Genomic DNA, 144,179 nt, shown 5'->3' with positions numbered 1-144,179 from the left:
GACGTGGCGCAAGTGCATCGGCAATTTGGTGATGCATATCCTAATGACCTAATGAGTTCCGCAGGCCCGTATGGGTCGTATAAAAATTGATTTGCCTGCAGCATGTGGTCGAATAGGCGTGCTGGGCAGCCGAAACCAAACTGGTTCAAATTTGGCAGCATAATTATGCCATGCTGGACCCTATCTTGTCCCGCTTCCGACCAATAGGCGGACAGAAAGGCTTCTCGAAACTCCAGAGTGGAGTTGCAGTGACGCGCTGCCGACCTCAAGCGAATCGCCGGTTCGCCTTCCAAATAGCCACACATACAGGGCTATTACAAATGATTGAAGCGATTTCATAAATTCACTGTAGCTCCATTCATTGGCATATGGTCACGACACACTACAGATACGTAGAAAAACTCATAAAGTTTTGTTCGGCTGAAGCCGCACTTCAGGTTTCTGCCACCAAAGCGCTCGAGAGCGCAGTGGGACAAAATGGCGACAGGAGCCGAGAAAGCGTATGTCGTGCTTGAAATGCACTCACATCAGTCAGTCATAACAGTGCAACGACACTTCAGGACGAACAAAGGTCCACCAACTGCTAACTCCATTCGGCGATGGTATGCGCAATTTAAAGCTTCTGGATGCCTCTGTAAGGGGAAATCAACGGGTCGGCCTGCAGTGAGCGAAGAAACGGTTGAACGCGTTCGGGCAAGTTTCACGCGTAGCCCGCGGAAGTTGACGAATAAAGCAAGCAGGGAGCTAAACGTACCACAGCCGACGGTTTGGAAAATCTTACGGAAAAGGCTAAAGCAGAAGCCTTACCGTTTACAATTGCTACAAGCCCTGATACCCGATGACAAAGTCAAACGCTTTGAATTTTCGGCGCGGTTGCAACAGCTCATGGAAGAGGATGCGTTCAGTGCGAAACTTGTTTTCAGTGATGAAGCAACATTTTTTTTCTTAATGGTGAAGTGAACAGACACAATGTGCGAATCTGGGCGGTAGAGAATCCTCACGCATTCGTGCAGCAAATTCGCAATTCACCAAAAGTTAACGTGTTTTATGCAATCTCACGGTTTAAAGTTTACGGCCCCTTTTTCTTCTGCGAAAAAAACGTTACAGGACACGTGTATCTGGACATGCTGGAAAGTCGGCTCATGCCTCAACTGGAGACCGACAGCGCCGACTTCATCTTTCAACAGGATGGTCCTCCACCGCACTTCCATCATGATGTTCGACATTTCTTAAACAGGAGATTGGAAAACCGATGGATCGGTCGTGGTGGAGATCATGATCAGCAATTCATGTCATGGCCTCCACACTCTCCAGACTTAACCCCATGCGATTTCTTTCTGTGGGGTTATGTGAAAGATTCAGTGTTTAAACCTCCTCTACCAAGAACCGTGCCAGAACTGCGAGCTCGCATCAACAATGCTTTCGAACTCATTGATGGGGACGTGCTGCGCCGAGTGTGGGAGGAACTTGATTACGGCTTGATGTCTGCCGAATCACTAAAGGGGCACATATCGAACATTTGTGAATGCCTAAAAAAACTTTTTGATCTTTTGTATGTGTGTGCAAAGCATTGTGAAAATATCTCAAATAATAAAGTTATTGTAGAGCTGTGAAATCGCTTCAATCATTTGTAATAACCCTGTATATTCTATCTTACGTGAACTTACCCAGTCGGGGGGAAGACAGAACTCAAATTGCTCGAGCCATGCTCGTGGATGTATTCCTTTTTGCGAATTTCGATATATCTCAAACTTTCTCACCGTAAGGAAATGTTTGAAATCAAATCCCCGCATTTCCTCCCGGCGAGGCCCTTGAATATTTCTATTTTTTTCATGTCTGCCCCTCAAAATACATTCTTCCCTGTCGTCAAAATCGCCCTCGTGGCCGGAGTCCCTCTCTGCACTGTTCGTACGGCTATTTTTAGTGCTATTGGCGAGTTCGTAATCACACGCCACGCAGTTCTCCAGATGCGCCACACGTTCTTGTAATTCGCCTGTTATAGCTTTGTGCCACCTGTTCACTTCGAACTGTCCCTTCTGAAATCTGAGAAGCGAACGCACTTCTTCGGTCTCTGTGGCCGCTACCGGTGTAGTATTGTTCTCGCTTTCCGTCATCTTCATCGTGCCTACGATGTCCGCTAATGCCGCAATCTTATCAAGTATTTGTCTGTTGTCCTGCGCCCCAGTCTGCCTCAATTGTTCTACTTGCTGTTCCAGTGCGTGAATCGCTTGACTGTTGCCCACTACTGTGTTGCTAACGGACGTGGGACAATGCGTTTCCGCCTCTTGGACCCTCGAGAGTACCTGCTGGTGTTCTCTTTGCCATTCTTCTCTCAGCACTTGGAAATTCCTAAGTAGCTGTTCTTCGCTCTCTTTAGATTCCGCATCGCGACTCCACTTGCCCTGTTCTAAGGCTTGCAGACGGTCATCGATTTGTTCAAATGTATGGCCTAATTCACTCATAATATCACTTTTTATTTCACTTGCCAGATTGTTTATTCTTTGTGAGATATCATCGGACACTCTCTGCATCGACTTGTCGACTTTATTTGTCTGCTGGATTAGTTTTTCGTCTATTTGTTCGCCTAGCTCGCCGATCGATTTTTCAGATTTCTGCGTCATTTGTTCGCCTAGCTCACGGATCGATTTTTCAGATTTCTCTGTCATTTGTTCGCCTAGCCCGTGGATCGATTTTTCAGATTTCTGCGTCATTTGTTCGCCTAGCTCACGGATCGATTTTTCAGATGATTCTTCTTGTTTTCGGAACGATTTTTCAGATTTTTGCGTCATTTGATCGCCCAGCTCTCAGATTGATTTTTCAGATTTCTCTGCGTTTTCTTTATTTTGTTGCAATAAGGCTTTCATGAGTTCTGCCAAATCAATTTGGTTAGTTGCAGGCAAATTAATTTCTGGCTCTGATGTGAGCCCGTTCGTCCTGTTTTGCATTTCCTCTGAAGTATTCCCCAATGCATTTTCGGAACCGTCCAGCGCGTTAATATTCGAAATCAAATTTTCCCCTTGGTCCATGATGCTTAAGTTATTGGACCGCCTACTTTTAGCTTGGTTACGTGTCTGCATTAGTTCAATTTATACTCGGTACGCAACACACTAATCAGAATAAATGTATCCCCCAAAAATGACGACAGTCACACGAAAGGTACCCAACTTAGTACGCACTTTTTCACACGCACATCAAATTTATATCTTTGATCGAAGTCAGTGCAATTCACAAGCCAGAAGAAAAACACATAAATATAAAACACACAAATATAGAAAACAAAACAAGACAAACAACACAACGCCGCTCAACAACGCCGTGAATCTTTTGAACGTCTGCTCAGAAACAACGCAGAAGTTGTTTGAGCGCTGCAGGGAAAAAAAATTAAGATTATGCAACGCTCGCAATCTAACGTTTCAGAGATTCGAGAGTCTAGCGGAATCACAGAACAGGGTCGCCATGTGTAACGCTGTTACTTTAATTTGCTATGAAAGCGGCGCTGATCGACAATAAAAGCGGGTTAAAGCTGTGAGCTGTCTGGGGAAGTTAACTTTGCATTACTGAGCAACTGTTTCACCAGGTATCCAGTCTAGCTTACCAAATTCCCAACCAGACTAACATTAATTATAATCTTTTAATCGTCATGTGACAACCGGTGATGTATATATAAAAAAGAGAATTTAAATGAAAAAAAAAATAAATGAGTTTATATTTGGAAATTTATTTTAACATTGCTCATTGAAATTTCAGCATATTAAACATGAGTCATAACTAAGCTGGTGCCTTATTTAGGACTGTGAAAATGCGAGTTTGTAATCTTATGGAACACATCAAATGGGGAGCCAAGATTGGGAGACCACATACAACACTGCATTCATAAAATCACGCACAAAGAACGTTGAAACATATGCAAGAGGAAAGTAACCACAACCAACCGATTCAATTTTCACCCAAAGAAGTTACGTTCGTAGCACAATCCTGTCCGTCATGTAATTACCACACACTGGTATACTAAATTCATACTAACTCTCTGTGAAATCTTCCCGAAAAGAATGGCTGAGGGCTACTTTGATGCTTTCACCACATGCTTCACGTGGTCAACTTGGTTTACACAAAGAGTGTAACTCCACAATAATTTTGATAATTAAAATAAATTACATCCAAACGCAATTTACTAAAGAAAAACCTCGAACTGGTTACTGTCGTCTTACTATTAACCTGATGGGTCAAGCAGTTGTATAAGCACGTGGTACTGGTCTCATAAAGTACACCCCACGTGGGTTGAACATAAAGAAAAGTTGCTATATTAAAAAAATATTGTCAAGACGAGACGTTATAATCACACGAGCATTCGCATTTTAGAGTTACTGATCAACACGTGGTTCCACTTTACTCACAAAGTAGTGACAAAGCAACTACCGGAATATATTCTGAACTCTACACTCGAATCACACTGCGTTGCAATTTAAGATAACATTAGATATTTTAGAGCTAAACCTGAAATAAAGGTGATTAAATTTTCAGTTAGGCTGAACTTAAGAAATCCATTGTCCTATGGACTTAGCTGACACGCGCTTAGCTGGAGATCTTACCACCTCAGGCGCTCGCCGCGGATAGACTGACCTGGCCTCCTACCTGAGGGGTGCCTCACAAATACTAACGGAAGTGACCAGAGAGGCAGCTTCCTATACCAACATGACAAGGGACCGACAGGACCATACTAAGGATAGAAACCTCTTTGCTTATAGAAAGCGTAGCTACCTGCTCCGACGTTGGTCCTACTGTTTTCTAGCTGACAGGCTTGTCTGCTACCATCCATAATGCAACTAGAAATACATTTGCTCATTCATCCTCTCACACAGAAGGGAAGGGGGATGACAGTATCTTATCATATACAGTATATAAAAGAAAGCGGATGTAGGTTCCGTATGAGACTGTGTGATATGAATTACATATATACTGTGTTTTAAAGTGTAGTATTGTGACAGATCGTTCTTGTTTATGTGTAAAAGTAACACATTTCACTGCTCAGTCTCCTTCCAGATAGTCAGAAACGCCACAGTAAATTTAGAAGAGGAATTTATGGCGTAAATGACAACAGATTTAAGAAATTAACATGAAAGGAATTCAACAGAGACCTTTCTCTACATTATTTGATACTGTTTCAATATTACACACAAGATCCTTCACTATCAAGCTGGTGTCATCAGCAAACAGAAATATTTTTGTATCACCTGTAATACTAGAAGGCATATCATTTATATAAATAAGAAACAGCAGTGGCCCCAGCACCGACCCTTGGGGAATGCCCCACTTAACAGTGCCCCATTGGGACTGAACATCACTACCACTCTCAATATTGCGGAGAATTACCTTCTGCTTTCTGTTCTTAAAGTAAGAGGCGAACCAATTGTAAGCTACTCCCCTTACTCCATAATGGTTCAACTTCTGCAGTAATATTTTGTGGTCAACACAGTCAAATGCCTTCGTTAAATCAAAGAAAACACCTAGCGTTCGCAACCTTTTATTTAATCCGTCCAAAACATCACAGAGAAAAGAGAATATAGCAATTTCAGTTGTTAAACCATTTCTAAAATCAAACTGAACATTTGACAGCAAATTATGTGAATTTAAATGCTCCAGTAACCTTGTATATACAACCTTCTCGATAACTTTAGCAAACACCGATGGCATAGAAAAAGTTCTAAAATTGTCAACAATATCAATGTCTCCCTTTTTATAAAGTGGCTTCACTACCGAGTACTTCAATCAGTCAGGAAACCGACCACTCCTAAAGGAAAAGTTACAGATATGGCTAAGTACTGGGCTAACATACATAGAACAATACTTCAGTATTGTGCTAGATACCCCGTCATACCCATGAGAGTTCTTGGTCTTTACTGATTTAATTATTAACTCAATCTCCCTCTTGTCAGTATCATGGAGGAGCATTTCAGGTAACAGTCTCGGAACACTTTTTTCTAAGAGTGCTATATGATTCCCTGTTGGGACTAGGTTTCTATTTAGTTCACCTGCTATATTCAGAAAGTGATTATTAAATACTGTACATGTATGTGACTTATCAGTAACACGGACATTCCCACTACGCACTGATTCTATATCCTCGACCTGTCTCTGCAGACCTGTCTCTGCAGACTTCCTTTACGACTGACCATATGGTTTTAATTTACTTATACTGAGACTTAGCTATTCTATCTGCATACTACATACTTTTTGCCTTCCTAATAACATTTTTAAGCACCTTACAATACTGTTTGTAATGCGCTGCTGCATTTCGATTTTGACTGTTTCTAAAGATTTGATATAATTGCCACTTTGTTCTACAAGATATTCTTATCCCTCTAGTCAGCCACCCAGGTTGCCTGTTTGTGCTTGTACCCTGTTTTGAACGTTCTAACGGAAAGCAACTTTCAAAGAGCACGAGAAAAGTCTTGTGAAAAGCATTATATTTATCGTCTACTGTATCAGCGCTATAAACATCTTGCCACTCTTGTTCCTTGATAAGGTTTACAAAGGTCTCTACAGCAACTGGATCAGCTTTCCTAAACAGCTGATGACTATATTTAACACGCATTCTAGCCACCGTACCTACTGAGGTCTGCTGCATACTTCCTGCATCTACGGCTACTAGAGATTCCTCTCCACTAGACTCTGACAATTGGTCATATCTACTGTAAACACCAACAGTAAATCTATCTGAAAATCTTCTTCTCCTAGCAGATCTCTTGCCAACAGCCAGCTCCCATTCCCCAACCCCCTTCTCCCTCCTCATTCTATCTAGCTCCTCCTGTGCGTTTTTCAACTGCACCTTAAGGGCACAGATCTTACGCTCCTGCTCCTCTATCGACTTACTCTTGCTACATAAGCTGCAGTTCCAGGAGAGGATTTCACCAGAATGCCCACTGGCTTCCCCACTGCATTCCTCCCAGTGAAAATACTTCGAACAAGTCTCACACCGCAATCCACTACTCACGAACCTACGGCAAAGCCCACACTTCTCACTCATGGTAAAATTTTACTTTTTCTAAGTTCCGCTGCTACAATAAGAAGATGTTAAAAACCTGACTACAATAATCACAAACTCACTCTACAAGGGAAGTAACTACTATTATTAACAGTATTAATAAACAACAAATGTGAATATAACAAAAGACTAATACAGAAAGAGAATCAAACGTCTAATAACACAGTAACGAAGCTGAAAGCAGTTGCCAAAAGGTTCTTCTGAAATTATTTCACTAGAAAACACAAAAAACTCCGGTTGAAGACTACTAAAGTTCCTAAATAAACCACAATATACAAACAATTAATTAGTACTTAGCTTTCGATGCGCCGCTACAGCTGCAACTGGTCAGCGCGGAATGTAAGCACAGGTAAGAGGTTACGTAGATCGATACGAAACACTCACAAATATCAGGTCACAACACAAGAAAGGCAGAGGTGAACGAAGAAACCACAAATAAGTCACTTATATAGTAAATATTATCACAAAAACCGTTAAAATATGTATCTGAAACCTAAAAATATATAAAAACTTGGAGAGCAATCTCACACGCAGTCACTCGCTTATGACGTCACACCAAAGATCACAGGTTAATGTAAGCGCGAGATAGACCATTGCAAATGTGAAGTGCTGGCACGTTAACAGCCAACGTAACCGCCAGAATGTTAAACGCAAGCATGCAAACGTGCAGGATGTTGGATGTCAGTTTGCAAGATGCCGTTCCATACCTGCTGCACTGTAAATCCCGCCCGAACAGGCCAAGAAGGCCCAACGGTATTGACCGGCCGCCGTGTCATCCTTAGCGTCACTGGATGGAGGTATGGAGCGGCATGTTGTCAGCACACCGCTCTCCCGACCGTATGTCAGTTTATCAGGCCTGAGCCACTACTTCCCAATCAAGTAGCTCTTCAGATTGCCTCAAAAGGGTCTGCTGCACGTGGTCGGGGGAGTGCGATGACGTCTCGTATGTGCTTGATTGGAGACAGACCTGGTGTTCGAGCAGGCCGAAGCAAAGTGTTGACACTCTGTAGAGCGCTTTGGATTACAACAGCGATATTTGGACGAGTAATATCCTTTTCTTTAAGGTCAGTACCGCCATTAGACTGTTGTTTATTTGCAGTGTTACATTTGAAAAAAAAGAGTATTATCCTGTTGGGAAACACCCCATAGAATGCTGTTCATGAATGACAGCACAACAGGTCGACTCAGCAGATCGGCGCACAATTTTCTTGTCAGGGTGCGTGGGATAACCACGAGAGTGCTCCTGTTGCCATACGAAATCACACCCCAGACCATAACTCCAGGTGTAGATCCACTGCGTCTAGCACACAGACAGGTTGGTTGCATGCCGACAACAGGCCTACTTCTAACCAACACACAGCCATCACTGGCACCGAGGCAGAACCAGCTTTCATCATAAAACACAACGGGCCTCCACCCTGACCTCAAATGAAGTCGCGCTTGACATCAGTGACGTCGCAAATGGCGGCTTTTTGGGGTCAGTGGAATACGCGGTACCTGACGTCTGGCTGAGAGATATCCTTGAAGTAACCGGTGTCACTGTGGTGTCAGCTGCTGCTCAAATTTTTGCTGCAGTAGCGCTATGTGGAGGGCCAGAGACCAGTCTTCTTGTGATCGTACGTTCTCGTGAACATCGACATCAGCAGTAATGTACAGTGGTTACATTCCTGCCAAGTCTTTAGGAAATACCGAAGAGGGAACATCCAGCTTCTCGTAGCCTCACTGCAGCGTGTATTTGAAGCAAAACTGACTTGCATCCTCATAGTGGCGCAACTAACGCGACTCTACGCGACTGGTGTGAAATCTGAGTAGACATCATCTCTCAGATGTAGAAATACGCGCCGGCCAGGGTGGCCGAGCGGTTCTAGGCGCTACAGTTGGGAACCGAGCGACCACTACGGTCGCAGGTTCGAATCCTGCCTCGGGCATGGATGTGTGTGATGTCCTTAGGTTAGTTAGGTTTAAGTAGTTCTAAGTTCTAGGGGACTGATGGCCTCAGAAGTTAAGTCCAATAGTGCCCAGAGCCATTTGAACCATTTTTAGAAACACGCCTACTAACTTCCGATTACGTCCCACATCTCCTTCTTGGTGTTCTGATTTTTTTTCTGTCAGTGTATATTGAAGAATTCTCAGAGAAACCAGGTATAATCAAGGGATATCTGTATAATGTGGAAGTGTTACTGCGCGAAGTCTGCTGTTCTTCAACATATCCCATTCCTGCAGAAAGAATGTGGCTGTAAGACAACAAATAATGGAAATGCTCATCTGGATGTCAATAAAACAGTCACTCTCACCACACAGCTATCCATTATTAGCAATTTTTTGAAATTTTATTTGTGCATGTAAACTCATCTATGTATCATCGTAAATAAAAAGTAACATTGGATATACAAATCTTATAGTACGTGTGGTGTGAGTATGTTTGTGATGATTCATCAAGATGTGTATAGAAGCACTAGTTTTGTGTCGTCATTGCCACCGTAGAGTATTGCATCGTAGGAAGCAAGGAGAGGATGTTGTTTGGTGGCTGGTATCCTCTTTCTACAACATAACTCCACACATCTATTAACAGCGGTGTTTATCTACCAGAACAGAGAGCTACTTATCTTTAGGCAATTTGTTGTGGTACAAGCTCTTCCACAATAGTCCACATTAGCGTCACTGCCGCTATGAACACTACACTCTCGTAGCCGGTGACGTGAAACTGACAGACGCCATCTCGAATAGTGACTGAGACTGCGTCTGTAACAGAGTGCCTGCGACTGGGCTGGCTGTCTGTGACCCAATGAGTCTCCAGTTGTGATATTATTGGATTTCAGACATTTTGCATATGAGAAATGGACAGCCATCGAGCTGTAATTTGTAATGATACTAAGCATGACAACGCGAGAGTAAAGAAACGAAATCTGTTTATAACGTGCGCCTATACCATGACGCGCGGCCAGCATTTAAAAGGTACTTTTAAACACTATGACTCGCTGGGCGCAGATATTTAAAATCATTGCCGCAGCGCTTGATAGCAAGAAGCTGCGAAACAGAAGAAAGAACAATTTATCATTTGTTAGGAAAATTCTAGAGTCTTTATAGTTGGTTATACTTCTCGTCGCCGGTATGTTAACATGTACTTCAATACCTTTGATGTTTGGTCGCCGACTTGTTAAGACGTGTTGTGTAGCACCGCTACAAGTTATATTTCATTTAGTGTGAAAAACCACGTTATCACCAAGAAAAAAAACGCCTTTGTAAACCTTGTGACGATAAAAAAATACTTACGCGCACGCCAGGACATTTAATTTTTACAAAATATCACACATACAAAAGCAGCGATTGTTGGACTGCTCCATGTATGAGAAAAACATAAAAATGTAAGTCTTGTATTCATTGTAAATTTGTTAATGTTTATAGTTTAATGCCTTTGTTCTTTGAGAATATATTTATGCTTCACTGTACAGAAAATCTATGCTTATTCTTTTCTTTAAATTAACCACAAATAATGTTTATGTTTAAATGAACTTTGTTACAGGTTCGCTCTTTATCGCGGTGTCTCGATTGTATTTGGGAGACCATTAATGTGTTCAGTTTCCGATCTGGCAACTTTTTTTACAAAATTTCACTGTTTTGCATTTTTTTTATTATTCAAATAAGTCCCTTAGGTAATTTCATTGAAGAGTCTGATTGCGTGAAAGCAATCCGGGTTAAGAGGTCATTTGAGAAACTATTTTCACGCAGTCAATCTGTGCGTCTCCTGAACACAATCGAGAACCGACGCATCGTCGATCATTCACTAATTTTTTTCTCTTTCCAAGTCGTACAAAAAAAAAAAAAAAACGGCCAAGGAGAACTGCCGTGAGTACGCACTCTAGTGTTAAAAGGTTGCATTCTTTATCTTGTCGGCAAACATTGCCATAAATTATCATTATCAATGTTATATTTGGTTAAATACGAAAAGCAAAAACCTTTTAACGCTAGATGTGGCGCCCGAACAGGGACCTAACTAAAAAACTAATTTGTTCCTTTTATTTTCATGCTACCATCTGGAGAACATTGGAAGCCAAAACCAGTGATTAAAAAAAAAGGACGCATATGCAGAAAATCGCAGTAAGAATCCACAACAGCAATAAATAGCAGCGCGCAAGACATCTAATGTGAGTACGATTTTTCATTACGTTTGAAGTTTTGCATACCGAGCATTCAGTCGGCTCGTGACATTCACTCTCTACGCTTTTTTCCTTTTCCTCAAGCTCAAGCAATTTAATTTCCAAATTTCTGTTTCCTTTTGCTATTAGATCCGCCTCTATCTCATCATTTCGCTTACAATAGTTAGAAACAGTTAGCAAGAATTTCCATTGTTGTGCATTTTAGTAAATCACAATGGCCGCTATCTGTGCCAGTTTCAGTGCTCTATAAGTGTTTTTCATTTATTTTATCACTTCCGTTGCCATATTGGCATTTTCGTGCGTCGGAGTTTCAATTGTTTATAACGCGCAAGCAATATCTGTGAAATCAGGACGCGAAATTCTTGGCGCACCTGACAAGTGAAAATCATAATTTAAAAAAAAAATTACCTTTTCTAGCTCGTGCAGTGTAACTACTTTAAATTTACGATGGCTGATGAGCAACCAAGGCAACTTAGAGCGCGCGCGGGTGTATACAAACCTGAATCTCGTAGTGAGGGAACAACAGACGACGAAGCGACACGTGAGCTTTCGGCGCCACAGACCGCGTCGCAGTCACGTGAATGCTCGCTGTCAGATGTACTAAAATTGTTTGCTGATATGAAAACCAGTTTTGAAGCAAACATGGCACAGCTTACAAACCAAAGTGACAATCTTGGAACGCAAATCAGTCAGTTAGCAAATCAAAGTGACAGCAGGTTCAACAGTTTAGAATCAAGGATAGAGGACATCCAAGCACAAATAAAAAATTCGAATGACACCGTGGAGGAAAAAATTAAAGCCATTACCACTGCTTACGCAAGGGAGCTAAACGCAAGCGTACACGCAAAAATTGATAGTGTTCTTTCGATGGTGCAATCCGCCGAGACCAATATTGGTAGCAAGTTCATAGATATGCAGGCCCAAATAGATGTGTGTAAATCAACTGCGAGTGACTCTTTGAAACATTACAGTGATGTTTCAAAGAGAGTAAGCGAATTGACAGAAGGTGTCAACCACGTTGGCGAGCGAGTCGAAGACCTCGCTCAGCAAATATCCGATGTCAATATTGACAAAAAGATCGCAGATGTCAACACCGGTATAAGCAATACACTTAATAGGGAATTTGAAGAGTGGATGCAATCCAAAGAACAGTACATTGTCAGCAAGGTACACGCTGAACTAAAGGGTACGGTTAAATCTGCTACAGCAGCAATCTTAACAGCTCCCGGTACTTCTGCTGACACTTTAACCAGTGAATTAGGTGAAATCAGACGAGCATTTAGCCACGATCTTCCGGAATGGAAACGTCAGCTAAGCAATGATATAGATCAACTGAAACGACAAGTTACGGAATTGCAAGGTGACAAAAAATGGTTCAAATGGTTCTGAGCACTATGGAACTCAACTGCTGAGGTCATTAGTCCCCTAGAACTTAGAACTAGTTAAACCTAACTAACCTAAGGACATCACACACATCCATGCCCGAGGCAGGATTCGAAATTGCGACCGTAACGGTCTCGCGGTTCCAGACTGCAGCGCCAGTACCGCGCGGCCACTTCGGCCGGCCTGCAAGGTGACAATCAAAGTGAGTATTCGCTACCGCCAGAACACGATAATCGTCAATATCCCGAGTGTCAGGTACAATTCTCACCAACAGTAAATAACACGCGTGACGAAACTTCCACGTCACGTAGTCATGCCGATCAACTAACACTCGTTGAACTAATGCGAGACGAGAGTGTGCTAAAACACAGAGTTTTTCAGCCTTTTATACCTGAAAAACGAAATATGCATCCAATGGTATTTCTAAAATCATTCACAGGCGCATTCCCAGAATCATGGAACGACAGGCAGCGGATACAGTTCATCTTAGGCTATGTACACGGTGAAGGATCAATTTGGGGTACAGAAATAACAGACAAATGTCACACCTATGCAGATTTTGAAAAGCATTTTTTGAATAAATTCTGGAGTTCAGGTATACAACAAAGACTCCGAAAGGAGGTTTACAACGCCGAACCTTTCAACACCAAAGGAGGAGGTTTGAGACGTTATTTTGAAAAATATCTACGTAAAATTCAGTATTGGAACACGCCCATTTCAACCAAAGATGTAATCATGATCTTAAAGTCAAAACTTCCTGTGTCAATAAGAGAAAAAGTAGTTAATGTGAGTGAAGAAGACCTAGAAGCCTTTCTTTCTGTTCTTGACAATTTGGATATGGCCTATCAGGATGTGGGTGCGAGCGCGCGGAATAATTATAATAATGGACCGCCCGCTCCGCAACAGCACATAACAAATTGCGTCAATGGAATGTCGTACCAACATAACACGGGACAACAAAACGCTCAGCCTTACGGCAATCATAACAGTTTCAACCGCCGTAATGGAAAACAATATAACAAATATCCACACCAGAATAGATACAATCCGATTTATCAAAACACACAGCAACAATACGGTGCTTCACCGATAAATCACAACGGTAATTACCAGTACCAGAACAACAAGACGAATAATGGAAATCGTCACAAGGGAAAGAAATGGAACAATTATAACAGACCACAACAGTACAGTCAGCCGAGTCACTTCACTCCCTCTCACCAAATGAATTTTTCACAGCCGAAAAATGCGACATTTTCTCACCAACCCAACCAACAGTTCAGGAACAATAGTCAGGACAATTCATCGCATGCTTTTCCTGACACCGCCGGTCATAATAGCCGAGGAAATCCGACCATTTTCTACACACAGGCGAACCAAGCACCACCTGACAATTTGTCCCTGTTCGGGCGCCACATCTAGCATTAAAAGGTTTTTGCTTTTCGTATTTAACCAAATATAACATTGATGATGATAATTTATGGCAATGTTCAATTTGTCCCTGTTCGCGCGCCACATCTAGCGTTAAAAGGTTTTTGCTTTTCGTATTTAACCAAATATAGCATTGATGATGATAATTTATGGCAATGTTTGCCGACAAGATAAAGAATGCAACCTTTTAACACTAGAGTGCGTACTCACGGCAGTTCTCCTTGGCCGTTTTTTTTTTTTTTTTTTTTTTTTTTGTACGACTTGGAAAGAGAAAAAAATTAGTGAATGATCGACGATGGGTCGGTTCTCGATTGTGTTCAGGAGACGTACAGATTGACTGCGTGAAAATAGTTTCTCAAATGACCTCTTAACCCGGATTGCTTTCACGCAATCAGACTCTTCAATGAAATTACCTAAGGGACCTATTTGAATAATAAAAAAAATGCAAAACAGTGAAATTTTGTAAAAAAAGTTGTCAGATCGGAAACTGAACACATTAATGGTCTCCCAAATACAATCGAGACACCGCGATAAAGAGCGAACCTGTAACAAAGTTCATTTAAACATAAACATTATTTGTGGTTAATTTAAAGAAAAGAATAAGCATAGATTTTCTGTACAGTGAAGCATAAATATATTCTCAAAGAACAAAGGCATTAAACTATAAACATTAACAAATTTACAATGAATACAAGACTTACATTTTTTTGTTTTTCTCATACATGGAGCAGTCCAACAATCGCTGCTTTTGTATGTGTGATATTTTGTAAAAATTAAATGTCCTGGCGTGCGCGTAAGTATTTTTTTATCGTCACAAGGTTTACAAAAGCGTTTTTTTCTTGGTGATAACGTGGTTTTTCACACTAAATGAAATATAACTTGTAGCGGTGCTACACAACGCGTCTTAACAAGTCGGCGACCAAACATCAAAGGTATTGAAGTACATGTTAACATACCGGCGACCAGAAGTACAACCAACTATAAAGACTCTAGAATTTTCCTAACAAATGATAAATTGTTCTTTCTTCTGTTTCGCAGCTTCTTGCTATCAAGCGCTGCGGCAATGATTTTAAATGTCTGCACCCAGCGAGTCATAGTGTTTAAAAGTACCTTTTAAACGCTGGCCGCGCGTCTTGGTATAGGCGCACGTTATAAACAGATTTCGTTTCTTTACTCTCGCGTTGTCATGCTTAGTATCATTACAAACTACAGCTCGATGGCTGTCCTTTTCTCATATGCAAAATGTCTGATATCCGATAATATCACACGGTCTGCGGTGGCGATCTAAATACTGGTGGTTGAGAGGGCGTTGGCGGCACGTTGCTTGCGGGTCCTGTGTTTGGCCTTTCTCCTGATAGGTGCGCTTGATTCAGCGGCTACTATCGATCTTCTTGCAACCTCTTTGCCGACCATTGTGTGGGCGATAGCTTACGTCATCACAGTTAGTATGAAGAACATATGCAGTGCCAATTAGTAATAAGCCCATAACTGTACCACGTACATAACAGCACAAATAAGCTCCAAACGAAGAGAGAAATTTGTGCGAACTGGCATTAGTGTGTCTGTAAATAATCTCTTAAAGTGTAAGAACAATTTTTTTTCAATCAGTCTCTTTATATGTACTTTAGTGTGAGTACATTTACTTTAGTATACAGGGTGGTCTATTGATAGTGACTAGGCCAAATTTCTCATGAAATAAGCATCAAACGAAAAAACTACAAAGTACGAAACTTGTCTAGCTTGAAGGGGGAACCAGATGGTGCTATGGTTGGCCCGCTAGATGGCGCTGCCATAGGTTAAAAGGATATCAACTAGGTTTTTTTTAAGTAGGAACCCCCATTTTTATTACATATTCGTGCAGTATGTAAAGAAATATGAATGTTTTAGTTGGACCACTTTTTTCGCTTTGTGATAGATGGCGCTGTAATAGTCACAAATATATGGCTCATAATTTTAGACGAACAGTTAGTAACAGGTACGTTTTTTAAATTAAAATACAAAACGTAGGTATGTTTGAACATTTTATTTCGGTTGTTCCAATGTGATACTTGTACCTTTGTGAACTTATCATCTCTGAGAACGCATGCTGTTGCAGCGTGATTACCTGTAAATACCACATTAATGCAATAAATGCTCAAAACGATGTCCGTCAACCTCAATGCATTTGGCAATACGTCTAACGGCATTCATCTCAACAGCGAGTAGTTCGCCTTCCGTAATGTTCGCACATGCATTGACAATGCGCTGACGCATGTTGTCAGGCGTTGACGGTGGATCACGATAGCAAATATCTTTCAACTTTCCCCACGGAATAAAATCCGGGGACGTCAGATCCGGTGAAGGTGCGGGCCATGGTATGCTGCTTCGACGACCGCCGCGCGCGGATTAGCCGAGCGGCCTCAGGCGCTGCAGTCGTGGACTGTGCGGCTGGTCCTGGCGGAGGTTCGAGTCCTCCCTCGTGCATGGGTGTGTGTGTTTGTCCTTAGGATAATTTAGATTAAGTAGCTTGTAAGCTTAGGGACTGATGACCTTAGCAGTTAAGTCTCATAAGATTTCACACACATTTGAACATTTTTTTGCTTGGACGACCAATCCACCTTTCATGAAATATGCTATTCAATACCGCTTCAACCGCTCGCGAGCTGTGTGCCGGACATCCATCACGTTGGAAGAACATCGCCATTCCTTATGCAGTGAAACATCTTGTATTAACATCGGTACAACATTACGTAGGAAATCAGTATACACTGCACCATTTAGATTTCCATCGATAAAATGGGGACCAATTATCCTTTCTCCCATCATGCCGCACCATAAATTAACCCGCCAAGGTCGCTGATGTTTCACTTGTCGCAGCCATCGTGGATATTCCGTTGCCCAATAGTGCATATTATGCCGGTTTACGTTACCGCTGTTGGTGAATGACGCTTCCTCGCTAAATAGAACGCGTGCAAAAAATCTGTCATCGTCCCGTAATTTATCTTGTGCCCAGTGGCAGAACTGTACACGACTTACAAAGTCGTCGCCATGCAATTCCTGGTGCATAGAGATATGATACGGGTGCAATCGATGTTGATATAGCATTCCCAACACCGACGTTTTTGAGATTCCTGATCCTCGCGCAATTTGTCTGCTACTGATGTGTGGATTAGCCGCGACAGCAGCTAAAACACCTACTTGGGCATCGTCATTTGTTGCACGTCGTGGTTGATGTTTCATATGTGGCTGAACACTTCCTGTTTCATTAAATAACGTAACTATCAGGCGAACGGTCCGGACACTTGGATGATGTCGTCCAGGATTCCGAGTAGCATACATAGCTCACGCCCGTTGGGCATTTTGATCACAATAGCCATACATCAACACGATATCGACCTTTTCCGCAGTTGGTAAACGGTCCATTCTAACACGGGTAATAAAACACGAAGCAAATACCGTCCGCACTGGCGGAATGTTGCGTGATACCGCGTACTTATACGTTTTTGACTATTACAGCGCCATCTATCACTAAGCGAAAAAAGTGGTCCAACTAAAACATTCATATTTCCTTACGTACTACACGAATATGTAATAAAAATGGGGGTTCCTATTTTAAAAAAACGCAGTTGATATCTGTTTGACCTATGGCAGCGCCATCTACCCGGCCAACGATAGCGCCATCTGGTTTCCCCCTTCAAGCTAGACGAGTTTCGTTCTTTGCAGTTTTTCGTTTGATGCTTATTTCGTGAGATATTTGGCCGGGTCAGTATCAATGGACCACCCTGTATAAGTGTGAGGAAAATATTTACCCACTGTAAACTATACTGACAAGTACGACAGTTATACATATGGTAATCAGTACAGAAATGGTGATAAAATTCTTATTTACACCTTGCATGCAGGGAATAAGAATAGTTAACTACACATCATAGCTTGAATCTAAGATCCAGCAACTGTAAGTTGTTATGGAAGGTAAAATAACTAATACGCCAAGTTATATTCACTGTGAAATAATAATGGAAATACAAGGAATACATGTAAATAACTGTAGATAAATCTCCTAAATATGAAGAGCAAATCGTTCAAATGGCTCTAAGCACTATGGGACTTAACATCTGAGGTCATCAGTCCCATAGACTTAGAACTACTTAAACCTAACTAACCTAAGGACATCACACACGTTCATGCCCGAGGCAGGTTTCGAACTTGCGACCGTCGCAGCAGCGCGGTTCCGGACGGAAGCGTCTAGAACCGCACGACCACAACGGCCGGCTATGAAGAGCAAAAGGAAATTTCTTAACTAGTAGTCACTAAATATGTTTATGAGTGGCTTTTAAACTAATCGTAGGAAAATCCGTATACAGATGGGCTGTTATAGCTTTCCTCTAAAACTATAAGATTCACTGACCAAGATCAAGTAAGATACGGCACACTTGTGGCAACGGAAGGATTTTTCTTTTGCATGCTATTGTATGCGAATGTTTTACAGCCGTTATTTTCGTGCTAACAAAAAATTTAGCGCACATGAAGCTAAAGAATGTTGTCCTACACAGAGCAAGAGAATTATTTATGAAGTGTATATGCATAGGCCCTGAAAGTCAAAGTAAAAATAAATGATATACGAATTTGGAAATCTGTAGCTACGAGGCTGCCGTTCGAATATGTAGGCCATATAGTGTACAGATACCAATCCTGAATGTGCATGTTGATGTTGGAAGTTTTGTGTGTAAGATGTTTAAAAGGATTTTTAAAATTATTGCAAGTGAGATAAATGGAACTCTTATCCGTTAAGCGTGCTAATGAAACAAGCGTGGCCACGTGAAATTTAACAATAAACAAGCGGTGTTCCAGTACAGATCAAAACCTGTGGAATTTGAGTTGGGTGATTACGTTAGCAAGCGAAAAGATTAGCATGAACAGTCTGGTGACGGCTAATGGCTAATGAAGGTTTGCGCTAGGGCGCGACGAGCAGTGAGGAAAAATAGTTAAAAAAAGTTCACTTCACTTTGATGAGTAGTTAGCAGTGACGAACAGATTAACTCCAAGGCCAGATTAAGCAGCAGTTGAGCTCTCCGATTAAAGCTGACGCACTTCTCACGACGCTAAAGCAGAACACTATCTAACTGTGGTCACTATGTACTGTTGTGGCAATCGCGAGCAGCTAAGCTAATGCAGTACACTCTCGACCATGAAGGTTAGCAGCGCACATTCCAAATAGGAAGGCGTGTAGGTAGAGCGGTAGCGAACTGAATAAGAACTAAGAGTAAGAATCACCATGCAATGACGCTTGTAGGCAGTGCTTGGGATGGTGACTTCAACACGTACGGACACGAACTAAAAAAGAAAACGGCACCTCGTATAAATAAAAAGCTGAATAAATTTGTCGTGAAACTAAGAATAGCTGGCTTTTAATAAATGTGATGATAGCCGGACGGAGTGGCCGTGCAGTTCTAGGCGCTACAGTCTGGAACCGAGCGACCGCTACGGTCGCACGTTCGTATCCTGCCTCGGGCATGGATGTGTGTGATGTACTTAGGTTAGTTAGGTTTAAGTAGTTCTAAGTTCTAGAGGACTGATGACCTCAGAAGTTAAGTCGCATAGTGCTCAGAGCCATTTGAAATGTGATGATAATAACAAATACGAAATGAAATCCCCAATCCAGCGTACATTTTTCTTGTATTCAGCTCCGAAGGTCGGCAGATCCAACTCGAAGCAGCATCAGCTGACACGCTGCCGCCGGCCGCGTCGAGGCTGTCGAGAAGTGAAGGCTGAGCGCGGCTACCCGGCACGTAAACGCCCGCATGTCACCTTGCTGCACTGACATGACACCAGTGCCTGCACACTCGGTCGCCTTAACCCAACAGTGCTTTGATGTTACCGTCGAGAAAACACTCTTTATAAAATATTAACTACATACAAGATTAACTAAACACTGAGACTACCTCAGACTACACAAGCAAGGGTAACATTACTCATGAACTACTCCATTTACGAGACTCAACAAACTTCTTAGTCATAGAACGATTAAGTACAAAGTCAGTATGAACTCTTGAATAAACTTTACTGAAGTTTTGTTATCATGAATAAAATGAAAGACGTTTACTGTTTCAAAACTAATGAGCAGGAGGTTCACTACTTCAACAGTAACTGAAGAAATATTTTTATTATTTTGTCATTGTATATGAATATACCGGTACTTGTTATTAGAGATATTTTATGCCGAAAAATTAATGCAATTCTGGGAGTCTGAGAGTACTGAATGCGGGTTTCTCGTCTTTTTCCCTTGTTCCGGCACCCGAATAGGTGAACGCATGGAAAAAAAAAATTACTGTTGGATTTGTCGTGTGGTGTAATCGCATGTGTTGTGTTGCACAATTTCAGCAAGATTGCAATAAAACTAGTTACTTATTATTAAGGTAACATGAGGTTTTATTTAATCACTGCTTTTCCCAGCTAATGATCGTTATTTTGTTAAAGAAATTTCAACTTGGGAACGTGTAGCAACGTTGTCTGTCAAGAAGTGTAAATGTCACTAAGTTCATTCACAAAAGTAATCATATATGAGTATAACCAACAAACAAGCTAAACGTATGATAAGTAATCTGACCAAAACATGAGTAATGATTTTTAGTAATTTCACTTCTGTTGTTTAAAAGACTCTTTGCTAGATGCAGACCGTTTATAGAATCTAATGCTACTGTTATTCGAGGTGGCAACACTTTTCTTTAAGCAAAATGAACGGTTTTGTCACACTATACCACACGTACACAACACAAATGTATTGTCCTGTCAAAATATTTTATAAAAGTTGTTAAGAAATAACGAGGCTTCATACATCAGTAGATAAGAATTTATATGTAAGACGCTGTTTGCATTCGTAGAAGTTCAATGTGTTCATAGTCTAACTGTAATTTTCTACCTTAGAGTGGGTTGTCGGCCACCAATACACAATTATTATCGCAATTGTGACCAACAACATTTTTGTTTTATAGAAAATGAATTTAAAACTGCCGCTTCAATATTTCACTAAGATGGCGCCCAACATAAGACAATCAGTTATCGATTCTGACTTAGGCTGTGTTTTACTGTTAATAAATAATGTATGTAATAAATCTTGTCGCACCTTCACTATATGCATAATATTTGGAAATATTTCTCAATGCTACAAGACTTAATATTTGCCATTTACTAATAAACTGCGCTGTAGATCAATAGCCCTAATAGCTGCACTCTTTTGTAGCTGAGCAGAAACATTTATATAGGACGAAAATTATAATGAAATAAAACTCCAAACAAAGAAGATTAATTTCAATAACACATAAACTCTATTTTCAAATATCGGTTAGCAACAGAATACACTTTTTTACAGACCTCTGTGTTACGAGACATCAATCACATCCTGTGAATAGAACAGTTCGAACAAGAAGAAGGATTTTTCTACAGAAACCATAAATAACAAAAGATTGAGATTTTCATTATCTTCTTACACGAGTATTGTCTGAGATATAATTTTTTACAGACATTAAATTATGTCATTGACAATTATTATTTAGTATTTTACTAACGATGAAGTCATTTTTATTAGTATTATGAGAATGGGATCAAAGTTCAGTTACATTCCACATACAATGCTGTCGTGAATATTATTTTGAATAAAACCTATGCGTGGATATTACATGGACCATAACTAAGTTTAACTGATTTTCGGACTACCCGAGGGTGTCAATTAAACGTTTAAAACCTGTGCGTAAAATAACGACCTAAGAGTTTACAAAACAGGTGCAAAGCAGAAAATTAAATGTAATATGAGTTTATATGAACTAGCCATTGTTAAGTATGCTGGATCCTAAAACGAAGGTCTTGTATAACCATAACTTCCAGGACTCATGAGAGCAGTAAGGCATGCGAAGTAAAAAGATACGATATTTTTTTAAATAATATATTGTTTCCGCTGTCATAGTGAGAGTTTCCGTTCATAGTGAGGGTTTTCGTTCAAATGTAAGTTTAAAAAAATTGTAAAGAAATCATATAATTAAGTAATCATATATCATACAATTTAGTAATTTCTACCTGTTTAAGCATTTCATTTAAAGCTGAACCAGCGTCTTTTTTAATACGAAGTCGAAATCAGCATCACGACCACTAATTAAGGTAGAAACTAAATTAAAAGAAATTTAACGGTCCATTCGCTTATCGAACAGCAGTATGTGCAGCAACACCCACGGCCTGATATGCTCATCAATCAGACAACTGCTGGCCGTTTTATTTCTCGAGAAAACAGTAATGAACAGAGTAATTAAATATTAGATGTGTGGATTTAAATTCAATACGTCATTAGATCGCTTTTGTGACGTATCTTTTGGACTGCCAACATAATTTTTTTCTTACGTCATACGAGGGTGGGAACTTAAATAGTGGCAACTATTTACTTATAGCTAGTACAAAATAGATACGTGTTTCAAAGTTTTACTGACCTTCAGAGTAGTCACCAGCATTGTGTATAACCCGTTGCCTGCGATGTGGAAGTCGTAGGATACTCTTAGCGGCGCAGTGGATGGCCCGACGAATTTGTTGCAGTTCCGAAGGAAATGCCATGAAGTGTTTCCTTCAATTTAGAAATCGGGTTGAAGTTACGAGGGCTTAAGTCTGTAGACTGTTCATTTTTGGAACACAACCTACGACTAGCTTAGAGACGGAAGTGATGACACTTTCTGCAGAACCTGACCATCATTTTGCAGGACAGTGCTCAAGCACTACGGTGCAAGCTGTTACTGATTTGTGTGACTGATGGGGCTACTAAGTGCTATACCACCTACTGCACTCCCCTGACCTAAGCCCTCGTGAGTTCAACTCTATTTCTAAACTGAAGGAAACACTTCACGGCATTCGCTTCAGAACTGTTACAAATTCGCCGAGCGATAGACCGCGCCGCTCGAACTGTCAACACAACTAGCACTGCTAGGAATATTCTACGACTTCCACATCGCTGGATACGGGTTATACTCAATGCTGGTGACAACTTTGAAGGTTAGTAAAACTTTGAAACACGTACCTATTTTGTATGAGCTGTAAATAAATAGTTACCACTATTAAAGTTCCAACCCTTGTATCAAAATTTTTTTGGCTCAAGAACAGAAAGAAAAGCCAAATTTTCACTAACAATCTGTTCTAACATTATGACGTTAGAAGCAGGCCTATACACATCTCTAATAGTATTCATTTAGTGCATAAGACACCATCTTATCAATGCGTAGGGCACTATTTCGTTATGTGAGACGGTGGCTGTGTTGCCAAGTGTCAAACTACAAATTCGAAAATCTTGGGTTGTGTCTTCAGTCCCACTATTTTTTTTATAGCTTTTCCACGTCTGTCCGTGATTTGTTGATGAGAAAACTGTTACTTGTGAACTGTATCTATTGTTATTCATCCAAGTTACAGGCAGCACTTTTGTTGTTTACCCAATGATTTTTAACTGCTGTTTATTCGCATTCAAGGGCTAGATTATTGGTACTGTCTGTAACGTACATTATAATCATTAGTGTGTTATGAATTACTACTACTCTGCCTGTAGATGCTTTGCTTGCGAAAATCAGCTACTGTGCAACCGTTTTTCCGATTTTTTTTATCCTTTACAGTTTTTAAATGTCAGTAGAGAAATGTTTTGTGGATTTCACCAGAGAAAGTTCGTAGATATACAATGAGTCGTGGAAAATATATTATTCAGGGACGAAACGATGAACAGCAACGCAGGGAAAACTGAAATCGCTTCACTCTCACAAGGGAACCTCCCCATCGCACCCCCCTCAGATTTAGTTATAAGTTGGCACAGTGGATAGGCCTTGAAAAACTGAACGCAGATCAATCGAGAAAACAGGAAGAAATTGTGTGGAACTATGAAAAAAATTAGTAAAAAATACAAACTGAGTAGTCCATGCGCAAGATAAGCAACATCAAGGAATGATGAGCTCAGGAGCGCCTTGGTCCCGTGGTTAGCGTGTGTAGCTGCGGAACGAGAGGTTGTGGATTCAAGTCTTCTCTCGTCTGAAAATTTTACTTTCTTTACTTTCGCAAAGTTATGATCTGTCCGTTCGTTCATTGACGTCTCTGTTCAGTGCAATAAGTTTAGTGTCTGTGTTTTGCGAGCGCACCGCAAAACCGTGCGAGTAGTAGACGAAAGGACGTGCCTCTCCAATGGGAACCGAAAACATTTGATCGCAAGGTCATAGGTCACCCGATTCCTCCACAGGAAAACACGTCTGATATATTCTATACGACACTGGTGACGGAATGTGCGTCACATGACAGGAATATGTTGTCGACCCACCTAACTTGTACATGGGTAAAAAGATTCTTCTACCTTGCCCCATTTAGGTTTTCTTGTGGATGTGATAATCACTCGCAAAAAAGTGATGAAAACATAAGAGTTTGTCACATAAACTGAAAATAAAAAATTAAACTTTTCGCTCGAGTGAAGACCTCAACCTAGGACTTCTCGTTGCGTAGCTGCTCTCGCTAACCACAAGACCACGGCGCTTCTAGACTCCCATTGTCCTTGATGTTGCCTATATTATGCGTGGACTACTCAGTTTGTATATTTTGCTTATTTTTTCATAGTTCCACACAACTTCTTCCTGTTTTCTCGATTGATCTGTGTTCAGTTTTTCAAGGCCTATCCACTGTGTCAACTTATAACTAAATCTGAGGGGGATGCGATGGGGAGGTTCCCTTGTCACAAACAAAACAAATAAATTTTTTTTCAAACTGATGCCCAGTATTTCCAGAAAGTCAAGAAAACTGTAATAAATGACTAATATTCCACTATGTATCCCGTCCGTCAGACGTATACACTGCTTCACATCAGACTATTTAGTCTGCTGCGCTCTAGTGGTCCACGTCGGAGCAAACGCCTTACTGCATCAGTAACCTCCCCAACATCCACGTACTAGTAGTACTCATGGAGGGCATTCTTCACTGGGACAAACAGATGGAAGTCGGAAGGTCCAGATCCGGGCTGTAGGGAGGATGAGGAAGAAAACTGTAATGAAGTCTTGTGAGATGCTCTCGGGCGCGGAGACTGGTTGCTTTGTCATGAAGAAGTTCGTTGGCATTTTTGTGGCGAGGAATATGCAGATGTCATTTCTTCGATTTCGTAAGGGTAGCACAGTACACTTCCGAGTTGATTGTCTGACCATGCCAGCCGGTGTGGCCAAGCGGTTCTAGGCGTTTCAGTCTGGAACCGCGCGACCGCTACGGTCGCAAGTTCGAATCCTACCTCGGGTATGGGTGTGTGTGATGTCCTTAGTTTAGTTAGGTGTAAGTAGTTCTGAGACGGGTGTTACGATTAATCAAGGAAAACTCCCAGTTGGGAAACGGGGCCAAAATTAGTTGGTTACTGTCGAGCTGCAATTTACAATTCCTTTTTTGATTACTTCAACCATTAAAAGTCATTTCTTTATCACTTGACCAGGAGCAGATCCAAAAAAGGCAGTAGGCATGAGTGCCTTTTCAAAACAATTTACTTTACTGTTAACGGCCAAGCCATTTTACATAAAACCGACTTTGATAAAACATTTGGTAACAAAATTAAAACTTTCCAAGTAATGAAACAAAAAAAAAACAACACCAATTTGCATACAATTTCGCTACCGAACATCTAGGAAGCTAACTTCTTTTAAACTTTGGCACAACATGACATTAAATTACAAGGGCTCGGTAACAGGGAGGCAGAACTATCATTTTCAAAATGGGCCAAGTAGATCAGAACAATCAAAGTAAAAATACAGTCATTCACCTTTTACAATAACTAACAATTTTAAAGCCACGTAATTTTAAAAACCCACCAATGAAAGGCAAACTTAACCTTTTTAAACAGTGGCCAAGAACAATCAGAGTAAAATACAGCCAGTTAACATTTTAGAATAACTAACAACTTAAATACCACGTCCTGCCACCAAAATGTCCTGGGATAAAAATAATTAACCGACCGGGTGTAAGGGCGACCACAATTGTCTCCCGAAGGATGCTCAGGCTAGAAGCGGACTAACAGACCCACAACGCCTCACATTCAGCAATCACATCGACCTCACGCGAGGCCAGGGGAGGAGGAGGAATCAAATCAGGAACCATAATCCCTGCCCCAAAAATAGACTTCCTCCCAGGCAGTATTAATAAGGAGCGGAAAAGATCACTGTCTATAAATACACCGGCGACAGGGACAGGAAACACGAACGCAGGAGGCCACAAGGAAGAAAAGACGCTGGTTGCACAAACCAAAATTCTTCAATTAACATCTAAACCTTTAACCAACTTAACTTGCAGTTTATCAGAGAAACAGCGGGTGAACTCCGATGCAAAGCTTCCTCACAACCGACCGTGTACACGTCGCCAGCGTACCCAACTGGGCACAGTCACGCAGCCACGCGCTCTGTCACCGGAGCCCTCGTCTTCTCTGCACCCACGGCGGCAAAATGCCACTCCTCAGGTTAGGTGAGTTACTAGTCCATCATTCCCGCCTCCAGACGGAAAACCTAAAGACATACGTTGCCCCTCCCACCAAGTAGTGACTCGGAACCACAGCCGTGGCCCCCCGGTATTCACAGCAAGAGCTTACAGCCTTGTCCCGTCAATTCGTCCCACTCGTCTCGCACCGCCAGGATAGACCACCGGCTTTTCGTAACAACAGCCAACTCTCCAGCGCCACGCCACGCCGCGATCTCATCGTACGACATTCTCTAATTCCCGATTTTAAAAACCGACCGGCCAACTCGTCACCGCTAGGCAACCAACCGGCCATCCCCCCAAAGATATTATTCCCTTACACAAGGCTAAAAGGAAGCAACGACTCGAAGATCGATAAGACCAGACACGCCATAGGGGAATTTCAACAGAATTGTACGCAGCATAACGATAAATATGAAAGAATCAACGATGGAATGGAAGGACTCAGAACAATCTTTACAGCGCGGTATATGTTGAGACCCGACACACGGCTCAGATTCTAAGTCTAGGGGACTGATGACCTCAGATGTTAAGTCCCATAGTGCTCAGAGCCATTTGAACCATTTTTGTTTGACCATGCGAGGACATCAGACAGAATAGCCCCTTCAGAGTCCAAGATAACCGTGGCCATTACTTTACCGACTGAGGCTGCTGCTTTGAACTCCAGAAGAAGTGCGCCACTTCATGGATTTCCGTTTTGTTTCCGATTCGAAGTGACGAACCCATGTTTCACTGCCTGCGACGATTTCCTACAAAAAAAAATTGTCACGATCAGCCTCGTAACGTGCAAGCAGTTTCGCACAGATGATCCTTCGTTGCTCTTCACGGTCTTCTATTAGGCGTCGAGGAACTCAGCGGACACACACTGGTGGACGGGTGTGTCAGCACTACCAACAGAGTCGTCCAGTTGTGCAGCGAGGTGTCTGATTGTGGTCCGTCGATCTCGCTGAACGAGAGCGCCCGCACCTTCCAATGTTGTAGGAGCTATGAGCGGCCGGCCGGCGCGCGAAAGAGCGGACAGGTTTGAGCAACCTTGTTACAATGATTACAGAGTCCTCGCACAACGACACGCTGAGCTTTTGTTCACTGCAAGCGCCTATGAATATGTGCCATGCTCTAGTTTTCTGCCAAAAGAAACTACTAAGGCGCCAGCACCTATCGGAAGTTCATAAAACTAAAGGGGCTGAAGCGGAAATATACCACGATGTCCTACAACAAATTTCGCATCTATTTCAACCGAAATTGGCCGAGAAGAAATGTGTTGCATTACTTGTTGAACGGCCCCTATAACAAACCAATATCGCCTCAGAGTGACCGCTACGACTAATCTGAAACACGCACTTTGATATGAGGTGATATAATGACAGCGGATTTTAAGACACGATAAGAGAATGTCATACGGTTTTCTGCAGCTGTGAAGTTTCAAAACGCTTATCACTTGAGCACGAGTTATCTGAAAACTGATACGATATAACGTAATAAGGATTTTTTTGTCAGATTTCGTGCAGCAGTTGCAGTCATATACAGTGTGGATAACCATTTTCAAACGCCCATCACATTTCGTTTCAAATATTTTAGCGTTGTAACTAAATTTACAATTGCAGCGTGCAACCCTGAAAGATAGCTGGAAATACACTGATGGCCGAATTCATTTCTCATCGTGTCGAAGCGAGATGAAACTGTTGTTGCTGGGCTTTAGGACGGACTGAGCGCGCAGAAGGGTTTCAATAAAGCCTCTGAGGACCCCAGCGTACCAAATGCGTTTGACTTTCTTTGTGCTATAAAGCATTGACCGTTGTTTAATGGTAGGAGAACTAAAAAGGCACCTTCACAAAACGTCCAGAACAAAATGTTTCCAAAATGTGTAACGTAAATTATTGTCAAAAGATTTTCATAAACGCCTGCGTTCACACTGGCTTAGACCGCCGACGATTCACAGACGGATTAGCACACTGTCGCCTACCGTGACTCATTCGCTACTCCTGTATAAGCACTTTCCACTGTCACTTCTACCAAATACAACGTTCTTTACACCGCTCTAAACGAATTCGTGTATAATTGGCTTTTTCGACTTATTATCGTCTTATTTTAATATTCCATTATAATATTTCACTCTGATAAAAGTCTTAGGTCTACATGCGCCACCTTACCTTATGATGAAGAAACAAGATCCATTAATAAATACTTTCAGCATATTACACCACAGAAAAATACGCTAAGTAGGCATGAATATCCAAGATGTCAACAGATCGCCGGGAAAGCATGAAGAATTACATGATAGGACCTTATCATTAGACTGCGTACCTTTAGATGGAAAGGTATTCTTTTCCTAAGTCCCTAGTTGCAAATAAACTTCTACTTTCATGACTAATTAAACTCGAAACCGCTAGTTTTATAGCATCCAGAACAGCCTACTTCAATGTTAGCGCCTGTTTTTGCCAATTTAAGCTTTAAAATCCTAAAAGGTGCCCGTTCCTTTAACGTAACATAAAATTCTTGTGTTTTCTAAAGATCAGAATAGCTTAGAAGACATGGGAGGATTGAGAGCGATATTTGAAAGAAAAGAAAGAACGTCCGTAGCTCATAGAATCCTGGCCAACTGCTTGTTCCCACAAAGAAAGTTACTCATAGGCCTTGAACTGGCCTGAGATGAAAAAAAAAATAAAAAATAAAAAATAAAAAAACCATTCGCAGGGGGAGAGTTAAAACAGCCCAGCCATTGCGGTAAAAGAACGTCACCTCTCTCCTGGGTTATACACGGACTCTAATTGCAGCAAAAGGAGGCCGTTGTTAAATTTTTGTTATGCACTCGCCACACTAAATTAGTTAGTACTGTACCGATAGACATATAGATTGCAACATCGTCATCGATCAAAATCTATTCTAGTCTCAGTGCGGAAATTGCTGAATGCCGTAAACAGCTAGTTAAAACCCTAGTCACATAAAACTGTGGCTGCCAGGGTTTCCGCACTTACAACAGATGGAAAAATTATATTCCGCCAAGCGTGCGTGAAAGTAGTTAGTTGTTACGTTTTTATGCTACTTAGTTTATCCTGCCATTTCGAAATACCGAATTTCTACTCACATTTTTCAGCACCAGAGCATTTGTGAAGCAGATTACTTTGTAAATATTGTTTAAAATTATACTGACATACACTAGGTCTCAATCGTTCACTTTTATTATACTTCTTTAATTGCAGAGTTCAATTAAGTTTTCAGCTGCAAAGGAAAAACATATATATTCGGTGACAGGATGGTTGGAAAACAGCCGGCCGGAGTGGCCGAGCGGTTCTAGGCGCTACAGTCTGGAACCGCGCGACCGCTACGGTCGCAGGTTGAATCCTTCCTCGGGCATGGATGTGTGTGATGTCCATAGGTTAGTTAGGCTTAAGTAGTTCTAAGTTCTAGGGGACTGATGACCTCAGAAGTTAAGTCCTATAGTGCCATGGTGCTCAAAGCCATTTGAACCATTTGGTTGGAAAACAAAAAATGCTAAACTGCACTATACATTTTCTTATTTTATTTGTAATATTTTGACCCCCCCCTCCCCCCTCCCACCCCAATGAATCATGGCCCTTGCCGTTAGGGGGAGGCTTGCGTGCCTGAGCGATACATACAACCGTACCGCCTTAGACGCAACCACAATGGAGGGTTGTCTGTTGAGAGGCCAGACAAACGTGTGGTTCCTGAAGAGGGGCAGCAGCCTTTTCCACTAATTGCAGGAGCAATAGTCTAGATGATTGACTGATCTGGCCTTGTTACGCAAACCAAATCGGCCTTGCTGCGCTCGACTGCGAACGGCTAAAAGCAAGGGGAAACTACAGCCGCAATTTTTCTCGAGAGCATGCAGCTTTACTGTATGGCTAAATGATGACTGGGTGAAATATTCATGAGGTAAAATAGTTCCCATTCAGATCTCCGGACGGGGAGTCCTCAGGAGGACGGCGTTATCATGAGAAACAAAACTGGCGTTCTATAGGTCAAAGTCTGGACCGTCAGGTCCCTTAATCGGGGAGGTAGGTTAGAAAATTCATAAAGGGAAATAGATAGGTTAAAGTTAGACATAGTGGGAACTAGTAAAGTCTGGTGACAGGAGACGCAAGACTTCTGGTGAGGTGAATACAGGGCGGAAAATACAAAATCAGATAGCGGTAATGCTGGAGTGGGTTTAATAATGCATAAAGAATAGGAGCGCGGGTAAGCTACTACGAAGAGCATAGTGAACGCTTCACTGTAGCCAAGATAGACACGAAGACCACTCCTACCACAGCAGCACATGTTTATATGCCAACTAACTCCGCAGGTGATGAAGAGTGTGAAGAAATGTATGATAAGATAAAAGAAATCATTCAGATAGTGAAGGGAGGCAAAAATTTAATATTCATGAGGGACTGGAATTCCACAGGAATAAAAGAAAGAGAAAGAAAAGTACTAGGTGAATATGGACGAGGGGTAAGGAATAGAAGAGGCAACCGACTAGAAAAATTTTGCACAGAGCATAACTTAATCATAGCCAACACTTGGTTTAAGAATTTCGAAAGAAGGTTGTATACGTGAAAGGGGCCTGGAGACACTGGAGGGTTTCAGATATATTATATAATGGGAAGACAGAGATTTAGATAACAGGCCATAATTTATTGTTTATGAAGTGTAGATTAAAACTGAAGACACTGCAAAAAGGTAGGAATTTAAGAACATAGGACCTGGACAAGCTGAAAGAACCAGAGGCTGTAGAGAGTTTCAGAGGGAGCATTAGGGAACGATTGACAAGAACAGGAGAAAGAGATACAATGGATGAAGAATCGGTAGCTTTGACAGATGAAATAGTCAACGCAGCAGAAGATCAAGTAGGTAAAAAGACGATGGCTAGTAGAAGTCTTTGGGTAACAGAAGAGATACTGAATTTAATCGATGAAAGGAGAAAATATAAAAATGCAGTAAATGAAGCATGCGAAAAGGAATACAAACGTCTCAAAAATGAGATCGACAGGAAGGGAAAAATGGCTAAGCAGGAATGGCTAGAGAACAAGTGTAAGGATGTAGAAGCATATATCACGGAGTAAGATAGATACCGCCTATAGGAAAATTAAAGAGACTTTGGAGAAAAGAGAATCACCGGTGTGAATATCAAGAGTCAGATGGAAAACCAGCTCTAAGCAATGAAGGGAAAGCAGAAAGGTGGAATGAATATATAGAGGGTCTCTACAAGGGCGATGTACTTGAGGGCGATATTATGGAAACGGAAGAGGACTTAGATGAAGATGACATGGGAGATATGGTACAGCTTGAAGAATTAGACAGAGCACTGAAAGACCTAAGTCAAAACAAGATCCCGGGAATGGACAATATTCCATTAGATATACTGATAGTCTTGGGTGAGCCAGTCATGACAAAACACTTCAATTTGTTGATTAACATTATAAGGCAGGCGAAATACCCTGAGAGTTTAAGAAAAACATAATAATTCCTACCCCAAAGAAAGCATGTGTTGACAGATATGAAAATTATCGAACTATCAGTTTAATAAATCACGGTTGCTAAATACTAACACTAATTCCTTACAAACAAATGAAAAAATTGGTGGAAGCCGACCTCGGGGAAGATTAGTTTGGATTCCGTAGAAATGTTTAAACACGCGAGGCGATACTGACCCGACGACTTATCTTAGAAGATGGGTTAAGGAAAGGCAAATCTGTATTTCTAGCATTTGGAGACATAGAGAAAGATTTTGACAAAGTTGACTGGAATACTCTCTTTCAAATTCTGAAGGTGGCAAGGGTAAAATACAGGGAGCGAAAGGCTATTTACAATTTTTACAGAACCCAAATGGCAGTCATAAGAGTCGAGGGGCACGAAAGGGAAGCAGTGATTGAGAAGGAAATGAGACAGAGTTGTAGCCTATCCCCGATCTTATTCAATTCATTTACTGAGCAAACAGTGAAGGAAACAAAAGAAAATTTTAGAGTAGGAATTAAAATCCACGGAGAAGAAATAAAAACTTTGAGGTTTGCCGACGACATTGTAATTATTTCAGCGACAGCAAAGGACCTGGAAGAGTAGCTGAACAGAATGGGCAGTATCTTGAAAGGAGGATATAACATGACATCAACAAAAGCAAACCGAGGATAATGGAATGTAATCGAATTAATACAGGTGAGACACTTAAAGCAGAAGATGAGTTTCGTTGTTTGCGCAAGAAAACAACTGATGGTCGAAGTAGAGAGGATATGAAATGTAGATAGGTTATGGCAAGGAAAGCGTTTCTGAAGAAGAGAATTTTGTTAACATCGATTATAGATTTGTCAGGAAGACTTTTCTGGAAGTACTTTTAGGAGTGTAGCCATGTATGGAAACGAAACATGGAAAACAGAGAGTTTAGATAAGAAGAGAAATGAAACTTTCGGAATGTGGTGCTACAGAAGATTGCTGAAGATTAGAAGGGTAGATCACTTAACTAATGAGGAGGTACTGAATAGAATTGAGGAGAAGAGAAATTTGTGGCACAACTGGACTAGAAGAAGGTATCGGTTGGTAGGATACGTTCTGAGGCATCAAGGTGTCGATCACCAATTTAGTACTGGAGGGAAGCGTGGAGCGTAAAAATCGTAGAGGGATATCAAGAGATGAATACACTAGGCAGATTCAGAAGGATGTAGGTTGCAGTAGGTACTCGGAGATGAAGAAGCTTGCACAGGGTAGAGTAGCATGAAGAGCTGCATCAAACCAGTCTCTGGACTGAAGGCCACAACAACAACAATATTTTGCCAAAATAAGGTACAGGGGTTCCTGAACAATATCAAATACTTTTCATATGCACTTCTATACAGCATCTTGCTTTTTTATTGTATTACATTTCAAAAGATAAAATGTCCGATTTGACTCAGCGCGTAAGTGGAGCGTTACACAAGGCCGTGTGCTTTCCTCTCAGTGCGCCAGTGATTTTCATTTTCTTGAGCGTGAGTGCTGGCCATGGGTGATTCAGAATACATCACTTGTACGTGGATTCCGATATCGCCGTAACATGAGTTCCACTGTACACAATCCCGGTGAGATGGATGTTCTCTACAGTGACGCGAATAACCGAATGTAGATCTGGTCGTAACATGTCTTCTTTTTCCTCGTGCAAAAGTTGTCTTGAGTCTTCACACTCGAACATGTTGATGTTGCTCGTTCTGATAGTTCCTGTGGCCTTGATTAGAGTTGTGCTCGTCGCAGACGAGCATTAGTTTGTATTTAGACTTCTGCTACGTTTCGCCTGTGACGGGTTGGGTGGATTAATCTGGATATTACGATGTTGTTGAGTACTTTGCTAACACTTACTGTTTCTCTCCCAGTTTTTTCTTTGCTGCTGTGGTTCTCGGTATCCCGTTGGAACTGGTTTGGATTTCGTTATTCTCTCCAGCTTCCGTTTCGCCGTTCATTGTAATTATTGTTGTAATTGGCTGATCTACATCTGTTCTCCCACGGTGGCTAATTATTCCCTATGTAGTTCGAGTTGTTTCCCTGCGATCGATAATATCCCCCATTTCGTCTGTCGTCGTTCCTTTCTCACGAGCTTTGGCGACTGCAGTCATTGTTTCTGTTTCTGTCTCTTGCGTTTTGTACTTCGTTGACATAGTCTAATTCGTGTAGCGCGCTCTTGAATGATTCAGTCGAATCGATGCACCGTCAGATAATGAGTTGTTGTCAATGCAGAGGTAATTTGATGTAACAGTGATTCATAATTTCCTTGGGACTGTATGGCTGGTCCAAAAACCGATTCTCCGTTAACTAGCGACTCAAACAACTTCACCGGAATGTGGAATCATGAAGCTTCTAGGCCTTTATACAGCATAATCTCTTGCTTGATTCTTTCTTGCTTGTCTGCGCCCAATATATGTTCAAAAATGTTCAAATGTATGTGAAATCTTATGGGACTTAACTGCTAAGGTCATCAGTCCCTAAGCTTACACACTACTTAACCTCGACTAATCCCGCGCGGCCAATATTTGTTAAGGAAAGCTTTCTTAAACTATTTATATTAGCGACAAAACTCAACAACACTGAGCATATGTTCTGCGATCGATCCCTATAAAAATCGGCAGATAAATTTCAGTTCGTATTTCAGTAGCACTTTATTGTACTGAGTTATCCAACGTTTTGGATGTAATGTGTTGTTATCCCCTTTGCACACGTGGAAATTTTGAATAGATAAGAAATGATTGTGGTCCAATGGTTCGACATTTACTGCGAACGAATTTTCCCTCGTTTCTGCAGCACGCTCCATAAATCGGTATCCAAATGATCCTTGTGCACTGTTATGGCCTCCTCTAGTGTTGTCAGATTCACGGAGTAATAAAACAAAATTTTTGAAAACATTATCAGCGGTCTTATATTATATAATTAAATATATATAATTAAAAACAGTCTCGATGGCAAATTTATTTTATCGGAGTGACCGGTTTCAATCCTTAAGGATCATCTTCAGACTCCATAACGCCAGGTGGAGCCAGCTGCGCTGACCCACGACGCTGAACTCAGTGCTCAGTTCAGCGTCGTGGGTCAGCGCAGCTGGCTCCACCTGGCGTTATGGAGTCTGAAGATGATCCTTAAGGATTGAAACCGGTCACTCCGATAAAAGAAATTTGCCATCAAGACTGTTTTTTAATTATATATATTTAATCACGGAATAATGTTTCCTTCCACCGAAGACGTACGCAGTTGTGTTCTGGTTCGGATTCTGCCACACTTTGCGTCACCGACGGCGCCCGCTCTGTCACGCGCCCTATGGTGGCTGGTGTGTTCTCCTGCGGTATTTGCCTTTGTGCTGGTGACGTACGTAGCCTGATACTGTGTATCGAAATGTCGTAACACATTCTCTTCTCCCCTTCCATGATCATGCGCAAGTGCTGCTGTATCAGACCGTGATTCTAATAGCGCAACCCGGTAACGTGCTTGTTGGACGTCTTTTGCTAGATAGTTGTGCTGTGGTGTGATCCTAGTATGCTCTTCTTTAACCTCTGACATTTCTGTTTGTTTATTCGCAATCTGAAATTTCCTGGCAGATTAAAACTGTGTGCCGGACGGAGACTCGAAATCGGGACTTTTGCCTTTTGCGGCCAAGTGCTCTACCAACTGAGCTACCCAAGCACGACTCACGCCCCGTCCTCCCAGCTTTACTTCTGCCAGAAAATCTCATTCTGGAAACACCCCCTAGGCTGTGGCTAAGCCATGTCTCCGCAATATCCTTTCTTTCAGGAGTGCTAGTTCTGCAAGGTACGCAGGAGAGCTTCTGTAAAGTTTGGAAGGTAGGAGACGAGGTACTGGAAGAAGTAAAGCTGTGAGGACGGGGCGTAAGTCGTGCTTGGGTAGCTCAGTTGGTAGAGCACTTTCCCGCGAAAGGCAAAGGTCCCGAGTTCGAGTCTCGGTCCGGCACACAGTTTTAATCTGCCAGGAAGTTTCATATCAGCGCACACTCCGCTGCAGAGTGAAAATCTCATTCTGGAGATATTCTCAATCTGTTCGATGCGCTTTACGCTTTTGCTAATTTTTTCTTGCGTTTCCTGGGCGATTCTTCTTCCCCTTTCCTGGAGCTTGGCAAGAACCTTTTTGATTTTGCACATTTCGGTTTTGGCCTGTTTTACTTGTTCTTTACCTAGCAAATCGTCCTTTCGAGCAGCTTGAGTTCCTAATCTTGCTATCCTGGTATTGCGTTTTGCCTCGTTCATGACCACTCGAGTCTCTGTCGATGTTTTATTCACGCTTTTTACCTCTTCTTTAACGCCCACGACTTTATTCTTAACCTGTTCTATACTTTCAAGAAGCTGTTCACATACCATCTATATCTCCTTCGTCTCCTTAGTGATTAATTCCCTCATCTCCTTCGTGGCTATGCTCTCTCACTCCTGCCTCTTTCTGTCTTCTTCTTGTATCTTCTTCTCACTTACTGCCTCTTCTGAGCCGCTTCCTGTATGAATCGCATAAGAGCCTCAAACTGAGATCCTCCGCTAATTCCTCCAGGACTAGACGAACGCAATTCCATCGCTCTGTGACGTTTTGTTCATGAGTCTGCTCCGGCACTCTCACCAACGGTACATCTTGCTATACCTCCGCATTCTACATGGCGCTCTGTTGCGGTTTCACCTCCGTTCTCATTGTCTGACTGAATTACTTCGTCACAATCAGATAATTCTGCGTTCGAGACATCCGCAAGGTCAGCTGCTACATTCAACTGAGGATTCTCCGAAATTTTCTCTTGATCAGTGCCACCAGTCTGAGATTGATCCATTTGTGACGAGAATCGAATACCCTCACTACCTTGGAGCAAACGCGCCTTGCTTCTGGTAAGCATGCATTCAGGTGCGCACCCCTGAGAGGTTTCCATTGCGCCTCATTGCAATACCACGCAATGAAATTTGCTCTAGCGAGTCACTCATACTAAATCGATGACAACGCATATCAAATAAAAAGAATCCTAATCTATGATAACATGCATGAGTCTCAAATAATCTACCATCCGACACGTTAACACAACGCCGTTCTCTGTCAGGAATCATCAACAAGACACAGAAATTACAACAGCAAATGAATGAAAGTACAAACAAATACGAATTTAGAAATCATCAATGTGTTTAACGCCTGCAGTCCTTGTGGTTAAGCGAAACTAACTTACCTCAGTCCACCAAATTAATTTCAACAAGGGAAAACAGAAGCCTTGTAGCATAAATCGCTTCTGCCATGAATTCGGGATCCTAGGCAACAGTCGCCGAATTGCAAGATTACACTGGTCTTGCGGTTTGATTTGAAAGGCTACAGGCGACTGTAAGTGTACGCCCTGACAGCAATCACATTAACTTGTAAGCCTTCGACGTGTCCGCATCTGCTAAACCGATTCTTCACTCTGCCAGTGGTTGTTGTTGCTAGCCTGCATTGGATGTTATCACTTTTACCAGAATCGTAAATAAACCTTGAACGCTAAAATAATTGTAAGAAATTGTGGCCACGTAATTATTGTCGTCAATTATTAATGGGTGATTAATATATCAACATGGGATTAACCTTTTGTAAAATATGGCAAAATTTCAACGATCATAAAGTAGGGCAAACAAAACAAGTTAAGCAAGTTGATAAATAAATCACGAACTGTTGGCAATACAAGTAGAAAATACAAATAATTAACACTTCACTCGGTGGCGTTTTTTTGGCAAACACTAAGGATTACCTGTTTAATCTGCTACACCCCTTTTTATCGATGTGTAGCACTGTCTCAGGTGACAGTCGTGGTTCAAGCAGCTGCAGAGTAGCGATGTGCCATGCCTGAAATTCGTTACCACGGTCACGTAAAATGCGAAATCGCTGCTGGTGATCTGTTAGACGGATAGCAATTACTCCCTGATGGAGCCCTGAAATCTCGACAGATTCGAGCTTGTGACATTCCTGTTCGCCGGTCATACCAGGCACCAATTTAACTCACTCACACGGTCGTGCGCACAAGGATATCAAATGTCAAGGCGGCAAACTTGATACGAATAAGACTACCCTCGGTACAACGAGTATTCAGAGATGACTGAGGTCTAAACTGTCGGTATTGGTAAGACTTCACCACAGGGTCCCCAGTCCAGACCAGGGCCAGTGCAAAGTCACGCTCAGAATGAGTGTCTCAAGAGCAACCCACTCATAACAAGAGTCAGGACCAGAATCTCCTCTCCATAACTGCGTCTGAAGTCTTATTTCTCTGCTCCTCCTTTCTATCAAACCTCGGTAAACTCGAAAAAAGCATCCGCGCAGTCAGCCCCAGAAAGGTTTCATGCTAATCACAAGACTCCACGAGGACCATGTCTTCCCTCTCGCTCGTCTGCTCTATCCTCCGTCCAATCCTAACTAAAGCTAATAAGATTCTTTTTCCTGCTTGAGATGCAGCCAATCCCTGACTCGTAAATTCCTCGCAGGTAGGAGAAGACGTTACGCACCTGAATTGTTTTTGCCACGGCCACTTCAAGTAGCATGTTTTGAGTTTCTGTTTCGGCCTAAAGTGAACAACACACCTATCACAGAAATCATTATCTGGACATGACGAATGTTACACCATGTCCGACCAGCGGCCTTGGCTAAAACTAACAAGCAGACGGCACGACCGTGGGGTCGGGGATTTGTCCGAAATTTTGTGTTGTGAAAGAGGACCCCTAACACCTCACGTGGTTAAAGTATTAGGACGCACTACCCGGAAAATCCCGAGAAAAATCGACCCAAAGTTTCTTAGGTGCCTTATGAGTATACAATGTTAGTCAATTGCCGAGCAGCCGTCCGGAGTAGATGGTTACGGCTCGGACCCTTCCGCCAGATGTCTCGGGTTCGATTCCTCCTCTGGCGCTTTTTTTTCTTCTGTTTCATTTTCTTTTGTTATTCCACCAATTATTCAAAAAGTTTCTCAAACCTACATTATTTTTAAAACATTATTTTAGCTCAAGAACGTAAAATTTTTCATTCACTGAAAAATATACGTGCTCGTTGTTCTATTTGGTTTTATGGGGTTTCAAGGTTTAAAGGGGCTTTGTAAGGGTCCCCATGGAATTATAATAGTCATCTGCGCATAGGACTGTGCGCGAGCCGTGAGAAGTAAACGGCAGTTTGTTTTTCGATTTCGTCGTGAACAGACGTGCCTGTTTCAAATTTCAACGCCATATTCCGAGCCGAGGTTAAACATGTCGACTGAAGAAGTTGCTGGCTCGTATGGAATAGGAGAAGAAATTCCTGAAGAATCCATTCATAGTGATCTATCAAAATTGCGATTGAAGGACGCAGTGGTGTATTATGAAAAGCTGTTGATGGAAAATAATTTAATTGCATCAACACCTTCGGAAGAAATCTCCCGCGATGCTATGTTCTTGTTTATAATTATTATATGTATAAAAACTGAATGTTTACCAATCGACGTTGTTATTCTGATTACAAACCCAATTTTCTTCCTCATATACTTTACAATGAAAAATGGAAAACCCACCGCCATGAATCGTGTTGTTGGACAAAAAGAAAATAATTTTTATTCGATAATTTAACTAATTTGATAAAGATAATGTAGGTTTGGGAAACTTTCTGAATAATTGGTGGAATAACAAAAGAAAATGAAACAGAAGAAAGAAAAAGTGCCACAAGAGGAATCGAACCCGAGATCTCAGCCGTGAGAGTCCGAATCCTAACCATCTACGCCGGACGGCGACTCGACAATAGACTAACGTTATAGACTCATAAGGCACCAAGAAACTTTGGATGGATTTTTCCCGAGATTGTCCTGGTAGTGAGTCCTAATATTTTAATCATGTGAGGTGTTGGGGTCCTCTTTCACCACACAAAATTTCGGACAAATCCCCAACCCCACGGTCGTGCCGTCTCCTTGTAAGATAAGTGTTTTAGTGTCCCTACATGGGTCATTCAGAGCCACCAAAAATGTTGCGTTCCACCCTAATTCCTTCAAAAGAATGAGGCTTCCCAGAAAAACTTGGCAGGTAGAGGGAAGATCCCTCATGGCGGCTCCATCTATAGCTTCTGGTCCAAGGTGAACATGGAAACTCGTGAATTTTTGTGGCCACCATCCCTATTCACAAAGGGTGTTTACGACATGTAGAAATGCTTTGGTCTTGCGACCCACTTCTCTCCTGCATCCCTGGTCCTGCCAAGGGTATGAACGTCTAACAGGTAGATCCAGATAGGCAGTTTTTCGTTTCTTCGGCCGAAAACATTTTCTGTGCACTGGTGCTAGAAATTCTTGGGCAGTATTCTGTCTCTGGTAAGTGGTTCGAGATGTTCCCCTCCCTATTAGATGCACGTGGCTTCCAAAACCAAAACGTCCACTGCAAGGTTTGCTATTGAATAACCAAACTGCATGCTTGTTTTGAACTCCAGAAATTACATTTCGAAGGAGAGCGATCAAAAACATTCCGCATGCATCAACAATGTACATGATCCCACCAGTGCCTACTCCTGTTAATAACATCCTATCGTCTCACAAAAATTATGTCTAGGGTGAAATAACAACACTAAACAGTATCCATGAATATGAAAATAAATGAGTAAATGACTCGTTCTCCTCTCTCAAGCTATTGCAGTTTTCATCAATGGACATGTATTATCAGAGCTACGGTTGCCCTTTGTAATTGTTGTTATTTGTTCTTGTATGCTTGTTCCTCTATGCGGCATGTTTCTTTAATGGAATGTTTGAACGTAACTCTGAAATTGCTTAGGAAAGTGAAAGGCTATTAGGATCCTGTGCAACGACCTCAATACTGTAGATGAACGGGGAATGTATGAACGTTCTCAGTATGGAAACATACAGCTACTGCTACACAAGCCATCTTGTGCTTAGGCATAACTGCAACGTAGGCTTATTCCCCAAGCGGCATAACCTTCACAAGAAAAGATATGTGCTGTTGCTCTAAGGCAAAGAAATACAATCGGCTAAAACTCAATTTTGCTTGATGATATTTTTTCCTAGCTGAAGATACTCATTAGGAAGAACCACTCTGATGAACTAAAACATTTTACGACCCGATGTTCTGTTACTAAACAGACATCGCTGTTCTGAGTGTATACATTTGCCACGGAAATCTAATCTACCCTCTTACGTTCCTGGCTAATCACACTCTCGGAAATTGCGACATATTTGGAAACAAACAGCCAAATATTTGTGACAAGCAAGGAATATAAATGTCACTGCTGCTTATTTCAACGGCTGCAGTTTAAACTGTACTCGTAGTTTCCTGGATAACCGTTTCAATGACAACATTTTAAGATGTACTCGTAAATTTCCAGAACCATACACTCGGAAATAGCGACATATTATGAAAAAACGGCCAAATATTTGGGACAGGCAAGATTAAGAATGTCACTGCTGGTCGTTTCACCTACAGCAATTTCATTCTTTGTTTTTTAATCAGAGGTCACAAAACTGAAGTACTTAATTCCTGTGACAGTACATTCTTATACCGGCTGGTTACAATTAAATGGATTATTAATGGATTGGAAACTGAACTTGAGCAGAGAAGGTCAAACAAGTAAGAAAGGTATACTATCGATTTTTTTATTAAGCGTAGCTTACACAATTTTTTCAATATGAGCACCGGAGACATTGACGAGATACTATACAGCGCCAGACTTCAACCTGGTGACCAAAACTGGAACACATTTTTCCAGCTTAAATCGGTTCTGCATTATCGCGTTACCATATCTACCAAGTTTCGCTGCCATAAGGTAATAACCGCCCACACTAGACCTCCATGAGAGGCTGCAGGGCAATTATAACCATCAGTAACCTTGCATTACTGCGCAACTGTTTCACCAGGTATCCAGTCTAGCTTACCAAATTCCCAACCAGACTAACATTAATTATAATCTTTTAATAGTCATACGAGAACCGGTGATATATATATATATATATATATATATATATATATATATATATATAAGAGAATTTAAATAAAAAGAAATAAATCAGTTTATATTTGGAAATTTATTTTAACGTTGATCATTGAAATTTCAGCATATTAAACTTGATTCATAACTAAACTGGTGCCTTATTTAGGATTGTGAAAATGTGAGATTGTAACCTTACGGAACACGTCAAATATGGAGCCAAGATTGGGAGACTGCATACAACACTGCATTCATAAAATAACACACGAAGAACGTTGAAACATATGCAAGAGGAAATTAACCACAACCAACCGATTCAATTTTCACCCAAAGAAGTTACGTTCGTAGCACAATCCTGTCCGTCATGTAATTACCACACACTGGTATACTAAATTCATACTAACTCTCTGTGAAATCTTCCCGAAAAGAATAGCTGAGGGCTACTTTGATGATTACACGACATGCTTCACGTGGTCAACTTGGTTTACACAAAGAGTGTAACTCCACAATAATTTTGATAATTAAAATAAATTAGATCGAAAAGCAATTTACAAAAGAAAAACCTCGAACTGGTTACTATCGTCTTACTATTAACCTGATGGGTCAAACAATTGTATAAGCACGTGGTACTGGTCTCACAAAGTACACCCCATGTGGGTTGAACATAAAGAAAAGTTGCTGTATTGAAAAATATTGTCAAGACGAGACATTCGCATTTAAGATTGATGATCTTAGTTAGAGTTACTGATCAACATGTGGTTCCACTTTACTCACAAAGTAGTGACAAAGAAACTACTGGAAGATATTCTGAACTTCACACTCGAAATACACTGCGTTGCAATTTAAGATAACATTAGATATTTTTGAGCTAAACCTGAAATAAAGGTGATTAAATTTTAAGTCAGGCTGATCTTAAGAAAACCATTGTCCTACGGACTTAGCAGACACGCGCTTAGCCGGAGATCTTACCACTTCAGACGCTCGCCGCGGACAGACTGACCTCGGCTCCTAACAAGGGTGCTTCCGTATACAAAACGGAAGTGACCAGAGAGGCAGCTTCCTATACCAACATGACAAGGGATGGACGGGACCATACTAAGGATAGAAACCTCTTTGCTTTTAGAAAGCATAGCTACCTGTTCCGACGTTGGTCCTACTGTTCTCTAGCAGACAGGCTTGTCTGCTACCCTCAAGCATGCAACTAGAAATACATTTGCTCATTCATCCTCTCACACAGAAGGGAAGGGGGATGACAGTATCTTATCATATACAGTATATATAAGAAAGCGGATGTAGGTTCCGTATGAGACTGTGTGACATGAATTACATATATGAATTACATATAAACTGTGCTTTAAAGTGTAGTAGTGTGACAGATCGTTCTTGTTTGTGTGTAAAAGTAACACGTTCCACTGCTCAGTCTCCTCCCAGATAGTCAGAAACACCACAGTAAATTTAGAAGAGGAATTTATGCCGTAAGTGACAACATATTTAAGAAATTAACATGAAAGGAATCCAACAGAGACCTTTCAATTCTTCTGATAGATGAAAAAGATAGTCCCAGAATGTGTTACAAACGCTAAGATGGAAAAAATATTTGGTTTAGTACGATACGGACCTACCTCCTTGCACTCCATACTCCAAGATCTTCGACACTGCCCGTACACTGCTTCCTGAATTTACAGCCTGGATCTTTGATTTCGTTCATCTTAATCTCTTGAGACTTTAACCACTGAGGAATCATTATTGACATTTAATTATAAGAAATCGAGCAGAGGGTGACGTTTTTGTGATAAATCTTTCTAGCAAGGTGCGGTAGGCGCTAGCTTCTTCCACTGCAAGACTTTTTTTTTATTATCAGACGTCTGACTGGTTTGATGCGGCCCGCTACAAGTTCATTTTCTGTGTAAACCCCTTCATCTCAGAGTAGCACTTGCAACCTACGTCCTCAATTATTTGCTGGATGTATTCCAGTCTCTGTCTTCCTCTACAGTTTTTTCGCTCTACAGCTCCCTCTAGTACCATGGAAGTCATTCTCTCGTCTTAACATTCCTTACCTTACCAGTCCACCTAATTTTCAACATTCGCCTGTAGCACCACATCTCAAATGCTTCGATTCTCTTCTGTTCCGGTTTTCCCACAGTCCATGCTGTACTCCAGACGTACATTCTCAGAAATTTATTCCTCAAATTAAGGCCAGGGAAGCCTTTCTGCCATAGATAGTCTACTTCTGATGTCCTTGCTCGGTCCATCATTGGTTATTTTACTGCCATAGGTAGAAGAATGACTTAACTTAGTCTACTTCATGACCATCAGTACTGATGTTAAGTTTCTCGCTGTTCTCATATCTACTACTTCTCATTACCTTCGCCTTTCTTCGATTTACTCTCAATCCATACTGCGTACTCATTAGACTGTTCATTTCGTTCAGAAGATCATGCAATTCCTCTTCACTTTCACTGAGGATAGCAATGTCGTCAGCGATTCGTATCACTGAGATCCTTTTCCTTGAATTTTAATTCCATTCCTGAATCTTCCTTTTATTTCCATCATAACTTCCTCGATGTACAGATTGAAGAGTAGAGGCGAAAGGCTACATCCTTGTCTTACACCCTTTTTAATACGAGCACTCCGTTCTTGGTCGACCACTCTTATTTTTCTCTCTTGGCTGTTGTACATATTGTGTATGACCCGTCTCTCCCTATAGCTTACCCCTGCTTTTCTTAGAATTTCAAACATCTTGCACGATTTTGCATCGTCGAACCCTTTTTCCATGTCGACAAATCCTGTGAACGTGTCTTGATTTTTCATTAGTCTTGCTTCCATTATTAACCGCAATGTCAGAATTGCCTCTCTCGTTCCTTTATTTTTCCTAAAGCCAAACTGATCTTCATCTAGCGCATCCTCAGTTTGCTTTTCTATTCTTCTGTATATGATCCTTGTAAGCAACTTGGATGCATGAGCTGTTAAGCTGATTGTGCGGTAATTCTCGCACTTGTCAGCTCTTGCTGTATTCGGAATTATGTGGATGATGCTTTTCCGAAAGTCAGGTGGTGTGTCTGATGAGAACGAAGTCTTTCAAGACGGCACTGATATGTAATACATTGTCGGTTTTCTTGCCGCGTCAGTTCGGGATAAAATCTCAAGCTTTCGACGATAGCTGCCATGGTCAGGAGCAACTGACTGTCTTCACTGCTGCCGTAGTGGCCTTATATAGCCGGTGGATGGCTTCTGATTAGCCGGCTTGTGATTGGTCATCGATTACGTACTGCTGTCGCAGACGGTGTAGATGTCTGCGCTAGTGGTGCCACCACTTCCGTGGGATCGTAAACCCTGAACGGAATGTCTCTGCTGCATCACTGCATCGAGCGCTCGTTTCCATGCTCCATTCAGATAGTATCGACTATCACGGTTAAAGTTCTTCTCGCTCATTCCTATTTCAAAAGCCTCCTTAATTACGGAATCGCAGTATGTGGAGGCATGGGACAAAATTTTTGTTTCATCGAATAGTATTTTATGTTTTTTCGTGAGGCTGTGCTCAGCAATTGCCGATTTCTCCAGTTCTCTATTTTTAATATGCTGTTGGCATTCCGCACAGCGGTCCGAAACGGTACGAATGGTCGGACCTATATAATTGCTTCCACTCTCACAGGAGATATTATACATTCCAGGGAGCCTGAGGCAGAGACTGTCTTTAACAGGGCGCATCATCTCCTTCATTTTCTTAGGAAAAATCGGTCATATACCCCTCTACTCAGGACTCTTACTATTTTGCTGGATAATGATCCCCAGAGACCTATCAGTGCAGTTGGTTCTCCTACCTACAAGCTGGCCAAATACCTAACAAAGTTGATGACTCCTATAGTCGGCCGGTGTGAACATCACATCAAAAACTCCCAGATGTTCATTGAGAAAATCAAACAGTGTAGATTTGGTTCAAATGGTATTTTGGTGAGCCTGGATGTGGTATCGCTGCTCACAAAAGTCCCGTGGAGGACACTTTGAAAATGCTGGCGTATCTTTTTCCTCCTTAAACTATAAAGCTGTTCCGGTTTGTGATGACGAGCACCTACTTCCTGTATGGTAATAAATTTTATGAAATGACGGACGGCATGACGATGGGATCTCCGTTGTCTCCATCATTGGCTAACTTTTTATGGACAATTTTGAGAAACGTGCATTACATTCGGCTCCCCCCCCCCCCCCCCCCCACGTCCATCCTTATCGTTATGTTGACGATATATTAATGGCCTGGCCACACGGCGCAGAAGCTCTCGAACAATTCATGGAACACATGAACAGCATACATTCGAATATTCGGTTCACTGTCGAGTTGGAGAAGGAAGGAAGTTTGCCATTCTTAGGCGTTTTAGTACTACGACAGGCGGACTTGCGTCTCGGTCACTGTGTACGATCAGCCGATTTTTCGTCCTCCTAAGAAAATTATGGAGATGATGCGCCGTGTTAAGGACAGTCTCGGCTTCACGGTCCCTGGAATTTATAATATCCCATGTGAGCGTGGAAGCAATTATATAGGTCAAACCATTGCTACCGTTTCCAACCGCTGTGCAGAACACCAACAGCATATAAAAAATAGAGAACCGGAGAAATTGGCAGTTTCGGAGCACAGCCTCACGAACAAACATAAAATACTGTTCGATGAAACAAAAATTTTGTCCCATGCCTCCACATACTCGGATTCTGTTATTAACGAGGCTGTTGAAATAAGAACGAGCCAGAAGAAGTTTAGCCTTGATAGTGGATACTATCTGAGTGGTGTATGGAAACGAGCGCTCGACGCAGAGAAGCAGCAGAGACATTCCTTTCAGGGTTTACGATTCCATGGAAACGGTGGTGCCACCACCGCAGACATTGACACCGTCTGCGACAGAAGTACGTAATAGTCGACCAATCACAAGTCGACCAATCAGAAGCCGTTAACAGGCTATATAAGGCCAGTACAGCACCAGTGAAGACAGTCAGTTGCTTCTGACGATGACAATGGAGGCTATCGTCGAAATCTTGAGATTTTTCGACGCGCAAGACGCCGAAGTGGCGTCAAATCGAAAGACTTGCACCAGGCGAACGGTCTACCCGATGGGAGGTCCTCGTCACACGATATTTCATTTTCATCGCGAACTGACACGGCAATAAAACCGAGAATGTTTTACATAACATATGGTGTCTTCAAACTTACACATTCTACACACCAACGTGAATAGTCGTTTTGTTGCCACTTCCACCATTGATTTTAGAAATTCTGATGGAATTTTATCTACCCCTTCTGCCTTATTTGACCTTAAGTTCTCCAAAGCTCTTTTAAATCCTGATTCTAATACTGGATCCCCTATCTCTTCTAAATCGTCTCCTGTTTCTTCTCCTATCACATCAGACAAATCTCCCCCTCATAGAGGCCTATCCGCTCTCTCCTCTGCATTTAACAGTGGAATTCCCGTTGCACTCTTAACGTTACCACCCTTGCTTTTAATATCACCGAAGGTTGTTTTGACTTTCCTGTATACTGAGTCTGTCATTCTGACAATCATTTCTTTTTCGATATCTTCACATTTTTCCTGCAGCCATTTCGTCTTAGCTCCCCTTCACTTCCCATTTATTTCATTCCTCAGCGACTTGTATTTCTCTATTCCTGAGTTTCTCGGAACATTTTTCTACTTCCTCCTTTCATCAATCAACTGATATATTTCTTCTGTTACCCAAGATTTCTTCGCACTTACCTTCTTTCTACCTACACTAAGTCATCAAAAGTATCCGGACACCTGGCTGAAAATGACTTACAAGTTCGTGGCATCCTCCATCGGTAGTGCTGGAATTCAATATGGTGTTGGCTCACCCTTAGCGTTGATGGCAGCTTCCACTCTCTCAGGCATACGTTCAGTCAGGTGCTGGAAGGTTTCTTGGCGAATGGCAGCCCATTCTTCACGGAGTGCTGCACCGAGGAGAGGTTTCGATGTTGGTCGGTGAGGCGTGGCACGAAGTTGTCGTTCCAAAACATCCAGAAGGTGTTCTATAGGATACATGTCAGGACTCTGTGCAGGCCAGTCCATTACAGGGATGTTATTGTCGTGTAACCATGCTGCCAAAGGCCGTGCATTTTGAATAGACGCTCGATCGTGTTGAAAGATGCAATCACTATCCCCGAATTGCTTTTGAACAGTGGGAAGCCAGAAGGTGCTTAAAACTTCAAAGTAGGCTTGTGCTGTGGTAGCGCCAAGCAAAACCACAAGGGGTGCAAGTCCCCTCTATGAAACACACCATCACACCATAACACCACCGCCTCCGAATTTTACTGTTGGCACTACACACGCTGGCAGATGACGTTCACCGGGCATTCGCCATATCCATACCCTGCCACCGGATCGCCACATTGTGTACCGTGATTCGTCACTCCACACAATATTTTTCCACTGTTCAATCGTCCAGTGTTTACGCTCCTTACACCAAGCGAGGCGCCGTTTCGCATTTATCGGCGTGATGTGCGGCTTATGCGCAGCCGCTCGACCATGATATCGAAGTTTTCTCACCTCCCGCCTAACTGTCACAGTACTTCCAGTGGATCCTGATGGAGTTGGTAATTCCTGTGTGATGGTCTGGATAGATGTCTACCTATTACACATTACGACCCTCTTCAACTGTCGGCGGTCTCTGTCAGTCAACAGACAAGGTCGACCTGTACGCTTTTGTGCTGTATGTGTCCCTTCACGTTTCCACTTCACTAACACACCGGAAACAGTGGACCTGGGGATTTTTAGGAGTGTGGAAATCTCGCGTACAGACGTGTGGCACAAGTGACACCCAATCATCTGACCACGTTCAAAGTCCGTGAGCTCCGCGGAGCGCGCATTCTGCTCTCTCGCGATGTCTAATGACTACTGAGATCGCTGATATGGAGTACATGGAGGTAGGTGGCAGCATAATGCACTTAATATGAAAAACGTATGTTTTTGGTGGTGTCTGGATACTTTTGATCACATAGTGTATGGTTTCTTTCCCAACCTCTGTGATGGCCCTTTTTAGAGATGTCCATTCCTCTTTAACAGTTCTGCCTACTGAACTATTCCTTATTGCTGTATCTACAGCCTTAGAGAACTTGAAGCATATCTCGTCATTCCTTAGTACTTCCGTTTCCCACTTCTTTGCGTATTGATTCTTCCTGACTAATGTCGTAAACTTCAGCCTACTCTTCATCACTACTATATTTTGATCTGAGTCTATATCTGCTCCTGGGTACGCCTTACAATCCAGTATCTGATTTCGGAATCTCTGTCTGACCATGAGGTAATCTAATTAAAATTTACCCGTATAACCCGGCCTTTTCCAAGTATAACTCCTCCTCTTGTGATTCTTGAAAAGGGTATTCGCTATTACTAGCTGAAACTTGTTACAGAGCTCAATTAGTCTTTCACTTCTCTCATTCCTTGTCCCAAGCCCATATTCTCCTGTAACCTTTTCTTTTACTCCTTCCACTACAACTGCATTCCTGTCCCCCATGACTATTATATTTTCATCCCCCTTTACGTAGTGTATTGCCCTCTCAATATCCTCATATACTTTCTCTATCTTTTCATCTTCAGCTTGCGACGTCGACATGTATACCTGAACTATCGTTGTCAGTGTTGGTTTGCTGTCGGTTCTGATAAGAACAACCCTGTCACTGAAGTGTTCACAGAAACACACTCTGTGCCCCACCTTCCTGTTCATAAAAAGTCCTACCCCTGTTATACAATTTTCTGCTGCAGTTGGTATTACCCTGACCAGAAATCCTTGTCTTCTTTCCACTTCACCTTACTGACCCCTACTATATTTAGACTGAGCCTTTGTATTTCCCTATTCAGATCTTCTAGTTTCCGTGCCACGTTCAAGCTTCTGACATTCCACGCCCCGACTCGTAGAACGTCATACTTCCGTTGATTATTCAATCTTTCACTCATGGTAACCTCCCCCTTGGCAGTCCCCTCCCGGAGGTCCGAATGGGGAGCTATTCCGAAATCTTTTGCCAATGGAGAAACCATCATGACACTTCTTCAGTTACATGACACATGTCCTGTGGATACACTTTACGTGTCTTTAATGCAGTTGTTTCCATTGCCTTCTGCATCCTCAGTCCGTTAATCACTGCTGATTCTTCCGCCTTATGGGCAGTTTCCGACACCTAGGACAAGAGAGTGCCTTGAACCTCTGTTCGCTCCTCCGCCCTCCTTGACAAGGGTTTTGGCAGAATGAGGGTGACTACATGTGGCGTAAGTCTTCGGCTGCCAATGCTGATTATTAATAAAATTTGAAGCAGCGGGGGGTTCGAACTCGGGACCGAAAACGTTTTTATTATGAATCAAAGACGCTATCTCTAGACTTTTTTTTAAAATCTAATTTTGTTCTATATTGTTCGTTGAATCTGTTCGTGGCGGACGTCCGTTGACACCCGTTCAGGTTGTTCGTTGATCCGTTCACTCAGTTTTTTTATTACAGAGGGTAGCTAAACCCTCTGATCGAACACTCTGAGCTACCGTGCCGGCAGCAATGGGTGCGAGACATACAGGTATAAAATAAATGTTGAACTCCATGGCTACAGATGGTCTTGCTACGGAAGCTCTCTGGCCGGAAAGCCGCTCATTGGCTAATAGCGTAGCGAGTTTTATTGGTGGAAAAGAATTTTTCGCTTAGGATGTAAGAACTTCTACAGTTGTGACCCGACAACACCCCCGCTTCTAGGCTCAATTCAGACAATTATTCTGAAACAGGTGTAGACACACTGCGTACTTATTAGACGTGCCTTCTTGTGTTAGTATGTGAAGCGAAAGCGCAGCTCCTCAGGCGGAAAGGTAGTAACGCACCGTGAAACGCTTCGTCCCGGAAGCTTCCCAACCGGCGCGGCAGCTGTTACACGTGTCGGTTGCAACACGACAAAGTGCCACAAGAAGAGACGTTTGAAGCACTTGACCATTCTAAACAACCGGACACCGTCAGCCGATGAAAAGAAACCTCCCAGCTGCAATGGACTCCTCACAACATATGCGAGTCCACACCGCAGAGACGAGTTTTTCCTCCGCGCTTCTTAATGGCGACCATTTATTCTTCCCGCGGAAGACTCTTAATTCCCGCCGGGGACGACCGCAGGCGCGGGATTTTAATTTCCCAGTGTGTGTGTCTCGGCGGCCGCCGTAGCGGGCTAAATGGCGCGTGAACTGGTCCCCAATTATTCGCACGCAGCCGGTCCCTCCACCAAATTAGGCCCACTCGATAAAAAGCCCTTGCCGAGCAATCGAGGGGAACCAGTTCCTCTGTCCGGCAGTGGCATTCGTCGAAATGAAATGCGACGCACTCGGGGCACGGAAAGAAAGGACGGGATAAAAGCAAGTCGTTAGCGGCGCTGTACCGGGAGAGGTCATTACTAGAAACGGATTCGGTGGTGTGCGGTGGCCAGCCGCGACATGACACCCTTCCCGTGGACGGATGGGACAAAAGGAGAACGATCCAGGAACGCCCGCGAGGGCCTTTGTCGGGCCTGGCCCGCCGCAACTGGCCGAGAGCTGACCACCGGCCAGACCCGTTTCTCAACTGTCTCGCTTTCCAAATTAGTAGATCTCCCGCGGTTCCGAGCCAGATATTGCAACCTGGGAGCCCACAACGACGGGGTGACAGAAACGGGAAGTCCGACTGTGTTTGCGGATCCGGCCCAGGGGCGGTGACAGTTCGGTCTTCATCAACGGTGAGCCGATTTGTACGCATGTGCGATGCACTGCAAGAAGTGTGACGTTAACGCTCAATAGCGGAACAGCGGTATTTCAAGACTGCGCAAGTATTTTCTTTCGTGTGTAATCGGCAACAGCTCGTGGCTTTTAGAAAACAGGTTGACTCTTAACTTAAACGAAAGGGATTGGATGTAGTTTTCAGCACGGATGTATGAAAAATGCGCCTAGTGAGACTTGCGCCCAATATTCCTGGAGACTAACTGCTCACTAATTCGCGGCGTAACTGCACAACGAGAGTCGTCCTCCACTAGAAACGCCCCCTGTGAATAACGGTCTATTTGCGCTCCGTAAGTCCTCGTCCACTCCTTAACAATTACCCCTGATACGACTGAAACTTTTGTAGCGTTTAGGACGTGCGCCTTGTGTGTTTGTGGGCTCACACACTGTCCGGTCACATTAGCCTGTCAAAAGCTTATCAAGGCGGGTGGAGGCGCGGACAGAGGTTCAGGGCACTCTCTTGTCCTAGGGCTGGGAAACTGCCCATAAAGGCGGAAGAATGAGCAATGATCAACGACATGAGGATGCAGAAGGCAATGGAAACCACTGCATTAAAGACACGTAAATTGTATCCACAGTACATGTGTCCTGTAACTGAAGAAGTGTCATGATGATCTCTCCATTAGCAAAAGATTCCGGAATAGCTCCCCCTCCCCATTCGGATCTGCGGGAGTGGACTGCCAAGAGGGAGGTTACCATGAGAAAATGATTGAATAATCAATGGAAGGAGAAAGTTCTACGAGTTGGGGCGTGGAATGTCAGAAGCTTGAACGTGGTGGGGAAACTAGAAGATCTGAAAAAGGGAAATACAAAGGCTGAATCTAGATATAGTAGGGGTCAGTTAAGTGAAGTGGTCAGATAAGTGTAGGGTAATATCAACAGCAGCAGAAAATGGTATAACGGTAGTAGGATTCGTTATGAATAGGAAGGTAGGGCACAGAGTGTGTTCCTGTGAACAGTTCACTGACAGGGTTGTTCTTATCAGAACCGACAGCAAACCAAAACCGACATCGATAGTTCAAGTAGACATGCCGACGTCGCAAGCTGAAGATGAAAAGATAGATAAAGTGCGTGAGGATATTGAAAGGGTAATACACCATGTAAAAGGGGATTAAAATATAATGGTCATGGGGGACTGGAATGCAGTTGTAGGGGAAAGAGTAGAAGAAAAGGTTACAGGAGAATATGAGCTTGGGACAAGAAACTTTTGTAGCGCGGATCGCTGCGAGTCGCGCAGGAAGGGAGTCATTGAGGTTCTGGCAGGAACTGACGGGAATGTGGAGCCATGCTGACGCTAATGCCGTGACCAGCTGCCCTTGCTTGGTTGTCGATCCATGGCGCGAACAACCCGATCGAAGTGGTTCCACAGATTCTCTCTTCTATTTCAATCCGGGGAGTTTGGTGGGCGGGAAAGTACAGTAAAGTCATCCTGGTCCTCTCTGAATCACGCACGAGTACTGCGAGCTGTATAACACGGCCGGCCGGTGTGGCCGAATGGTTCTAGGCGCTTCAGTCTGGAACCGCGCTGCTGCTACGGTCGCAGGTTCGAATCCTGCCTCGGTCATGGTTGTGTGTGATGTCCTTAGCTTAGTTAGGTTTAAGTAGTTCTAAGCTCTAGGGGACTGATGACCTCAGATGTCAAGTCCCATAGTGCTCAGAGCCATTTGAACCATTTTTGTATAACACGTTGCATTTTCTGCTGGTAGATCCAGCCGCGCTGGGGAAAAACAAACTGCATGTAGGAGTGGGCATGGTTCCCGATGTTAGATGCATAATTGTCTTGATCCATTCTGCATTCCAGGATGACGTGACCACGTAGGGAAATCCACGAATACATTCTCGAGGCCTTAACGCTCCCTCCTGCGGCCTGAACCCTTTGGTTTCCGGCGTTTCATGCCCTATGCCCCAACGGCCCATCTGTCCGATGGAGCATAAAAAATAATTCATCTGAGAGAACAAAATAGTTCAAATGGATCTGAGCACTATGGGACTTAACTTCTGAGGTCATCAGTCCCATAGAACTTACTACTTTAACCTAAATAACCTAAGGACATCACACATCCATGCCCGAGGCAGGTTTCGAACCTGCGACGTAGCGGTCGCGAGGTTCCAGACTGTAGTGCCTAGAACCGCTCGGCTCTGAGAGGACAACCTGTTGCCACTCAGTGGACGTCCCCTTCGTCGCCGATGAAAAGCAATCAGCATGGGTGCATGAACAACGTGCCTGCTGTGGAGATCCATTCGTTATATGGTCGTTGTCGAAACACAGTTGGAAGCCCCCTGGTCCATCCGAGCGGTCAGCTGTTCAATAGTTGCACCTCCATTCTTCGCCCAAACACATCTCCGCAGCCGTCATTCACCCTCCCCCGCCCCCCGGCCCCCTCATCTATGGCCCGTGGTGCACCACAGATGCCTCAGCGCCGGATTTGGGCACCACCATTTTGTCGTGCCCGGTGTACTTTAACTGCGGCGGCACACGAACGGCTTAGAAAATATTTCCATCTTTGGTCCTAAAGCCAATAATCATGCCCTTTTTGTGTGCATTGCGACGACTTCTCTGTTTTCCGCTCTCCCACCTCCACCCCAACCCCACTCCCGGGCACGGTTTGTGTATCCTGCCGACGGTGCGTATTGTTATTGCATGTTGACGTCGAACAAAAGCCACAGTCACATTAATGTGTCCCTAGAGTGTAAGTTCGTTACGGAAGCGTCAACAACCATCGCCAGTAACCCATGTACTTCATACATCGTATATCAGAAAGAGAACCAAAGTGGACGAGACTGTGACTTGACTCTGTTCGAAACAGATTTCTATGTGTTGTCGAGGAATTCTGAATACCAAAGATTGTAATGTGCTTAGGATGAATTCAGTGTGGAGCTCGGGATGACGATGAATTAGACTTACGCAAGACCCTGAATGAGGCAAAGAAGAGGTCACTAGAGAAATAGACTTCAATTTCTAAATCAGAGTCCGAAGAGTTAGGTGAATTGCACAATCGTACGGATATCAGAAAAAAGTTGTGATTGCGTCAGGCAGAAAATGTAATAAAGTATGGTCACTTCCAATAGTCAAAATTCTTCGAGCGTCTCTAGTCGTCTTAATCAGGCGTAACTACAAACTAAACTAAATATAAGAGCCCTCTGTTCTTCTAAGTGCCGGGCAAAATGTGGAATTCGGACAAATGGAATACCGAATCATCCGTCGATCTTTTCAGAATGCAAATTTCACTAGGAGCAGTCTACAGGACACCTTCCGAAACGGAAAAGCAATATTTCCTGGCCGCAAGATGTTCAGACTCTCTGTGAAGGGTATCATTTTGAATTATTATGACTGAGGACGGAGGTAAAGTATTCTTGAAGATCTTAAGCAGAAAATGAATGGCGCTATGTTGACTAAGGATAATCACCAAGCCCGCCCGGTTGGCCGTGCGGTCTAACGCACGGCTTTCCGGGCGGAAAGGAGCGCCTGGTCCCCGGCACGAATCCGCCCCGCGGATTTGTGTCGACGTCCGGTGAACCGGCCAGTCTCTGGATGGTTTTTAGGCGGTTTTACATCTCCCTCGGCGAATGCGGGCTGGTTCCCCTTATTCCGCCTCAGTTACACTATGTGGGCGATTGCTGCGCAAACAAGTTCTCCACGTACGCGTACACCACCATTACTCTACCACGCAAACATAAGGGTTACACTCGTCTGGCGTGAGACGTTCCCTGAGGGGTTCACCGGGGGCCGAACCGCACAATAACCCTGGGTTCGGTGTGAAGCGGCGGAGGGGTGAAGTGGACTGCGGTAGTCGTCGTGGGGTTGTGGACCACTGCGGCTGCGGCGGGGACGGAGCCTCTCCGTCGTTTCTAGGTCCCCGGTTAACGTACAATACAATACAATACACAGGATAATCACCACTACCTCTGATACGGAAACGTCTTGTTTATATTTCTTACCTTCACTCTGTTATCTCCTATGGTGTTAATATTCAGCGGGAACTCCTGTACTCCTCAAGAATATTCTTAGCGCAGATGAGAAAGGTCCGACTAATCTACGGCATCAGTTCTCGAACTTCGTGTATGCTGCTGTCACAGGTAACCGTGAATTCTAATTCTGACATACCTGTACATATATTCCAGAACTTCGAAAATTTAACGAAAATGACGTCGTAACGAAAAAAATATTATCGCAGAAAAATAGCAGAGACTGTAATCAATTAATATGATCTGCAAATGTTATTGTAATCTCTGTTCCTTTTCACAAAGGATCGCGAACAGTTTCCTTTTGTTTCTTCGTAGTGCAAGAAGCCATTTTGTGACGAGGCACGAAAACGTGGAAGTTCCATGTAATTTTTAGACTAAATATAATCAAGTAGAACTTAAAAGTGTCGCAAATGTTTTTTTTTAACAACCCCTATATTCACGAAGTGATGTATGTCAGTGATTTACCCATATTTTATAGGGGAACATTGGTGCAGAGGTCAACGCCATTGTTCTAAATGATAACGGCCCAGAGTCGTTATAAATATTTTTAATATTTGCTAAGTTTGACAAATAATAAAAGTAAATGTAATGTGGGAGCTTTCTCTTGATAAGGGTTCATTTAATTTTTAAATTCCCACATACCGGAAGTTGCGAGAATCACTTCAGCATTGCATTTGAACGTAAGTATAAAATAAGTAGTTGATACCTAATATAAAGGTGTCAAACTTAGCAAATATTAAAAATATTTATAACGACTCTGGGCCGTTATCATTTAGAACAATGGCGTTGACCTCTGCACCAATGTTCCCCTATAAAATAAGGGTAAATCACTGACATACATCACTTCGTAAATAAATTAATTAATGTGATCTGCAAATGTTATTGTAGTCTCTGTTCCTTTTCAAAAACGATCGCGAACAGTTTCCTTATATTTCTTCGTAGTGTAAGAAGCCATTTTGTGACGAGGTACGAAAACGTGGAAATGTGTAATTATTAGACTAGATATAATGGTGTTGGTCGTGTCTTTCAATATAAAAACAGCTTGTCGGGCAAACTAGCTGCGAAAAGTACGATAACTGAGTCAATGACGTAAGTAATTTTTCGGTTGTGAAGCAGGCAGGATAATGTTAACTCCAGCTCTTCGTAACAAACAAATACCAACAATATCAATACGTAAAAAGAACCACCACACTTTGCTGTGAGCACTATTCACTCATTCAGAAGAAACTGCAACATTCATACAGTGATTACGACACGTTAAAAATGATAGCCACTTGGATGCTAATTTCTTCAACACTATACAGAAATGTCCGCACTAATTAGTAGGTTTAATTTTCAATAGGCTTCTAGCAAAATCAAAAAAAAATTATGAGTGGTAAAACACAAGCATTCATACCCAATTTGAAAAGTTTCCTTGTGACACACTCCTGCTGTTATGCACGTAAGTCTGCCGCAGTGGCGCAAAACTTTTCTTTGCATTTTGTTATTTATTCGTACACTCCCTCACAATTTTTTGGAGTTTCATAAATTCTATAATTTGAATATAATAAATACAATTTAAATACACTCCTGGAAATTGAAATAAGAACACCGTGAATTCATTGTCCCAGGAAGGGGAAACTTTATTGACACATTCCTGGGGTCAGATACATCACATGATCACACTGACAGAACCACAGGCACATAGACACAGGCAACAGAGCATGCACAATGTCGGCACTAGTACAGTGTATATCCACCTTTCGCAGCAATGCAGGCTGCAATTCTCCCATGGAGACGATCGTAGAGATGCTGGATGTAGTCCTGTGGAACGGCTTGCCATGCCATTTCCACCTGGCGCCTCAGTTGGACCAGCGTTCGTGCTGGACGTGCAGACCGCGTGAGACGGCGCTTCATCCAGTCCCAAACATGCTCAATGGGGGACAGATCCGGAGATCTTGCTGGCCAGGGTAGTTGACTTACACCTTCTAGAGCACGTTGGGTGGCACGGGATACATGCGGACGTGCATTGTCCTGTTGGAACAGCAAGTTCCCTTGCCGGTCTAGGAATGGTAGAACGATGGGTTCGATGACGGTTTGGATGTACCGTGCACTATTCAGTGTCCCCTCGACGATCACCAGTGGTGTACGGCCAGTGTAGGAGATCGCTCCCCACACCATGATGCCGGGTGTTGGCCCTGTGTGCCTCGGTCGTATGCAGTCCTGATTGTGGCGCTCACCTGCACGGCGCCAAACACGCATACGACCATCATTGGCACCAAGGCAGAAGCGACTCTCATCGCTGAAGACGACACGTCTCCATTCGTCCCTCCATTCACGCCTGTCGCGACACCACTGGAGGCGGGCTGCACGATGTTGGGGCGTGAGCGGAAGACGGCCTAACGGTGTGCGGGACCGTAGCCCAGCTTCATGGAGACGGTTGCGAATGGTCCTCGCCGATACCCCAGGAGCAACAGTGTCCCTAATTTGCTGGGAAGTGGCGGTGCGCTCCCCTACGGCACTGCGTAGGATCCTACGGTCTTGGCGTGCATCCGTGCGTCGCTGCGGTCCGGTCCCAGGTCGACGGGCACGTGCACCTTCCGCCGACCACTGGCGACAACATCGGTGTACTGTGGAGACCTCACGCCCCACGTGTTGAGCAATTCGGCGGTAGGTCCACCCGGCCTCCCGCATGCCCACTATACGCCCTCGCTCAAAGTCCGTCAACTGCACATACGGTTCACGTCCACGCTGTTGCGGCATGCTACCAGTGTTAAAGACTGCGATGGAGCTCCGTATGCCACGGCAAACTGGCTGACACTGACGGCGGCGGTGCACAAATGCTGCGCAGCTAGCGCCATTCGACGGCCAACACCGCGGTTCCTGGTGTGTCCGCTGTGCCGTACGTGTGATCATTGCTTGTACAGCCCTCTCGCAGTATCCGGAGCAACTATGGTGGGTCTGACACACCGGTGTCAATGTGTTCTTTTTTCCATTTCCAGGAGTGTATAACAATAAATTATGTGAGCAATATTCTGCAAACAGTGACCCAGCAGCTTTAGTTCGCATGGTCTCACGGGACCTGACAAATCCATAAATAAATAAACAGAAGACGATAGCTGCTGCTGATTGAGTGTTTAAGGAGACCAAACAGTGAAGGCGATCGGTCTCCTATTCACCCCCAGAACAGAAACAGTGTACCCAGTATGTCAGCGGATACGTTGAAGTGCCGGCCGCGGAGGCCGAGCGGTTCTAGACACTTCAGTCTGGAGCCGTTCGACTGCTACGGTCGCAGGTTCGACTCCCGCCTCGGGCATGAATGTGTATGATGTACTAAGGTTGATTAGGTTTAAGTAGTTTTAAGTTCAAGGGGACTGATGACCTCAGATGTTAAGTCCCATAGTGCACAGAGCTATTTGAACCATACACTGAAGTGGCAAACGTCATGGGATAGCGATATGCGCATTTACGGATGACGATAGTACCGGATACAAAAGGTATAAAATGGCAGTGCGTTGGCGGAGCTGTCATGAAAAGGTTACCGAAGTGATTATGGCCACACTTCGGGAATCAACAAACTGAATGCAGAACAGTAGTTGGAGCTAGATGGGTGGAGCATTCCATTTAGGAAATCGTTGGGGAATTCTATATTCCGAGAGCCACAGCTTCAAGAATTTGCCGAGAATTCCAGATTTCATGCTTATCTATCACCACGGACAACGCAGTGGGGCGCGACTGCTACGGTCGCAGGTTCGAATCCTGCCTCTGGCATGGATGTGTGAGATGTCCTTAGGTTAGTTAGGTTTAAGTAGTTCTAAGTTCTAGGGGACTGATGACCACAGATGTTAAGTCCCATAGTGCTCAGAGCCATTTGAACCATTTTGAACGCAGTGGGCAACTACCTTCAGTTAACGACCGACAGCAATGGCTTATACCTAGAGTTGTCAGTGCTAACAGACAAGTAAACTGCGTGAAATAACAGCAGAAATCAATGTGGAGCATACGACGAACGTGTCTGTTAGGATAGTGCAGCGGAATTTGGCGTAAATGGGCAATGGCAGTAGGTGCCCGACGTGTGTGGCTTTGCTAACAGTACGGAATCTGTTGCAATGCCTCTCCAGGGCTCATAATAATATCGGTTGGACCCTAGACTACTGGAAAGCAGTTGCCTAGTCAGATGAGTCCCGACTTCATTTGGTAAGAGCTGATGATAGGGTTTGGTGCAGACCCTGCGAAGCCATGGACCCAAGTTGATAACGAGGCACTATACAAGCTGATGGTGGCTCCATGACAGAGTGGGCCGTGTTTATATGGAATGGACTGGTCCTCTGGTTCAATTGGACCGATCATTGACTGGAAAGGGTTATATTTGGCTACTTAGACATCATTTGCACCATCATGTTCATCATGTTCCCGACCAACAATGGAATTTTTATGTTGATAACGCGCCATATCACTGGGCCACAACTGTTTGCAATTGGTTCGAAGAAAATTTCGGACAGTTCGAGTGAATGGTCTGGCGACCCAGATCGCTCGACGTGAATCCCTTCGAACATTTATGGGACGTAATCGAGAGATGGTCCGTGCATAGAATTCTACCCTGGCAACACTTCCGTAATGATGGACGGCTATAGAGGTACCATGGCTCAGTATGTCTGCAGGGGACTTCCAACGATTTGTTGAGTTCATGCCACCTCGAGTTGCTGGATTACACCTGGCAAAACGAGGTCCGACACGATACTGGGCGGTATCCCATGACTCTTGTCAGTTCAGTGCAAAGTCGGTGGGAAAGTGTGAGAACGTGTTCCAAACGTTTGCCTACTGTGTATCTGAGGCGAAACATGGAAAGCAGCCCGGTATTCAACTGCAGGTGTGTGGGTAACCGCCCGAAAACACATCGAGGCTAGTCAGCACACCGAACAATCGTCACTAATTCGATCCGGAAGCAGTCTGGTTAGTATGCGCTGCTTCCGGGCGGTTATAAGGCGGCGACCAGGATATTTTATCCACAAGATAAATTATCTCGATAGAGCAGAGTGGGACAAAGAGCCGAGAGCCACACAAGCGACAAGGGGAACAATCTGCTGCATGATGACAACAGCGATATCAACGTAATCTTCGTACCGTGGGCTCAACTGCGAACGGGAATTCTTAGCCACTATGCTATATCCAGCATGATGCTCAGTCACGGTGGATTCGGACAACACTGCCATCTTATCAACATCATACCATCTCTTCTGTGAGACTCCGCCGAAGACATGGACCTAAACTACATCTTGTTTGGCTTTATATGCCGGAAGTAATTGTCAACAGAATTTATAAGCAATGTCAACTGCCTGAAATACCAGTTGGAACATCCTGTAACAGTTTCACCAAAACACACTTTAATAATAAGGGATCTTCTTCGCTGAAGTAAATGTGTAACAGTCATTTATGAAAGAGAAGGTAATGTCTATAAAGTCGAAATCCTATATCGCTTTTGTTGTGTTCTTACAGTAATAGTCGAGTTATTGTAGTTATGTATTTACCTGGTATCTACCATCTTCCTACATTTCATTCGTATCTATTATGTATGTAGGTGGCTAAATAGAGTCACCTGAAAGCCAATAAAATTTAAGGTGGTGGCTATCATTATCGAGATACTACCTTAGAGCAACTTTTTAGCATCAACTGTAGGTGCTCTTTGCATTATACGCTGCAGGTTGGCAGAGAGTAATGACTCAGGTGCTGACAGGCGTCCTGGATTATCATGAGTCGTACTTTATCTGCAATTCGTACCACAGGTGTTGAAGAGCGCGTAATGAAAGGACTGCAGTGTATCCCTCTAAGAAAATAAAATGAATAAAGTTAAGTTTTAAAGTATTAATTATTCGAGAGTTTGCACTATTACTTTGACGATAGCAGGAATATGACAAGAATAATATGAAGTTGTAGATTTTTAGATTAATGATTCAAATGATCTGCATTTCATGTCGAATGAAAACTATTACCTGATATCATATCCTCGTAACCTGAAATTTCATATTCTGTCAGGCGCAGAAATCATCATTGGGGAGCGGAAAAGCTATATGACCCAGGTCCGCGAAAATATTAAATTGTAATGCAAGAAATGATTTGCATGACGACGTCAATGATAATCGTATTTCTAAAAAAGAAAATTAGACTGCAGGTTCAACTTGTGAAACACGTAAATGTACATTAGACAGTGGGCTGATGGTGCGCGGTTATCACGTAACCAAACTAACCACTTCCTAAGGCGTAATTAACTGAAGACAAAATAGTTCAAATAGTTGGTTCAAATGGCTCTGAGCACTATGGGACTTAACATCTGTGGTCATCAGTCCCCTAAAACTTAGAACTACTTAAACCTAACTAACCTAAGGACCTCACACACATCCATGCCCGAGGCAGGATTCGAACCTGCTACCGTAGCGGTCACGCGGTTCCAAACTGAAGCGCCTAGAACCGCTCGGCCACACCGGCCGGCCACTGAAGACATCAAGAGACCGCAGTTATTAGAACAAGACCATATGCTGATAGAAATGAATGAAACAAAAACATTTCTAATTATTAAATATATCACAAAAAAATGAAATACTTGTCCTCTTTCTCAGTACGTTGTTTCGAAAGTGCGAACCAGGATCTAAACACAACGATTATCATTTACGCTAGAGATTAACTCTCAGGATTATACCTTTGTCGTTAAATAACGATGTGTAACAGGATGTAGCAAGCGGACACAATGAACGTGTCCCCACAGATCAGTTGGATGAAAGTCAGGTTTTAGCAGAGTATTCTCCTAGCAATTTACCAAGATGCGTTTTGTTACTCAAAATCTCATTTCTCCTGGGACGACAAGCATGGTATACTGGTATACTGCCGTGGATATAGTTAGCAGCTTGCGCCAATCTCATTTAAGTTATATAATGCCATTTGTAATTTATCTTCGCTGTCTTCTGTTATCACTCGAAGAACTGCTGATAACATACTGTTAATATAACTATTACTCCCAATATTTTTATGCCTCATGGTGTTCTGTCTCTTTTCTATTACTGATAATATCATCTATACACACTGAAGAACCAAAGAAACTGGTACATCTGCCTAATACCGTGTAGGGCCCCCGCGAGCACGCTGAAGTGCCGCAGTGCGACGGGGCTGGAGGCAACTGACATCTTGAATCCTGCAGGGTTTCTCATAAATCCGTAAGAGTACGAAGGGGTGGAGATCTCTTCCGAACAGCACGTTGCAAGGCTTCCTAGATATGCTCAATATTCTTCATGTCTGGGGAGTTTGGTGGCCAGCGGACGTGTTTAAATTCAGAAGAGTGTTTCTGGAGCCATTCTGTAGCAATTCTGGACGTGTGGGGTGTCACATTGTCCTGTTGGACCAGACAGGATGCTTACGTACGTGTCACCTGTCAGAGTCGTATCTAGAGGTACCAGGGATCCCATCTCACTCCGACTGCACACGCCCCACATCACTACAGAGCCTCCACTAACAGTCCCATGGTGACATGGAGGGTCCATGGATTCTTGAGGTTTTCTCCATACCCATACACGTCCATCCACTCGGTGCAATATGAAACTAGGCAACATGTTTCCTGTCCTCAACAGTCGAGTGTCGGTGTTGAAGGGCCCAGGCGAGGCTTAAAGATTAGTGTTGTGTAGACATTAAGGGCTCACGAGTGGACCTACGGTTCCGAAAGCCCATATCGATGATGTTTCCTTGAACGGTTCGCAAGCTGAGACTTGTTGATGGCTCAGCATTGAAATCTGCAGCAATTCGAAGAAATGTTGCACTTGTGTCACGTTGAACGATTCTCTTCAGTCGTTGTCCGTTCCGTTCTTGCAGGATCCTTTTCAGGCCACAGCGATGTCGGAGATTTGATGTTTTCCCGGATTCCTGATATTCACGGTACAATCATGAAATGGTAGTACGGGAAAATCCCCACTTCATCACTATATCGGAGATGCTTTGTCCCATCTCCCGTAGGTCGACTATAACGCAACGTTCAAACTCGCTTAAATCTTGATAACTTGTCGTTGCAGCAGCAGTAACCAATCTAACAACTGCGCCAGACACCTGTCTTATATAGCGCCGTATTCTGCCTGTTTGCATATCTCTGTATTCGAATACGGATGCCTATACTAGTTTCATTGTCGCTTCAGTGTAGATAATGAATCATGACAAACTGCATCCTCATTTTACCTCGATTTCTTTGTATTTCTGGTTTTATGTCTTTACCCATGTCAGTTTTAATTCTGGTGGTCACATAGAGACCATTTGCGACATGGATCAGATATTTAATGATTCATCTTTATTCCATTATTGCCCTTAGCCTATCTCTGTGAATTTTGCCAAATGCTTTTTCATAATCCACATATGCTAGGATGCTAGGTCAGTTACCTGGTTTCATTCTCGTCACTTTTTCTTAACTGTTTAAGCGCGAACACATCGTCTACGCGGTTCTAAAACTGCTTCTTCATCTGTTAAAATTATATCCGAGATATTTCTTAGTCTTTCATTTATTATTTTGCTGTAGAATTTGTAAGTATTATTCAGAATACTTATACCCCTGTAGTTGTATTACTTCTTTCACCTTTCCTATATCTGACAGATATATGTAAAAATATATATGCTTTTATTAAACTGCTCATGATCATTCCATGCCCTCCCCACTCTTCGCGCCACTTCTCTTTTTGGATTCGTGCCTATGATCGGTGTCTTACCAGCTGAGATTGCAGACTGTCCGTTCTCCGGCACGTCTCACGCAACCAACGCCAACTTCCGTCCATTTCCTGTTCTAGAGTAATAATTGTCTTCCTGTAATACTAATGGCTTTAATACTATACGTACAGAGAGAACCAGAGTGATGCTCCAGGCGTTTTCGCTGCTTCACTGTAGAGGTACTAAAAATAAACGGAACGAATGGAAAGGAAATGTCTCGAGTTACTGCAGCGTATGGGGTGGAAAACACCAGACAGAAGAAGAACACACACACACGTGCACACACATACGCACATGTACGCCTCTGGACGTACACAACTATCTGACGTCAATGTGGGGGCAGGGAGGGATGCAGCGACCGAGAATAGAGATGACGCAAACAGTTGTGAGTGGTTCAAAGGCGGCTGTCGTTTCGTTTCGAACCGCGTGACTGGACAGCGAGAGACAGCGGCGCGTCGTCCGTAGGGAGACTGGCCTCGCCAGGGGCAGCCCTCGGCTGGCGGCTGGCCCTCCCTGCTCCAGATAACGGTATCTCGGGTCCTCATCTACGAGCACACACGCGCACACAGCGCTCTGGTCTGAGCACAATGCCTTTCCCTACCCGTCGGCGGTTCGGCTCCTCCTGCTGTCAGCTCGTCCAGTCTACCTGGTCATCCTGGCTGCGGAGAGAGTGCGAAGTAATCCGAAGACTGGTTTTTCTGAGACTGTCATAGGTGTTCCGAGTATACAGCTGTAGGGGACTTCTCATCACTAATTTTAGAAAGATGACAGTTGCTTCTACCCAACTTACTATTTATGTAACAAAATTAACAAAAAATGGTTCAAATGGCTCTGAGCACTATGGGACTTAACAGCTGTGGTCATCAGTCCCCTAGAACTTAGAACTACTTAAACCTAACTAACCTAAGGACATCACACACATCCATGCCCGAGGCAGGATTCGAACCTGCGACCGCAAAATTAACAATTTAACTGCTAGGTGCGAGGCTTGGCGACCGTACCTCAGCTACTGAATACACTTTCTAATCTAAAGAATCCGGACACCTCTATGTAATCCGGGATTGATCACTAGGTTTCATGACAGGCCTACCTGCGAAATGCGAAAGAAGTAATACTACTGCAGGGTTGTAATTATTCTGAACAGTACTTACAAAATCTACAGCGGAATAATAAATCAAAGTCTACGATTTATCTCGGGTGTATTTTAACGGAGAAACAAGCAGGTTTTCGACAGAGAAGATCAGGCATAGACGAGACAGGGACTCAAACAGAGGGTAAAAAAAACAAGGGCATAAATGATTAAATCTGTTTTCAAACATTCCTTCACATAGGAAAATCTAGGAGTATTTCCCTAATTAAATTCTCGCACCACTGCGAAGATAAGTGACATAGTTATCTGTGGCAGCGCTGTTGAAACATCTGAAATCGCTAAAAATGAAGAAATCTCCAGGGCCCGACAAAATCTCGTTTATATTCCACACCGAATTTGCAGCTGAGTTAGTTCCTCTTTAAACAATATACTGGAGATCCCTCGAACAAAAAATCGTGCTCACTAGGTGGAGAAACGCACAGATCACTTACGTCTACAGGAATGGTAGCAGAAGTGATCGACAAAACTACCACCCACGATACTTGACATTCATTTATTGTAGAATCTAAATCAATATTCTGAGCTAAAAAGCTATGAGATCTCTCGAAGGGGTGTCCTCCATCATGGCAATCAACATGGATTCCGAAAACACCGACCATGTGAACCATCTCGTTCTTTTTTCAGATGACATCCTAAAAACCATGGATCAAGACAGTCAGGTAGATGTGGTATTTCTTCCGAAATTCATTTGACTGCACATCACAACTACGATTATTATAGAAAGTATGATCGTATTGGATATCAAGGGAAATTTGTGACTGAGTTGAGGAGATTTTGGAAGGGAGAACACACCACATTTCTTTGACAAAGAATCATTGAGAGATGAAGATGCTACTTCTGGTGTGCACTTGGAAATGTGTTGGGACCCTTCCTGTGTTGTGTACTAATGAGCCTGCAGACAATGATAATAGCAACCCCGGAATTTTCGCATGTCATGCATTATCTGTAATGAAGTACTGTCTGAAATAATCTGCACAGATATTCGCCGACGAATCTTGATGAGATTTTAAAGTGGTGCAGAAACTTGCAACTTACTTTAAATGTTCAGAAATGTGAAATTTTGCATCACACAAAATTATAACACGTAGTATCGTATGAGTACTGTGTCAGTGATTCGTTCAACTCAAAGAAATTCCTGGACATAATCATTTGTATTGATATGAAATGGAACGATCACACAGGATCAGTCGTAGGTGAAGCAGGTGGCTGATTTCGATTCATTGGTAGAATACCAGGGAAAAGCAGTCGGCCTGCAAAGGGGATTGCTTACAAAACACTCGTGCGAGTCATTCTAGTATATTTATTAAGTGTGTGGGACGCGTACCAAATAGGACCAAGGAGGCTACTGATATATTCGAAGAAGAACAGCACAAGTAGTCGTAGGTCTGTTTGACCTTTGGGATGATACTGAAGAACCAGACATTTGAAGTCAGACACAACTATCCCGAGAACGCATTTCAAGTGCCGTCACTACGTATGGCTCCTCCAGGGATCGCGAGGACAAGAACGGACTAATAACAGCCGCACACAGGTATTTAATCAGCCACTCTTGCCGCACTCTAAACGTGATTGGAAAGGTAAAGAGACCCAATAATTGGTACAATGGGAAGTATCCCCTCTCATGCACTTAAAAATGACAACTTTGGAATGTTACAGGACCTTGACCACTGACTTTGACCCAGGAGACATCGTCATTGCCCAGCAACAACGGTAGCTTTCCCCCTATAACAAAGTACACACATTTGCACGAACTGTCGTAGTAGGTAGTACAATCAGTTTCTGTCTACTGTGCCCCCATGGGACCATATTAATCAGTAATAGTATCCAGATGTAAGGATAACATCACAGACCCGCATCCTGCCAATCCTGCGATTCACACAAGTGACTAAAATGAGGAGCATACAACGAGCGTTCGGTGTTCGGCTCACGTGACATCCATCTCTCGCTACTTTGAAGACGCCATATTGGATTTCACGGCATTTTGTAGTTTCCGTATTATAACTTGCAGGTTGTGATAATATGTCATTTGAAGACAATGACTCAATGAATATTTATCACAACACGATACTTTTGGTGGGTATATTACCATTAAATTTCCCTTAAGGAATCATCGGAGGTAAAAGCCTTTGCTAGATACCAAGATGAACTATAATAATGCACAAACTTACAAGTGGTCGTCGTGGTCTTGTGATTAGAGACGTGCAGCTATGAGATCGAAGGAAGGTGGATCATGTTCTGCTATCTACAGGCTAAAAACATATTTTTCACCGGTTTAGAGCACATTCTAGATCTTTCTTATTCACGTAATAGAAGTATGTTCTAAGCCTACATTATTCGATGTTACTTGCGGCGCTCTTACTCAGGAATAATTTTCTTCAATTTTGTGACTTTAGTAAGGTTAAAAGACCGAAAGATGATATTCCTACGAGTGAAACAACCATCAATGAAATCTGTCCTCTCGCATGTCACAGGCTTTAAATGCGAACATCTTAGGTTTGGCTTTACGGTGACTGTTATTGATATTAAATGAAACAACAAGTTTACTGTTACCAGTCACCGTTTTATTTATTTCCACGACACGTTTCAAAGGACTAAACCTCCATCATCGGATGGATTTACATTAGTTAGTATGACAGTTGTGTGTGAGTTGTGTTACGATTTTTTGGACGAACTTGTGGCACTGTCTAGTGGAGAAACAAGACATTATTTCAGAACATGGTTTTGGATTTCTTCTGACAAAAAATTAAACTGATATCTAGTGGTAAACATAAAATAAGTAACATAGAGTACCTCCAGTGGTCACAGGTTCCTTTCGCTGTCGTAACACATCACATGTATACTGTCACATTTGCAAACAAATATGGCGTCTGGAATCTGCTGGGTGCAAGGTTCGTATAGCAGAAGAGAAGTCATAATCGCAAAATACAGAGAATATACACCGTAACAACATTAATACAGAATAATTATTTAAAGGATTTGGAGGTGTTTATTTTGAGGTGTCGAATACATGTGTGTGTCCTTCATGTGGGATATAAATCCGATTTTGACAAGTTAAAACAGCTTAACCTTCATACTCGTTTATACAATCAGGTGAAATGTTAAAATGGCTTAAAATTCGTACTTGTTAATAACAATCAGGCGAAATGTTACAGATTTTAAGTACAATAATCATATTGGCTACAGCAGTAATATTATACATAGATGACAATATTTGAGTGGGACTAATAGACAGATGTGAGAGGCTGGAGGCAGAAGGAGAGGAAGAGAGAGAGAAAGAGAGAGAGAGGGGGGGGGGGGGGGAGGAGAGAGAGAGAGAGAGAGAGGGTGGAAAGAGTGATTGTATGAGAGCAAACTTTACGTGGCAAGGGGTCTTAAGATTACATTTTACATATATTAGCTGCCTAAAGGTTGGAGTAATACATTGGTTAATGCTTTAAAATATGCAGATAGATATACAATTAGTGCCAGTAGTTGATGTACATATAGTTTCAGGCTGACAAGCTGTTGGTGTGACGAATTATCTGTAAATGAGGTCAATCTCTTGTACTCTTGGCGGCTGTCAATATTTATGGTGAATATTAAGGTGTGTGTGTGTGTGTGTGTGTGTGTGTGTGTGTGTGTGTCTGCATTTTTAAGGATGTAGGCTGTTGCTGAAAACAGAGATCATACTACTGTAAATATTGTCATTTAAGATGGATTCAGGTTGTTTTGTTTGTTTTTTGTATATTTGGAGTGTTTCAACGATGTCTGGTGTTCTACCTTTTGCACCCAGCAGATTCCAGACGCCATATTTGCATTTGAGAGTGGGTACAAAGCGGAAATCATGATTGTGTGAAATAAATGAACAATTAATAGTGAAATGGCGGAAATGTCCTACAAAATAAAATAAAAGATATTAGGAGATTTCCTAGGACTTTTGTCACCTCATACAACGCTCTGTATCAGTTACTTTTAAATATTTAAACTCGATCTCAAACAGTCTGCGTACGCTTTACATCACTTTGCACAGAGATAATTAATTATTAATACATTATTAATACCCTAATTGTAACATTTTCTGTCTCTTATTTTACATTTATTTCAATTTCACCCGGTGTAGTACCTATATAACAGAGCTATTCGTGGTCAGCTTTTTACATACAGGGTGAATTACCTAAAATTTGCTCCGCAAACTTTCGATAACGGAAGCCGCCGTTGACATCCGGAATTCAGAGATACAGATGGTAGGCGTTGGCTCACCTGCGCAGCCCATACCCAGATTATTATGTGTTTCAAATTATTTATTTGAGCAAAGTACAAATATTTCAAAGGAAAAATGCCTATTCCAGTGCCGAAATCAAATTAGACTAAATTAGAACGTCAATGGTGTTGGTACAAGTAGTTTACGTGGTATAGTAATTTGAACACTGTAAACACTGACGGTTGTTTGTTCTATGTTATAGCGCAAACGAATGTGAATTTCACATAGGCGCGTATGTGCAAGGGGCGTCCATACCTTTGGCCAAGGGGCGGCAGCGGCCTCCCTAGTTCTCAGATAAAGGAAAACAAATTTAGTGTGAATTTAGGTGTTTTTCTTCCAAGAAAACGATTTAAAAGTCAGCATTACACAGGGTTTTAACATGGCCGGATCTGAAATTTTTTTTGACTACTTACGATTCGCCATTCATGTTAGAAAATATTAAAAATACGCCACACCCCCAAAGTAGACACTCCCCCGCTTCTTCCCTATAAACTATCGTATGGATGCCTTTCCGTATGTGCAGCCCTATTCAGATGTTAATAAGTCTCTGGAGGTGTTGTGTTTTTAAATGAGACAATGTCTAGGGCAAACGAAAGACAAACAAAGGTGAATGCAGTACCTCTGTGGGGTCTAAGACTTGAGGAACTAATGTAACATCTAAGCCTATGCTAAAAATGATCACCGTCAACGACAAGACAAGCATGCAGCCTGCCGCGCAATGACTGATGATTTCCATCATGTCAGCAGAAATCGCAGGGCAGGCAGTAGTAATACGTCGTTTGATATCATCTGTAATTGTTTGAAGAGGTTGAGGTTTATTGGGACACCTTTCGGCGTACACGGTGAACAAACAGTATTCCTCCTACCTTCAACATAAACTATGAGCATATCCGCTTTTTTCGCATTGGGAAGTATCATCTTCCAAGCACATTCTACTCACTACGTCCACTATCACACAATAAGTGACAGGACTGTCGCAATGTAACCACAGTGTACACACAACACAACGTAACATCGTCGGCTAGTACCTAAGCAATAAGATGGAACAAGCAGCAGTCGGTGTCTACTATGTTCACAATACGATAATTCGTATACTACTTGCACTAGGTTACGTCTATTACATAAGATTTTATCTCCATAGGATGTCCCTCCAGGTGTCTGGATCTTGTAAATCTCTTTCCTGTGCACCACGTCTTCTCAATGTTAATTGCATATTTTGGAGCTAGGTGGTTATAGGGTGTCCTCTTCTCTTCTTTCCCACCGGTTTCCGATTGGTAGTCCCAGTCTCCACTCCGTACGTAACTATGCTGCCTAGCATCGTTTTACATATTATTATTTTGGCTCGGTTTATTACATTTCTGCTCCAAAAGACTAAGTTGAGCATCCTAATTACCTTCCTTCCATTGCTATTTCTTTTATTAATTTCTACCTCTGATTTTCCCTCCACCTCTAAAATGGATCCCAAATAACATAAAAATTGACCTTCTTAATTTTCTTTCCCTCTATGTATAAATCACCTGGATCATTAATGACGTATTCTGTTTTCTGATAATTAATCTTCAATTCCCAGTTTCTGTATTCCATTGTTAACTGGCAACTAATATAATTTGCATCCTTCTCGTCTTGTGCTGTAACTGCTTGATCATCAGCAAATAGCAGGTGATGTAAATAAACTCCATCTTTATCTTCTAGCTCCATCCTATTGCATTTACGAGACGATATCTTAAGACTTATGTCTATACAAATTTTAAATAATGTCGATGACATGGGGCAGTCTTATTCTAAATTTCTGGGAGAGAATATTACAAATTTTCACTTGATGTATGTTATCTTTATATATTTCTTGTGTGCTTTTGGTTAAAGAATCCTTTATGTTCGCCATATATAATGCTCTACAAAGTAGTTTTCTCGGGACAGCACCATATGCTTATTCCAAATCTATGAAATTTAATTATGTTTTTTTTTTTGTTTTCGCTATGTTACTGTAAGATCTGTCGTAATACGGTCTACGCAAAATCTACAATGTGTGAAGCCACATTGTTCTTCCTCGGTTTTAAAATTTATTTCCAGCATATTTTTAATTATTTTCCCAAAAATTCTCATTAATGTGTTTATAACACAAATTCCTCGACAATTGGGGCGTCTTTTGCGATCCCCTTTCTTAAACATAGTATTAATGTAGCTCAACCTCATTTCCTCGGGTACTGAATGTCCATGTATCATTTTATCGAGTAGCCGTGTTATTAGTTTCACAATTTTGTCACCACCATATTTTAAGATCTCTAGATTGATACTGCTTGGTGGAAGTGATTTACCATTCTTCCCTGTTCTCACTACCTAACTCAGCTTGTTTTCTAAACTTTGGATCTCCTTCCCTTAGTGTTCCTTTTCCTCCAGTTTCCTTCCTACAGAAACTCTTCTCTATCCTCATTTAATAATTTCCTGGAATGTTCTCCCCATTCTTTTGGTGTTATAAGTGGAAGACTGGTTTTGGTTTTCGTCCCTTGTCCAAGTCCTTTTAATACTGACCACACTCCTTTCACTCTCCCAAATCTTACTTTGCGACTGACATTGGCACATGTCCTTCCCATGCTTCATTCTTTGCGTTCGTTATTTACCACTTCATTCTGATTTTCCTTGTAGACTGTTCCTGTTGCGTCCGATTTATCTTTCAACCATTGGTTGAATGCATTCTCTATTCTTTAACTGCCATCTCTGTTTCCTCCGACCCCCATTCTGCTGTACCGCTGTGGTTGTTTCTCCTTATGCCCAGCACCAATTTTGCTACATTTATAACACTGGATTTTATATATTCATATATATCCTCTGTACTTCCTTCAGACGATTCTTCCATAATATCGTTTCCATTCTGGCAGCAGAGAATGTTCGTACACTTTCATCATGTAGGCTCTGAATATCGAAGTGTAAATTTTGAGCTTTCTCAGCACAATTCGTTTTAGTGTTGTTAGAATCATTCTTTGCGTTCTTCCATGGCCAAAAACTATTTTTACTAGATAATGCTCTGATCCATACCAGGCTCTTCTACAAGATCTAACATCTGCTGCCTTGAAACTATTTGGCTGTCTAATGATAATATAGTCGTATAGAATGAAGTTCCCTAGTATTCTGTTGCCAAACATATTTATGAATAACCTTGCGTTTAAAAATGTATGGGTAATTTTCACATCAAACTGTTCACAAATTTCAATCAATCGTTCTCCATTGCTATTACATTCTGTGTCTCCATGTTTTCCAACTATAGTACATGATTCCATAATTCCTACTTTTCCGTTCATATTCCCCATGATAATCAGTTCTTCCTCCTTGGGATTTTTGCTATAGTCTCCCTAAGGATTATTCAGAAAGTATCTTTCTCCTGGTCTCTTGCATCATTCGTGGGTGCATATACACCAATAATTACTACTTCCCTGGCAAACAGAGCTATTTCTATCACAGTTATATGTTCATTAATAAATTTACAATTTGTGAGTCTCTTTTCTCATTCTTTCTTTAACCTAAGGGAGATTCCTGTTTGTCTCTTATCGCTTTGCACACCCTACTCCACATAAGTACATAATTACTAAGTTCGTCTTCTTCTTTGCCTTTACTCTTGGTCTTAGAGATTACGACAACATCCAGTTTGAACCTGTCAAGTCCTGTTGGTAATACATTCAATTTTGTGAAGATCCTTGCACATTCCAGCATCCAAATGCCATTTTACTTTTTTCTTCGACAGTTCGTCGTCCCAGATTCTAGTTTCTCCAAGGCATGTTATTATAAAATAATAATTAACCAAAGAAAACTCCCTCATAGTGTTCTTTTGGTTTTGCTCATATCAAACATTTTTTTTTAAATCAGGCTTAAGATAACCTGGTTCTGATGCATCTGATTGAAAGTTGAATGTAATAGAATTCGATTAAAATATTAAATAACTCTTCTTTATGGTGGACTTTAAAATGATTAGGACATCTACTTTGTGTACCACTGCTAAATTTTCCTGTTGTTTTTATTGTTGAGTTACATTCACAGCTTGACGATCCTAGCGTCCAGATGATGGGATTATTGCTGCCGTTACTGTAGACCTTTGCTATTTATGTGTATTTCGGTTTTAAATGTACTGTCGTTCTGTTTGCGAAGAATTTACGGCAGAAATGACTTCAGTTTCAGAAAAACTGGCTGATTTATTCAAATGAAAGAGCTTCACAAATTGAGCAAGTCAATAACGCGTTATCCATCTCCGGCCCTCACGCAAGCACTGATTTGGCTTGTCATTGTTTTATAGAGCTGTTGAACGTCCTTCTGAGGGATATTCTGCCAGATTCCGTCCAACTGAGGCGTTAGATGGTCACCATCCAGAGCTGGTTGGGGGGCCGGGCCTGTAATCCTCCATGCGTTTGCAATTGGGAAGAGATCCGGTGACCTTGCTGGTCAAGTATGAGTGTAACAAGCACGAAGGCAAGTAGCAGAAACTCTCGTCGCATAGGGGCTGACATTATCTTGCTAAAATGTAAGCTCAGGATTGCTTGCCATGAAGGGCAACAAACGGGATGCAAAATACCGCCAAAGTACCGCTGTGCTGTAAGGATGCGGCGGATGACAACCAAAGGCGTCCTACTGGGAAAAGAAATGGCACCCCAGATCATCAGTGCTGGTTGTCGCACAGTATGGCGGGCGACTGTCAATTGGTATCCTACCGCTGTTCGGGGCCTGGCGTAGAATCTCACTGACGGGAGTAGAATTGCCTTCAGTGATGAGTCCCGCTTCTAAATGAGCCCCGATGACCAGAGAAGACGTGTCTGGAGGCGCCCCAGACAGCGGTGGGATACCAGCCTCACTGTCCGTGACGTACGACCCAACATAGCAGGGCCCCTTTGGTTGTCATCCACGGCACCCTTACAGTACAGTGGTACGTCGAAGATGTTCTTCGCCTCGTCTTGTTGCCCCTGATAGCAAGCCGACCCCGGCTTACATTTCAGCAACATAACACTCACCCGTTCAAGGCGAGAGTTTCTACTACTTGTCTTTGTGCTTGCCAAACATTACCTTGGTCTACGAGGTCGCCGGATCTGTCCACAAATGACAACGTTTGGAGCATTACGGCCGTCAGTCAGCTCGGGGTTTTGACGATCTAACGTGCCAGCTGGACGGAATTTGTCACGAAATCCCTCAGAGGGCATCGAGCTATTAACAATTGCCAATCCGAATAACTGCTTAAGGGCCAACGCGTTATTGACTTGCCCTGTTTGTGAAGCTCTTTCCCTTGAACAAATCATAAAGTTTTTTTGAAACTGTGATGGTCTGTTTGTCTGTACATATACATGTACAGATTTCCGTCGCATTTGAACAATTCTTTCGTGGTTTCTTTCTTCATTTTTTGAGTGTATTTAATAAGCACGCACTGGATATCCTTCGACTTGCTTTACGTCAGTAATAAAAGGAATCGCACACAAAGTTTTGATAAGGTTGTCTTAATTATCAACTCTTTATACTTGCTCTTTTCCATCATTTGCAAGTGCCCATCCTAACGTTCCGTTCCGTTCTCGTCCCCCCTCCCCCCCCCCCCCCCCCCCTCCACTCCTCGTAGCCGTTCAAACCATTTAGTGGAACCTTCATCATTGGATCATAGGGCGCTTTTAGGAAATCAGTTTTGTACGCGTGACATGTAAGACTCACAGGAGGACAGTCTATTTCTCCATTCGAAACTGGAAGAACCACTAGAGCCTAGCTGTACGTTCGCCGCGCGGTGAGTTTCTGCGATATCACGACGGAGTAAGAGGCTGTACAGGTCTGATTTGATGTTTCTGCTCGATGGATTCGAAAAGCCTGAGCCTATACACTTCAGAACTTCTGAATACCTACCTGAAGTTATTGTTCCACTACTATCTGCAACAACTGTAGCTATGTGGCCAGTCGCTTCCTTTCTTTTCCCCTATACTTTAAAGGATACACTTTTATTGAACTACCCTTATCCCGGGAAACTGAAACACATGCGCGCCGCTTCGTTAGAGAGTCGAATTAGTTTAGCTATTTTTCATTAGTTACGACTTTACATACTGACTGTGATAGCTGTGACTTAGCATTTACTGAAAGAGTTCAACGTGCAGAGTTTTATGGTTAAAGATGAGAAAGATCTAGAGATCATTTGAACTACAACATTCTTATGCAGGATCTCATAAACCACTTCCGATCCTATCTGAAGAGAGCATTCAATTTACTGAAAGATGTATTGGGATCGTCGACCGGAGTTGGAGGTCAATTTCTTCAATATCCGTAGTTACCTCCCACGTAGAACGAGTTTCGCTTTCAAAAAGTTTTTCTTGTGCCTGAACACAAACCGTTTCTTTAGAAAATACAGAATCACCATAAGCTCGCTTGAGACGCTATAAATAATGGCATGAATTCAGTCCTTTATAGTTGATGCCTTTGGGACCTTCAGTCCGAAGACTGGTTTTTTACCTGCACGATATAAAGATAAAAACTGCGGATAGTAAGTAATTACGTCCAGATCTAGACCGACAGCGAATGGCCCTAAAGTTCTCGACTATCACGTCTTGTCGACACGTGTGCTTGTTTGTATGTGTCTTGTACACGTTTGAGTGTTTCTTTCAGAGCGTGTTGACGTAAGTCCAGGCGGATGACCTTTATCTGGTCTCCTTCAACAGAGAGACAGCAGAGTATTAAGTTGTCAAATAACGTTGCACTGTCGACAGAGTACACACGCTTTGGCGGCTCGGCTTTCCAGCGCTCTCCCTGTTTTATTGGAACGTTTTTTTATTACTTTAAGCTAACTTAATGTCGCTACGTTGTGTTAGGTGCCTCTCAAATCCCTCAAAAATTCAGAGAACGCCGCCGTCTCCTATCTTTGTGTATTCACACGTTAGCGCCCTTGTTCTCAATAAAGAAGCCCTAGTTCTCTTTATTCAAGACTGGAAAGCAAGTTATGTGTTTTGTATCGTTTATAGTGGCCAGAATTTCTGAAGCTGACAGTTACGGCTGGTAAATATTAATAGAAGAAAACATATATCGACAAGAAAACACATACCGGAATATTTTCCACCAGAGTCTTTCGGTGTCGGCAGGTTGAACAGAAAAAGTGGAAAATCAAGAAATAAAAGTTTCTTGATTAGATGTGTCTAAGGCAGATTTGCAACTTATCTACACTGAAGAGCCAAAAAAACTGGGCACCTGGCTCGTGTAAGGCCCCCGCGAGCAAGCAAAAGCGCCGCAATACGACGTAACATGGACTCGACTAATGTCTGAAATAGTTCAGGGGGGAATTAACACCATGAAACCAGCATGGCTGTCCACAAATCCCTAAGAGAGGTTCAGATCTCTTCCGAACAGCACGTTGCAATGCATCCCAGATATGCTCAACAATATTCATGTCTGGGGAGTTTGGTGCCCAGTGGAAGCGTTTAAACTCAGAAGAGTATTCCTGGCGCCACTCTGTACCAATTCTGGACGTGTGGGGTGTCTCATTGCCCTGCTGGCATTGCCCAAGTCCACAATTGACATGAATAGATGCCGGTGATCATACAGGATACTTACGTATGTGTCATCCGTCTGAGTCGTATCTAGACATATCAGGGGTCCTCCGTGTCTCCGATTGTACACGCCCCACACTGTTACATAGCCTCCACCAGCTTTAACAGTCTCCTGCTGACATGGAGGTTCCATATATTGATGAGGTTGTCTCCATATCTGTACACGTGCATCCGTTCGATAAATTTGAAATGAGAGTCGTCCGACATGTTTCCAGTCATCAACAGTCCAATGGCGATATTCACGGGCCCGGGCGAGGAGTAAAGCTTTGTGTCGTGCAGTCGTCAAGGGTACATTAGGGGGCCTTTGGCTCCAAAAGCCCATATCAATGACGTTTAGCTGAATGGTTTGCACGCTGACACTTGCTGATAGCCCAGCATTGAATTCTCCAGCAGTTTGCGGAATGGTTGCACTTCTGTCACGCTGAACGATTCTCTTCAGTCATCGTTTTTCCCGTTCTTGCAGGATCTTTTTCCGGCCGCAGCGATGTCGGAGATTTGATGTATCACCGGATTCCTGTTATTCACGCTATACTCGTGAAATGGTCGTACGGGAAAGTGGTTCAAATGGCTCTGAGCACTGCTACGGTCGCAGGTTCGAATCCTGCCTCGGGCATGGATGTGTGTGATGTCCTTAGGTTAATTAGGTTTAAGTAGTTCTAAGTTCTAGGGGACTGATGACCTCAGAAGTTAAGTCCCATAGTGCTCAGAGCCATTTCAACCAGTACAATTAAGAGCCCCATATAAACCATTTTCTGACAGCGTTCTTTCAGTAGAGGACACCAAAAGATCCTGCGGAAGATCCCAGCTGAGGGGTCGAAACGACGAACATTGAAACGGGTATGTATTTAGTACAGCGATGGAGAGGCATGACAGAATCTCTGACCAGAGAGTTATTTATCGTTGCTAGTCTGCGCTTGACCGCGCGAGAGTTCAGTTGCATGTAGGGAGTCGGCAGTTGCAGTTGCGGTCCAGTTGCGAGGAAGTTGTACGTAGCGAGTCGCAAGAGCATGTAGTTCGTTCGTGCTAGTAGCGCGCGAGAGACAGTCGGAGTCGTGTGTGAGGAGTCGGCGGGCTTCGACATGGGGCTCTGGTCAAGATTCAGGACGAGGTATATTTTTTAAATAAGGTAATGAAGCAGCATTGCGCTCATCTGATAATGTAATGTATCGTAAGTGTAATTAATTTGTTCAAGAATCGCCCCAATAATAATTTTGTTTTCAAACCAATCATTTTAACAAAACAAACATTTTATTGAAAGAAAATTTCCCATGCATTTCCTTAAAGAAAAAATTTACTTAAGTTCAAAGAATTTTTGCGATGCATTTCCTCCAGGCTATGGCGAACAGGGCCTAAGATCGACATTTCGGTCTATTTGCGTTTTCATTGTCACTGAGATTTCATTTTTTATTGAATTGACTTTCATTTTTGTGGGGAGCTTACGCATGGCTCAGATTGCTGTTTCTCATTTAATTGTCATTGTCAATAAATTATTTTATTTGCTGGGAGGTTACACTAGGTTCGATTCTCATTAACATTTAAATATTGTGTCTTGCAAATTTCTCTGGGGAGGTTACACTTGGCGACATCCGGTCCAGGATCGTATTTCTTTGAGAATCTTCTGAAAAGGAGTCAGATATTTGGTCTTATTTACTTAATATAATTAGCATTTGGCGCAACGCTTTTACTAATTTTATGACTTTCTTTCCTCAGATCATCGGCAATTCGTTGCTCTGTTGTATTTGTGTTTGTTGCTTTTTGCATTGTGCTTATTTCATTAGTGAATAATTGTGTCTATTGTAAAAATGCCGCGAAAGACTGTGAATAGTGTATCGCGAGGTATAATGAATGAAATTACTGACTTAAGCAATTTCACCGATAGTGCTTGTGACGCGCAGTGTAATGATGACAATCTTGCGTTCACTGACAATCAGTGCGTTCCAACCACCAATAATGATGTAGATCTTAATGATGAACAAGCGAACTTAATTGTGTCTTCTGTTAATTTGACGACAACTGATGACGCGGGGAGCTCTATTGGAATGAGCGCTGCCCAGCTTAATGCACCCGGTTTGAAAAATTCAAGTGACGAACAGACAAATTTGTCTAATGAAAATGAACAGGATACACAAAATAGGACGGATTTATTTAATTCCGAAATAGTGACCGATAGTGTACATTTGACAGGCAAACAATTTTGCAAATTACAGAATGACCAAATGATCACACAGAACGCGACAATCGCAGGTATGGCACTAAACAGCAGAGAGAATAGAAATGCTGACTTTGGGTCGAATCCAATTATGGCATTGTTGCTACAAATGAGTAAGCAGTTTAATGAAAGATTTGATAACAATTCCAAACAACAGAGTGAAGATAACAAACAACTTCATGAAAAATTAGACAACAATTCCAGACAGGAAACTTCCTGGCAGATTAAAACTGTGTGCACGACCGAGACTCGAACTCGGGGCCTTTGCCTTTCGCGGGCAAGTGCTCTACCAACTGAGCTACCGAAACACGACTCACGCGCGGTACTCACAGCTTTACTTCTGCCAGTACCTCGTCTCCTACCTTCCAAACTTTACAGAAGCTCTCCTGCGAACCTTGCAGAACTAGCACTCCTGAAAGAAAGGATATTGCGGAGACATGGCTTAGCCACAGCCTGGGGGATGTTTCCAGAAAGAGATTTTCACTCTGCAGCGGAGTGTGCGCTGATATGAAACTTCCTGGCAGATTAAAACTGTGTGCACGACCGAGACTCAAACTCGGGACCTTTGCCTTTCGCGGGCAAGTGCTCTACCAACTGAGCTACCGAAGCACGACTCACGCCTGGTACGGACCGAGTTCGAGTCTCGGTCGGGCACACAGTTTTAATCTGCCAGGAAGTTTCATATCAGCGCACACTCCGCTGCAGAGTGAAAATCTCATTCTGTAATTCCAGACAGCTTAGTAAACAGATCAAACAGCTTAATGAAAAACATGACAGCCTTAATGAAAAATTAGACAACAATTCTAGACAGCTTAGCGAGCAGATTACAGCCGTTGCCGCGCAATGTCATTATACTAAGGAACAATTACGCGAGGAAATTGAGGCTTGTTCAAGAAAAAGTAGCGAAGAAATTAGGTCTGTTGCTCAGGAATTAAGTGAAATGCAAACAGCTGCAACAGAAACACTTAGAGACGAAATTAGTGGAGTCGCTAAACAATGCTCTGAAAAAGCTACACAATTACGCGACGAGTTTAAAGCAATGACAGCAGAACTTTCGCGGACAATGGATGCAAAGATAGACGCGAAATTCGACCAACAAAACACTCAGATTGACGAACGTTTTAATCACTACATACAAAACAGTGATACGCGTTTCCGCAAATTTATTCAGGATCAAAACAAAGTAAAACATCAAGTCATGGAAACAATCACTGCACAGAGACAAGAAGACAAACGTAAAATGTTTGCGAAGGCAAACACATATGTAGACAACAATATTGCTACAGTTTCGGACAAAATTAATACCATCGAACAGTTGAACACCGAACTACGTGATGAGATTTCTGACCTTAAATCAAAAACAGATACACACTCAGTAGATTTTCAAACAGTGACCGACAGACTCGAACAATTAGAACTAACACAGGATTCCGATGTCGTCAAAGCTGACGTTAAAAAACTGAACGAAACTACACGTAGATTACAAAAACAGATTACTGCCTCTGACACTAAAACCGATGATCAGGTAAAAATACTGACTGAAAAATGTGATGAATTGGCCAGTCGTATTGATGTTATTGAAAGTAATAATGAGAGCAAAACAGATGATACCTCACCGGTTTCATTTAATCAAACACCTAAATTTCAAAATCTACAGCAGACAATTAATGAAATCGATTCGTCTAATAACACGTTGCATAGAAAATTGTCTAGTTTACAGCAAGAAGTAACAGAGATAAAAAATATTTCAGTTAATAACACATCACAGCAGACGCCACTTTGCGAACATTTGCCAGACTCACGCAGCGCGTATAATTTGGGTAATGTACAGAGAGTACGCGACATAGATGCCGAACAGACACATACAAATAGATTCTCTTACAATCCTGAACCTGTTGTATCATACAGAGACGATCATTTTGATTACAAACATTTTCTGTCAGTGAGAAAATTTAAAGTGTTTAAAAATGACAGAACACAGATTTACCCCCTGGGTGTGGATACAACAATTTGCTTTTGGATTTTTACCGCTATTGCCTGTAACGCAAAAGCTAAAATTTATTTGCAGTGCGTAATTGACCTCAGGGGATTCATTACGCTTTAATGAATATGTGCCGTAGCGTGCATAGGGCCCCGAGCTGTAGTAGTGCTGTTTCATCTTTAGTTTTCTGCACTGCTGCCTTCTCTTCTACTATCCTTTATATCTATCAAAACAGCTCTTTAACTATTGCTCTACCTAGGATTAAGAAACGTGTTATAAAAACACGATAAGACAAATTTTTACCGAATGTGACAATTTTCATTAGGCACTCCAGAAATGACAACCACGAGAATTTTAATAACAGATAAAAATTATAATCATCAGTATGTGTAAAATTAGCAGCAGTCATAAATACATTTTAGTAACAATAGAGGTTTTTCACCACAACAGCATGAAAGTCAGCCGCTTAGCATATGTAACCAACAATGCAGTCTACAAGGTCAACCAAGCTTTAATGTTTCGCCGCGTGCACGTATAGTCTCAGCTACAACAAATAGTAACGCACAGCAGCAAAGAAATAACTACGTATAGAAACACACTGTTTCAATTCCTATCGCAATGCACCGTATAGGAATGACTATTACGACAGACGTAAAAACAATGAGCACAATTATCAGCTTACATTTAATAACAGTCTATCTTATCAGCAGTAAGAACATTAGCAACAACAAATAATCATGAATGAACCAGACAATAGGTGTCATCTATAGCGTAACACGTCAGTAAGAAATAACAGAGCAGTTCAAATAGTGTATATGCCACAGCATCCTCCCGTAAAATAAATAACAGCATGTACGATAGAATTTGACCACATACAGTACAGGTTGCATATTCCAGTAACGCAAGCATTAATTTTGACACGCAGAATCTTGTTCACGAGAATGTTATTTGAAACACACCTTGTTGAATGCACCACTTTTATCGCACCCAGACCTTGCTAGAAATTTTTCCGTTGCCACCGATAGTTCTAACACCGCTTTAGGCGTACACAGTTTTCAGGAAATTGAAGAAGATGGCTCTACAGTAATCAAAAACATCGCATTTGTAAGCCGCATTTTGTCGCTGCTGAACGAAATTATTCCGTTACAAAACTGGAAACATTATGTGTTGTATGGGCTTTTACGAGATTTCGGCACTTTCTTTATGGCAGACATACCACCGTTTACACAGATCACAGAGCGATACAATTTTTACTTTCGGCTAAATTCACTCACGACAGATTAAGCAGATGGAAACTTTGTTTACGGGAATTTAATTTTACGATTGTTCACATTCCCGGCACACAAAATGTTATAGCAGACGCACTATCGCGTTCTCTCAGCAACAATCAGCAAAACGCCGCAACCAACTTCTGCAAAGCAAATTTCAGTGTCATGTACATTCAGCAAGTTGCATTTGAAAATTTTATTTCGTCGTCATTACAGGACATAGCAAAAGAGCAAAGTAAAGACAATGTGTGGAAATAAATTAAACACCTTTGTCAAAATAAGAATAATGTTACGATTAGAAACCATTACACTGTACGCAATGACATTCTATTTCGCCGCTCTCATCCTGACAGCAACATTTGGTTATTATGCATTCCTGACGAACTGGTTAACAAATTAATATAGTATACTCATTTAAGTTATGCACATTACGGAGCCAGAAAATGTTTTCTTATGCTGAGACAGAACTGTTATTTTACCAACATGGAGAAACGTATACGACGAATTTTAGCGTCATGTAAAATTTGCCAGAAAGCTAAGTCAGACACCACTTCACATATTCCTCCATTATATCCCATTGTACCTGTTAAATTAAGACATATGGCCGAAGTAGACATTTTTGGTCCAATTCCGAGAACTAACAGAGGTTTTTGCTACATCTTTGTCGCTGTTGAACTCACTTCAAAATTCGTTACTTTCACTCCGTTACGCAAAGCTACTGCTAAAACTGTTTCGAGAGCATTTGTGAAACATTTTCTATTTTATGTAGGGCATGTGTTGAAAGTAATTTCTGACAATGGATCGCAATTTCGTTCTGCTATATGGACACGCATGTTACGAGCTAGAAACATTTCTCCGATCTATATATCCAGGTACCATGCTTCTTCGAACCCTTGTGAACGATTAATGAAAGAAATTGGTAAACTGTGTAGAATATACTGCCACAAAGGACATATTGACTGGGATACACACATATTCTCCTTCCAAAATGTAATTAATTCCATACCAAATGAATCCACTATGCTATCTCCGTCTGTTATACTGAAAAATGCTGAACCATCTAACAAAATTAAAGAATTAGTACACTCTCCTACATCTCGTCGATTACGACACCATGAAATAATTAACATTGCGATAAACAACATCAAACGTGCCGCAGAGCGCCGAAGAAGATAGCAAAAACAGGTTTGTACACCCCGTGACTTTCACATTGGACAGAAGATATTAGTACGTACACACTATTTATCCAGCATAATAAAAGGTAAGTGCAGTAAATTTGAACTTCTATACGCAGGTCCATATCGGATTCGCAGCATTCCTTACCCCAATGTTGTACACGTCGAAACTTTGAGAACCAGGAAAAGTAAGGGCAACCACCATGTGTCGAACATTAAACCCTTCATTGAATGAAACCACTTAATGATTTAACGTGCTATGATGCCACTTATGACCACTGATACAATTATATTCACGTGATTAATTATTGATGACTATCGTATTTTTGCTTGGCAAGTGTCCGGCAAGGTAAGGTTAGCAGGTCGCTCTTCTTGTCGTTACACATCAGACCGTGCATATTTTCCAGATGAACTTACACATTTTATGACCACTTATGCAATTATATTTATGTGACTAATTATTGATGACTATCGTATTTTTTCTTGGCAAGTGCCCGGCAAGGTAAGGTTAGCAGGCCGCTCTTCTTGTCGTTACACATCAGACCGTGCATATTTTTCCAGACAAACTTACGTATTTTATGAATAATTATGCAATTCTATGTAGTGACGTATTAATTTTATCAAATTCTCTCTCCATTAAAGTCTTTAATTCTCGCCTCTATTAACTACACTATATACAAGCTGAACACAACGAACGTCACATTTTGTCTTTCTTATGTATGTACGATTGTTTTCATGTTTTGTTTGTATGCACTATGAAATGGTTAAGATATAACAAACACCAGTTGACTTTGACATTTTTTTTTGCCCTATGACATCTCAAGATCGTGACTGTTTTACAATTTTTTTTTTTTTTTTTTTTGCTGCTGCATTGTGATATTCTGTGTACATTTTTGCATCTGAACACTGTCAATGTCTTTGACATATTACGTTTTCTGTCATGTTATGCTGTATGCTTAATTATGTTACCATAAACCAGTAATTATTTAGTGAGTATATGATGTAAATGCAAGACATTAATCCTTGTTCATCAATTTCAGAAAGAAATGATGCGTGAAATACATAAATTAAACAGAAATGGGAATTTCACCTACGGAATAAACGAAAGAAGATGCAAAAACCCTATGAGGACGAGTAAATGGATCAGAATTAACAAGCATTAACAAGAACATACTATACACATCGTAGAATAGCAGTCTTAACTAATTTTTTCTTTCAGAATACGAAGCGATTGATGCAGGCTGTCAGACAGAACTACACATCTTAGTTTTAGTGGTGAAATATGCTAGAGATAAGGAATAGTTGTGTAATGAGTAATGAAGTGATTTTTTTTTTTTGCAGCATTTTTGAATGCTGATGAAGAGTAATGATGAAGAATATGCTACTATGGATAATGAAGTTTTTCTTTACAGGTGATGATAATAATGAAGTTATGATAATATGGATAATGAAGTGATGGGTAATGAAGTTTTTTCTTTACAGATGAGGATGATGTTGAAGTTTATGTATTTATGCTATGTAGTTATTTAAGTATTTGTTGCAGTTTGTTTTGACAGTATGTTATATATCGTATGGTATGATGACTGAAGGTTTTGGAAAGGACAGCTATGGAACACATTTTTTATACACATTTCACTACCTGTTAATTCGAAGTTCACTACTTTTCAGCATAGTATGCGTTTCTTCTTTCAGCTCAATAATCCATTTTGTATTTTTTCCAGGAGAAGCCTTTCATGATACTTACTAAACTTGTTACTTATTAAACCTTGATGAATGGCGCTACACTTTTTCATTTACAGGAACAACCTAGAAGCAAATTTTTTTCTTTATCTTTTCTTGCTTTCCCTTATGATTACCCAAAGCAATGCATTGCTAACAAAAAAAAAAAAAAAAATAAAAAGGTGTGTATCACCAGTTCCAAATAATGCTACCCATTTAAGAGAGTTTTGAATAATACTGAATGATGAACAATGTTTCGTACTATTCAATACTTGCAGGCCACTGAGTGCCAATAATTAGTGTAACTAAATGAATTATGTTAATACTATACCATTCATTAGCTCCTGTTTTCAATGATGACTTTTGATGTTTTGTAACTGGCCACTGAGTGCCAATAATTAGTGTAATTAAATGAATATTGTTAATAATATACCATTCATTAGCTCCTGTTTTCAATGATGAGTTTTGAAGTTTTGTAACTGGCCACTGAATGCCAATAATTAGTGTAACTAAATGAATTATGTTAATACTGTACCATTCATTAGCTCCTGTTTTTAATGATGACTTTTGATGTTTTGTAACTGGCGAATGAGTGCCAATAATTAGTATAACTAAATGAATTATGTTAATACTATACCATTCATTAGCTCCTGTTTTCAATGATGACTTCTGATGTTTTATAACTGGCCAATAAGTGCCAATAATTAGTATAACTAAATGAATTATGTTAACACTATGCCATTCATTAGCTACTGTTTTCAATGATGACTTTGATGTTTTGTAACTGGCCAATGGGTGCCAATAATTAGTATAACTAAATGAATTATGTTAACACTATGCCATTCATTAGCTCCTGTTTTCAAGGATGACTTTTGATGTTTTGTAACTGGCCACTGAGTGCCAATAATTAGTGTAATTAAATGAATTATGTTAATAATATACCATTCATTCGCTCCTGTTTTCAATGATGAGTTTTGATGTTTTGTAACTGGCCACTGAATGCCAATAATTAGTGTAACTAAATGAATTATGTTAATACTGTACCATTCATTAGCTCCTGTTTTTAATGATGACTTTTGATGTTTTGTAACTGGCGAATGAGTGCTAATAATTAGTATAACTAAATGAATTATGTTAATACTATACCATTCATTAGCTCCTGTTTTCAATGATGACTTCTGATGTTTTATAACTGGCCAATGAGTGCCAATAATTAGTATAACTAAATGAATTATGTTAACACTATGCCATTCATTAGCTCCTGTTTTCAATGATGACTTTGATGTTTTGTAACTGGCCAATGGGTGCCAATAATTAGTATAACTAAATAAATTATATTAATACTATACCATTCATTAGCTCCTGTTTTCAATGATGACTTTTGATGTTTTGTAACTGGCCACTAAGTGCCAATAATTAGTGTACCTAAATGAATTATATTAATACTATGCCATTCATTAGCTCCTTTTCAATGACGACTTCTGATGGTTTATAATTGGCCAATAAGTGCCAATGTTCACTATAATCAGTTAATTTTATGAACATTATTCTGTCATACTAAATATGCTTTGTAACTGGCCAAGGACTGCCACTGTTTATTGTAATACGATTACCCATGATGCCAATAATTGGTATAATCAGTTAATTTTATGAACATTATTCTGTAATACTAAATACATGGTACAGAAATGTTCAATAACTGGGCTATGAATGCCGCAAACTACTGCTGTAATTCTCAATGAAGACTACTATGTGACTTAATGTCCTTCACCTTCTGAGCTAACTACCCTGAATTACTGCAATATCCATTTGTCCTGTCCATCCTCATGATCATGGAGCACTATATTTGGTTTTTGCACTAGTTCTACGTTGGTGTGCCTTGTAAGAGCGTGGTGTTGACACAACATGCTGTCCACCACCGTCAGTGATGAAGACGTTATTATGGTCCCACTGTTTGGTGTACCTGATGTACTGCCAAAATGATAACAGGGAATATTACTACGACATTTCAGTGTCTTGGATACGCTGATAAATACTTCTGGGAAAAGAACTGCAAATTGTCTCACTTGGTGTTGTATTTCTGTGGAAAGATATGGACCTTCAGTGCAGCTACGTGCAACCTAAGTGCTACAACCATGATGCAATCCTTCCCTTTCCTATTCTAATTCTTGTAACATAGTAAAAAAAAAAAAAATTTTTTTTTGCTAACATGATTTGTATTCATGACCTATACTTTTTTTTTTTTGATTTGATGATATGTTCTAAACTACAGTACATGTGCGCTTATGTTATGTGTTAATATGTTTTCTACTGAACTTCAGTGCCTGTGCACTTTTCTCATTTTTAAATATGATCTGTACTCATTCTGTATACATTTTGTGATTTTCTGATATGTTCAATACTTCAGTGCGTATGCACTTATGGCATTTGTTACTCATTGTATATACATTTCCTCATTTGCTGATATGTTCTGAACTGCAGTGCATGTGCACTCATGTCACTTGTCAACATGATTTTTTGCCATTCTGTTTATTTGTTCTGAAAATGCTAAAGAGTTTTTCAGTGCGTGTGCACTTTTGTTATCTATCAAATAATTTGTATATACATTTTTCTGATTTGCTAATATGTTTTGTACTCACATTTTGTCATTGTCTAATATGTTTTGTACTTGATGCATGTGCACCATACTTCCTTCATGTTCTACGTCTGAATATTCTGTAAATTGTAAAGGTTAATTAGCTAACATGATTTGTATTTATGACCTATACTTTTTTTTTGATTTGATGATATGTTCTAAACTACAGTACATGTGCGCTTATGTTATGTGTTAATATGTTTTCTACTGAACTTCAGTGCCTGTGCACTTTTCTCATTTTTAAATGTGATCTGTACTCATTCTGTATACATTTTGCGATTTTCTGATATGTTCAATACTTCAGTGCGTATGCACTTATGGCATTTGTTACTCATTGTATATACATTTCCTCATTTGCTGATATGTTCTGAACTGCAGTGCATGTGCACTCATGTCACTTGTCAACATGATTTTTTGCCATTCTGTTTATTTGTTCTGAAAATGCTAAAGAGTTTTTCAGTGCGTGTGCACTTTTGTTATCTATCAAATAATTTGTATATACATTTTTCTGATTTGCTAATATGTTTTGTACTCACATTTTGTCATTGTCTAATATGTTTTGTACTTGATGCATGTGCACCATACTTCCTTCATGTTCTACGTCTGAATATTCTGTAAATTGTAAAGGTTAATTAGCTAACATGATTTGTATTTATGACCTATACTTTTTTTTTGATTTGATGATATGTTCTAAACTACAGTACATGTGTGCTTATGTTATGTGTTAATATGTTTTCTACTGAACTTCAGTGCCTGTGCACTTTTCTCATTTTTAAATGTGATCTGTACTCATTCTGTATACATTTTGCGATTTTCTGATATGTTCAATACTTCAGTGCGTATGCACTTATGGCATTTGTTACTCATTGTATATACATTTCCTCATTTGCTGATATGTTCTGAACTGCAGTGCATGTGCACTCATGTCACTTGTCAACATGATTTTTTGCCATTCTGTTTATTTGTTCTGAAAATGCTAAAGAGTTTTTCAGTGCGTGTGCACTTTTGTTATCTATCAAATAATTTGTATATACATTTTTCTGATTTGCTAATATGTTTTGTACTCACATTTTGTCATTGTCTAATATGTTTTGTACTTGATGCATGTGCACCATACTTCCTTCATGTTCTACGTCTGAATATTCTGTAAATTGTAAAGGTTAATTAATTAAGAAAAAATTTGTTGCTCATGGCAAGTCCAAATGACTCACCATCGCTGCCAAATTTTGCCCCCCCCCCCCCCCCCCCCCCCAGTGGAGGGTTATGAAACGCGTATGTATTTAGTACAGCGATGGCGAGGCATGACAGAATCTCTGACCAGAGAGTTATTTATCGTTGCTAGTCTGCGCTTGACCGCGCGAGAGTTCAGTTGCATGTAGGGAGTCGGCAGTTGCAGTTGCGGTCCAGTTGCGAGGAAGTTGTTGTACGTAGCGAGTCGCGAGAGCATGTAGTTCGTTCGTGCTAGTAGCGCGCGAGAGACAGTCGGGGTCGTGTCCGTTCTCCTTGTCCGGTTCACACTTCCCATTGTTCTTCTTCGGTATACAGGTTGTCCAAAAAAAAACGGTCAATATTCATGAACTAGATAGGAACGGCCATTTGAAGCAAAAAACTTCATATGATTACATACCCTGTTCCGATTGGTTTCTACGTCTACATCTACATCTACATCTACATCTATATCTATACTCCGCAAGCCGCCTGACGGTATGTGGAGGAGGGTACCTTGAGTACCTCTGTCGGTTATCCCTTCTATTCCAGTCTCGTATTGTTCGTGGAAAGAAAGATTGTCGGTATTATTCTGTGTGGGCTCTAATCTCTCTGATTTTATCCTCATGGTCTCTTCGCAAGATATAGGTAGGAGGCAGCAATATGCTGCTTGACTCCTCGGTGAAGGTATGTTCTCGAAACTTCAGCAAAAGTCCGTACCGAGCTACTGAGCGTCTCTTTTGCAGAGTCTTCCACTGGAGTCTATCTATCATCTCCGTAACGCTTTCACGATTACTAAATGAACCTGTGACGAGGCGCGCTGCTCTCCGTTGGATCTTCTCCATCACTTCTATCAACCCTATCTGGTATGGATCCCATACCGGTGAGTAGAATTCAAGCAGTGGGCATAAATACCGCGACTGCACCTGGGCTCTTCAGTAGTTGTGTACTCACCTGATGATGGCCGGACGTCTCTGGGCCGAAATATCGTGGCAGAATGTCGACGGGATCCGGCTGCATACCCGGAAATTATTAGAAGAAGTGTACTGTAACCTACTTCCTTTGCTTTCGGGCTGCAATTCCTTATGATTCTTCCAATGAATCTCAGTCTGGCTTCTGCTTTACCGACGAATAATTTTATATGTTGTAATGTTGATGCATTAATTTGTTGTGAAAGCTGTGCTGATATTCAAGACAATAAAAGCGGGTTAAAAGCTGTGAGCTATCTGGGGAAGTTAACCTTGCATTACTGAGCAACTGTTTTTTTTGTTACCACGTATCCAGTCTAGCTTACCAAATTCCCAACCAGATTAATATTAATTATAATCTTTTAATAGTCCTCTTACAACAACCGGTGATACATAATATATATATATATATATATATATATATATATATATATATATATATATATAAAAAGAAATAAATCACTTTATATTTGGACATTTATTTTAACATTGATCATTGTGCGGTTAAAATTTCAGCATATTAAACGTGGTTCATAACTAAACTAGTGCCTTATATAGGATTGTGAAAACGAGAGTTTGGAATCTTACGGAACACAACAAATAGAGAGCCAACATTGGGAGACTACATACAACACTGCATTCATAAAATAACACACAAAGAACATTGAAACATATGCAAGAGGAAATTAACCACAACCAACCGATTCAATTTTCACCCAAAGAAGTTACGTTCTTAGCGCAATCCTGTCCGTTATGAAATTAGCACACACTGGTATACTACACTCATATTAACTCTCTGTGAAATCTTCCTGAAAAGAATAGCTGAAGGCTACTTTGATGCTTACACCACATGCTTCACGTGGTCAACTTGGTTTACACAAAGAGTGTAACTCCACAATAATTTTGATAATTAAAATAAATGACATCGAAACTCAAATTACAAAAGAAAAACCTCGAACTGGTTACTATCGTCTCGCTATTAACCTGATGGGTCAAACAATTGTATAAGCACGTGGTACTGGTCTCACAAAGTACACCCCACGTGGGCTGAACATAAATAAAAGTTGCTATATTGAAAAATATTGTCAAGACGAGACGTTATAATCTCACGCACATTCGCATTTAAGATTGATGATCTTAGTTAGAGTTACTGATATTCAACACGTGGTTCCACTTAACTCACAAAGTAGTGACAAAGCAACTACTGGAAGATATTCTGCACTTCACACTCGAATTACACTGCGTTGCAATTTAAGATAACATAAGATATTTTAATCTAAACCTGAAATAAAGGTGATCAAATTTTCAGTTAGGCTGAACTTAAGAAATCCATTGTCCTACGGACTTAGCAGAGACAAGCTTAGCCGGAGATCTTACCACTTCAGACGCTTGCCGCAGACAGACTGCCTTGGCCCCTACCGATGGTGTTTAACAGATACAAACGGAAGTGACCAGAGAGGCAGCTTCCTATACCAACATGACAAGGGACGGACGGGACCATACTAAGAATATAAATCTCTCTGCTTTTAGAAAGCGTAGCTACCTGTTCCGACGTTGGTCCTAGTTCTCTAGCAGACAGGCTTGTCTGCTACCATCAAGCATGCAACTAGAAATACATTTGCTCATTCATCCTCTCACACAGAAGGGAAGGGGGATGACAGTATCTTATCATATACAGTATATAAAAGAAAGCGTATGTAGGTTCCGTATGAGACTGTGTGACATGAACTACATATAAACTGTGTTTTAAAGTGTAGTAGTGTGACAGATTGTTCTTGATTATGTGTAAAAGTAACACGTTACACTGCTCAGTCTCCTCCCAGGTAGTCAGAAACACCACAGTAAAGTTAGAAGTAGATGTATGCCGTAAATGACAACAGTTTTAAGAAATTAACATGAAAGGAATCCAACAGAGACCTTTCAATGGTCATTCCATTTTAGATTACTCCTAATTCCTACTCCCAGATAATTTATGGAATTAACTGCTTCCAGTTGCTTCCGAGACTTTTAATGAACACTGTTATTTTCAGGTTTACTCATTACAACAGTTAGTTTACAGCATTTAGTATACAACAGTCAATGTGTAACAGTTAGCATACATTACAAAATGTGTCTTACAAAGTATAAATTGAAAAATATGTATTTTTAACACATGTTCGTAAGAAACCGATTAGGCAGAAACTCCTCGTGTGCCGGTAGCGGGATTAAGCTGCACGATTTCGATAATGAGTTGCTGTTTCTGAACAGGTTATTGAACTACACATTCAGAAGAAAAATGGGAACTTGAAAGAAAACCTGTTTCATGGAGAGTGCTGAGAAGTTTGGCAACCACTCTAAGATCAGGGATTCGACTATCGCGTAGGAGCCGTGAACATAAAATATACACTATTGGCCATTAAAATTGCCACACCAAGAAGAAATGCAGACGATAAACGGGTATTCATTGGACAAATATATTATACTAGAACTGACATGTGATTACATTTTCATGTAATAGTGGTCCCAGGTTCGTCATAGAGTACACCATCGCAGGCGCTCCTGTCTGTGATGCAGCGTCAAGGGTAACCGCAGACATGGTCTCCGAGCTGATAGTCCATGCTGCTGCAAACGTCGTCGAACTGTTTGTGCAGATGTTTGTTGTCTTGCAAACGTCCCCATCTGTTGACTCAGGGATCGAGACGTGGCTGCACGGTCCGTTACAGCCATGCGGATAAGATGCCTGTCATCTCGACTGCTAGTGATACGAGGCCGTTGGGATCCAGCACGGCGTTCCGTATTACCCTCCTGAACCCACCGATTACATATTCTGCTAACAGTCATTGGATCTCGGCCAACGCGAGCAGCAATGTCACGATACGATGAACCGCAGTCGCGATTGGCTACAATCCGACGTTTATTATTGTCGGAAACGTGATGGTACGCATTTCTCCTCCTTACAAGAGGCATCACAACAACGTTTCACCAGGAAACGCCGGTCAACTGCTGTTAGTGTATGAGAAATCGGTTGGAAACTTTTCTCATGTCAGCTAGTTGTAGGTGTCGCCACCGGCGCCAACCTTGTGTGAATGCTCTGAAAAGCTAATCATTTGCGTATCACAGCATCTTCTTCCTGTCGGTTAAATTTCGCGTCTGTAGCACGTCATCTTCGTGGTGTAACAATTTTAATGGCCAGTAGTGTATCTGCACATTCTTCATCACTGTACACGTGTGGCATTTTTATGCATATTGCAGTCCCTGTGTTATCCCGAATTACAATGCAATGTACCTACACATGCATGTTCTATATAGTTCAGCTACACAAACTTCCCTGCTGGTAACGTATACATTAAATGCATTTTATCTCGAAAACGATTCGGTGTGGGGTATATGTCCATATGAAGATTCTGCTTCAAATGAGCGTTCCCGTCACATTCCTGAATATTGACCGTTCTTCTAGGGACACCCTGTACAAGCAAAAAATCTACAGCGATAAATTGTAAATCTGCCTTACGTCCATCTAAACAAGAAACTTGCAAGTCTCGGTTTTTCGATTTCCCACTTCTGTGGTTCTGCTTCACCTGACGATGCCAAAAGTATCTGGTCGCTACACGTAAGAGCAGCAACGCGAGGTGGATGCTGGCGACCTCCCGCGGCCGTTACTTTTTGCATCGTTTCTGCGAGCCGATGGCGCAGTGGACTGCGTCACTTTGCGGACGTCGACCGCGCGTTCCTCTGGCCGGGTCAGTAATTGTGCCTACTGCCGAGCCAGCGATTGGAATGTGACGTCGTGCTGCGCGGGCCCGCATTCCGCCGGGCACCAGCTCCACTCGCAAGAGGGCCAACTTGCAGACTGCTCTGCCCTGCCCCCTTCTTTTTTTCCTTTTCATACTTGCAGTATTTAAAACTCAACGCCCGAACATAAACTTAATTAACAGTATTAAGCAATCCTAAAAACGAAAGTCGCCTTTGAAATGCGCAGCATTAACGTCTAGCATCTGTTAAGTCATGGTTGGAACCTTGTCAGCAGGATATTTTTTAATAACGAATGTAAATATTAATTAGCAAATAATGATAATAATGTGTTTCCGGGTGTTTTGCCGAGTTGTTGTTGTGTGTACTCGCTGTGTAGCCTCCAACCGAACAGTGAACTGTAATAGCACAAGCTGCGACATGGTCGCGAATTGAGCAGTGACCCGAATACAACACAAATTTCCTTTACTTCACGTCTGTGGTCAAAATTATTATTATTATTATTATTATTTTGTTCAGACTACCGGTATCGGTCTATAATGACCATCTTCATATCTGTTTTATAAAAACAGTATATTAGGACATGTTTTTATAAAAGATACTTGAGGATGGGCGCTATAGACCGTAACTGGTAGTCTGATGACAAAAGAAAAAAAAATTTTGACCTTAGACGTGAACGCAGCCAGCACAGAGCTAGTTGGCTGTGTAAAATATAAGCTCATTGTACGTTAGTCGGCAAATGCTAACGTTACAAGACAGTTTCTACAGCAAAATTAAAAATTATAGTATGCAGCAAAAATCAAGATATCTGTTTGAAGTAATAACCAAAGTACATGATACACCTCACAAAAAACGTTGTGCTGTTATGGTATGGGCCCACTAGGTTTGAATAATTTGCACTGAAGATGGTCACACAGTGATTGAAATCGATCTGTAAAATAAAGGATTTCAGTATTTACGACCGATGTTGCCACTTATCCGAAAAATACACTCCTGGAAATTGAAATAAGAACACCGTGAATTCATTGTCCCAGGAAGGGGAAACTTTATTGACACATTCCTGGGGTCAGATACATCACATGATCACACTGACAGAACCACAGGCACATAGACACAGGCAACAGAGCATGCACAATGTCGGCACTAGTACAGTGTATATCCACCTTTCGCAGCAATGCAGGCTGCTATTCTCCCATGGAGACGATCGTAGAGATGCTGGATGTAGTCCTGTGGAACGGCTTGCCATGCCATTTCCACCTGGCGCCTCAGTTGGACCAGCGTTCGTGCTGGACGTGCAGACCGCGTGAGACGACGCTTCATCCAGTCCCAAACATGCTCAATGGGGGACAGATCCGGAGATCTTGCTGGCCAGGGTAGTTGACTTACACCTTCTAGAGCACGTTGGGTGGCACGGGATACATGCGGACGTGCATTGTCCTGTTGGAACAGCAAGTTCCCTTGCCGGTCTAGGAATGGTAGAACGATGGGTTCGATGATGGTTTGGATGTACCGTGCACTATTCAGTGTCCCCTCGACGATCACCAGTGGTGTACGGTCAGTGTAGGAGATCGCTCCCCACACCATGATGCCGGGTGTTGGCCCTGTGTGCCTCGGTCGTATGCAGTCCTGATTGTGGCGCTCACCTGCACGGCGCCAAACACGCATACGACCATCATTGGCACCAAGGCAGAAGCGACTCTCATCGCTGATGACGACGACACGTCTCCATTCGTCCCTCCATTCACGCCTGTCGCGACACCACTGGAGGCGGGCTGCACGATGTTGGGGCGTGAGCGGAAGACGGCCTAACGGTGTGCTGGATCGTAGCCCAGCTTCATGGAGACGGTTGCGAATGGTCCTCGCCGATACCCCAGAAGCAACAGTGTCCCTAATTTGCTGGGAAGTGGCGGTGCGGTCCCCTACGGCACTGCGTAGGATCCTGCGGTCTTGGCGTGCATCCGTGCGTCGCTGCGGTCCGGTCCCAGGTCGACGGGCACGTGCACCTTCCGCCGACCACTGGCGACAACATCGATGTACTGTGGAGACCTCACGCCCCACGTGTTGAGCAATTCGGCGGTACGTCCACCCGGCCTCCCGCATGCCCACTATACGCCCTCGCTCAAAGTCCGTCAACTGCACATACGGTTCACGTCCACGCTGTCGCGGCATGCTACCAGTGTTAAAGACTGCGATGGAGCTCCGTATGCCACGGCAAACTGGCTGACACTGACGGCGGCGGTGCACAAATGCTGCGCAGCTAGCGCCATTCGACGGCCAACACCGCGGTTCCTGGTGTGTCCGCTGTGCCGTGCGTGTGATCATTGCTTGTACAGCCCTCTCGCAGTGTCCGGAGCAAGTATGGTGGGTCTGACACACCGGTGTCAATGTGTTCTTTTTTCCATTTCCAGGAGTGTATATTGATGTGCATATCATCTATAATCCACGAACGAACATAAGGTGTGTGGCAGAGTGAACTTCGTGTACCACTCTTACTTCCCGCTTTTCCTGTTCCAGTCGCAAATAATTCACGGAGAGAACTATTGTTGGTAACTTCCACTGTAATTTCGAACGTCACTGATTTTCTGTCATGGTCTTTCTGCGAGATACGCTTATCCGTAGGAGCATGAAAGTACGTAACTGTTCCACAATAAGGCATTTTGCGTGTCTATAAAATTATAATTTATTTCCCGCGATTACTAATTTAAAAAAAGTGCTTCAATATTTTAATTAATATTTCCATTTGTTAATAAATATGGAATTTAAATTACATTTAAAATCAGTTTCTGTCAACGACATTCGAACCAGTTGCTTTACAATTACTAGACTTCTGGTCTACGTACTGAGCTGCCGTTAACTCTGTTGGTAAATTCGAAACTTTTTGTAGTTGAAGGCTGTTGGAAATTTAATTTCAAAGATGATTTTTAAGAGAAGTGCCTCGTACAGCTATAAAAAACCAATCTCAGGGCGGTAACCGTCAAACCCTATGAGCATGACGAAAATCGAAAAGAGCAGTTCGTAAGGTCGCCATATTAGCTAATAACGATTTGCCTCTGAAAAAAATAAAAAACAACTAAGTGAGATAAGGTGCCGTATTACGACAAGAAACTAGACCCAGCTGGTTGAATTATTGCTATGAGATCTACGCTCTAAAAATCGCCTTGTGTCATCCTCACAAGGACCATAAATGTAAATGTAGATATGATTTTATTTATTTATTTATCTAGGGATCACCTCACTACTATATAGGATTTACTTTCATGATACAACAAAAATAAACAGTTCACAATACACATACACAAGAATGTATAACAGAATTAGATAAAAAAATATGGAAACACACAGAAACAGCACACTACGATGCCTTATACGGTGCAGGAATCTACTTGGTATTCAGAATAGCTTCCACTCATCTCGGAATGAGTAAACGCAGGTCCTGTACGATTTTCACGACAATCTTACACCATTCCTCTTAAAAAATAATGGTTAACTCAGGTGACAATGATGCAGATGGATAGCGGTAACGCCCCCTTATCTCAAACGTAGACCACAAAGGCTCAATAACATTGTGACCTTGTGTCTGCGGTGGCCAGTTCAGAATGACAATTCATCCTCGTGCTAACAAAGCCGATGGTGGACGGCGCGAGCTGTGTGAACAGGGACCCTGTCATCTTGAAACCCAACATCACAGTTTGGGAAGGAACATTGTACCATGGGATGGACACGATAAGCCATAACTGTCACATAAACATTGGCAGTAATGCGACGTTCCAGAGTAACCAAGGGGCCCACGGAATATCACGATATGGCTGCCCAAACCATCACGGAAGCTTCGCCATGCTCCACTCTTGGAACTTAAACTCGGCCAGAAGCTGCAAGAGTGTGAAACAAGACTAATTCAACCAAAATTACTTTCTTCCATTGCTCCATAGTCCATGTCTTACGGTTTGGGCAACATATTTCCCTGTTACGTGCATCTTCATAAATGATGTGTGGTTTCGGAATTTCAAGTCGTCCTTTAATTTCCTGCTTGTAAAACTCCCTTCGTGATGTTTCAGTGCTGATAGGATTCGAGGGTTTTGCGTTGACTTTTCCCGGTTGTGCTCCTCTTATTTTTTCGCCACTATCCTCTTCAGTGACAGTCCGTCACGTTCACTTGACACACATTTTCACCCGCGTTGTGACTTAGCGGATGATATTTTTATGCTTTACCTGTGTGCGCTGTAAATCTTCGATACTGTGCCTCTTCGAACACCAAACACCAAACACTTCGGCTCCCTTGGTTACCAAAACACCGGCTGCTGTGGCCGAGCGGTTCTAGGGGCTTCAGTCTGGAACCGCGCGACCGCTACGGTCGCAGCTTCGAATCCTGCCTTGGGCATGGATGTGTGTGATGTCGTTAGGTTAATTAGGTTTAAGTAGTTCTAAGCTCTAGCGGACTGATGATCTCAGATGTTAAGTCCCATAGTGCTCAGAGCCATTTGAACAATTTGGTTTCCAAAACACCCACCATACGACCACAAACAATTGTCCCACGTTCGAACTGACTTAGCTCCGACATAGCGCATTTACAACTACACAGATAACTGTTCTGATCACGACTGACGCCTGCAACGTACTGAGGACATTGTACATTCGTGTTCAAATACAACAGCGCAACCTGCAGGCTTGGCTCGCAGCTGCGTTTATGTTCAAACATTATTTCTCGCTGTGTTTCCAGATTTTTGCTCAACTTGCAGAAGTACGTTTTTATGACGCCAAGACAAGTGGTCGACTGTGGTATTGATGAACGAACCATCCTAGGATATGCTTAAAGGTCTCAGATAACTATGTAAACCTAGATCAGTATGGCTGAACAGAGCAAACTACTCCCGAATATGAGGTCAGTGTCTTATAATTGTACTGCCTCACTTGGCTGCTACCTTTTGTGCATGGTTCTTTGAGTCACACGTAATTTGTTTCGATAACTTGTAAAATAAAAGACAGTTTTCCACCGCAACACTGCACACACTAGCGACACCCGCTGGTGAGACCTGGACCACAAATAGGTGCTATTCCCTTAGCAGTCAGTTTGGAAAGAAGAAAGAGATCTGTGATGTCATAACATGAAATTTCACGCTGCGGGAAATTTATGAAGGAGAGCAACAGAACAGACGCGGATTTTCGCAGCAAGTTAGCAGATGTGAATCACTGCTAAACAAATCGCGTTCTACATCACTAAACGAATTAAGCAGGCACCATGTTGAAAGCTGAAATGCCGTTTATCATGGTTTTTTACTCTGTTGGAACTTGTGCTACGAGAAAGTAACAGAGCTTTAGGGTAGTTAATAAACGAGCGCCGCGCGGGATTAGCCGAACGGTCTCAGGCGCTGCAGTGATCGACTGTGCGGCTGCTGCCGGCGGAGGTTCGAGTCCTCCCTCGGGCGTTGGGTGTGTGTGTTTGTCCTTAGGATAATTTAGGTTAAGTAGTGTGTAAGCTTAGGGACTGATGACCTTAGCAGTTAAGTCTCATAAGATTTCACACACATTATTACACACAATAAACCACTCATGAGGCTTCAGTTTATTGTACAAGGGCTTTTTTTTTTTCAACTTCCGATCGTTCGCGAAATTAAAACTGTCATGAACATTCGGTGAAGCTTTGCACAGACGTGTTGCGCAGCGCAGTCTCTGTCAATCGCGTCGCGATGTACTTTTCATTTCTGTGGTGGTCGCGCGGTTCCAAACTGAAGCGACTAGAACAGCTCGGTCACACCGACAGGCCGTTAAAAATGGATAGAACACTTACCACCAAGTATGAGGGGCCAGCTGAGGGGTTTCACCTGATTTCATGCAGCCCCCATATCATAACTGTCATCTGTTTCCTTCTTCGTAACACTTCTCGGCAACATACGGCAGGGACAAAGGAGACCCTCCTGCAGCATTTTCGGTGGGAAGTGTTCGATCATCCACCATACGGCCCAGACTTGGCTCCATTTGATTCTCATCTGGTCGCTCACATGAACTGCTGGCTACGAGCACTGCGTTTTGGCAAAGACAACGAGCTGAACTTCAGCATAGGGAACTGGCGGAAACTACCGACGGCTACTGGAGGTACTGGAAAGTTGGTACCACTCTACGACGAATGTCGAAGTCAGAGCGGCAACTATGTAGAGAAGCAGCTGGAGAGGGTGTCTAAATGTTGAAAATAAAACATTTTTGATTTTCACTGTGGTTCCCATTTTGCGACTGATCGAAAGCTGAAAAGATAGCACTCGTAACACACCGTTAGGAAACGGAAGATCGATAGCTGAAAGAACACACATAGCTCCACATGTGTGGTACTGATGCCGATATCTAGCCTACTTATTCAGACATTTGACTCTTCATATATCTCCGTTAATCTTCACATCATTCAGAGATGAATATTTTGAGATTATCTCGGACTGTGTGAAAGCATATAACGTGGAAACAGAAATTTTGATGACAATAAGGAGGGTACAGCACACTCGTTTCTTTTACAGTTTTTTAAAACTCTACTTAGATGTTTGAACCTACATTTCGTTGCTCAAATAATATTTCCAGTGAGATTCTGTCTAGGATTAATTCTCAGTACGTTAAGTTAGTGTCTTTGAATTCATTGACGTGTCTGCAAAGTTCTTCGGGAGTTTCTGTACTCCTCGACACTTATCGCTAATGAAGTTAACTCAGAATTCCACCTAATACTAGACAGTATTGGTTTTCTTTTCCTTACAGTGATTATTGGATTAATGTCAAATTTTTGCAGCAAAATCCGTGTATACGACACGGCAGGAATAGCCGATGATCGCTGTTGGAGAGCGCTGCAGCCGAAGATCACGGTGGTGTTCAGGCAACATGTGACCGTTTCTGAGCATTCAATTACAGCTTTCATGGAGTTCCCGTTTCTTCTATATTTTTATGTACACCATCACTAAGACAGAGGGAAATTATAGCGAAACGTGCATGCAGTCATCAAATTCAAATAGCAAACACGAAATCGACGATAACTAATTTGCGATGTTTTAACTGAATAAAACAAAAGTTGTACGGTGGCGAAAAAATGCATTTCGGTAGTTGCATACTCGGTACAGGTATTAACAAAATTAATTACCGTTACGGTGGTTGCTTTACCATGTACACACAATTTTATTTAGGAAGTGTCAATGCGCTGAAGAGGTGAGACGATTTGATCTAATTACGCCGGTCAAACCTCTTCAAGTACGTTAGGACTGCAATTCTGACGCAGTTATATTCATCAAAATGTTGTCAGAAAGCACGTACTGTTCTTGAGACAGTATGGCACTGTCTCGAGTTATCGCGGCCCAGCATGCGTTGCACCGCCCGCCTACGTGACGTGGCGGTGGCGCTACGAAGACAGGGTTCCGTGCCGCCATCGGCTAGTGGTTCTCTCGTAGTCTCGGCCTCAGCTACCTAAGCCCCAATGACTTACGGCTGCGATTGAAAGTGTCAGAGTTTGCTTAGCAGTGGTGCCAATAAATCGCATGTCTGCAAACTGTGCAGTGACGATTGTGATTAGAGCTGCCACCTGTCAGAAGTAGTGCTTAAGATCTGCAGAGATCTTTAGAGGGTCCATCTGTTCTAACTACAGTATAGATCCGCGTATCCGGTACCATTTGATGATTTGTTGATATGTCTGAGGCCTATTGGAGCGAAGCAAGTTCCAGTCAACGTGACGTATACCTGGCTGGCTCTGTGTGCGGCGTTTTGACGCCATTAACACGCTGCAACATGTTGGCCGTTGATGATTGGGGTAGGTTCTGGAACTAATTTAAGCATGTTGGAGCTGCACTCATAAAAGGTGAGCACCACACGTGTTCGCTGCACTGGCGTATTAGTAGTACAATTAAGACTCGTGGTTCTAGGCGCTCAGTCCGGAGCCGCGCGACTGCTACGGTCGCAGGTTCGAATCCTGCCTCGGGCATGGATGTGTGTGATGTCCTTAGGTTAGTTATGTTTAAGTAGTTCTAAGTTCTAGGGGACTGATGACCACAGATGTTAAGTCCCATAGTGCTCAGAGCCATTTGAACCAGTACAATTAAGAGCTAATTTTTTTAGCCGTACTGGATTCTACTAGATTCAATTATTTTAAATATTTGTAGAGATCGTTATGTTTTTTATTTATTTTTTAAATCATCAGTCATATTATCATTATTTCTCTTGCAAGTGTTTATAAGGAATTACAATTTTATATAAATAGTGTACCTCGAAATTACTAGCCATTACCTTAACTGTTCCGCTCGCTTTTGTGCTAATGAAAGAAGAAAAGATCTGTAAAACAGTTCTGTAAGCTAAATCACGTTCAATTAAAGTTTTGCGAGTCTTATTATAAACACGTTTAATATTTCTGCTACAGAGCTAGAATAGTTTTAATTCTTCAATGATGTAAGATATCGTTTTACAGGTTTATGGGATTAGAGGAGATGCGTTAAAATGAAATCATCCATCTGTTTTCAGCTGATTAATTTAGTGTCAGGATTGTTTTCTCTCCACGTTCGCTTCCATTAATATGCTCTATCTTGTGACTATTTTAGAGCATAATTTTTTCTCTGTGCTATTTGTATTATCGAATTGTACCTAACCATCCGAACAGTTGTGCCCATAAGCGGAGGCAAAGACTGAACTGGCATCCAAACTGCTACGATGAAAGTCTTTTATAACTGTTAATTGAACACTGTCCTAGAATTCAGATTAACTTTTTCTTGTTATGTTTACTGATTTCAGGTTTTCAAGGCAACTTGATCCAGCTGGTTCAACTTGGGTAAATGACTAAACGATCTCCGCTATTACGTTTGAAGTTGCTAGTTTAAAACTTGAAGCAGAGCTTTGTGAAGTTTTTTTTTTAATTAAAGTTTTCTGTGGCGTTGTACAGTCCGCTAGGCCAAATTCTCGATAGCAATTTCATGTCTGTCTAGCGCACATCACAATCTGCTCCCGACTCGTCACAAATTCTTCTCATCTGCGGACAGTCCCCGCCTACCATCTTGGACGGCCGCGTCTACGTTATATTCGCGTTCACGTCCCGTGTGAGGACGGTTTTCATGTTTTTCACGTATCTTTCGCGCTTGGGTCTTCGAAGTATTACAACTTTCTGTGTGGAAGTTTCTTGGCCCTACAGCCAATTGTAAAACGAATAACAAACAACCTTAAGTTAGTCTCCCAGATGAACCGAATTTTATTCACATGTTATGTAGGTTGTATACTGCATGTGGAGGTAATCAGAGGATTTCACACCAACCGTCTGGTTATACTGTTCAAAGTTTCTGTATCTTGCATAACCTTCTTCGGCTAAAAACAGTCCCGCATGAAAGATCACAAAAGTATCGGATGTTATGTTGAAGATTAATATTTCACATCAATTCCACCTGTTGTCACAAATTATCATGGGAAAGTGTTGGTAGCAGACAACGGGTCGAATTCCAGCAACTCACACCCAACAAATACTTGAAGAGACACTGGGCTAGTGATCTTACTATCCCTCGTAAGATGGACAACTTGGAGAGACCGACAGTGTAAGTGCGAGTCTATAAGAACATGTCCCCTTGAAATAGCAGGAACAGCAACAGAAGAGGACAACAGAAGGGGCTGCATGGTGTTCTGGGATTGTGTTGCAGTGTTCAGCGTCCTTAGCAAACACAGAGGTGTACGGTTATTGTTGGCTAGGGCCTGCATATCGCTACTTCACAGAGCCGGCCACGCTCCAGGTCGACGACGCTGTCACAGACGCAAGGTAGAGTTTATTTTTATCAGTGAACCGCAAATTTGGTCCATTCATCAGTCCTCTTGCTTCTTCTTGCCACACTATCAGCAACCAAATGACCAGTCAAATTCGTGGGTAGGATTTATGATTGCGGAGACATGCATTGAACTACATGGTTATTCAAAATGATCTAAATACTTCAAAGTGGTAGCTACAATGTTTGTATTGGAGTAAAGTATTATGTGATTCTTTGTATAGAAAGAGCAACTCAAGAAGTTTTTTGTTTCATGTTCACAGATGTTCAATGAGTCAACCGTTACCCACACGGCACTCATCCAGTCTACAGTCCAATTCTGTCCACGCTCGCCCCAAAATCTCTACTTCATACTCCGCAAGCCGTCTAATGGTGTGTGGCGGAGGGTAATTTCCGTTCCACTAATTGAGAGATACAACCCTTTTCTACTCGCGAACAGCGCGTAGGAAGAATAACTGTCGGTAAATCTCTGTATTGGCTTTAATTGCTCGAATTTTCTCCTAGTGGTCATTACATAAGACATTTGTGGGGGTAAGTAATATGTTGTCTGACTCTTCCTGGAAAGCGCTCTCTCGAAATTTCAATAGTAGATCTCTCCGTGATGCACAACGCCTCTCTTGTGACGTCTGCCACTGGACTTACTTGAGAATCTCCGTGACGCTCTGGCGCCGACTAAACGAGCCCGTTCCACTCTTCGTTGGGTGTCCTCTACCTCTACCTCTTCTATCAGTCCTACGTGATAGGGATCACAGATAGATGAACAATACTCAAGAATACAAGCGCCATATAATCCACTTCAATCGTGGATGAGGTACATTTCCTTAAAATTCTTCCTATGAATCTGAGTCTCGCATCTGCTTTTCCCACTATTTATTTTATATGGTCTTTCCACCTAAGGTCGCTGTGGATAGTTACTCCTAATTATTTTACTGCAGGTACTGTTTCCAACGGTTTGTCGTCAATAGTGTAGCTATACATCTACATGATTACTCTGCAATTCACATTTAAGTGCTTGGCAGAGGGATCATCCAACCACAATCATACTATCTCTCTACCATTCCACTCCCGGACAGCGCGCGGGAAAAACGAACACCTAAACCTTTCTGTTCGAGCTCTGATTTCTCTTATTTTATTTTGATGATCATTCCACCTAAGTAGGCTGCGCTCAACAAAATATTTTCGCATTCGGAAGAGAAAGTTGGTGACTGAAATTTCGTAAATAGATCTCGCCGCGACGAAAAACGTCTTTGCATTAATGACTTCCATCCCAACTCGCGTATCATATCTGCCACACTGCCTCCCCTATTACGCGATAATACAAAACGAGCTGCTCTTTTTTGCACCCTTCGATGTCCTCCGTCAATCCCACCTGGTAAGGATCCCACACCGCGCAGCAATATTCTAACAGAGGACGAACGAGTGTAGTGTAAGCTGTCTCTTCAGTAGACTTTGCATCTTCTAAGTGCCCTGCCAATGAAACGCAACCTTTGGCTCGCCTTCCCCACAATATTATCAATGGGTCATTCCAACTGAAGTTGTTCGTAATTTTTACACCCAGGTACTTAGTTGAATTGACAGCCTTGAGAATTCTACCATTTATCGAGTAATCGAATTAAAACGGATTTCTTTTGGAACTCATACGGATCACCTCACACTTTTCGTTATTTAGCGGCAACTGCCACCTGCCACACCATACAGCAATCTTTTCTAAATCGCTTTGCAACTGATACTGGTCTTCGGATGTCCTTACCAGGCGGTAAATTACAGGATCATCTGCGAACAACCTAAGACAAACTGCTCAGATTGTCACCCAGGTCATTTATATAGATCAGGAACAGCAGAGGTCCCAGGACGCTTCCCTGGGGAACACCTGATATCACTTCAGTTTTACTCGATGATTTGCCGTCTATTACTACGAACTGCGACCTTTATAACAGGAAATCACGAATCCAGTCGCACAACTGACACTCCATAGGCCCGCAGCTTGATTAGAAGTCGCTTGTGAGGAACGGTGTCGAAAGCTTTCCGGAAATCTAGAAATATGGAATCAACTTGAGATCCCCTGTCGATAGCGGCCATTACTTCGTGCGAATAAAGAGCTAGCTGCGTTGCACAAGAACGATGTTTTCTGATACCATGCTGATTACTTATCAATAGATCGTTCCCTCGAGGTGATTCATAATGTTTGAATACAGTATATGCTCCAGAACCCTACTGCAAACCGACGTCAATGATATAGGTCTGTAGTTCGATGGATTACTCCTACTACCCTTCTTAAACACTGGTACGACCTGCGCAATTTTCCAATCTGTAGGTACAGATCTATCGATGAGCGAGCGGCTGTATATGATTGCTAAGTAGGGAGCTATTGTATCAGCGTAATCTGAAAGGAACCTAATCGGTATACAATCTGGACCTGAAGATTTGCCCGTATCAAGCGATTTGAGTTGCTTCGTAACCCCTAAGGTATCTACTTCTAAGAAACTCTTGCTAGCAGCTGTTCGTGTTTCAAATTCTGGAATATTCCATTCGTCTTCCCTGGTGAAGGAATTTCGGAAAACTGCGTTCAATAACTCCGCTTTAGCGGCACAGTCGTCGGTAACAGTACCATCGGCACTGCGTAGCGAAGGTATTGACTGCGTCTTTCCGCTTGTGTGCTTTACATACGACCAGAATTTCTTCAGATTTTCTACCAAATTTCGAGACAATGTTTCGTTGTGGAACCTGTTAAAGGCACCTCGCATTGAAGTCCGTGCAAAATTTCGCGTGTCTGTAAATTTTAGCCAATCTTCGGGATTTCGCGTTCTTCTGAACTTCGCATGCTTTTTCCGTTGCCTCAGCAACAGCGTTCGGATTTGTTTTGTGTACCATGGGGGATCAGTTCCATCTCTTACCAATTTATGAGGCATGAATCTCTCAATTGCTGTTGCTACTATATCTTTGAATTTGAGCCACATCTCGTCTACATTTGCATAGTCAGTTCGGAAAGAATGGAGATTGTCTCTTAGGAAGGCTTCTAGTGACACTTTATCCGCTTTTTTAAATAAAATTATTTTGCGTTTGTTTCTGGTGGATTTGGAAAAAACGGTATTGAGCCCAACTACAACGACCGTGTGATCACTAATCCCTGTATCAGTCATGATGCTCTCTATTAGCTCTGGATTGTTTGTGGCTAAGACGTCAAGTGTGGTGGATTTCCTTTCCTATGGCCCGTTTCATACTGGGACACTGGTGATGGTCACCAGCTACGGTCACCGACAGAGATACATTAATTTGAACTGGAGCATTCACACAGGGGCACCACACTGCCTCAACGGGCCACTGTAACGCAGCTAACTGTGGTGGCGCGCATGCTGCAAACTCGCGCAGCTGCGCGTACCTAAAGAAGAGGACACAGGCCGCCGCAAGAAAAGCGGCAAATAAGGAAGAGGCTGCGGCCCCACAAGGACCGCGCCAACAAGATGTCGGCGAGGCTGGAGTCCCGCCAACGCCGCCACCGACGACGCAGTGGCTGCTCTCAAAGCCGCAAGGGAGGCAGAGAGGGCAGCCACTCAGGAGGAGCTCGTCGCCGTTCGCCGGCAGCTCCAACAGCTGCGGGAGGAACTCAGGATGGCGACGAAGAAGACACTCGCCCTCGACGCCACCCCCACGGTGGCTCGACAAGCATGGGTGGACGCGGCGACCCAGACGGGTGTTCCGCCGCGGACGGACGCAGCAACACAAACGGACGTCGCCCTGGAACCTGTAGCAATACAGGAGACCGGGGAGATGCCCATGGACGTGGCACCGTCCTCCCCTTCCCCAACTCCAGGCGGGGAGTTGAAACACGAGGGGAAACACGAGGAAGAGGGTGGGAAACTGCGCACCGATGTCCTCCCTTTCCCCGACAGCAGCAACATGCCGGTGGTGCTGAGGAAGATCGTCACCATTCTGCGGGATGGGCGCTTCAACGCGCAGCAAAACCCATACCTCCTCGCCCAGGTAGAAGGGGCGCAGAAGCCTTCGCTCCACACAGGCCGGTAGGCTTCCGTGGCTGACACCGAGCAATAATGCTTGAATTCGCCACGAGAAAGGATCTCAACATCATCAACGCGAACCCCGTATTCACGCTGTGCGACTGGGACTACATCCTGGAAGACGCAGTGGTACGGCTGAGGAAGGAGGTCCGCGACGGCGAGAGGCAGCTGACAGCAGAGCTCGAGGCAGCAATACAGCAAGTCACGCGCGAGGGAAAGAAAACGCAAAAGAACAAAATCCACCGCTAACATGTTCACGTGCCAGCAGCCAGCAGACACCGACAAACCGCGCCAGGACAAACCATCAAGAGAGGAAACACCATCACACCCCCAGCAAGGAACAGGAGGCAAGGCCGTAACAGGCTAGAACTCCACCATCCTCGGGCCTAGGATACGGCCCGTCAGTTTAGCGCCAGCGACAGCGCCACCGGGGCACCACACTGCCTCACCGGGCCACTGTGACGCAGCAGTGACTCACCCTGGCCACATGTGACCGACACGGTCACTGTGTTCACAGCAGTCATCGCCGGACATGCATTAGTTTGAACTAGAGTGCTCGCACTGGGACACAGATCACAGACACAGCGCTGCAGATTTGCTGACAGACAGGCAGTCATTTCTGAGGCAGTTCCGCGAAACATTCATTATATATTATACTGTACACATTGTAGCCATGAGTTAAGATTTCATTAACACGTAAGATTTTATAAGTGGAGAGTCGCCCGCTATTTGGGGCGTCAAAAGCGAAGACTATAGCAACAAAATGGTGCCCAGGAGGGTAGTAACCCTCAAGCACATTTGCAGCCCACCCTTTTGCGTCTTAAGGCGTTCCGCATTATGGTTAAATATTATTCTTAATTACAATTATTTACGCATATGTGGCTACTACTATAATGAATTTTATGTATTTATTATAATATTATTGAGGAACAAGTTCCTGACACACTATAATTTTAATTCTAAGTTCCAGTCTGTTCAGTGAATACAGTAATGAGACTTCTTATAGTTAACATAATAATAATTACACAACGAACATCACAAATACACTACTGGCCATTAAAATTATACACCTCGAAGATGATGTGCTACAGGCGCGAAATTTAACCGACACGAAGAAGGTGCTGTGATATTGAAATGTTTAGCTTTTCAGAGCATTCAGACAAGGTTAGCGCCGGTGGCGACACCTACAACGTGCTGACATGAGGAAAGGAGGAGGATATTAGAGTTTAACGTCCAGTCGACAACGAGGTCATTAGAGACGGCACGCAAGCTCGGGTGAGGGAAGGATTGGAAAGGAAATCGGCTGTGCCCTTTCAAAGGAACCATCCCGGCATTTGCCTGAAGCGATTTAGGGAAATCAAGGAAAACCTAAATCAGGATGGCCGGAGACGGGATTGAACCGTCGTCCTCCCGAATGCGAGTCCAGTGTGCTAACCACTGCGCCACCTCGCTCGGTGACATGAGGAAAGTTTCCAACCGATTTCTCATACACAAACAGCAGTTGACCGGCGTTGCCTGGTGAAACATTGTTGTGATGCCACTTGTAAGGAGGAGAAACGTGTACCATCGCGTTTCCGACTTTGAAAGACGTCGGATTGTAGCGTATCGCGACTGCGGTTTATCGTATCGCGACATTGCTGCTCGCGTTGGCAGAGATCCAATGACTGTTAGCAGAATATGGAATCGGTGGGTTCAGGAGGGTAATACGGAACGCCGTGCTGGATCCCAACGGCCTCGTATCACTAGCAGTCGAGATGACAGGCATCTTATCCACATGGCTGTAACGGACCGTGCAGCCACGTCTCGATCCCTGAGTCAACAGATGGGGACGTTTGCAAGACAACAACCATCTGGACAAACAGTTCGACGACATTTGCAGCAGCATGGACTATCAGCTCGGAGACCGTGGCTGCGGTTAGCCTTGACGCTGCATCACAGACAGGAGCGCCTGCGATGGTATACTCAACGACGAACCTAGGTGCACGAATGGCAAAACGTCATTTTTTTCGGATGAATCCAGGTTCTGTTTACAGCACCATGATGGTCGCATCCGTGTTTGGTGACATGGAGGTGAACGCACATTGGAAGCGTGTATTCGTCATCGCCGTACTGGCGTATCATCCGGCGTTATGGTATGGGGTGCCATTGGTTACACGTCTCGGTCACCTCTTGTTCGCTTTGACGGCACTTTGAACAGTGGACGTTACATTTCAGATGTGTTACGACCCATGGCTTTACCCTTCATTCGATCCCTGCGAAACCCCACATTTCAGCAGGATAATGCACGACCGCACGTTACAGGTCCTGTACGGGCCTTTCTGGATACAGAAAATGTTTGACTGCTGTCCTGGCCAGCACATTCTCCAGATCTCTCACCAATTGAAATCGTCTGGTCAATGGTGGCCGAGCAACTGGCTCGTCACAATACGCCAGTCACTACTCTTGATGAACTGTGGTACCGCGTTGAAGCTGCATGGGCAGCTATACCTGTACACACCATCCAAGCTCTGTTTGACTCAATGCCCAGGCGTATCAAAGCCGTTATTACGGCCAGAGGTGGTTGTTCTGGGTACTGATTTCTCAGGATCTGTGCACCAAGCTTGCATGAAATTGTAATCACATGTCAGTTATAGTATAATATATTTGTCCAATGAATACCCGTTTATTATCTGCATTTCTTCTTGGTGTAGCAATTTTAATGGCCGGTAGTGTACAATGCCAGATGAACAATGAGGCCTAACAACATTAACGTTCACGTAACATTTCCAGCAATGACATTTTTTGCAGCTGCCAAGCCACTTTACCTTCAGGGCTAACGAAGTAGTTTCCAGTCATATCTGATACTGTTCGCAATATTTCAAAAATGGTTCAAATGGCTCTGAGCACTATGGGACTTAACATCTGAGGTCATCTGTCCCCTAGACTCAGAACTACTTAAACCTAACTAACCTAAGAACATTACACACATCAATGCCCGAGGCAGGATTCGAACCTGCGACTGTAGCAGCGCCGACCTATGTGGCCGTGCGGTTCTAGGCACTTCAGTCTGGAACCGCGTGACCGCTGCGGCAGCAGGTTCTAATCCTGCCTCGGGCATGGATGTGTGTGAAGTCCTTAGGTTAGTTAGGTTTAAGTATTTCTAAGTTCTAGGGGCTGATGACCACAGATGTTAAGTCCCATAGTGCTCAGAGCCATTTGAACCATTTGAACTGCAGAAGCAGCACGGTTCCGGACTGAAGCGCCTTGAACTGCTCGGCCACCGCAGCCGGCTGCAATATTTCCTCCACGGACTAAAGCAGGTGACATGTCCTGGAATCCCTGAATAGTTAGCGTATCCTCAGACGACATAAAGAGTATAAAACATCTTCTCTCCAGCCGATCATGTAGCAGTTGATGTAGATGTAATAAACGTTTTGTCTTTATTGTCCTCCTCCTTCTCCTCCCCCTGCTTAGAAGTACCAACAAAAGTTCCTGCGGAGCCGGACACCTGTGATCCAGGAATGTTCACAACAATTAACGGTGATCGCCACTGGCGACCGTCAGCAGTGTCCCAGTGTGAAACGGGCCTATGTATGCGCAATATGTTACACTTATTTACGTTAAGGGTCAACTTCCAGAGCCTGCGCCATTCATGAATGGCCTGGTGGTCATTCTGCAAATCGTTACTGATGTGTCGACAGAAGTGCCGACACAGTGTTATTTTGAGGGGGCCGATAGGCACGCTATCTAACGCAGACGGGCGTGAATTCTGGAACAAGATACGTTATGACTGCTATCAAGAAAATAAGTAGCTTTGGAATATACTTAACTTTAATGACTCCTTGTGATACATCTCTCTTGACTATACAAATGCGACTCGTAAGATACATGCACTGTTACAATTGGCGCCTTGCTAGGTCGTAGCCATGGACTTAGCAGAAGGCTATTCTAACTGTATCTCGGCAAATGAGAGGAAGGCTTCGTCCGTATGGTCGCTAGCAATGTCGTCCGTACAACTGGGGCGAGTGCTCTATCGTATATCGAGACCTGCCTTGTGGTGGCGCTAGGTCTGCAATCACACAGTGGTGACACGCGGGTCCGACATGTACTAAATGGACCGCGGCCGATTTAAGCTACCACCTAGCAAGTGTGGTGTCTGGCGGTGACACCACAGTTACTATCTTCTGGCGTTTGCTACTTTGCTATAGACAACTGCATCTCGTCATTGACATCAATAGAGCTCCACCTGATACGTCCATCTTTACCAAGTAGTCCTGTTTGCTTAAACTTCTGTAACCACTCGTAAACTGATGGTCTTGTAGGTGGAACCTTGTTAAATATGGTTCTGAACTTCTATCGTGTTGTAGCTGCGGACTCGCTCTTGCAGAACTCCTTCACGGAAAATGCCGTCTCCGTTGCTCTGGTAGCCATATTGCTGGAAATCACCGTAAACAAAGAAAAAAAAAGAACCGAGTTACTGGATCCATACATATAATCATCCGATACTTTATCTCAGTTTCAACATTTTTTGTAATCACTTGAAACTGTGTAGATAATTTTAAATCACCATGTATATTCATAGATACATGTCAAAAAAGTGCTATTTCGGTAACGTAACCCTTCAAGATGGCAATACAATGACTCGGGGTTTTCGACTGCAGCACCACTCAAAGTAAGTTTCGGACAAGATGGGATAAAGAGTCGAGAACTAATGGAAACATCAACAAATGTCTATCTAAATATCTAAATGTGAACAACCATCTGAAGATGTACTTGTTGTTTCGAAACCGGTGAGAGCTCTATCTGTCTGAATATACAGCATTAATTACAGTGGCTGGCTGCTGATTTCTTTTTTTCAATACTCTCCCCGCATTTGATACATAGGCATGGTTTCAAAATCTCATTTTGTGACAAAATAGCACTGGGAATAATTTCCAAAGTACTTGAGAGATCCATGGAGGGGGAAAGGCTAAGTTTTCTGAACAAAGTCATGAAGATGTTCTCTGGAGGTCAAAAATTCTGTTTTAGTAATGTTATGTCTATTACATTATTTTCTGTCAAAAATTACGGATAAAGCATTTTAAAAGTTATCGCAGATACAGATTTTATTATGAACGGATACTCAAGTACCACATTACAGTTCTGTATGTGTGCAATGTTTGTATCACATTCATCGTTACAAAGACCAGATTTCTTGCAGTGGAACACACGTCTTGGGCGAAGTACCTGGTCAGGCCAGTTGGTTTGTTTATGCTTTACAGTGGTATTTATGGTGTGCTATTTCAACCATAATGTAAGACATTACAGTGTTCTTTTGAATAAGCACCTGATTTGAAACAAATTGGGATTACAACCTGATCCCTTTAGCAATCACAACTCTTCAGAAACATTAATTACTAGAAATATCACCCGAAAACACGTGTGCCATAAAATGGTTCAAATGGCTCTGAGCACTATGGGACTTAACATCTGTGGTCATCAGTCCCCTAGAACTTAGAACTACTTAAACCTAACTAACCTAAGAACATCACACACATCCATGCCCGAGGCAGGATTCGAACCTGCGACCGTAGCGGTCACGCGGTTCCAGACTGAAGCGCCTAGAATCGCACGGCCACACCGGCCGGCACGCGTGTGCCATAATTGCAGGTGTTTCTTCCCCGAAAGATTATACGGTTCTTAGGTTTAACAGTATTTTTCAACTTTTCCTCCAATACCCGTACCAGTCTTCGAGTATTACGGAGAGAAGCAACACCGAAAGTCCATTTATTGGACAAAGAAAGCACGTGAAAATGGATGCTCCGACGGGCGCTATAGGATGAAGTACGCGCGAAGAATGCTCCTCCTACCAAATGGCTCACAGGCTTTGTTAACACCGTGGACCACATCGATCAGGAAGGAAAAAAGGTGGAAAAACGTGAGAGCTATTGGCGCTGGAAGAATTTACAGCGACAAGTCGGTTGAGGGGATCGTGGAGGGCCAGCGGAGCAGAACAGGCAATAAAGTTTATGAGTCCATTGTGGGACGGCGGAGGCGGAGGCAGGGAGGAGCAGACACCTGCCAGCCACGCACCCTCCGATGGCCAAATTACAGGCCGCGGCCGGCCGGCGGCCAGGGGGTTGTTGACCCTCGCCACTCACCACCCCTCGCCCTGGCAGCTGGGGGATCTCACAAGCCGCCACAGTCTGTCCAGATTGCTGCTCCCTAGAGAGCATATATGTAGGGATATACCCAAAAGAAACAGAACTCATTTATTCACATTTTAAGCACAGACCTTCAGTCCCCTTCAGAGTACTCTCCACCTGCATTAATACACTTGTCTAATCTGTTATTCCATTTTTCAAAAACATTGTTTAATCTGTAATCGTCTGTCTTCTGTTTTTGTTTTGAACGGCCAGTGTCGGTTGGTCACAGCCAGTGTGCTCCCTCCCGCCGTTGGATAAGCAGCTGCCAGCAGAAAGTCGTATACTCCTAGCTCACTTATTTGTTACATAGTTTAATTCTTAATTTCTTTGCGTTGCATTGTTTAATTCAAAAATACGGGCGTATTATAGTATTTGTGAGTTGTAGCATCGCGTTTTAGTACCTGAATAGTGTAAAATCGCGTAGTCTCCTTCCGCCGCCGAGCAGTGTGTCAGCAGTGCGCAAATAGCAGCATTACTGCATTTACTAGGCAATCTTGAATTTTAATAACCGTTTAAATTTTGTGTCGATTTGTTTGTGCTCTCTGTAGATTAGTTCAGACGTTCTTTGCGCAACAGTTTTTAGCATGGATAGGGGCTGCAACTGCTGTATTCGGATGCAGGCTGAGTTGGCATCCCTTCGCTCCCCGCTTCAGGCAATGTTGGCTTCGGTCACCTAGTAGATAGTGTCGGAAGTTCCATGCGGCTTTTCGCGGATGATGCTGAAGTATACAGAGAAATTGCAGCATTAGAAAATTGTAGCGAAATGCAGGAAGATCTGCAGCAGATAGGCACTTGGTGCAGGGAGTGCAACTGACCCCTAGCATAGACAAATGTAATGTATTGCGAATACATAGAAAAAAGGATCCTTTATTGTATGATTATATGATAGCGGAACAAACACTGGTAGCAGTTGCTTCTGTAAAATATCTGGGAGTATGCGTGCGGATTGATTTGAAGTGGAACGATCATATAAAATTAATTGTTGGTAAGGCGGGTACCAGGTTGAGACTCATTGGGAGAGTCCTTAGAAAATGTAGTCCATCAACAAAGGAGGTGGCTTACAAAACACTCGTTCGACCTATACTTGAATATTGCTCATCAGTGTGGGATCCGTACCAGATCGGGTTGACGGAGGAGATAGAGAAGGTCCAAAGAAGAGCGACGCGTTTCGTCACAGGGTTATTTGGTAAGCGTGATAGCGTTACGGAGATGTTTAGCAAACTCAAGTGGCAGACAATGCAAGAGAGGCGCACTGCATCACGGTGTAGCTTGCTGTCCAGGTATCGAGAGGGTGCGTTTCTGGATGAGGTATCGAATATATTGCTTCCCCCTACTTATACCTCCCGAGGAGATCACGAATATAAAATTAGAGAGATTCGAGAGGGCACGGAGGCTTTCAGACAGTCGTTCTTCCCGCGAACCACACCCGACTGGAACAGAAAAGGGAGGTAATGACAGTGGCACGTAAGGTGCCCTCCGCCACACACTGTTGGGTGGCTTGCGGAGTATAAATATAGATGTAGATGTAGATGAATCCTCTGGTGCCGCTGTGCAATAAGTGTCTTTCACGGACAAAACGTATTTTGTATAACCAGTTACGCTGTTGTGAGTCTTATTGTTGTATTTCTATTTCAGCTGTAAGGCGTCATCAGGTTATCAACACTACAGGCCATTAAAATTGCTGCACCACGAAGATGACGTGCTACAGACGCGAAATTTAACCGACAGGAACAAGATGCTGTCATATGCAAATGATTAGCTTTTCAGAGCAGTCACACGAGGTTGGGGCCGGTGGCGACACCTACAACGTGCTGACATGAGGAAAGTTTCCAACCGATTTCTCATACACAAACAGCAGTTGACTGGCGTTGCCTGGTGAAACGTTGTTGTGATGCCTCTTGTAAGAAGGTGAAATGCGTACCATCACGTTTCCGACTTCGATAACGATCGGATTGTAGCCTATCGCGATTGCGGTTTATCGTATCGCGACATTGCTGCTCGCGTTGGTCGAGTTCCAATGACTGTTAGCAGAATATGGAATCGGTGGGCTCAGGAGGGTAATACGGAACGCCGTGCTGGATCCCAACGGCCTCGTATCACTAGCAGTCGAGATGACAGGCATCTTATCCGCATGCCTGTAACGGATCGTGCAGCCACGTCTCGATCCCTGAGTCAACAGATGGGGACGTTTGCAAGGCAACAACCATCTGCTCGAACAGTTCGACGACGTTTGCAGCAGCATGGACTATCAGCTCGGAGACCATGGCTGCGGTTACCCTTGACGCTGCATCACAGACAGGAGCGCCTGCGATGGTGTACTCGACGGCGAACCTGGGTGCACGAATGGCAAAACGTCATTTTTTCGGCTGAATCCAGGTTCTGTTTACAGCATCATGATCGTCGCACCCGTGTTTAGCGGCATCGCGGTGAACGCACATTGGAAGCGTGTATTCGTCATCGCCCGTCGTGATGGTATGGGGTGCCATTAGTCACACGTCTCGGTCACCTCTTGTTCGCACTGACGTCACTTTGAACAGTGGACGTTACATCTCAGTTGTGTTACGACTCGTAGCTCTACCCTTTATTCGATCCCTGCGAAACCCTACATTTCAGCAGGATAATGCACGACCGCACGTTGCCGGTTCTGTACGGGCCTTTCTGGATACAGAAAATGTTCGAGTGCTGGCTGGCCGGCACATTCTCCAGATCTCTCACCAACTGAAAACGTCTGGTCAATGGTGGCCGAGCAACTGGCTTGTCATACTTGATGAACTGTGGTGTCGTGTTGAAGCTGCATGGGCAGCTGTACCTGTACACGTCATCCAAGCTCTGTTTGACTCAATGCCCAGGCGTATCAAGGCCGTTACTACTGCCAGAGGTGGTTGTTCTGGGTACTGATTTCTCAGGATCTGTGCACCCAAATTGCGTGAAAATGTAATCACATGTCAGTTCCAGTATAATACATTTGTCCAATGAATACTCGTTTATCATCTGCATCTCTTCTTGGTGTAGGAATTTTAATGGCCAGTAGTGTATAATAGAACACCTTATAAAATTTGGTATATTTGTTGTGTGGCATTTGAGTTACTTATAGATAATATGAATTTACATACGTTTTCAAGATCTGACTGCAATGCAGTACCGGTGATTCTCTTCACTGGCTTTATTCTTTCGTTGTAGTTTTAGTAGTAATCAGCGTGTTCCGGTATGTTCTCACACTTCATTAATAATGGTCATAAATAAAATTATTTTCCAGTACAAATTTCGCGACAGCAACTATATCAGATGATCAGCGATACTGTTTGGTTACATTTGCTTGATGACAATTCTATCAGCGATGTTATTGGGTTATACAGAACTGATATGTGTGCTGTTGTGTTACTTAAATTTTGTCTCTGGTTTTATTACGAATTATCCAGGATATTGGTGTACAATGTCAATGAATTTTCAATGAATTTTCAATGAATTTTTAGGTAATTTTTTTCGTTGAGTATTAAATGTCGATAACTTCTTGTGTGTCAATATATCACGATTTCGTACAACATATTCGTTTTTACCTACTTCGTGTTTGCTGCGGCTGGAGTAGTGTATGTGGTACTGTTGACCAACAAGAGGAGCAACAACAACAATGTTGGGTTGTTCTGCCATGTAAAATTTTCGTGACGCTAGGACATAAGTAGTGGGCAGTGAAAGTTAACTGGGGAGGAGGGAACCGTAAAAGCGATTTATAGAACATACAAATCCTTCCCTTCTTCCGAAGACGGTATTTTGTGCTATGATGTTTCATTAGTAACATTTAACTAGTAAAAATTCGTTGCATCCACTGTTGTTGCAGTATACGATTTGTACGCTGCTAGCACGAGAACAAAAATAAGTTTATGTTGTCATCAGCAATCTTGCCTTACTATGATTTTTAGTATATCGTTAAAAGTATTATTTTAGTGCATAATATACTGCTGGTGGTGAATACTAAAGTTATATCTTGTTGAACTAGTAGACTAAAAACCCATATATCTTAGACCTCCGTTCTCAGTCAGTCACTTTTTCTTCAATTATCTCTTTCTTAACCTCACGTAGTGATTCGTTCATATGAAACAAAGAATATGCAAATGTGAAGATGGTAATCTTTAGTCTGCTCTCTGAAATTTGCGTGCTGATATAACCGCTTATCCTAATAACTGCATATGCAGGGCTCCGTAATTAAAGTCCCAGATTCTAAATACTGTAGAAGGAGAACTACTGCTTAGAATGACGTCAAATTTGACCTGCATATTACGAGCGGTCTAAGGCGCTGCAGTCATGGACTGTGCGGCTGGTCCCGGCGGAGGTTCGAGTCCTCCCTCGGGCATGGGTGTGTGTGTGTTAGTCCTTAGGATAATTTAGGTTAAGTAGTGTGTAAGCTTAGGGACTGATGACCTTAGCAGTTAAGTGTCATAAGATTTCATACACATTTGAACATATTTTTGACCTGCATATTATTAACCCATGGGGGATACGTCAGGGAACACACAAAATTTAACGAACGTTTGACCAATAGATGGCACTGTAGGCGCACACCAATAGACGCGCGGCACACGACTGATCCCCATTTTGCGTCCGAAACGCTGGACATAACTGTCTCCATGAAGGATCGCTCCCTGCCGGTAAAGCTTTTTAGCAAGAACGGTGACTGTATGCGAGTATCCATGCAGAAGTTCCGGACACTCAAAGATATGAAAAATGGCATTGATCCGATGCCTGCTAAGGATCTGGAGAAAATTGTTTCAAAATTCTTTTGAAGTGCAATGTGTCAGAGTGAGGAAAGCAGTTCATCGGATGTCTGTCGAAGATGTGGCCACAGTATTACAGGAGGAGTCGTGCGGTGCTGTGCAAACATACACTACACGGTGAACTGCTCGAAAGTTGGACATGCCTGAGAACATAGTGAAGAAAACTCAACGAAACGTCCTGTATTGCTATCAGTACAAAATCACCAATTTCGTAAGTCGCTTCCTGCTGACCTGCCAGCAAAACTAAACGTTTGCTCTGGAATTTCTTGCTCGCTTGCTCCGGAAGTGAACAATGAATGGCCATGGAACATTCCGTGAACAGACGTAGCCCTTTTCAGTCTAGAAGGAGATGTCAGTACGCAGAAATGCAGAATATGGGCAACGGAAAATTCGCAAGCACATCAATCGGTATCACTTCATTCTGCAAAAGTGGCAGTGTTGTGGGTTAATGACTTCGTTTGTCGTAGGGCCGTATTTTTTTGAGAAGATGAGTCCTCCAGATCACGTTACCTGTACCGTTACTAGTAAAATCCTTGAGAGTCTTTTGCAGACCAACGTCATTACAACAATTCAACAGCACGGATGGATGAGTAGAGTCATTTTTATGCAAGATGGAGCTTCTCGGCATATTACACAGTCAGTGAAGTGGCTGCTGCAGAGGCATTTCGTGAATCCTATAATTAACAGCCATCATTTCCCTAAAAGCCAGGTCGTCCATATGACCCGACCGTCATCCGTGTGACTTCGGCTGTGGGATTATCTGAAAGATGTTATGTTGAGTGCTCCAATTACGAACGTAACTGAACTGAAGGCACGCATGAGCAAACGCATTCTGTATGTGCCTCTCGAGACACTCCGAGCTGTTGTGGAACATACCGGTTCCCGATTTCAACTTGTGGCAGAAAACGGTGGACAGCATATTGAACATGTCTTGCCCCAGTCTAACGACTTTTAGAAACCAATATCATTTTGCCTTTTATGCGGTTTTTGGTCTCAGGGCAATTAAAAACTGATTTTTCCCATCCGATGTGGTATGACGTTGCAGTGGTGAAAGGACTTATCTAAATAACCGTGGCACAACTATTTATTGTCAAGCTTGTGCAGTCATGCACATTAAACAGTACAGATGATGTAATGTGCAGGTCAAAGCATAGCCCCCGTATTTCGATTCACCTGTCATCTGCAGCCAACCCCATTTACGTTAAGACGCTTAGAAAGCCGACTACAGGTAAAATTTCTTTAATTTTTTTCCCATGACGTTTCCCCCTGCGACGATAATATGCATTTCAATTTGACGTCATTCTGAGCAGTGGTTCTCCTTATACAGCGTTTTGAAATCCGAACTTTAAGTATGGACAACTGCTATATTACGTTTCATGTCTTTTCTTTGCAATAAAACTTGTGTGTCCTCTGCAGAGACAATAACTTCTGTGCGTGTGTCATGATTAGTAGCAGATCACTGACATATATCAAGACAAGCAATGACCCTAAACATTATGGCGCCACCCTCTTTACATTACACCAGTCAGATTCAAACCTCTCTCCTGCTTGTGGTTACTGGAGAAGAACCTACTGCTTACTATATTTGCAGATATGAAATGGACCGTTGTTGAGCTTTCTCCCTTAACCCATTATGTTCTGACTCATGAAAAAGTATTAAATGTCATCATGATACCTATACCCGATTCTGAGAGAAATGGGACAGACAGACGGACACATAGACACGCGGACAACGAAGTGATCCTATTAGGGTCCTGTTTTTGCCGATTGTTGTTAGGAGCTATAAGAAGACTTGCGATCAAATAAGGCAGAAGGAACAGGAAACATCCTTTTGGAATTTCTAGTATTATTGGGGGAAGCGGCAACCCAACTATTACCGAAGTTGGTGTGTAGAAGCTACGAGGCTGGAGACATACCAGCAGCCTTTCGAAAAAATAGACTCCAAAAATCTAGGTGACAGCAAGATCAGTAAGTGTGAGAACTCTCACAAAATCACCTTAACAGGTCATGCATCCAAGTTGCGAACAGAAACAATATACAGAAGAATGGAAAAGAAAATTGAAGCTCTCTTAGATGAAGACTAATTTGCCTTTGGGAAGGCAGATGTACCAGGAAGATAGTTGTGATGTTGAGCTTGATAGTAGAAAAAGACTTCAGAAAAATCAAGACATGGTCATAGTATCTGTCGAACTAGGGCAAGCGTTTGACAGTGTAAAATGACGCAGGGTGTTCGAAATTCTGAGAAAAGCAAGAGTAAGATATAGGGAAAGACAGGAAATATTCAATATGCACAAAAGAACCTGGAGAGAACAGTAAGAATGGAAGACGAAGAATGAAGTGGTCGGATTAAAATTTGTCTAAGACAGGGAAGAATTCTTTCAATCTACACTTCGAAGAGGCAATGACGGAAATAAAAGAAAGGTGAAGGAGTGGAATTAAATTTCGGGGTGAAAGGATATCAGTGATAAGATTCACTCGTGGGATTGCTATCCTAAGCGAAAGTGAAGAAGAATTACATGGCCTGTTGAGAGGGTCTAATGAGTATAGAATATGGATTGGAAATAAACCGAAAAAAGGCGAAACTAACGAGGAGAAGCAGAAATGAGTTTAGTGGTAAACTTGACATCAAAATAGGGAACTACTAAAGAGACGAAATTAAGGAATTCTGCTGCGTTAGAAGCAAAATTACACAGGACGGAAGCAGCAAGGACATAAAAAATGGACTAGCATCGGCAAATCGGTAATTACTGGTCAAAGGAAGACTACTAGTATCAAACATGGGCCTTAATTTGAGGAATAAATTTCTGAGAATTTATGTTTGGTGCACAGCATTGTATGGTAGTGAATCAAAGACTATGGGTAATAGGGAAAGTAGAGAATCGATTCGTTAGATACGTGGTGTTACAAAAATATGTTGAAAATTAATGCACTGATAAGAGAGAGAAGATAAGAGAGAGAAGAGAATCGGCGTAAACATGTTGAAAACACTGAGGAGGGACAAGATGGTAGGGAATAAGACATCAGGGACTAACTTCCATGGTGGTAGAGTGAGTTATAGAAGGAAAAATGAAGTAAGATTAGTGTTTAACGTCGGAGCTTTAGAGAGTAAAATCTGTAATGGAAGATCTATATTGATATACATTCAACAAGTAACTGAATACTAAGGGTGCAAGTACTGCTCTGAGGTGAAGAGGTAAGTGCAAGAGAGGAATTCGTGTAGCGGGCCTCATCAAACCAGTCAGATAAATGATGACAAAAAAAGTATCTGCAACAGCATGACTATCCCCCATCTGTAGAGTGCCTCCACACGAAGAGGAAGAAATTAATTATGACAGTAGGCGAGTGATGTTCAACAGTTAACGTAGGACGGGTTTTATTTTATTTGACGCTGCAGTAAGAACATTGCAAGTTAACTGTTGGAAATTATCATAAAATAATATCCAACAGTTAACTTGCAATGTTCTTACTGCAGCGTCAAATAAAATAAAACCCGTCCTACGTTAACTGTTGAACATCACTCGCCTACTGTCATAATTAATTTCTTCCTCTTCGTGTGGAGGCACTCTACAGATGGGGGATAGTCATGATGTTGCAGATACTTTTTTTGTCATCATTTATCTGACTGGTTTGATGAGGCCCGCTACACGAATTCCTGATACCTGGAAATCGGTAGTAAATAAGGAATTATTTATCAGCAGTTCTTGGATGTGTTGCTTGAAGTATGTCTTTTTTTCAAATACTTATGTGCACGTGCACAAAATGTATCAAGAGAGAGCATTTTTCAAAATAGCCCCACGTCGTATTTAATGCCTCAGCAAGAATGAATTCACCCTTGGAACAGAAAAAGCCAGATCTTTAAGTACAGATTAGGTCCAGATAAGAGACTTTCTCCGTGTCACTTTAGGAAACTCAGCGCCAAAAGTCCTCCAGTAAAATATAAATTAAAAAGGTCACTAATCACGAGCTTTAGTTTTTTTTTTTACGATTCGTTTCACAGGTTTTATCCCATCATCTGGTGACAGTTGCAGGGTAGTGACGAAACAAAAACTTCGTAACGCAATCAAAAATGAAAGTTTAAATTTAACAGTTACGAAACAACCTATCAAACTTGTATATGTATGTGTAGAAACTCTACAAATTCTGCTCTGATATCACAAGGTGCAAGACCTACATGTAAAAAGGGTTTCTTGCAGTACAGTTATCCTTTGGTAATGTGTAGAGGTTCACATACACTACTTTACACCTCTGCTCAAAGCGGGACCAAAACGCCAGTGAGAGTATCAATTATGGATCCTCTGATGTCTGAAAATTTTAATTGTAATTAAATTTTTAGTTTATTTTCTCTATTCTTTTGAGTCGTTGACAGAGAGGTGAGTAAAATATGTTTTTCCGCCTACTTCCACGGGGCTAGAAATGATCGTCAATCAATGGAGAACATGTCATGTATTTCCCTCCAAGCCTTTTTTAATTTTTCGCCACATCTACGCTCTTACGAAGTATATCTAAATCTTTACGGTAACTCATCGACCACTTTGTGTCTGTTAATAAGGGACGTGACGGCATCTAAACCTCCGTGAAACGGAGATTTGTTAGCTACCCAGCTGATCGAAGACGCTATCGGGTTTAATCTGGATCACGCTTTCCATTTCTTGATTGCTAGTATGGAACGGAGATGACGCCCTCTAATGCACACCCAGCGGTTGTGGGCTGGGCAGTTTTAGAAACGCCGGAATGCGCCGCCAGTTAATTACCCCACTCGGAAACCGTAAGGGGATACGCAGGAAGCGAGTGGGCAGCTCTAGAATTTATTAGCTGTCACGCGAGAAACGAGCTCTGCCGACTTTTTCCGTGACCTACAGCTATAGAGGACAGAATTAATCCTCACCGTGGTACTGTCGCGAACTGTCAGTGCACGCAAAAGGCCGCGGGACGTATTACTTGCCCTGAAGATGACAAACAGGGATCTTGGCGAAACGTTGCTTTAAGATAGATTTGTTACTGGCTAACAGAAATTTTGTCACTTGAACTATGATAGCTTTCAGGCCGCGTGCGGGCTGAGGCTCGGCCTTTCTCGGCTTTGCTCATTAACTCTCGGAAGTAGCCGATACAGAGCGATATTTCATTCAGTACTGCGGTGTGAGGTTTTTTGGTCGTAACAGATCTGTTCAGATCGGCAATGGTTTCAGCGCGACTTAGCTATTTGTTCATAGTGCGTTGGTCGTTCACATGTCCAGTTGCTGTTTCCACAAAAAGAGGCCGTCTAGCAATCTATAGTAACAAGCCTTCAAAACCGAATGGGATTGATAGAAGATACGAATGAGAATCCTCTGTTTCCGTTATGCAGTCGCGTAAGTGATGGGTACTGTAAATTTGCTCTGAAACGACATTACAGTACCAGGCAGAAGGAATTCAAAGACTTCAATGACAATGAAAGTGAAAAAAATTATAGCGATGAAGGCATGTAGCACGTTAAGAAATTGGTGGTAGGAATATTAGTTAAGGCGCACGCATTATTCCACTGTCAGTCCTAACAGTTTTCGATGGAACTGAACGAAGAGTCTGGAGACCTTACACACTACTGCGAAGTACATTGGTTACGTCAACAGGCATGCTCGGAACGGTTTTTCAATTTAAAACCCACTATTGTAGAATTTATGAAGGAAAACGGAGCGCAGAAGCGAAAATTAGAACGTCCGGAATGGATTGCAGACCTTGCATTTTAAGTGTACTTCACTGCACGCTACCCGCTGTAAGACGTTGCAAGGTCAGAAACGACTTATTTCTGATCTGATGGAGATTCATTTAGAAAGAAATCTCACTGTGAAAGGAACAAACTCTGACAAAAACTGAGTCCATTTCGCGAAGATCCTTGGCGTTATGGAAAAGAATTCATTTTGGCATTGAAAAAATTATAAAGAGAATATTCTAAACATTTTAAGGGCACTGCTTGCCTTACATCTGTTCCTGAGTTGTTTTCGGGACTGTTTCCCATTTCAGTTGAAAGTGCCTGATCTGCAATGTAATTCTCTTTTTGTAAATGGACGTTAAATATTGGCAAAAACTGTGATCACATGAACGCTAACTGCCTCTGTAGAAGACTCGGTAAGGCTGCGCAAGTGGTGCAGTGGGGAGCGTTTTGAGTGAGCACGCAGAAGTTTGAAGGTTCGATACTGAATCGAGGCCATTTTGTTTTTATTTGCCACGTCTATCTGATATTTACAGAAGTACATTCCTAATGAAATGCAGTGGACCTGAACGTGGCAAGAATAATAGTTGGTACTGATCGATGGGGCTATTGGGGGAGCGTACACAGGAAACAGGTTTGCAATCTAGTAGATGCGGTGGTGTGAAACAATGCGCGTCCACGATGTGCAAAACGCTTCGTTAAAAGCTGACCAGTGAAAACGATTGTACTTCCATTACTGTGTTTGTGGTACGTAAGTGAAAATGTTTTCTAAAAAACCCACTGTAATCGCTGTATGATGATTAAGACGCCAGATACCGCACCACCCAGTCTACTCCTGAATCGAACGCTAGACCTACCGCATGCTAACCCGAAACGTTATGCCCTGCACCAAGTGCAAAGCATTTCTTCTCTCTACCGACAGACGCAGCTATCGCACACGTAGTTATAGTGTTGCCAGACTGCCAATCTTTGACGTTCAGCCCGGCATTGCCCCGGTATTAATTTTGCCACTTTGCTATTGGAAACGAAAAGAAAAATAAACTGCATTTGTAGTGAAATAGGCATACATGAACCGTATTTGTAGTGAAGTAGGCCTATCGAAAAACTTTCATTTCAATGTGTCTGTGAAAACACTTTTCAGATTATGTTCCAATCTTACAAAAAAGTATGCATAATGTAAAAATGTATAAGTACAATATTCAAATTAAGCAACATGGTCCCGCACAGTTTCTATACGCTGGGCGCTACTGCTTCGCATGTCTAAGAAGCGATTTTGTATACGTCTCTATGGCAACGGCTCTTCATACCTCTATAGAAAGTTTGGCAATTGAAAGCTGTCAAAAACCTTGTCTTATTAGAAAAGAATAAATGTATTAGAAATTTCATCATGATGCTGCATGTTTTCACTCATATCAGTGTTTATGACGTCACATCTCGAACTATGTTTCGTACAACGATATAAATGTGTTGCGGTCCACCTGCTTAGTTGGGTGGTAACGTGGTTGCCTCCCATGCACTGGGCCCGGGTTCGGTTCCCGGCCGGGTTGGAGATTTTCTTCGCTCGTGGACTGGGTGTTGTGTTGTCCTCATCATCATTTCATTCTTACCACCAGCACACAAGTCGCCGAATGTGGCGTCGACTGAAATAAGACTTGCAGTTGGTGGCCGAACTTCACCGGATGCCATACGCTCATTTCATTTGAATGTCTTGCAAGTAGAATTAGTAGCAAAGAAGTAATAGATTTAAACGTCACGCTTGACGGGGAAATTTTTCACGCATCTCATTATTTACGTCAGATCTTTTGGTCTACGGGTCATATAATGATATAATTTTGTAGGTAGGCCTACATTCAGCGGCATATGTGGATGTTATCTGAAAATACGTTGCAAGTAGAGTTAGTGGAAAATAGTTTTTGATTTAAACGTTATGCACATTGCAGTAGTTCTCACTCATGGCAACGTTTATGACGTCATATCTCTTGAACAATGTGTGCCACTACGATATTGTTTTGCGAGTACAGTTAGTGACACAGAAGCAAGACACTTAGACGTAGAATTTTTCACGCATCTCATTGTTCATGACATCATATCTCCTGAATTACGAGAGGTTCTTATCCTCAAAAAATGGTTCAAATGGCTCTGAGCACTATGGGACTTAACATCTATGGTCATCAGTCCCCTAGAACTTAGAACTACTTAAACCTAACTAACCTAAGGACATCACACACATCCATGCCCGAGGCAGGATTCGAACCTGCGACCGTAGCAGTCGCCCGGCTCCGGACTGAGGGCCTAGAACCGCTATTCTTATCCTTACAGCGATTGTCTGACAGTAAGGAATTTGTGAGCGAAGTTTGGTTGAAATCGGTTCAGTGGTTTAGGAGCAAGTGTGGACCTCTACAGGCACACAGACACACACACACACGCACACACACACACACACACACACACACACACATAGGAAAATTTTTTATAATATGTGTGGATTTCATACAATAGAGTATCTGAAACGAACGCATTTAATAATGTTTTCCGTAATGGTTTCTACATCTACATCTAAATCTACATCTACATGGATATCCTGCAAATTACATTTAAGTGCCTGGCAGAGGATTCATCGAACCACCTTCACAATTCTCTACTATTCCAGTATCGTATAGCGCGCGGAAGGAACGAACACCTATATCTTTCCGTACGAGCTCTGATTTCCTTATTTTATCGTGATGATCGTTTCTCCCTATGTAGGTCGGTGTCAACAAAATATTTTCGCATTCGGAGGAGAAAGTTGGTGATTGGAATTTCGTGAGAAGATTCCGTCTCAGTGACACTCTCTCCCATATTTCCCAATAATACAAAACGTGCTGCCCTTCTTTGAACTTTTTCGATGTACTCCGTCAGTCGTATGTGGTAAGGATGCCACACCGTGCAGCAATATTGTAAAGGCGGACGGACAAGCATTGTGTCGGCAGTCTCCTTACAAGGGAACCTCCCCATCGCACCCCCGTCAGATTTAGTTGTAAGTTGGCACAGTGGATAGGCCTTGAAAAACTGAACACAGATCAATCGAGAAAACAGAAAGAAGTTGTGTGGAACTATGAAAAAAATTAGCAAAATATACAAACTGAGTACTCCATGCGCAAGATAGGCAACATCAAGGATAGTGTGAGCTCAGGAGCGCCGCGGTCCCGTGGTTAGCGTGAGCAGCTGCAGAACGAGAGGTCCTTGATTCAAGTTTTCCCTCGAGTGAAAAGCTTACTTTCTCTATTTTTGGAAAGGTATGATCTGTCCGTTCGTTCATTGACGTCACTGTAATCAGTTTAGTGTCTGTGTTTTGCGATCGCACCCCAAAACCGTGCGATTAGTAGACGAAAGGACGTGCCTACCCAATGGGAACCGAAAGCATTTGATTCGCAAGGTCATAGGTCAACCAATTCCTCCACAGGAAAACACGTGTGATATATTCTATACGACACTGGTGAAGGCATGTGCGTCACATGACAGGAATATGTTGTCGACCCACCTAACTTGTACACTTGGCGAATGGGTAAAAGATTCTTCTATCTTGCCCGATTTAGGTTTTCTTGTGGATGTGATAATCACTCCCAAAAAAGTGATGAAAACATAAGAGTTTGTCACATAAAGTGCAACAAATGAATGCAACAGTTTGACAGTCGCACATTTTTCCCTGTGCTCTGTCAAAACATATGTTTTGTTTCGATGTTTGTTTAGGTGTAACGTCCGCATACTACGGCGCAGTTACCTCGCATCGGATGGACGGACGGACAGATAATAATTGTCTGAAAATAAAAAATTAAACTTTTCATTCGAGGGAAGACTTGAACCAAGGACCTCTCGTTCCGCAGCTGCTCACGCTAACCACGGGACCACTTTTTTTTCTTTTTTGTTACTGATCGTTGTATTTGGTCGTTGCGGACGTCGCAAGACATCCTGTTCAAGTTCGGTGGTTGATCCTTCCACTCAGTTTTTTATTACAGGGGCCAACCGGCTCTCTGACCGAACACGCTAAGCTACCGTGCCGGCAACCACGGAGCTCCTAAGCTCACCTTCTACTTGGCGTTGCCTATCTTGCGCATGGACTACTCAGTTTGTATATTTTGCTTATTTGTTTCATAGTTCCACACAACTTCTCCCTGTTTTCTCGATTGATCTGTGTTGAGTTTTTCAAGGCCTATCCTCTGTGCCAACTTATAACTAAATCTGAGGGGGGTGCTATGGGGAGGTTCCCTTGTTAGTAGGGTACCGATCCTAAATTTTGAATGATTTAGAGTAAAGGACTTCGCTGACACCGGTTCGTGGAAGAAAATGAACAATAGGGTTTTGCGGCAAGGCGGACCTAAAACACTATATTAATATTGTGAAAACGCGACCTGTGTTAATAACTAGGTCGCAGGTCACTTGAAAATGGCAGCAAAATAGAATATAACTACCCTTTAACTTTTAAGCACAAAATAATTATGAATGTGGATCTCACCAGATACAGTCAAAACAGTATTATTGCAGGTACCTGTTGATACGTCCGAACATCCACGCAGACCTAATCTGAGCCGGCCAGAGTGGCCGAGCGGTTCTAGGCGCTACAGTCTGGAACTGCGCGACCGCCACGGTCCCAGGTTCGAATCCTGCCTCGGGCATGGATGTGTGTGATGTCCATGGGTTAGTTAGGTTTAAGTAGTTCTAAGTTCTGGGGGACTGATGACCTCAGAAGTCAAGTCCCATAGTGCTCAGAGCCATTTGAGACCTAATCTGATGGGTTGTGGAGAAGGAAAGCGGCTTCCGGCAGAACACAAAGTACCACGGCGTACATTGGCTACACCCTCTTCAGGTTCCCACGTCACTGGTCAGTTCCCGGTCAGAGGAACGGCGTCGCGAACGAATCGTGAAATCAGAAGATCAGCCCTGAGAAAGGGCGCAGGCAGGAAGAAGCACCGGCTCGCCGGCCGCTCAGCAGCCGCGCTGTGAAAAACCCGAGCGCGAGCTGCCGGCTGCCCGGTGATGCGGAGCGGCCACGTCCTCCACGGCGCGGCCCGCACGTGCACGGCGCCGGCAAAAACGGCGCACGAAGCCGCGCAGTAGGGCCGCGGCGAGGGCTCACAGCCGGTACTGCACCGCGCCTCGCTGCTGTGCGGCAATTGTCCAGCGCGGCCTGCTGCCGGAAGTGTCGGACACGCAGGAAGTCCACAGTCCTTATTGTCTGGCTGGTCCGCAGAATGCTACCAAAGAGAAAAGAACTCATGGAGAGGCAGCACCGCGACGACAGTGGAGCAAACTGAACAACCCACCGCCTTGCTTTATTGTCGCCAAATCAGAGGGGCTTACTGGTACACAGATGTGTCAAATAATTACGAAACAGATAAAGATGCACGGCCGAAAATATCTCATTAAGAAAATATTCCAGTCGTGGTCGAATGGATTTCGCATGAAAACCCAACGTTTCGTCCCCGATTTACGGCAAGAAAAAAAGGAATAAAAGTGAGATAGTTGAATACTTCCATCCTTCTTTACCTCCTCTGCATTACTGCAGATGACGTGTCACTGAGAACATTTGTACTGTGCATGCAGTACCCGTGAGGTGCCTAGTTGTTTCCACTGCCCTGTGTGGAATACATAAGTTCTTGTACATTTCACTAACCTGCTGTCTTCATGATGATGATGTCCCCAGCGCAGAAAACAGCACGCAGGTCGTGGATTCTTTTTCTTGAGGCTGAAATTAACTTCGCAAGCAACTGCTGCTACGAATAAACTATAATTCATGTGGGATGCCACTAGCGTTTTTATTGATATACACGAGAAACTATTCTTGATCACAACGTATTGAACATATCTTTCCACAGTCATTATATCCGGATAAAATAACATGAAATACATCCTGCCACAGACAACATGTCTGTCTACTGGGACCGTCAGAACTGGAGAATAAAATTACATGAATCAAATACTACTATTACAGACAGACGGTCGGAACTGTAGTAAATAAAATTGCATGAAACAAATACTGCTATAACAGACAACATGTCTGTCTACTGGAACGGTCAGAACTAGAGAGCCGGACTGCCCGAGACACTTCGCACGCCAAGCCAGCAAGGCGTGACCCGAACGCCACCGAAGTGCATCGGCAGTAATATCGTCAGTCTTTTGTTTTAGTAATACTGTGATTTTAATAATTTTGAAATGACTCATTGATAGCTGGCTGTCGATAGATGTTTATTTAAAAAATGAAGTAATTTGGATGACAGGTTTAATTAATAAAAGCAACTAAAGTTTAACGTTTTGGCGCCCTACCGCCGAATCACAGCAGCCAATCACAGAGCAGCAGCATCATGCAGGCGGTCTTTGTCACGGGAATGGTACTGAATCTAACATCTGTCACCGGTACCTCATCCCAGATTGCGTCATCTCTATGCTTCTTGCATCTCCACTGCCCTGGGAATAGCTTCCTGGAGCCTAATATGATGGCTGAATAAGCCAGAAATATTACAGCTTCCAGAGAACATTTTCAGTGAGGATAGTAGATTCTTTGAGTGTCCGACTGACACCCTGGTTGCATCAAAATTCCGTTTACGTGTGCTCCCGCGGGATCGAGGCCTGCGAGAAAGACAGGCCGTGGCGCGTACGTCACATCACGTGACACTGTAGATCTTACGAGTGCTAGCGGCCGTCTCAGGCGGGGAGCGAGTAACTGTTTCTGAAGAGTTAAGTAATTCTTCTCTGCACGTTAGGCGCAAGCAGTTTCTCGACAGCACATGACAGAATTAAGATCTTTAGTCGGTACCTTTTCAATTAAATGTCAATTTCCCGTGGGCCCCGCACGGAGACGAGCATTCCTGAAGTGTGATGGAGGCCTTCTAGTATGACACACTAGTTTGTTGCAGGCCTGTATGTCTCGTTGGCCCCGCCCCGCAGTGGCGTGACGTCACATGCTATGAAGCGAGGCCCACGAGAAAGACAGGCCGCGGCGCGTACGTCACGAACGTAGTTCTGAACTCGCTCGCTCGCTCAGCTCAGCAGACAAAATGCGTTTCTAAACCTGTTAGCTAGCAGCTGGGACCGAGCGAGGTGGCGCAGTGATTAGCACACTGGACTCGCATTCGGGAGGACGACGGTTCAATCCCGTCTCCAGCATCCTGATTTAGGTTTCCCGTGATTTCCCTAAATCGTTTCAGGCAAATGCCGGGATGGTTCCTTTGAAAGCGCACGGCCGATTTCCTTCCCCATCCTTCCCTAACTCGAGCTTGCGCCCCGTCTCTAATGACCTCGTTGTCAACGGGACGTTAAACACCACTAACCTAACCTAGCCTAGCAGCTGGGTGTGTAAGTACTAACGAGAATAGCATCTTCCACTGGAAACTACTATCATGAAGTCTTACTGATTAACAGTATTACAACAAAATTTAAGATCAATACTCGATATAAATGGTATAATGGCTTGTTTATAGCATTTAGTCTCTTCTGCTTAACAGTACTCATTTCATACATGAAGTGGTGCCTGATGCAACTGATAATCATTTTAGCATAATTTTATTTTGTTGTACCCCACTGCAGCCGCAACAAATTATATGTAGGCCTATGGACACCCCATCATTATAGGACTAATAACAGTAAGATTCCATAATAGCGGATTCCATTAGAAGATACAAAAAAAATGTTCAAATGTGTGTGAAATCTTATGGGACTTAACTGCTAAGGTCATCAGTTCCTAAGCTTACACACTACTTAACCTAAAGTCTTCCAAGGACAAACACACACACCCATGCCCGAGGGAGGACTCGAACCTACGCCGGGACCAGCCGCACTGACCATGACTGCAGCGCCTGAGACCGCTCGGCTAATCCCGCGCGACTAGAAGATACAGTTTTCGTTTGTACGGACATGCCTGGTTACGAGTTAACAGGTGTAGAAACGTAGTTTGTCTGCTGATGTGAGCGAGTGCAGGGCCAACTTCGTGACGTATGCGCCGCGGCCTGTCTTTGTCGCAGGCCCTGCTATGAAGACCTGAGCGCAACTGGCCGTTGTCAGTTGCTTTCGTCCGCTGCTGCTATCAGTCCATAGTGGAATAATGGTACACATTATCTTCAGCATCAAGACTCAAACGTCATTCAGTTGCAAGTCCTCCTGGGGTGTTTTAAAATCTCTATGTCCTCACTGTATAGCATTTCATTATATTCGCTTGTGTCTGCCAGTACTTGACTGCTGTCATGGAGAAGGAGACAGGAGGAACATTAACTTTTCTTGATGTACTAGCTTCCAAGAAAAAAGATGGTAGCCTAGCCCACACGGTTTACCGAAAACCAACACACACAGACCATTATGTACAATGGGATTTCAGCCACTACCCACAACAGAAGCGAGGCATCACAAAAACGTTTACGGATAGAAAGAGGAACATCTGCAAACCAAAGCTGCTTTACGTGGTATTAAAACACCTCACCAATGTATTGCTCAACAATGGTTATTCGTCCGCTTAGGTAAAAGAAGCGTTAAGACCGTCGCGCAAAAGTCATAGCGATGCACAAACGCCTGTGAAATCGTAAGTTTCCAGCCCTTAATTAAAGACATTACTGACCGCTTATGAAAAAAAACCGAAAAAATCGGAACATCTCGGTAGTCTACAAACCCATCCAGAAGATACACGATCATCTAAAATTGCCCAAGTATGGTCGCAAATCGCTGGAGAAAGCAGGAATTTATAGGATCAGTACAGTTATGAGTGGATGTACGTGGATACTGCGAAAGGAACGGTCGAAAAACTGCTAGAAGAGTACAAAGGCAATTGTTGCAGGGGGTGACTGATAGATCAGCTGTTACAGAATATGTTTTGCAACCAGGAGACACCGTCTACCCCCTACCTCCCCTCCCCCACCCCCACTTTCATTTTGATAGGACTCAAGTACTGTCAGTTAAAAACGGATACCATAAAAGAACATACAGAGAGGCCATAGAGATTGTTAAACACTCAGGAATTTCATTAGCACGGCTGAAGGCGTGAAACTGAATCACATCTGGATGCTGGTGCAGAAGAAGATCTTACTAGTCTTCCACCATGGAGTGACAGCAACGATGGACGACACTAACCAACGACGGCCAGTTGCACTTGCGTATTCAAAACATGTGCCGTCACGCCACCAAGACAGAGCACGCGTAAACGGAATTTTGCTGCAGTCAGTAGCGAGCCAGGGTGTGAATCGGACACCAAAAGAAGCTACGATCCCCCTTCAACATGTCCTCCGCAGATGGAGATGAAACGTTGATTTTGAAACGTCCCCTTAGAAAAATTATAAATGACTGTGCTGGTAAACCCCTTACGTTATTTGATTTTCAAACAGCTGAGCAGAACTGAACGTACTCAGACATTTCGCTCTTTACCTATTCTGATCAACACTAAACTGACACACAATATTTTTAGCGCAACGCAATCTGACTTTCAATAATCCCTACAAAAGAATGGCCCTGACTAACATTAACCTATACGTTTCACAAATCACTTACCTCACTAAAATCTTCGTTACTGGAACTACTGCAACACAGCGAGCGCCAATACTGCTAGCTAAATAAGAGATTGTAACTACTGAAGGCACTAACTACTGATAGGCATAGTTAGCAAATAAAAGATTTTGATAGAGAACAAGCAATGTATTTGCCTTAATAGTGTTCAAAAGTCATTATATATATATATATATATATATATATATATATATATATATATATATATATCAGTCCATGATATCCAATATTACAAATTTACTCTTTCTGATGGACACACGTCCAGATCGGCCGCTCTCAAAATTCCGCCATCTCTCTGCCCACATCCACCACTGCTGGCGGCTCACCTCCAACTGCGCAACGCTACGCGCTGTTAACAGCCAACTGCCCAACACTACAATAGCAAATTCCAACAATGCCACCCAGCCACAGACTGCACACAGCACAGCCAGTGATTTTCATACAGAGCGCTACGTGGCGGTGGCGTTACCAATATAAGAACCTAAACAGCCTATTTACAAGTTCTAATAAGAAATATATTCGACCACGGCACGATAACCTGGAATATTTGGTTAACTGCAATTTCAACTACGAAACAACTGCCAGAAACGAAGCAAAGTTAGCCCTAATTACAGCAGAGGAACGCCTCATATACATCTTCTATCAACACTGACAACACTGGTCTAAAAAAATAGTCACCCCCTCAGAACACATCACGCTAATAAAAGTTATAACGCAGTGCTTTCGAGCCTGGGGGTAGTAATCAGCTGAGAGGTCAGGAGTTGATAAGAAATGGGTTCCATATCGTTTCGTGATCACTCTAATTTTTTTAAAATAATCTCTGTCATCATCATCGCTGCAGACCCTTTAACACGTCACCGTGATATTGTAGACTCTTTAACAGGTCATCATGATCAGACATTTGGCCTTCACTGTTAGATAATACCTCCTCTAGGTATTTCCATGCAATGCAATCTTCGATACGAATCCCTGTTTTTTCTGCATATTTTCTAATGTTATCTACATACCTGCCATACATCTGTCATTCCAGTCACATTCTTTGAATCCAGAAAAATGCTTCCTTGAACCACGTTTTCTATTCTAGTCGCTTCCCTAACACATTTACTAGCTTTACTCTCCCAGTAATTTGCAACATGATTGTCCCCATTGGTCGCTGAACTAACCTCAGATTTGGAAGAGTCTTCGTGTTAAAGGACCACGTCCCAATGTCGTTAGTAAAAACTGGTGTTGCAGACTATGTTGGAACGGAACAGTTTGACACACATTGAAAATCTCACTCTGAACACTTATTTAGTTTACAAAGATCACTCTAATCCAGTTTTGCGTTTCTATTAATTTCTTTTGCTGTTCATCCAGTGGTAATAGTTATTACTCGTAGGGTCGTTCCATACGTAAGATGTCTTATTTTATTCCTCTGGAAAATAAACTGTGCCCGTGACATGTGAGGGTCGGCAATTTCGACTGGTCTGTGTTGACAACGCTGACACCGGCTTAAGAAATGTTCAAATGTGTGTGAAATCTTATGGGACTTAACTGCTAAGGTCATCAGTCCCTAAGCTTACACATTAGTTAACCTGAAGTATCCTGACGACAAACACACACCGCCATGCCTGAGGGAGGACTCGAACCTCCGCAGGGACCAGCCGCACAGTCCATGACTGCAGCGCCTGAGACCGATCGGCTAATCCCGCGCGGCCCGGCTTAAGATGCGCACTACCGTATCTTGCCAGTACTCTGCCACCTAGCATGGAGTTACTACTACAGAGTGAGTCCCCTTGTGCACTGCGCTCTGTCATTCTTTTCTTTTTTGCAGCAAAACAACGATCCGCTGTTGATATCCATCGGAAGTTAGCCTCTGCCTATGGGGAAGGCAGTATGAGCATTCAGATGGCGATGAGATCTGGGTCCATCATTCGACCTCTGAGACAAAAAGTCAGAACATGGTACGAAATAAACATAGAGAAGGTGCCCAAAAAAAGGTAAATGTCGCACGTTCGGCAGGGAAATTATGGCAACCAACTTTTGGGATTGTCAGGGGTTGTTAGTCGTTCACTACTTGCCTCGCAGCACCACAGTGCATGCAGGGAGGTTCAAAAATGGTTCAAATGGCTCTGAGCACTATGGGACTTAACTACTGTGGTCATCAGTCCCCTAGAACTTAGAACTACTTAAACCTAACTAACCTAAGGACATTACACATATCCATGCCCGAGGCAGGATTCGAACCTGCGACCGTAGCAGTCGCGCGGGCAGGGAGGTACCGAAGTATCTGGAGGAATCGGCGATCGAAAGAAAACATCCTGGACTTTTGTCTCGCAAAATTCTCTTCCTTCATGACGCAGCTCGGAAGACCCAGCCGGAGCTCGGAAGACACCACTCGGAATTTTTTCCACAAGCTCCGTATTTACCAGATCTTTCCCCAAGTGATTTTACGTGTTCCTCCAATCATCTTGAAGGTAAGCACTTCAACATCAATGACGAAGTCACGTCAACAGTGAACAGCTAGTTACGAGCGCAGGACCCAATCTGGTACAACAATGCTTTCGAATAACTTGCGACAAGTTACCAAATAAGCTTGGGAAAACATAGTAACTAAGTAGAAAAGTAACAGAGGCATTGTACACTGTCAATAAAATTATATCCCCATGTGTCTAATGTAATAGTAATAGTAGCTATTTTTCTGATCTGGAAAGATGACAAGTAAATATCTGGATTCTAAGCCCAATTTCAGTAAATCAGTGTTTTCATATAATGGGATTCCAGCGAAACGGCTATTACGAATGCAAGATGGCGGCCTGCATTTAAGTACGGCTTGGGACCCAGACATCGGAAGGTTGAAGCGGGTGCTGCGGGCGCGCAACGAAAACATTACCTTATAAGGCGCTGGAGCGAGCACCAGCTACGTCACAGACGGCAGCGAGGCTATATAAGGACGGCAGCAGCAATCAAAAGACAGTCGCCACTTGAGTCGGCCGAATGCTCATTGATTTTAAATCTATTGATGCGGCTGGGAGTTCAAGTCGATTTTATCAGAAAGCACTATTTCTTGGACCCCGAAAGGTAATACAGCAATAAACAGAAGGGGCATTTTTTTAGTGAAAGGTTGGTGGTTAGTAGCTATCATTATTGAGGAAACTCTAAAGAATACCGATTCCATTCGCCATAGCCTGCATGTGTGGAAGTAAACCCACTATAGTAAAAATGAAAATAAAAGTGTGGAACCAAATGAACTTGACACATTACTTACGAAGTGCAGTGGCGGACATCAAACCATAAACAAAAGAGAATTGTTGCAAATAAGCATAAATAGACAATGAAAAACGCAGAAATTATATTTCATTTGTATGCATATCAACGAAAGATCATAAATTTCTTAGAATTTTAAATACAAAAGTGTTATTTTTTTGTAGTCTAATGTTCCTTCGGGTCTCGAGCTTTGTTCAGAGCACTGAGTAACGTAGTATCTCGTTTAGCGTAACGATCTCAGAAAAGTTGGGAACCACTAGTACAACACGATCTCCAACCTTGGCGGTGTTCTTTATTCGGTAAGGATGTAAGTCCACAACTCTCTTCAGGTTTTCCTTATCCAACTGAAGACACTCATCAGTGATAAGATCCCCTAGAACTACCAAACTGCTGGGATGCTGACTGCTATGTCTCATCTGTTGTGTCAAATTGCCACAGACTTTTGCTCTGAGATTACCATCGAGTGATTTAATGAGCTATTCGGGGTATGAAAGGGAGCCTCAATGTTTCTCAAACGAGGACCGTATTCTTGCAGTATTGTGAAGAGGGCTGTTGTCTTCAAGAGAACGGGAGAATCGACAGCAAATCACCAGAAAGGTGAAGGAGAAAGGGCAATACTTGGTCACCAAGAACGTTGAAATAACCATTGTAGTTTATGTTCAGGGTAAACTGAGTGAATGTGAACAGGTAATGGTAGAAAAACACCACCGAAACACCACAATATTACCTGCGACCTGAATTACAGTGTGTGTGTGTGTGTGTGTGTGTGTGTGTGTGTGTGTGAATTCCTATAAGAGACCAAACTGCTTAGGTCATCGGTCCCGAGACTTACACACTACTTAAACTAAATTATGCTAAGAACAACACAGAGATCCATGCCCGAGGGAGGACTTGAACCTCCGGCGGGAGGGGCCGCCTGAATTACATTCTTGTAGGTTAAACGCCTTATTGAGCTCTCGGTGCTCTGATCTCGTGTCATTTGAAACGAGGCAAGACCGCTACCAGTCGGAACACACTGTACTCATCTGGTCAGACCACGGTTTACCAGTCGTCTATGGTCCAACCGGCATGGCAACGAGCCCAGGAGAGGCGCTGCAGGCTCCAGGTGCACTGTGAGTATGCTTGGGGGCCTCACCCAACGTGTTGAAAATGCTATTCTGGCAGCCACTGAGGGAACAGGGTGCAAGCAACTGCAGATTGTGGCACACACTGAAACAAATGATGTCTGTCATCTGGGCTCCGAGATCATACTAGGGACATTCTCCAACAAATGGCAGAGAAGGTTGAGAAGCCCAGTCTCACGCATGGAATTTCAATGACGCTCACAATTTGCAGCGTTGTGGCCCTTTGATTCTGAGTTGAGTGGAAGAACTAAACCGGAGACTTCGTGCTATTACAAAGGCATTCGCGTTGGTCTTCTGCTGTCATAGCCCATTAACGCCAAATTCCGCCGCACTGTCCTAACGCACACGTTCGTCGTACGTCCCACATTGATTTCTGCGCTTATTTCACGTAGTGTTGCTGATCTGTCAGCACTGACAACAACGGGCAAACGCTGCTGCTCCCGGTTGTTAGGTGAACGCCGTCGGCCACTGTGTTGTTCGCAGTGAGACGTAGTGCGTGAAATTTGGTATTCTCGGTACAGTCTTGACACTGTGAATCTCGGAATATTGAAGTCCCTGACCATTTCCGAAACAGAATGTCCCGTGCGTCGTTCAAAGTCTGTTAACTCCCGTCAAGTGACCATAACCAAGACAGAAACCTTTTCATATGGGTCACCTGAATACAAATGAAACCTCCGTCATTGCACTGCCCTTTTATATCTTGTGTATACGACACAGCCACTATCTTTATATGTGCATATCGCTATCCCACGACTTTTGTCACCTCAATTTTATGTAAGCTAATGTGTCGATGTGTCCAGTAGATAAAAGTAATATCTAAGACACATGGTAAGCGGAACGTGGTTTGCCACTTTGGCGTCAGCAGAAATAGCTGCTGGATGGGATGGCCACGTCACAAGAAGTAAATGGAGATAACATTTCGAACTAAAGTTCATAATTAAATAACAGATTTCAATAAATATTTATTTTAAAGCATTAGTTTACAGATCCCTTATAATTTAACAAAAATAGAAAGCACTCAGCTCTGCATAATGGTATAACAAAATATATTTTGCTTGGTCTTATTGAGCATAAGGAATCCTGAAGACAGAACACTAACGCTTCTAGCATCTGTAGACTTACAGAATGCTTGAATGCTTTTGACAATGTTGACTGGAATACTCTCTTTCAAATTCTGAAGGTGGCATGGGTAAAATACAGCGAGTGAAAGGGTATTTACAAATTGCACAGAAACCAGATGGTGGTAATAAGAGTCCATAGGCATCAAAGGGAAGCAGTGGTTGAGAAGGGAGTGAGATAGGGTTGTAGCCTATCCCAGATGTTATTCAATCTGTATATTGAGCAAGCAGTAAAGGAAACAAAAGAAAAGTTTGGAGTACATATTAAAGTCCATGGAGGAGAAATAAAAACTTTGAGAGTAAACTCTTCCGGGCTAAGTTGCCGTGGTCGATCTGTAGAACTTCTTCTCCCTGACGTTTCGTTCTCAACTGCGGAGAACATCTTCCGAGGTGAGTCGACTCACCTCGGAAGATGTTCTCCGCAGTTGAGAACGAAACGTCAGGGAGAAGAAGTTCTACAGATCGACCACGGCAACTTAGCCCGGAAGAGTTTACTGATAAAGACGCCGGCCGTGAAAGCCTACATGGAATGAAAAACTTTGAGGTTCGCCGATGACATTGTAATTCTGTCAGAGACAGCAAAGGACCTGGAAGAGCAGTTGAACGGAAGGGACACGGTCTTGAAAGGAGGATACAAGATAAACACCAACAAAAGCAAAACAAGAATAACGGAATGTAGTCGAACTACACCAGGTGATGCCGAGGGAATTAGAGTAGGAAATGGGACACAAAGTAGTAGATGAGTTTGGCTCTTTGGGGAGAAAAATAACTGATGATGGTCGAAGTAGAGAAGGTATAAAATTTAGACTGGCTATGGCAAGTCGAATGTAAGTGTCTGTTTGCACTCTTCTCAAAGTACTCACAAAATTATAAATTTTAGGATGAGTTGATTCAAAAGAAGAATTAAAATGAGAATGAAAGCTCTCGCATGCGTACGTCGTTCTCCAAAGTGCAGAGGATACGTCTGCTGAAATAGAGGGCGAGAAAGATGCATTTCCCTCGTCAGTATAAACTTCCAATAGATAGTCGGAGAACTGCGTCAGTAATGAATCTTCTGGCATGATACTCATAAGATCACAAAACGCATTTCCTACCTCTTCATGTTTTACGTACGTTAAAGAGAAGCAATAGTGAAACCATTTCCCTTTTTAACACTCTTTATCCTTGTAAACCGTACCAAGTGCAAGTTTTTGAATTTTACGCCAACTGTTAAAGAAAGGAGAAAAAAAGATTTCAGTACCTACAATTTTCAATACAACTGAAGGGAAAAAATTCGAACAACTAGTTCGCTAGTAATTAGCACCAATGAATGCCTATTCCAGTACGCAACTCTTACTCGTTCACATAATTTCGTGAGCAAAGATGTTTTATGGAAAATACAGGCTGTTACAGTTTATCACTAGACGGTATTCATTTGAAAACTGATGAAAGTTAAGAACTTAATGCCATCCATAAATACTAACAAACTTCTCGTAATATTTTCTAATCAATGTATTATAACATTTACTGACGTAGGCAATCAGTATCTGAAAACAGATACAGAACTAATGGCTTTTATTAGTGTCATGTAACTAAAGTCGAATATAAACCCAATATTATATAGTATGTTTAATAAGAAGAATGGACAGTTTTTCAGGTTTGTTACTACAATTCGGTGGTGGATACTTAACAAAGAAATAAACTCAGTCATCCAGGTTTCTGCGATTTGGGAAATAGCCTTAAATAATCATTCGATAACACACTGTAGACAACTATGTATAGACCTTGTTGTTGCTGTGGTCTTCACTCCAGAGACTGGTTTGATGCAGGTCTCCATGCTACTCTATCCTGTGCAAGTTTCTTCATCTCCCAGTACCTACAGCAACCGACATCCTTCTGAATCTGTTTAGTGTATTCATCTCTTAGTCTCCCTCTACGATTTTTACTCTCCGCGCTGCCCTCCAATACTAAATTGGTGGTTCCTTGATGCCTCAGAACATGTCCTACCAAGCTATCCCTTCTTCTAATCACGTTGTGTCACAAATTTCTCTTCTCCCCAATTCTATTCAATACCTCCTCATTATTTATGTGATCTACCCATCTAACCTTCAGCATTCTTCTGTAACACCACATTTCGAAAGCTTATATTCTCTTCTTGTTCAAACTATATATCGTCCACGTTTCACTTCCATACATGGCTACACTCCACACAAATACTTTCAGAAACGACTTTCTAACACTTAAATCTATATTCGATGTTAACAAATATCTCTTCTTCAGAAACCCTTTCCTTACCATTGCCAGTCTACATTTTATATCCTCTCTACTTCGACCATCATCAATTATTTTGCTCCCCAAATAGCAAAACTCATTTACTACTTTAAGTGTCTCATTTCCTAATCTAATTCCCTCAGCATCACCCGACTTAATTCGACTACATTTCATTATCCTCGTTTTGCTTTTGTTCATGTTCGTCTTATATCCTCCTTTCGAGATACTGTCCATCCCGTTCAGCTGCTCTTCCAGGTCCTTTGCTGTCTCTGAAAGAATTACAATGTCATCGGCAAACCTCAAAGTTTTTATTTCTTCCCCATGGATTTTAATACCTACTCCGAATTTTTCTTTTGTTTCCTTTACTGCTTGCTCAATATACAGATTGAATAACATCGGGGAGAGGCTACAACCCTGTCTCACTCCCTTCCCACCCCCTGCTTCCCTTTCATGCCCCTCGACTTACAACTGCCATCTGGTTCTTGTACAAATTCTAAATAGCCCTTCGCTCCCTGTATTTTACCTCTGACACCTTCAAGTTTGAAACAGATTATTCCAGTCAACACTGTCAAAGGCTTACTCTAAATCTACAAATGCTAGAAACGTAGGTTTGCCTTTCCTTAATCTATTTTCTAAGATAAGTCGTAGGGTCAGTATTACTTCACGTGTTCCAAAATTTCTACGGAATCCAAACTGATCTTCACCGAAGTCGGCTTCTACAAGTTTTTCCATTCGTCTGTAAAGAATTCGTGTTAGTATTTTGCAGCCGTGGCTTATTAAACTGATAGTGTGGTAATTTTTACATCTGTCAACCCCTGCTCTCTTTGGGATTGGAATTATTATATTCTTTTTGAAGTCTGAGGACATTTCGCCTGTCTCATACATCTTGCTCACCAGATGGTAGAGTTTTGTCAGGGCTGGCTCTCCCAAGGCTATCAGTAGTTCTAATGGAATGCTGTCTACTCCCGTGTCCTTGTTTCGACTTAGGTCTTTCACTGCTTTGTCAAACTCTTCACGCAGTATCATATCTCCCATTTCATCTTCATCTACATTCTCTTCCATTTCCATAATATTGTCCTCAAGAACATCGCCCTTGTATAGACCCTCTATATACTCCTTCCACCTTTCTGCTGTCCCTTCTTTGCTTAGAACTGGGTGTCCATCTGAGCTCTTGATATTCATGCAAGTGTTTCTCTTTTCTCCAAAGGTCTCTTTAATTTTCCTGTAGGCCGTATATATCTTACCCCATATGATATATGCCTCTACATCCTTACATTTGTCCTCTAGCCATCCCTGCTTAGCCATTTTTCACTTCCTGCCGATCTCATTTTTGAGACGTTGGAATTCCTTTTTGCCTGCTTCATTTACTGCATTTTTGTATTTTCTCCTTTCATCAATTAAGTTCAGTATCTCTTCTGTTACCCAAGGATTTATATTAGCTCTCGTCTTTTTACCTACTTGATGCTCTGCTGCCTTCACTATTTCATCTCTCAAAGCTACCCATTCTTCTTCTGCTGTATTTCTTTCCACCATTCTTGTCAATCGTTCCCTAATGCTCTCCCTGAAACTCTGCACAACCTATGGTTCTGTCAGTTTATCCAGGTCCCACCTCCTTAAATTCCCATCTTTTTGCACTTTATTTAGTTTTAATCTACAGTTCATAAACAATACATTGGGGTCAGAGTCCACATTTGCCCCTGGCAATGTCTTACAATTTAAAACGTGGTTCCTAAATCTCTGTCTGACCATTATATAATCTATCTGAAACCTTTTATTATCTCCAGGGTTCTTCCATGTATACAATCTTCTTTCATGATTCTTGAACCAAGTGTTAGCTATGATTAAGTTATGCTCTGTGCTAAAATCTACCAGGTGTCTTCCTCTTTCGTTTCTTAGCGCCATTCCATATTCACCTACTTCGTTTCCTTCTCTTCCTTTTCCTACTATCGAATTCCAGTCACTCACGCCTATTAAATTTTCGTCTCCTTTCACTATCTGATTATTTCTTTTATCTCATCTTACATTTCATCAATCTCTTCATCATCTGCTGAGCTAGTCGGTGTATAAACTTGTACTACTGTGGTAGGCATGGGTTTCATATATATCTTGACCACAATAATGCGTTCACTATGCTGTTTAAAGTAGCTTACCCGCATTCCTATTTTTTTATTCATTATTAAACCGACTCCTGCATTATCCCTATTTGATTTTGTATTTATAACCCTGTATTCACCTGACCAGAAGTCTAGTTCCTCCTGCCACCAAACTTCACTAAATCCCACTATATCTAACTTTAACTTATCCATTTCCCTTTTTAAATTTTCTAACCTACCTTCCCGATTAAGGGATCTGAAATTCCACGGTTCGACCCGTAGAATGCCAGTTGTCTTTCTCCTGATAA

This window comes from Schistocerca americana, chromosome 3 (genome assembly GCF_021461395.2).
Source record: "Schistocerca americana isolate TAMUIC-IGC-003095 chromosome 3, iqSchAmer2.1, whole genome shotgun sequence".
Lineage (NCBI taxonomy): Eukaryota > Metazoa > Arthropoda > Insecta > Orthoptera > Acrididae > Schistocerca > Schistocerca americana.
Note: the sequence above shows the minus strand (reverse complement) of the source record.